Consider the following 141,995-nt stretch of genomic DNA (forward strand, 5'->3'; position numbering starts at 1 on the left):
GGCTCTGCAGAACGCGCTGATATATAAGGGCTGTATTGTATTGTCTAATGCCTGCATTACATATTGGGGTGTTTAAAGCACAATTGTAAACATCTAGTTTACTTTTTTAATACTTTTAATTAATAAATGACAACTAACATAATTGAGTACAACAGGAAATCCTTTGTATTTACATTTCTTTAGATAAGAGCTTTAAATATCAATCAATTAATTCCCAAACTGACTTTGGTTTGTCTTTTGTGTATTTTAAGGTTGCTAAATATAATTAAATCAAATGATACAAGCTGTGCAAATCCCTTCAATTTAATATTTCATCTGAAATATCAGGTTACTCAGACAGGTGGTTCTCAATCTAGGGGTCAGGGCCACACAAGGGGTCACAAAGAGAATCTAAGGGGTCCTGAAATTATTGCTCTTGTAGTAAAAAAAGGAAATCTTACATCAAGTTATTGGCGGTGGCGCCAATGACAAGAATGAGGGTAACGTGAACAGAACTTAATTGGCTGAAGAAGAAGAATCAGATATCGTGATGTAGCAATTTTTCCTTTTTCTAACTCACCATATTTCAGTGTTACTTTAGCCGCAGTTACATTAGCATTAAACCAGAAGTAAAGCTAATGCTAATGTTGCTTTAAAGCTACAGAAATTATAATTTTGAGCTAACAACCTAGCTTAAACTAAAGTATACAGATTACCAAATGTAGCACAATTCATTTTGAGGTTGACATGAATGCCTGCACCACAGTTTGATGCATCCAAGATTCATGCCTGCTGGGCACTTGGAATCACTAAAGTCATTTGGATACATCATCTGGGAACAGCAAAAAAGTTATATGGACCTATTTTATTGGCCTCTTGGGGAAAGTGGTGATCACCATTTCTGCAAACATGCCACCAGAGAGCAGTGTTAATGCAAATCTAATAGTTGGAAGGTCTAAGGACGTTCACATTGTATCCTTTGAGCTTTACTCTTAAGAGACCACAAAGCAAATATAGAAAATACTTGCTCATTTGCTGTTATGTTTTATTAATTGCTTCATCAAAACGCGGGTAGCAGAGGTCATATAGCACTCCTGTCCTCATTTTTGCTCTTTTTTGTTGTGTCATACTAATTAAACCTCATTAAATCCGCCCTCCCCAAACAAATTAAGACTCCCCAGCCTTCCACCATTTCCAATATCTCCCTCCCACTGCCAATAACTTAGTCATAAGCCGAGAGGTCTCAGAAACAAAGAGCAGCTCTTTCATCCCTGACGAACGTTCATCACTCCCCCCGGCTCTCATTACCTAAGATTTAGCTCTCGTTATAACATCACAAAGCTGTTATGCTGTTATTATGAGAGCCACCGCACAGCGAGGTCCAGGTAATATTGCTAATACCTGGAAGCCTGAGGATGATGCTGAGGTCACTAGAGCAGTGTTGTTACATATTACAGGGAACATTTAGAGGTCATTAAATTAACTTGCATTAATTGTGCATCTATTATTTGCATTATTTGTAAACTAAGACATATCTGTGACTTTATTCTAAGTGTTCTAGACGATCAATTTAAAGGTGCACTTCAACAATTTTACTGTCAACTGTTTCTTTAGCTTTTAAAAGACACAATAAAGTAACATATACAAGGTTCTGATTTGTTTTCTTGTGTGTGCAGTTATCTCTTGTTATATACCAAACATTCAACACTATTTAAAGCGCACTCTTTAAAACACATTGCTCATGTCTGTTGTCACTGTGTGTAATGTTAATAAAGCTAAAGACGTGCTAACTTCCCTTTAACTGTGACTTATAAGTCTGAGAAAGAAACTGTCCATTTGATTTTGTTTGTTTTCAATAACTCAACATTTAACTTCTTGTTGTTGTGTTATTTAACGATTTATTTATATATTAGTTATTTATAAAGTATTTTTGGCTGCATGCAGAAACCCTGAATTCTGAAAATTGCATCGTGGGAAATGTAGGATTTGGGGGTTTTGAAGCTAAAATAAACACAATAATTGTAGATATCGTGACCTCTGATGTTTTCATTTTGAACACTTTGTCTTTAACCCGTTTTTGTTGAGTTTGAGACTTACAATTTTTTTTTACCGAAACCCTGAATCCTGAAAGTTTTGATTTGCATTGTGGGAAATGAAGGATTTGGGTGTATTTTTTAAGCTTGGCTCCCAAAATAAAGACTAAAATTGTAGATATCTTGACCTCTGATGTTTTACTTTTTTCCTTTAAGCGTTTTTTTTTTAGTTTGAGACATTTTTTCAACATAAACCCTTAATCCAGAACACTTTTGAAATGCATTGTGGGAAATGAAGGATTTGGGGTTTTTGAAGCTTGAAACAAGCCCAAAACAAAGACCAAAATTGTAGAAAGTATCTTGATCTCTGATGTTTTAATTTTGGTCAGATTTCCTTTAAGTTGTTTTTTGTGAGTTTGAGACTTAATTTTTTTTAACAGAAACCCTGAATCCTGAAAATTGCACTGTGGGAAATGTAGTATTTTTTTATTTTTTTTACCTGATGCCAAAGATGAGGACTAGAAAATAATATATTTTGACCTCTGATGCTTTAATTTTGAACATTCTTTTTTTTTTATTGTCTTTTGTGAGTCCCCCAATTTTTGGGGGAGTGTAGTACAACATTGATGGAATAGTCCTTTAATTTATCTAAATTAATTTTCTGCCCTTTGAGTTTGAATTTTCTTTTTCTTAATTTGGCTTTATTTTTGGTCTGATCGAAACTTACAGTGCAAGTAATTATATGATTATTCAACATTATTTCTGGACTGATGCCATGACATGAACAGATGTTCCTTTTTTACATTGTGTTTACAAATAAGGGAAGGTCCACAATCTGATGGGGGCATGAAGTTGCTTTGGGAACTGGAGATGAATGCTTAGGTAAGCACTCTCAGTCCAGATTCATCGGTGGCTCATGGGAACCTCAGCGACTGTCGTCTCTCACCCACATGTGCAGCTTTACAGGGAAAACAGTTACACACACCTGATTTGTACCAGTGATGCAGTCATCCTCTTCTTCTTTTGAGAGGAGCAGCAGAATAGGAGGCTGATGAATGCGGAGGAAAAGTAGACGTTCATGAAGGATGGAAACTTCTGCATGAATAAGGGACGAAACAAAGAAGAGAAGCATCACAATTGGATTTAAAAAACAGAAACTAACTGAATCGTTTTTGTATCTAAAATCTACATTGGAGATCAACTCACGAAAGCTTTAAGATGCGGATCCGTGTGGTTCAAATCTGGGGTTTCCTGATGACAGTTTTTGGCTGGATCTTCGTGGCTTGCACCATGGCCATGGAGGGCTGGAAGATCACCTCCATCGGTGGCATGGGTGGCTCCTCCATAATCAAGGTGGCCTGGTACTGGTCCAGCCTGTGGAGATCCTGCTTTACGGACTCAACCGCTGTTAGCAACTGTTACGACTACCCTGTTCTCTGGTCTGTGGAGGGTATGTAACTCTTATTCCACCTTATCTAACAAAACCAGCGTCTCAAGACGCTCTTGATTCTCATTAACGTCTCTGTGTGAATTCAGGTTCCATCCAGATAGTGCGAGGCCTGCTGATGTCAGCGCTCTCTCTCGGCATGCTGGGGTTTGTGCTCAGTCTGTTGGGGATGGAGTGCACCTTCATTGGGGGAAAAGACCAGTCCAAGTACAAGAAGATCTATGCAGGAGGATGGTGCCACATTATCGCAGGTAAAGAGGACAATCAATAAATGTATGCACAAATTCTGCATGTGGAGAGAAAAATATGTGCATTGAAATTCAGTGGTTTTTTTTCAGGTTTGCTGTCCACATGTGGGTATGCCGTTTATGCACAGTACGTCTCAGTGGAATACTTCAACCCTGATTTTGATGGACTGAAGTAAGTCAAAAGGCTTAACTATTTTGTAAGAGTATCTTCAATAAAACATACATCTTTTACTAGAATCTTACAGTCTCCCTGTTTACACACCAACAGGTACGACCTCGGCACCCCGCTCTTCCTCGGCTGGGTCGGCTCGGCCTTTCACATGGCCGGCGGCTTCTTCTATGTGTGGTCCGTGTGCACGCCGCTCTGTGGAGGGGAAGTCACGTGAGTGCAGACACATGTTGTTAGAACATGTGTCCACTTCCTCTATAAATACCAATGTCCCGCGTGCTTAAGTGGAATGACTCATCAGGCAAAGTATATGAGGTTTTGTTAGTGCTGTGAAGGCTAAAGGTGAGGGAGTGCAGATGTCCCTCTCAGTGTATAATGAAAATCTAAAGCCATCAGTATATAAATAAAAGCTCTGGTGTTGTTAAAGCTTTCCTGGTTCCTCCTCTGCTGCTATATGCTGGTTCAAATCTCGACAACAGAAATCGGTGTGTGAGGATCAAGGATGCAGTTTCACCGACTCTCAGTTGTGATGTTGGAGTGCCCCAGGGCTCTATTTTAGGGCCACCCTTTTTTAGCTTATATATTAATACATCTGCCTTCAGCATGTGTTGAAGCTGACGTGTTCGCATGTTAACATTGGCTGATTAACTCCATAGAATAGCATTATGGGGATAGCTAAATGTGCATGTATTTTGCCATAAATTGAAGCATATATTTCGTTCTGGACAAAATTAGCGGAGTTAGGGTTTTGTCATGTTGAATAGTTGATGGAACAAATTAAATATGTCACTCAAAAATTTGCATACATTGGGATTCAGCAGCATTGTCATCTTTGACATTAATGTTTCTCTCTCCAGGGTAATCACCGTCCAGCCACAGCAAGATCCCGAGCAGAACAAGTCCACCACAGCTCTGTCCACAGTGTCCGGGATCACCTCAAAGACCAAACTGTCCTCCGTCTCCGAGCTGTCGTCCAGGTCTGAGCGCTCAGACGTGTCCGACATTTCCTCTAGATCAGGACGCACATCCAAATCTGGACCGTCAGTCAAGTCAGGGGGGTCGACCAAGACGGGGCGAACCGTCAGATCTGCAGGGTCGAAGTCAGGATCGGGGTCAGGGTCGGAGTCCGGTCGCTCTTCGAGGTCCAGTGTGTCGACTTTGTCGGGGTCGAGGAGCAGCAGCAGCAGCAGGACGGTGTCGTCGTTGTCAGGAAGTTCAAGGAGTGAGACTAAACCATTTGTCAAGAACTCTTATATTTGAATGAATCACTGTGTGAAAATGTGATGGACTGATGAGCTTTTCTACTAATTTAATAAATCTGCGGTGAAAGAAAATTTAGTTATACGTGTTTTTTTTTATTAATAAATAGAAAGAGTTCTGTTGCCTGTTGTTTATGTTCATCATCTAACACAACATAAATGGTATACATCCATTTCTAATGATACTGTCAGCCTTGTGTTGCCTAAGAAAACAAATAAAAGTCGCCCAGGCTCATCAGGTCTGGTTGACAGTAAACAGAGTCTACTACTGTTATTCAAACCTCCACACCAACACACGAGCAGCCGCGAAAAAGAGGACTGACTCTACAGACTTCACCAGAAGCAAAACCTTTGTTATTATTGGTGGACTACTACTCGTAAAGGTTTTAATACGTGAAGGCTTTTTCCATTGACCAGACTGAAAGTATGTGGGTGAGACATGCTCAGATCCTGGGCTTGTTGCTCTGCACACTGGGCTGGGTGTTTGTGGGCTGCACCCTTGCTATGGACCACTGGAGGTGAGCAAAGACGATTTAGGGGAAATAGAAAGTTAGGTTAGCTGCAGCGAAAACATGTCTCAACTAAGGATAATGGCTTTCATAACAACAATGGATGAAGTTTTGTTAGAATTACTTACCTGATAAAGAAGGCGTCAGATTTAACCAAAAGCGATTCACGCTGAAATGTTTGTGTAAATGTGTGTGATCAGAGTCCTGCTGTCTATGCAAACGGATGATACTTTTTCGGGACTGTTAAAAGAAAATGCACAATGTTTTTTTAGCGTCTATTTTACACACAGTTTCAGCAATTTTACTGTATGGCTTAAGCTAAATAACTTGTCATTATATGAAGGCTTCATTTTTGCTGAAACAAAGATATGTAGCACTTCATGCTAGTGAAATTATAACAGTTTTACAGTATGTGACAGTGTTTAAAGAATAGCTAAACAACAACAAAGTAGCTCTGTTCAAAGGTTAAAAAAATGCCTACTAGCATCTCTAAATCTTACTCATTTACTACTTATTTCTACCCTGACCCTGTAATGTTCCAGACAATTTCTTGGATGGGTGCAGTTTTTTTTTAAAGTTTTTGTAAAGTTGTAATTATGAATTTAATCATTGTATTTCTGTTAAAATGTTTAATTTATCGAACAGTTGTCTAGATATAAAATAAAAATGTGTTGCATAGGTTTTGAGTGTAAAAATAAGTTAACAAACAAAAATAAAAATGCTTGATCACTTTTTGTTTTCTATTTATGTTTTTTCCTTTTATCCCAAATAAAGCTCCATAGTAAAAAAAAAATCCCCAATGATGTCATCATGGTTATCTATAAATTTGTATTATACTTGTTAATAGAAAGCCGGTGATACAAACTTTTAAGGTGTGGAGTCTGAAAACAAGGCAGGGAGGGTGTAATGAAAAATGTTAATTAGTTGAATTATGGGAAATGTAGGATTCTGTGTTTTTGGAACTTGATCTCAAAATTTGGGACTAAAAGTCAAAATATCTCGGCCTCTGCTGCTTCGATTTTCACAATTCTTTTAACAATCTGTCTCTTATGAGTCCCCCAACTTATTGGAAGTGCGATAATAAATGAGTAGACGGGCCCTTTAAGATGCTTAATTTGTCTATGACACTCCTACAATGAATCCTTGTAGTCGTAATGCTAGTCTTTTTCATTAAATGTTGATGACAAGTGTCAGTGGCTGTAGGAAAAAGGAAGGAAGTGCTTACTGTGGAATACGATATGTAAATGAGTGCCAATTAATCACATTTTGTATTTTGTCTCTCGAGGGTGGCCCAGCTGGGGGGTCAAGGGGGCAACTCTGTAGTGGTGACAGCTTGGTACTGGTCTGACCTGTGGAAGGACTGCTATGAAGACTCCACTGCTGTGGTGAACTGTGTTAACTTCGGGGTGCTGTGGACAGTCAAAAGTGTGTACAAAAAGAAATCATCAGCTTATTTTAACCATAAATAAATTAATATATGCCCATGATGTTTGTTTTTCTGCTATCAGCATATATCCAGGCAGTCAGGGGGCTCCTGATGATTGGCCTTTCCCTCGGCGTGATCGGCACAGTGCTCACGTTTTTTGGGATGGAGTGCACGCGCCTCGGTGGTGACCAGAGAAGCAAGGACAGGATGTTGATGACGGCATCTGCTTTCCATCTGGTCGGCTGTGAGTATGCATTTAAAAAACCTCCACTGTTATGAAAGCAGCTTCTCAGAACACCATCTCACTGGTTCTTCTTGTTTTTTTCCCATGTGTCATTGGCTTTTCTCTCATGCAGGCGTATCAGACCTGGCTGGTTATTGTTTATACATAAACAGAGTGGTTGGAGCTTTTTTACACGCCAAAGTGGATCCGACGAAACTAAGGTACTATGTTGCCTTTAAATAACCCTTATTAATAGCTAAATTTGAGTAAATCAATTATTTACTATTATCTCTGCAGCTATGAAATTGGAGCAACGCTGTACCTTGGACTGGTTGGGAGTTTCTTGATTTTACTTGGCTGTACTGTTCACTGTACAACTTCATGCAGAGTTAATCACCAAAAAAGGTTTGTAATTGCACAATTTAACCGAATCATTTCACATATTTATAAAGAGCCTGCAGATTACACTCACAAATGTGCACTGTTACAATACTCCGCCTGCAGCAGACATTCCATGGTTCCCTCCATCTCTGGAAAAGGAGAAGAAAAAGAAATCTTCAGAGGATATAAACACATCTGTGGACCATCAAAAATGTCAAATGACTTCAGAGATTTCTCCTCATACAAGATGGCTTCTGTTGTGACTGTATAACGCTACATATTAATGTGAAGTGGCTTCTTTAGGATTCAATATATAATTGAGGCTGTAACAGGGATTTCTGAAATATTAGGGTCATAACTCACCCAGAAATAAATAACTTACAATAAAGAAATATATATGTATTAGTTGTTATTATTAAATAACTTCGTCACATTTAGTGGGAGAAATTTTCACTTTTTGTTTTTTGTTTATGTTTTTCCACATTTATCCCAAATAAAGTTTTCCAAAGTAAAAAAAAAATCCCAAATGATGTCATCTGAGTTATTTATAAATTATTATTTTACTTAATTATGTTAATGGAGCGCCTGTGATACAAACTTTTAAGTTGTGGAGTCTAAAGGCCATTTCGAAAGCAGGGAGGGTGTAATGAAAAATGCTATTAAGTTGAATTATGGGAAATGTAGGATTCTATGTTTCCTTTAGCTTGATCGCAAAATTTGGAACTTAGAGTCCAAATACCTCGGCCTCTGCTGCCTCGATTTTCACAATTCTTTTAAAAATCTGTCTCTTGTGAGTCCCCCAACTTATTGGAAGGGCAATACTAAATAAGTGGACTGCCCCTTTAATATGCTTAATTTGAGTTTGAGACACTCACAATGTATCCTTGTAGTGATAATGCTAGTCTTTATCATTAAATGTTGATGATGTACCAAATCACATCATCGTCATTTAGTTGTATTTATTTATATATGTATTAGTTGTAATTATTAAATAAACCTTTAAAAAATCACATTTACAGATAATATTGACCTCAGTGTCCTTAATGGTAGCCAATGTGTGGCTATTGTTTTTTAAATGTGTAGTACAAAAAAGTCAAAATTCCAAAATTATATACAAATACAAACCTTGAAAAAATATTGGTTTTCTTCTTGTCTTATTTCTCTTACTTTAAGCTAAAAAGGCCAAACAGGCCAACAAAATATTGTTTTATCAGCCTCATGCTTAAATACTTTTCCTAGTTCTATGATACATTTCCTTGTCTGTGGGTGACTTTAATGCCAAACAAAAGTAGATGTTAATGCAGAGCTAAAAAAAAAATATATGTAAAAATAATATGTCTTGTTTGATTTCATCCCAATGTTAATGTTTGTTTAGTCAAAATCAGCTTGTGGCAAAGCGATTGTTTACCACATCAATACTGACATTATTTTTGGTTTCAATTTGGTGAGAAAAAAAGAAAAAAATGTTGATTTTGCACTAATGAGGAGGTAAAACAAACAAAAGGGTTAACTGCAATTGTCTAGCAAGACGTAATCCCTCACTACGAAGGATGCTTAGTGTGCAAAACTATCTAAGAGATAAGATGAGAAAGAAGCCAAACATCAACACTGCCGGTCTGACATCAACTGATCAGCAATGACATAGTGGGAGCGCTCAGATCAGTTTCCCACAGTAAGAGTTTGACTTGGATTTAAACTCTATATTTAACACATCTTGATAGTTTTAGCTCGTGTAGAAGGACTCACCATGAAGTACAGGACGGTGGTGATGTACATGGAGATCGGCTGCTTCGTCTCCTGCCTGTGTGGTTGGATCCTGGTGTGTTCCACTCTTCCCACAGAGTACTGGACTTTCTCCGAGGTGGGAAGCATCGTGCTGACCACATCCAACTACTACTCCAACCTGTGGAGGGACTGCATCTCGGACACCACAGGGGTGTCCGACTGCAAGGATTACCCCTCCATGTTGGCCCTGCCTGGTAGGAAACTCTAAAAACAACTTTTATTAAGCTCTCAAAATTAAGGATTTAGGGACTGTATGAAAATTATTTTGGTGGGAAGGTTGTTATTTTATTAAGTATTTAATTTTGTAAAATTATTCATCATTAAAAAATCACTACAATTTTTATTGGATCCTTCAATTGACTCTCCTCTGCCCCAGTTTGTAAAAATCATGTGATTTTTTTGGGTCATTTTTAGAAATGAAAAACAAAAGAAAATGTTGACTATTGCACCTCCCTGCATTTTTTAATAAAAAGCTGCTATATTAACAGTTAATTGAGCCACACAATCAGGAAAGTACTATCAGGTGATAACTCTGGGACTACTGATGAATATTTTCCACCCAAATGGAAAAACCAATTGATAAAGATGTAAATGAATTAACCTGATATTTAATAGATACAGGGTTCGTACACTTTTTTAATGGTCAAATTCAAGTACTTTTCAAGGACTTTCAAGGTCAATTTTAAAACTTTTCAAGTACTGTAAGAAGTTGTAAATTGCATAATGTAAACATTCCCAAAACTTACTCCCAGGTATCAGTAAGATGTTGAAAATATTGTGTGTATGTGTAACCACACATTAAGACATACAGTAAAGAGAGGCATGAAGATTTGCATTGGGTGGGCCAAATTATATCAGCTGTAGTCATATCATTTTAAGACCTTAACAGGGCACATCAGCCTAATGCTTTTCTGAGGAGAAATTGTTTTATTTTTTCACATCTTTTCTTCTGTTAAAATTGATATTGTTATTGTTACTGCTATTAATAAGCCTTCAATGATCAGACACAAGCAGCGGCTGCACTGCTGTCACTCGCGGGGTGTTTGTAGCTCGGGGCCGGTCACCGCATGACCGCGGTCGGTCTGTGACGGGTCTCAATGAGAAACACCGTGTCGTGCCTGCGTATCCAGCGGGAGCCTCCCACTCCGCGGCCGCCGGCCCAGACACGACGCGGTATTTTTAGACGAGACTTGTCACCTACCGCGGTCACGCGATAACCGGCCCCGAGCTACAAACACCCCGCGGGTGACAGCGGTACGGCTGCTGGGTATCATCACACCGCCTACACGTTATATGGCACAGTGCTTCTACATCACACATGCCTAGCATGTAGCATAAACAAATAATAGGCTAATTAACATGTAGGGCTAACGTGGTAGCTAGTACACCTGTGAAACTTACCTTTCATATGACTGGAGAGTGCCGACTCTCCCATAGCGAAAAGTCTTATCTCTTTTTTGCAGACTTTGCAGCAGGCTACGTGTGGGTTTGCTCCACGTCTTATCCATAGTTTATATTTATCGTGTTTCAGCCAACGTTCATTGAATCGACAGCCTCCCGGCATGTTGGTCTACGCACTGTGGTCTTGGGGGCGACGTCACGTCACACATCACAACAAACCAGCTTGTCACACACGCAAGCCCATCAGAGAGAGCGGTTATTTTTATTTTTTTTTATTTTTTACATTTGACTATTTATTTCTCTCCATTTAATCGATCGGTTGAGTCAGATTGTTGTTAATTGTGAATATGATTACAATTTCAAGCATTTACAAGCACTTAGACCCAAAATTCAAGCATTTTTCAAACCTTGAAAACACAACATTAAAATTCAAGCATTTTCAAGGATTTCAAGCACTCGTACGAACCCTGTAGATAAAATGTCTGACGGTCCCTAACAAAAATTGCATGTTGCTCAAGTTACATGTTGGAGGATTCTTCCAGACAGCTTCAAAAGAGCATCAAGTCAAATATTGAAAAGCCATCTTTGTTTTCAACTACATTTTTTAAAAATTGAAATAAACAAAAACTTTCAGTCCCTTAATGAATTCAGCTCCAGTTAAGTTGTACAGTGACACTTCCTTTGTTTGGATTTAAAACCCACAGTATAAGACACTTATTCATAGAAATTCCTTTCAATAAATTCTTTAATGTCATACTCCCCATGCTTTTTTTATTTTTAAATTTTGCTACATGTAAGTTTCAATCTTTTTTTTTTTTTAGCATTTCTACACGCCTGCAGAGCGCTCGCTGTCTGTGCCGTGATCACTGGCTTCTTCGGCGGCGTCCTCACACTTGTCGGGATGAAATGCACAAAAATAGGTGGATCAGAGATCGCCAATGCAAGGGTGACCTTTGCAGGAGGTCTAACCTACCTAGTATCAGGTAAAAAAAAATAAAAGTATTAAGCTTTTAAACTGAATGATTTGCTCTCAGGATGTTTAAAGTATGGTATCTTTTCCGTTAGGATTCTGCGGTATGATCACCTACTCATGGTGGGCCAACAAAGTCATTACAGAATTCTTGGATCCAAATTTTAGGGCACAGAAGTGAGTACGTTTGAAGCCATATATTATCATTACGCAGACTCTTCCATCTATATGAAAAAATAAGTTACAAACTGCAGAAAAAATACATCTTGATATACCTCTATACTTGCTGTCCAGATTTGAAATTGGGGCCGCTGTTTTCGTCGGCTGGGGAGGCTCCATCCTTCTTATCTCTGGAGGGACGGTGCTAACCTACTTCTCTGGAAAAGAAAGCCTACCATCAAGGTAAACCTTTCATATTTCACTTTAGCAGTTGTATTGCCTTAATCCATACTTCAGACTTAGTGATTTAAATAATTAACTTATATATATTTCTACCTATGTCAATAGTTCTGCAAAAATGCCACGGAGACCCGGCACATACGTCACCGCCCGGACCAGGCGGACCTACATGCTGCCGGCTGCGTCGTCCAGGGTGACCCTGGCGCCCCCGCTGTTTTACGAAGGCAGGAAAAGCCGAGCAACCAGGGCGACAACGAAGACCGGTCGGACCTTCAGCAGGGACAGTTTTGTCTGAGCCAGAGAGGAACTCTGATTGACTCTAAAGACTTTAAAGGAATAGTTTGACATTTTGGGAAATACACCAAGTCAACTTCTCGCTGAGAATGAGGCCGATTGATGACATTTTCATGCCTGTGTGTTCAATATCAAATGTTAGCTACATTTCAGTTAGCTTAGCCTAGCTTAGCATAAACACCAGAAGCATTGGGAGATAGCTAGCCTGACTTTATCATCAGGTTACATAATTGGAATACTCTTGAGGCGGCTGGAGCGGATCCCAGCTGACACAGCAAGGCTAGCCCCAAATCAAGTCCTTATGCTAAGCTAGGCTAACAAGCTGCTGGCCCCAGCTTCATATTTAGCTCACATACACAAGAGTGGTATCAATCTTTTCGTTTAGCTCTCATCAAGACAGATAATTACACATTCCAGATCTCATCTTTTGTGATGCAGCAATAACTCTGTGTTGTTTGTTCAGAATAGTTTTTAATTATTGGCTGTTTTTTTTGTCTTTCATCTGTTAGAATCCGCTTATTATTGAACTTTTCAAACTGTCCTGCTCGTTATTTTGAAGCAGACTGAAAGGTCATGTCTCTCCCAGTGAATTAGCATCAAAGATTATGGCTTAGCACTGTTTACTTATTTCACTTATCTTGTGACTTAGAGATAAATAGAGAAACAAAATAACAGCTATGTTCTTAAAAATACTTTTTACAGATAACTTACAGTACAAGTAGCTTTAAGAAAAAAATTTAAACACAGCTTTTGACCAATATTCAACAGCCTACATACTTTTTGGGATTACTTTTTATTTAATTCATCTTTTTGTGAAGTGTTTTGAAAGAATGTTACTTTTCTGGTTTTCTTCGTGAAACAGGTCCTCCCTGTTTTCTTTCTGTATAGTCCCACTATAAATAGAGTTGTCAGTATATCCTCGCACCTGAACTTCTTCTGAGCTGCCAGGAGAGGGAGCTCAAAGTCAAATAATACTGTTGGTTTTTATATTTAGCATCTATGGTATGTGACTAATCAATGGTCAATGTCAGATACCACCATGATGGAGGCAAGATAGCTGAAAATGTTTGGTAATAAATCAATCAACATCAATCATGTGTACCTGTCGTTATAAATACATAAGGGTGCATGTATTTCTCAGGTAAAGGCCCTGTGTCACACCCTGCAAGCCCTCTGTATGAGAGCCAATGATATTCAAGGAGGCGAATGCTGACACAAGAAGTTGTCACAGCCGTTACTACCCATAAATCTCAGTTGCTTATCTAACAAATTATTTTGAATTGTCTCTGTTAGCATTAGCATTGTGGTACCATTTGATCGTTATAATTCATCTTTAATGTAATGTAAAGGGTTTTCTCTTCTATAACAACCCGCTCACTATACATTTTCCTGGTTATTTCACAGCTATTTACTTAAGGAATAAATTATTTGACACAAAATATATATTTGAAAAGGATTATATTTACATTCTCTTTTTAAAAATAGTCTGTTACGCACAGGTACATCCATAGCAATGGTTAACTCCGTAGCCTTCGTAAAATGAACTAACCTAGCTGTTTTTACTACCATTAAAATGAGCTAACCTAGCTGTTTGTACTCCCATTAAATGGACACATTTACACTGATGAAGTAAGACAGTGAACTGGACCGCAGGAATCAGCACAGCACCTGATTGCAATTGAGGTTTTCTGTCAGAGTCTGTTGAAATTTTCTTTTCTATTCACCGTCCTTAAACACCGCAGTATCCTGAACTGTGTTCTGATTAATGGGCACATCATGCACCGTCTGTCATAGACAACAGTTCTTGCATCTTATAACCTCTATTTTGCTCTCATTGCTGTTTTATTCTCTTTTCCCTCTGTAAACAAACCGACATCAAATTTACTGGACTTCTTTCTGCGGATTGATACGATTACAGTTACGCCTCTGATTCTGTGATAAAAGCCGCATCCCTAGCACAGGTCTGTTCTTCATAGCAACAGTCTGTTATCAAGAAATAACAGACTTCGGAATGCTGTAATTAACCAATCAGAGTCAAGTATTTAACACAGCCGTGTAATAATTATTTTTAAGGCATTATTGGCTGTTTTTAGAGATTGAATTCTGTACATGAGTTTAACCTAAAATGGTCACATTCACAAGTCTATTGTTGTTTATATATAATGGCATACCGTGTATGTAAAACAAAGGAAGAGGGATGTCTTGTATAGGCTTACAAACAGAAAGACCATACATGTATTTTTTCCCTCTTACATATATTATAAATTTACCATAAAAATACTAGTGAATTGTCTTACTAAACCAAATCTTGAACATGTCTTGGAAACGAAACCGTGACGAGTTTGTAACGAGCCACTTCCTGGTTGAAGAAAGAACGGCATGTGCTTAGATTGTAACAACAAATGTATTCCACATAGAAATCTTTTATTGTTGGTATAAATATTTTCTATACAAAAATCACGTCATTGCTCGATTCAACACATGAGGGCGTTATAAAATTTGATGTACAAAGTTTCACACAGTGTCTCATTCTGAGTGTGGGTTACATTTAAGTGAATATACAAAACACTGAAAAAGGCCTAAGGCAAGCAGATAGTTGGCACAAGGGTGACATAAATGTGAATTCTAACTCCCTTTGTTTAGTATTGCTCCTGTCTGCTTTATAGTTTCCATATTATAACAGTATAAAATATGTCTATTTGGTAGATGTCTACAGAATTGACTGAGGTCTTTGTGTCTGTGCTCGGCTGCATCACCTGATCAGCCGTAGCGTTTATTGTGTTTATTGCTAATCTCCTCTGAGTCGCTGATGTCGCTGAGAGAGCACAGGCTGCTCTTCAGGGTGCTTCCTGTTCCTGCTTCAGTCAGACCTGCTGGAGGAGAAGTCTTTAGTAAGGCTATATCTTATCACATACACATGCTGGTGTAAAGTTGAGGTAGAGAATCACTGACCTGATTTAGGAGCCTTTCCAGTGGACGTTCCCCAGACGCTGGTGCTGGATGACTCCAGGCTCTTCCTCATTGGTCCAGAGCCCTGCGCTGGTTTAGACATTTCCTGTCTATCCTCTAAGGAGGAGACCAACCAATCACTGCTCTCCTCCAGATCTGTGTACTGTAATCATCCAATATAACTTTATTAAGTGTACAGACATTTATAATACATAATAATAAACGAGGCAGTAACATTGTACCCCAAAGATGAGCACTGGGGAGTCTCACCGTCAGTTCCTGAATCTCGTCCTTTCTCTCTGGTAAGATGCTGACGCCCCCTGCTGGTTTCTTTACGCCTCTGTCTGCAAACTGCTTCTCCATTTTTCTGGCCAGGTCAATGATTTTGTTCTCTAAAGGAAACAAACATTTAAAAGAAACACACTTATCTGGTTACTTTAATGTCCTTTACATTTCTTCAGTTGACAATGGCACTATGAGAGGTGATCATGCGTAGTTTATCAGAGTTACCACAAGCAAGAGTATGAGACAGACGTTAGGAGAGAAGCAGATATGACACAGATCTGTGTGTCTTGATGTTCTGTAGCCTACCTTACTAACGTCGCGATCTGTCCGCATTTCCACGAACAGTTAAAGTCTAAACTTCGTCTGTCATGCTGCCATATATCCATATGCTGTGTAGTTCATATGTTTCACTGATAGCACAGAGCTGTGGAAGCATCAGGCTTCATGATCAAACAAAGTTTCATATCACGTCGTGGGATGGGAAGCCAGGGGTGCCGGTTCCTCGTTTTTTTCAGCTGAATTGGGCTACTTTTGAAGTGTTGCTGCAGGCACAAAGTCCTGTGTGGTTGCACACTTCGCACAGCCCATGCGACGATTCTGACTCTGTGTATGTTTGAAATGTCAGACATCTATTGGGTTTCGCGGACCGGTACTAAACGACCCAAGGCCTGATACTGGTCTGCAGACCGGGGGTTGGGAACCCCTGTTTTAAAGGGTTCGTTCGGTTCTGAACTAACGCGTGTTACGACATGTAACGCAGCAGGGGTAACCAGCAAGTCCTGTGTTCTGCAAGGTAAAATTACTGTTTTTGTTAATGGAGTCTGGTGGGTTTGAAGAGAGCGATCGACAGGCTGTTTCTGGTTAAACAAAAAACTTGGACAACGCTGTTTTGTTGCAATGTATGACACTTTAATCTGATGCGATGCATTTGATTGGCGTCTGGTCCAAGTTATTTTTTCTTTCTAGCTCTCAATATCCATAGATAAATACTTTACACAGTAACAGATTGATGTACAAATGTAGCAAATTACTTTACTTAATTTAAAATATACTGAAGTAAAATTAAAATTACTGACTTTGAAAAATACTCAAAGTACAAGAAAAAGCTACTCAATTACAGTAACTTGAGTACTTGTTATTTGTTACTTCCACCTATGAGAGTTAACATCAAGCTGGCTGGGAGGTCTGTGCTAAATGTTAGCATAGCATGACAAGTACAAAGACCTTTTTTTTAATGTCAAATACAACAATCGTTTGTTACCTGCTCCTCCTCTGCCATGCTTACAAACCACTGTTCAAACCAGGAAGTGATGAACAGAGCTTTGATTGGCTTATAAAGGGGCTGTTCCAAGTGGAAGGCACCAAGTACGTTAAGTGGAGGGGTGTTTTGTAATTTACCTCCAATGTATTTGGTGTGTATTATATTGTATGTACATATGTTAGGATGACTGACAGAGCAGGTATGTATCTCCTGTGGCCTAACTGATTTTGAATTGTCATTTATAAAAACTTTAAAAACGCACCTTTCCCAAAGCTCCTCTTCTCCACGTTGCCGTTCTGATCTTTGTGACTCTGGAGTTGTCTCGGGTCGATCTCCTGCAGCTCGCTCACCTCTGACCAATCATCATCCTCTTCCTCGCTCTCTATCTTTGTGACGGCCGTCTTCATCGCACCACCCGCTGACCCCCGGGCCTGCTGGGAGTTGGAGGAGAACGAGTGCCTGGTTGCAGCCTGCCTGGCCTGGACTGGACTGGGTTTGCTTGCTTTGATTTGGACCGGGTAGGCCTGGTTTAGTCTGGGTTGTGGGGATTTTCTGCTCGGGTGTTTTGGGGGCTGTTCCTTTTCCATGTCTGTGTCGTCCTCTTCAGATTCCTCATCAGAGCTGAAAGGTGGAGTCCTGAAGAAACAGAAACATTTTAATGTTTTCACTCAACTTTTTAAGTTTGTTTTTTTCTAAAAAAAGTTTGAAAATATTGTTTAGATTTCAATTCAATATGATAAAAGTTATTAGGAATGTAAAGTTCAATTTTTTGGGGGGCAATTTTTGCCTTTTTTGATAGGAAAGCTGGAAATAGACTTTATGACGTCACAAAGTGCCGCCTCAGCAGGCTTCGGAGAGCTGGCCAATCAGAAGAAACTGGGCTTGCAGGGGCGGGGTTTCTTAAAGGGACAGAGCTGACTGTCGTTTCAGGCAGAGGCTGTAGAGGGCCTGTAACTGTAAATTATGCTAAGCTATTCCACAGGTATCACAGCTTGAAATTAGCATAATGCACCCCCTTTAACTATGCATTTATGGAGAACTACAAGAAGCTAGCTCATTTTATACTCAGTTTATTTACTTGGATGTGACGGTTCTCAAAGCCATCTTAGTTTTGGGTGTAGATGTCTTGGGTTGGGTGGTGGTCTTGGTCCTCGGTGCCGGCTGGGGGGTCTTGGGCTGTTTGACGGCCGGTCCGGACTGCACCTGGGTCGCTCTGGAGGGCAGGCTACTGGAGCGAGGACGGATCTGCAACACTGCAGACAAACACAAGCAATGTAACCATCATTAGCGATCGGTCACTGACAGTTCACACAGTTAATGTGGTAAACAGGCTCTAACAGATTAGACGGATGGTGCTGCATGTAAACACAGTTAAAGCCAATTAGAAGCTAACAAGTACCAGATGATCTCATGTGCTAAGGGGCTTTTCAATGACTCACCTTGAACTGATTGTCTGGATCTGGTCTGTGACTCAGGAGCGGGGTCGCTGCCTCTCCTCTGACCGCCCAGCTTCTGCTCCACAGTGCTCGCTATCTCCTCACGCTGGCGCCAGAAGCCCGGTTTCTCTTTTGCATAGTTCTCCTGATTTGTGTGCACCTTCACCAGGAGGGAATTCAGCGCTTTGCTGTTTAGTCCACTCTGATCCTGAGAAGAGGCAGAGAAGATAATGAGCAATGTTTATAAAACCTAGAAGCTTTAATTAAGAGTGTTTGAACTTACAGGCTTGACTCCCAGCTTCTCCAGCCTCTTAATAAGTCCCTCCTCCATGTCTGGTCGCATATCCCTCTTCATGCTGGTGTTCCTCTTCAGAACGCTGGAGGTAATCTTCTGTTTCTTCTCCGGCACAGGCTCAGGCTTCCTCTCAGCCGGCCTCCTCTCGGAGAAGCTGCTCGAGTCTGCAAGAGAAGTCCCGCTTAATCAGCCTTTTAAGGAAAGTCAGGCTCCGATGTGAAGAAACAAAAACAAGCATGCGTTTGGCAATCATCACAGAAAGCTCCATGCTGAAGGTTGATTCCAGTGGATGGATGTGACTGCGGTGGGGCAGGCAGAAGAGGAGAATGTTTGACTAGTTCATTGGAACAAACAAGATGACAAGATGACGGGTGGAAAAAATGATCAGGATCGCTGACATGGCAGGCGTTACTGAATATCAGACCCAGAGCTTGCTTTCCATAAAGCGTTCTCTTGCTAAATTCATGCCTTTCCTATAGAGCCCGACCGATATTTTGTTCTGCCAACATTATCGGGCCGATACAGGTCTATCACAGAGATATCGGTATTCGCATGTATGTTTTGCAATATGAGCTAATATAAAGACTTCTTTTACTTTTGGCAGTTTCATACATTTGTTATAGTTAACAGTAGGGCTGCGTGATTATGGCCAAAATGATAATGGCCATGACGTCTTTGTGAATAGGGTGTAGCACTGTACAGTTGTGCTGTTATAGATGTCTGACTTGACACTGGAGAAGGACGGGGAGTAGCGACGTTATCCCTCTTGGCCTTCATACACTCATCATACTGCACTTTGTGTTAGTTGTGTTGCTTTGTGGCGCACACACAGGTTTCGTACACTCTTTGCATATTATTTTTCTTCTTCTTAAAGACCCCCTCCAGTGAAAGTCAAGTGTTTAACCTTGTAAACATCTCCATGTGGTGTTCTTCATGTGCTAAAAGACATATCAGGAACAAGATAAGCAGTCATCTCCGTGACTCGGCCTGTCTGCGTTTAAACTGCAATGCACCAAGGACAGGCTGAACAACACGTTTTCAGATTGGCAGGTTTGTGACGGCACAAATCTAAGGAGCCAATCCCGTTAATGGACGGGGTGACGCTATGCATATCATTATGTGCAACCTATGGCAACCACTTTGGTGATGCGTGAGCCAGCTGTAACCGTCATCGGAATTTTTGCAAAGTCACTACTGACTACTAACGTTACTACTACTAATGACTACATTTCAAGCTAGCTACGTTTCAACAAGTTGCCACTAAACGATGGCAGAGACGTGTTTTGTTTTCCACTTTAATTTTACGAAAGTAGAAATGTGCATTATGGGCGATCGAGCTCATGACGAGCCGTTTTGTGGGGGGACCGGTGTTTCGGTTTAACAAGTGACTCGCTCTCTTCCTGTTTTAGCGTAACAACAAGCAGCGCTCAAAACGAGACTACATGACACGTTTGCGCAAGCAACACTTCAAAGACTCAACATTTACTTACATTGAGCTCATAATAAAAAACAAACAAGGAGGCATTCTGGAGGGCAGGCTTCTCTTCCCGTTTTCAACAGCTGCTGTAACTACGACAACCACAGACGCATTTGGCTGAAAGTCGGCAGTTAACATGGTCACTCCCTGAACCGAAACACTGGTCTCTGTTATTTACTCTTCCACTCTTAACTGCTGCTGCAAGGTAGCCACTCATGACATGACATGACAGTCTATTTTAATCCTGTTAATTAATATCGGCCACCATATCGGTAATAGGCATCACTAATTTTTCTCGATATCAGTCGGGCTCTATTGTCTGAGACGACAGGCTGTCCACAACAGACGGATGCATCCATGCAGACAGCATGCAGGCGACCGGCTCTGTTGCTTTTACTGTCTGCTTTACCTTTCTCCTCTTCTGACAGCTCCTGTATAGGATCCAGCTTAAGAGCAGAGACTGGCTCCTCTAATTGGACAGCACATGAGGTCAGAGGTCATTGGTAGCCAGGGAGTCAAATATGTGTTAAAAGAGAAAGAGGTGGTGGTGGGTTGGTGGTACTAATGTCGTAACATAACTGTCTGAATCAGCATTATATAAATCTTCATGCAGGAAAGCACATGCTCAGCCTTGCTGGGAGCAATTTTGTCGCAACAGCTGGCTCCTACTAACTTACCAAGTACGACTCTCTTTGGTTTAGGCTCCGGAGCTGGTGCAGTGGCGATGACTGGAAACAGAGAAGAAGATGCATTAGGATCAATCACGCAGTTTCCCTCAGTGAAACACTTCTCTTAACTAAACTCAGAAGGAATCCTTACCTGGTACTTCCACTACTTTGGTCGGTGGATTTGACGAAATAGTCCTTATCTGTAAGTCAGAAAAATGATCATTTGTTACACTCAAGTGGCAATCTCCTAGTCTGTGCAAGTGCAAAAAACTGCAGTTCCTCGAGTGTCCACTTGAGGCTGCCTGAAGCTAAGAAATAACATTGTGGCAGATGGGAAAATCTGCTGCCATTTTTACAGCAGAAATAAACATGTTCAACATCTTTCTAATAAATAGCTAATTTCACTGTTCAAGATAACGGAGTTTTTTTATAACACACCCATTTTAATCATATTAAGCCTCAAATTATAGGGGCAGGGTCACTTGATTGACAGGTGGATACTGCTGGCTTTGATGGAACTTTCTGGCCGTGCAACAAGTCTGAGCTCCAGCTTTTCGGTGACTTAAATGCTAGTATTATTGTATTGATATATGTTATTTTTATCACCTGCCGCTCTCTCACTGGGTGAGCAAGCGGCGAGTCCGCTGCTTCTTTTGTCTGATGAATAAACAACTGCAGTCACCGCCACCAACAGAATGTCCTCTGTGGAAATCACAAAGTTAAACTAGCTCATTCACAAGCTAATGGATCAGCCTCAGATACAAGCTGTGTCCCAAATCAGGGGCTGCATCCTTTGAAGGCCGATTGCATCACGGCAGCCGACAGATGTGGCCTCCTTTTCACGGACCACGAAGGATTCATCGGGTGCATCCTTCACGGCCCAATGTATCCAGAGACTCATTGTGTGCCAATTCAGACGAGATGGCGGACTCTCAAGCGGCTGAGAGCGTCAACTCAATCAAATAGCTCACGGTACAAATGTTAAAAAACACTAAAATGGCCTTGAAACAAATAAGCTTTAAAATAATATTTTAGGTTACATGATGTTAATTATGATAGCTAGTTAGCCAGCTAGCTACCTGTTGCTAGGGGACAGGAGCTGTGATTGGTGACGCAAGGTTAAAGTCGGGAACAGCTGGTGACGCAAACAGGAAATCCTCCATAGACCAGACCGTCTCATTTCAGTTTGGCCTTAAAGGGCTACACAGACTACCAAGGACGCATCCTTTGTAGACCGTGTCCTTCGAAGGATGCAGCCCCTGAATTGAAACATCCAGAGCTCCACCCTCTCATCCAAATATGGTCATTTCTCTAGAAAACCAACATGGCGACGGCTATATCCCAGCTTCATTCACGCAGTGGAGAAACAAATGGGTGACGTCACGGCGGCTATGGCCATTATTTATACAGCCTATGGTTATACCTCATGATCATGCATAGGAATTCTTAAGATTTTCACGAAATTAAACCCCATTTTTGATTCAATTTTAGGTATGAATTTTCTCAGCGATAGCATCTAATGTGTTGTTTACACATTTGTCCATACTGTAGCTTTTGTTGGGTCTGTTATTCCCATGCTGGATCCAGATTAAGCATTTAAGCTGCATGTCAAACAACATACTTAAAGGTTGTAGCCTCTTAATCTTCTGTCTTAAGTATCAAATATGGAGCTATTCCAGGAAAAGCATCAGCTTCCTGTGCACTGTGTCTCCTGTCAAACGTACAGTATCATCATGTCACAATACAGCGCAATCTGAGCCTGTGTAGCAAATACAGGAAATCCTGAACAAGGGCCGACCCTCCGCCTCGCTTCCTCTCCCGACATATTCACACAGGGCTGTGCTGGCTGTGTCAGCCTGCGCGAGTGTGTATCAGTGCTAACCTGCTCCCTCTGAGACCGGATGGTCAGCTCCTTCTCCTGCAGCCTCCTCCCCATCTCCTGCTGCAGCCTCTGGCTGCGCTCATGCTGCTCGGACAGGGACGACTGCGTTCTGCTCAGCTCGTTCAGCAACTGGAATACAACAGGAAGTCAATGCATATTTCCCTCATAGATGCTTTAATGGAGCTAATAATACACCAAATGCAGCTTACCTGATTATTTTCAGACTCGTGTTGAGCCTTTATTTCCTGCAGCCTGGCCTCCCACTTTTTATCCTAGAAGAGAATATTTTAGCACTCAAAATAAGTTCATTAACATGTAAGTTTTTAAATACACATCTACTACACCGACCTGTTTCTTCAGCTGGTGCTCTAGCTTTTGGATGGCTTGTATCTGCATCTCTTTTCCGTTGTCCACGTCTCTCTCTGGCAGCGACTGAACGGGGCTGGCTGCTTTTTCATGCTTGGCTGTCTGATTCTGGTTTGCTTCCTATGAATTAAATTAATCAGTGTTAATTTTGTTAACAAAATAAATAAATCGTTGACAATTAAAACTCTTTTCGTTAACGAGGCGGGACTAAAATGTTAGTGTTGAGTTCTCAGACATTCAAAATCCTTTCCCCCACTAATCTGTCTGTCAAAATCATAGGTCGAAGTAGAAGCAATGCATTCCTGTAACTGGTTGAATTGGTTGAGGGGCGTGTGCAGATCCCCCTGAATCTGACCCAGCCATACAGGTGATGATGTCCCAAAGCGGCAGCTTGACAACAACGCACACAAAATGAACAAGAATCACAAAGGTTAGGGATAGACTGATTATCAGCCAGGCCGATTATCGAGGCCGATTATCGGCGCCAATATTCGGCATTTTGATGCATATCGGCATCGGCCTTTTTTTTTTTTTTTATCCGATGGCCGATAAGAGATCAATTTAAAACTGGGTTATTTTGGCTCTGATGCATATGCTTAAAGGCATTTAAACAAAGTTAAGTGTTGGAGTTTGTTTTATTCAAAATTTTGACGCCAATATTTTCACTTTTACTGCAAATGAAAATCGGCTTCAAATATCGGTTATCGGCCTCCTTGACTACTAATAATCAGTATCGGTATCGGCCCTGAAAAAACCATATCGGTCTATCTCTAACAAAGGTGGTTATGAACTTTCTCTGTTAACCCAGGCTTTCTGCTTGAGGTTCTGTGAGCTTTTCTTCCGCACAAAAGGAGCGATCATCAGTAAAAACCAACACTGCTGCTGCAAATAAGGCAACGTGCAGAATGTGCTACTGTAGCTGCACCGCTTTATTCTGTGGCCTTACATGCGTAACGTTCCAGAAGTTTCCGTACACGTATAACCCCAGCTGAGGATCTATATTACCCCTGGAGAACATTGCAACAACAAAGGACGGCGCTTCATAGCAGACTGAACCTGTATCAGGCTGATTGAGTTGTTGTCGACTAAAACTATAAAGGGTAAAAATGTGACTAAAACTATGAAGCATTTCCATCATAACATTAAGACTAAATCTAAAATAGCGTCCACAATTAGCACTCCTATAAATAAACACATATTAAGAAGCTAAGCTTCCTGTTCTTACATTGAGAACCTGAATGTTTCTGGTGTAAAGGAACTCCATCTCCCTGCGGATCCCGTCCCTGCTGTCCTCTATCTTTCGGTCCAGGCGGGCCATCTCCTCGGCCTTGAAACGGTCAAATTGTCTCAGCACGTCTTTGTGCAGCGACTGCTGCTCTTTCTCCTGGAACCACAAAACAAAACAAAAAGTCTGTTCTGTTAACAACCTATTTTTTGGTCTTTAAAATGTCAGACAATAGTACAAAAGAGAGGGGATGTCTTCAAATCCTTATTTTTCCATGTGAACAGCCAAAAGATCATATTTGTCAAAATAAAAAAAACATGGCTTTTTATTTTATTACTTAATTAATCAGTAGTCAAACAAGTAATCCTACCAGGTTTTCCTACCTGAGCTGTTTTGGCCTGCAGCGTCTGCTGCTGCTGAACAATCTGCTCCTTCAGGCTGCTGATCTCCGATTTGAGGCTGTCAATCTGAGATTTCTTCTCACCGTCTGACCGCAACTCTGGAAGGCAGCAAAACAACAAGAACGTGATTTCACCTGCTAATATATCTTTACAACAATCCACCTTTAATTCGTTTACAGCATTTTCACAGTTATTTATCTGACTCCTATCTTTAACGTATCTATTATCGGACCCTCACTGTGTCTGTCCTCAGCAAACCTTCATAACCAGCAGACTTACGGATCTCGTACTCGTCGGGGTGCCGCCGCTGCATGTGATCCTTGAGGAAGGTGGAATTGAGGAAGGATTTATCACACTCGGGACACTAAAAGAAAGAAACACAGGCAAGAATTTAAACATCGCTGTCTGGATTTTTTAATCAAAATCCAAGCAACATATTTGGCAGCTCTCATTCTTGAGGAAACAGGAAAGGATTTGATCTGAGTCTGAATACTCACAATGCAAGTTGTAAAAACTACAGTGTATCTATATTTGTAGGGAGATGTACATGAATAAGAGTTTTAGACAAGTCCAGTCACCATGAAGGCACCGATTGCGCTCTAAACAGGCGCATCCTCTGAGATCAGGCGTGTGTTTCCAAACAGACTAATTGTGTTGCGCGGGTGATGTTGATTCGTTCCCCGCGGCAGGCGTCACAACACTCCAGCTTTGCACACACTCACACACTAGATTGAACTCTGCTGCTCATTGTGCCTGCGACTTCATTCAAGTTTAAACCTGCTGATACTGATATCCTGTCGCACCATATGGTGGCAAAGGCAGCAATGACATGGATAAGAGTGGTGATGAAATTACATTAGTGTTTGATACACTGTTAAAAAATAGGAGTTCAATTAAGTAAGAGTTCTTTGTTTTTAACGGAACAAAGATCAAAGGTCCTCAGAAGACACAAACACACAATCTCTCTATCAATTATTGAGCCACCTCTGTTAGCTGAGCTTCTAGCGCACACCTAGCAACCACATGCTGTCATGACACACTATAGCTGTTGCCTTGGCAACCATCTGGCCAGGTCAGCTGCAGCCTTACACTTGAAAGGCAGAGGGGGATTTTTGATTTGTGCTATATATAACCTGATAGTAAGTGAGCTGCCTAACAGAGACGGTGTATACAAGGAGGTGGATCCAACTGGTAAACATAAACAGTATCTGCTCTACAAGGACGTGTTTCTGTGAGGGTAGGGGGAAGGGGGGAGACAGCCAGTCATCTTTATCGCAGCTTTGTCACCCTTTTGTAAGTAGATTACTAAAAAAATCTAATTGCCACCAAATGACACCATCTGTTCTGCAGCTTTAAATCCTGCTCTTCCAAAATAAAGCTCATTATAATCATACCAAAACAAGGCAGCCATGGCGGCTTTCAACCTTTTTTTAGAGACAAAATTTACTCTGATAAAATCCTTTTTCGCTCCGTGTGAAATACACAAAGCGGGAGCTGTGAATAGCTCTGGGAACAATGACAGAGAAGGGGCCCTGAGGAGGAGGAGGAGCAGAGGGGGTGGTGGGGTAGAGCTAGCATGCTATACATATGTGAAATGCAAATTGTAACCCCCCCAGAGAGCGAGTGTTTAGTCCCTCAGCAGTACCTTGTGGTTGCTGCTGATCCTTGGCGCGAGCATGGACTGCTGGGTGCGAATAACCTTTTTCCTCTGCTTGAGCTCCCCCGTCAACTCCTTCACCTTCTCCTCCTGCTTCTTCTGCCGAGCCAGCAGCTGCTCGCGCTCCCCGCCGGCGGCCGCCAGCCTCTCCTCCGCCGCTCGCAGGCTGAGGGTGAGAAACTCCTGGCAGTGCAGGAGCCACTCCACCGTGAGCTGGGCCAGACGCAGGAGCTTGACCAGCGCCGGGTCCACGGGGCTCTGGCACCGCTGGCATCGCTCCCCGTCCAGGCTGCAGAAGGTCACGTTGCTGATGTGATCCTGCAGAGCGTCCACGTCCAGCTGGCTCACTACCAGGTCGACGTCCACGGCGTTTATCCGCCGCCAGTCCACGCTCTCCCTGCGCGGGCGGAACTTGAACGGGAGGACAGTGGAGGCTCCACTGGATGGAGTCATGCCTGGTGCTGGTGTAGAATGGCCGTATGCAGAGTGCTGGCTGAGCGGGGAATTCAGGAGGGAGGGGATACCTGCTGATGAGTGGGTCCCTTGGGTGTCACTGTTGTAGGGGTAGTAGACTCTGTCATGAAATGGCTGAAAAGAATACAGAAGAAAGATTTTAGATCCTTATATTAAACAGACACAGTATGCAAGCATAAACAAGCCCTACTAGCATCAAATAATTTAGAGAAGAAGAAGAGAGAATAAAAAACAGAAGGCAGCCACTAGCATCAGCTTTAGCTTTAGCAGAGCACAGATTCCACCACTGCAGAGTCTCCATCTACCTATATTGCTGATGCTGTCCTGACGCAGCCGTGCTCCCCTTACCATCTTCGACCGATTTTTGCCTTTACGGGAGAGAAAGAAATCGAAGATCCCGTCGTTCCTCTCCGGTTCCGCCCCCCTCCTCGCAGCACAACGCGACAACGCCGGGGCTGGGCGTCCGCCACGTTACCATGGAGACAAAGACGAGCGTGTTGTCGAAACACTGCAGGCAATTAGCAGATGTTGCCCTACAGTGTGTGGAAGACGAGCTATGACCTGCGGGAAACACAGAAATGAATCTCTGAACCCTTTTAACAACCACGTTTTCCCCTCACTTTGCTTCAGCAGCGTTTAAAACCGAATTAAAAGCAACGCCACTTACCTGTAAATGAGCACGAGCAGTTTTCAGTAAGCTAAAACGTTTTCCTCGCTAGCAGTAAATACCGCTAATCTCTTGGCATCACCTTTCCGAAACATTTCATGTCAGGACAGGCTTTTTTTTTTATCCCCTTGCTTGACCTTAACCCAAACAAAGGCACACATGTTTGAACTTGTCCCAGCAACAGATAAAATGTCTTTCAAGAGACTAGAAGTGCAAAATGTTGCCACTATTGTGGCTCACGTCTTTCAAACTTCTCCCAGCACGCGCACGGTAAGCTAACGGACATTTCTTTAGTGAACGTGCAGGGCAAAACTTTTAACAATTTAAAACAGTATTACACATCACCATCAATAGTGAGCATTAAATGTTACGTTTTATAATGCAGAGCACCGTTAAAAGAACTTACCTGAGGTTTTGTGTTGATAATTTAAAGCCTTTACAAAAGTTTTCAGACGACGGTAACCCAGGCAAATTTGAGGGTGACGTAGCTGCTGGTCTCCACATTCCTAAATCCCTTCGAACAGAAGAGACATGAAGCTACCGACGGTTAAAAACGTTACTTCCGGTAAGTACTTGCAAACTAAAACGTTGGTTAATTCTGGGTTTAAACCAATGACCTGTGGTTTAAACGAGTACCTATAGATATGCAATTTTCCTATTGTACAAAATTTATATATCGGAATACAAGGGCTCTTAAAATGATACATTTCACAGCGTAATTCTTAACCATGTGCCCGTTGGCTACAAGAAACACGTATCACACATCATCACGTTATCATGACCCCTTTTTTAAAACTTTGCATTCATACTTTGTAACTTATCCCATGTGATATCTCTATTTGTGTTCCTTTATTATTATTATTTTTATTGTATCTTCTATTTTTCCTCTAAATAACAATGTATTAATATGTTAATATGTAGATAATTATCTATGGGTATGTGGGTGCACAGATATATATAAATGTATAAGAATAATATATATTATATACTGTATATTCATATATTCAAAAGATAACTAGTCAATATGATTACGATAAATGTATTATTAATTTGTATTTTGTACGGTAATTGGTAAAAAAAATGTAAACAGGCTTAAAAAAAATACTTAATGTATAGGTTTGATAATTATCCAGTCAGCTTCCTTATTTATAATCAATGACTAAGGGAAAAGGGATGGGATCTAATACGTGTGTACTTCTTCCCACCAATTTTCGGATATTTAAATCGAATTAACAAAGTGTTGTTAAATATTATTTTCTTCCTTTGCATTTTTCCTTTTCACTGTTTGTAAATATTTGTGTGTTTATTTCTCTATTTACACGTTCGAAATAAATTTCAATTCAATTCTTTTTTTATGTGTTTATTATTTATTGTTTGCTGCTTCGGTAATGGCATTAGGATATGGCTTCGTCTGATTTTGTATGAGGCTAATATTCAGCTCTGTGTAAAACACAACTACCTTTCAAAAAGTATTTTTCAGGACCGTACACTCAAATGTGTACGCATGTGTAGTTCAGAGCTTCTCACTTCCGGTGTGATTGTGGGGAGTTGACGCAGCTCGCGCAGTGTGATGGGGGAAGGGAGAAGCAGACCGCTGAGCTTTGAAATGGGGATACTGAAGACGGGGATAACGGAGTCGGGTCGAGGGTGTAGGCTGTCCTCACCTCAGTTGACGGAAACTGAATAAAGCAACATTTAAACATTGTAAGAGACGAATAGGTTAAAATACTGATATAACTATTTACACAGCTCGAGTGATGCAAGTGAGGATTTCGAAAAGTTAGTACAGAAGGTGCGCTGGTCTTGTGTAAGGGCTCCCCCTTGTGGCTGATATGGTCATTGAAACAAGAACCACATCTCGCATTAACGCCAAATAAAGTATAGTTTTGTTGATTTTACCACTCTAGATGGCCAACAGACATCTTGCAGGACATGAGATGATTAATTAAGAAGAAAATAAGCCGGAAAATGTTGCAGAATATGACCTTTTTTGGGCGTGACAATGGACCCAAACTAGTTCCTGTTTGTAAGCGTGAAAATACGTTAGGAACCCTTGTAGCAATGCTTTGTATTTCTTAAGATTATCATACGTTTTATTCTTTAATTAGAGATACAAGAGTGTCAGTTACTATTGTGTATATAGAGTATAAGAAAAATATTTAAAATGTAGTGAAGTAAAACTTTTAGAGATTTTGTAAAAGGCAGAGGTTAAAGGTCACCCAAATACCTACAAAAACACATTCTGTATGTTGTGTTTTTAGTGATTTAGATTGAATATATGGGCTGTGATTCAGTAACATTTACATTATTTCACCAAGAGAGGTCAGTAGAGATCTGATCTAAGCCCTGAGTGCTTTTATTTTGGAGAAGTCACTTCGATTTCTCCCCGTCCTGTCCTCCCTCTCTGTCACAGGAAATGCTGCCTACTGCTGCTGTGATGGAGAGCAGCTGCAGGAGGCGACACAGTCCCTGCTTTAATGGGGGAGCAGCGCTCAGCAGGGTGGATCCACACATACACACACACTTGTCCACGCACTTACGCTGTTTGTATTCCAGGATCAGCATTAAAAGTGCTCTTTGGATGTTTCTTTTTGGCATAAAATTAAAGAATGATTCATATTCAGGAGAGTGCGGGCGCTGGCTCGGAATTAAACAAAGTGAGGCAAAGAAAGGACGAGGGAGGTTTTTTTTTTTTTTTTACATCACACATGCTGTCAAGAAACAACCTGCACGGGCACATCCCAGCGTGCTGAACTCCTCATCAGAGTCCCACTGCTGGAAGAAGGCCGACTGTTTGCCATTTCCCCGGCCAGTCCCCGGACAGCTTCAGTCGAGCCCTGATAAATAGAGATTTTAATTCCTCCAGACAGGGCCCTGCGACTGTCAGGATAGCCTGAGGCGGGCAGGAGAGACTTTCTACTGCGTCCGCTTAAAGACAGGCGGATCTCACTCGTGGCATCACAATGAGGCGGGGAAGTTCAGCTGTAGGACAAGATGGTACTTTGCTTATTCTTGCACCTGAATGCGTGCTATAGGCTCGCTTTTCCATGCATTCTTTTTTGTCAGGCAAGATTGTAGAATGTACAGACTCAAAATTAACCCACCATGAGGATGCATTTAGAAACCGTGGCAAGGAAAAACTTTCTTCTAACAGGCAGGCACCTTGAAAAAGAAGCAACGTCATCCGTAGACAGTTGCTACCGCGACCGGATGGGCCGAGAAAGTTGGAAAAAGGGAGAGGCCGAAAGAGGGGGAGGCCCTCACTCTCGCTGTAGCCTCCAGGCCCCGAGTTATGATGTTGACTTGAAACTAAAAATCCACACAGTTTGATAAGAGCTAACCAGAGCGGGAGACACATTCGCGGGCAGAGAAGTTGCGGCGCTGCATTAGTCATGCAGTAAAAAGGAGCAGGGGTGTGTGGAGGAAGAGGAGCGGACCTCTTGAGATGAGTAAGCACGGCCCTACACTCAATTTACTGCTTGATTTATGAGTTCATTTCCTGCACGAAGTTCTCAGCGGGGGTGAGGTGGTATATCTTTCCCACTATAGGTAGCTGTGGCTCCACTTCCCAATCTCCCATGAGACCCACTCGCACCACTCCGGGCCTTAGTGGGACTATAAATAATGGCGGCAGTAACAAGTACACATTGAACACAGAGGGGAGAGGAATGCCGAAAAACATCTTTATTCATGAAGGAGGTTCTTATCTTCCCCTGCAGAGGACGAGATGGATTCAGAGCACTCTGCATACTGGGATGCTGTGTACAGTTAGGCTTACTGTATTTATGCTCGAAGATAAGCATCGTGAAATATGTCGAAGAATCGGATGATCAAAAGGTGAACAGAGGCCTTTAACAAATCTGCACACAAAAGACGAATAAAGCTTTATCAAACAGCGAGAGATGCGTTCAAATGCTGCGACTTTAATCCTGCAGTTAAGAACTACTTTTGCAAACACGCTTTTTTCTCTAACGAGAAAATCTACGGAAGGTTAAAAGTGCCAAAATTAAGACAAACCATGAGTCAAACACAACATACATTCTTTTATATTTTTCAATTTAGGTGCTTTAACCATCATTATTAAATTGAAAAAAAATTGCTAATAGCACAATTAGCATCCTTTTTGTCTTTAGTTGTTTTTTTGTCTATTAAATTTAAACCAATCACAGTCCAGAAAACTAAGTGAAGAGGTGTATTGTATTTCAGCAATGGAAAGCAATGGCAATCTAATGTCCAATCACAGCCAGGGGGCGGGACAAAGCAGAGCTCTGGCTGCAATCCATTGTACTCAACACTTCCTCTGGCAAGGAAAAGAGTGAGAGAAAGGTCGTCCATATTGAAATTCTGAAAATCGGATCCATCTAGTCCGAGTTAGTCGCTTTCAGAACCTTTGTCTACCCCTTCTGGCAAGGAGAGTAATTACATTAGCATCGCAGAGGCAATAATTACCCGGGTCTACTGCAGAGTCATTTGACCCTGGTCTGAATGCCGATTGTAGCCTTTCCCATTAAGCAAAAAAGCCGGGTGTTAGCAGGTTTGACCAGTGGGAAAGCGACTCTAGGTAGCAAGCTAAGGCTCTCTCACTGCAGTAGCTAATGTGTTAGCAAGGAATGTATGCATTGCCTGTTGTATTATGTAATACTATCCAACAGTCATGTTAGCTAGGAGGTTGTTGATGCTAACATTAGCTGATTTCTAACTGTAGGTTATGATCAAATTTGTTGTATTACCTTGAAATATGGCCGCTTACCCACTGTTTAAGTTGACTGTTAATGGATGTCTGTTAGATGGATAGCTAGGATCAGCTAAAGGGTGTAAAATGTTGTGCACTTTGTTTCAATTCAGGCCTTTTAAATCTTCCATAAAGGAAAGGTCCAACAGCCGTGTCTTTGCTATCGCTCACAGATGTGGGTGCATGGCAGCGCCAGCTCGTGCCTTTTAAACGACCAGAATCCAGACAAATGGAAGTGTCAGCTCAGCGTTAGCTCTCGCCACTGCCCAACCAACTTAAAGCCGAGCAGCAATCTAGCCTATGACTGCCCACCGGTTTTCATCTCAGACACTTTGTTGTCTATTTTCAACGAGGCAGCCGCAGGGGTCACAAGTGGTGAATCAGCCTTGTGGGAAGGAGAGATGAAAGAGCTCTGCGGTGGGGAGGGGAGAAGGAGAGCAGCATCCCACCGTTTCCTTTCATTGTCCCCTATGAATGTTGCACAGGTCAGAAGAGGTACCAGCACTAAAGAATTATATATAGCAGACAAATGACGAGGTTTGCACTGATTTTTTCTTCATCCTCCCACTGAGCGAGGAGGCCCGGGCTCTATAGGGCAAATCAGCCACCACAGCAGGAGCAGATCCTTTGGAGGAAACAGGTAATGCAGATCGAATATGTGGAGAGAGTAATGTATGATGCATGTGCTTATGGGTATAAAACTTAACTCAGACTTGTAAGAAATTTTAAAAACCTGCAGCACAACCAAACATAACACATTTACTTTAGAAACATCGGATTGTTTTTTAAAGTTACGGAATCAACCTTTTTCATGTGGCAGCCATTTTGGATTCTGAAGCCCGGGGTTAGCTTAAAACTAACTTGCTCTTTGTACGTGGCGTCTAAACGAAAAGTGTTTTGGCTGTTTAGACGGCCAAACTTTGACAGAGGGTTAATATAAATTTGAGGAAATAGTTTTGGAATATGTTCTTACCAAGAGTTCAATGATATACGTCCTAGTATTAAGTTAGAACACTGAAACGGTTAGCTTAGCCTCCTGTCAAGCTAGGAAGCTAGCCTGGCTTTGTCCAAAATTAACCTACCATCACCTCTAAAGCTAAATGACTGACCTTATATCTTGTTCAAGATGGCTAACGGCTAACCAGGGAGTGCGCTTTTAGCTGGACTCAAATGTTTTCAATGCAAAGTAGCTAAAACCTGTTCAGATAGTAGCTACATTACATCATGTGCTAGTTAGCATATTCATGAATTCAGTGCTTTATCATTATACATATTTTTCAAGCAGCTATCGTCTCATTAATACACACCTCTTACTTCAAAAACATCATTATGAATGTAGAGGGAGGGAGGATGCAGACAAACTCACTCTCAACTCTAAACTGTGTATTTTAAGAAAAAACTAAAACTTAAAGAGTCGACTTAAATAATTTAGCACAAAAACAAAAGACTCAGTTCCCAGACGAACAGTGGGGTTCGGTGATTGAGCACATTTACAGCTCGTTCGTGTTTCTTTCTGGCTGTTTGGTCAACTGAGCATGTTGCTGCTCTCCTCCACGCACTCCATTTATGACAACAGCCACATGAGAGAACATTGACTGAGAAAGACTGGCAACAATCCTCAAAGATGGTCCGCTAAAAGTGGCTCGTGTTCTTACTAGTTGTTTTTTAGGGATAATGGGGAGAAAAGTTGCTTAAGTAGCCAAATCTTGAAAGATAGCCGTTAAGCTAGCAACATGTGATTTTGTGAGCTAAATATGAAGCTAAAAATGGCAAGTGGTTAGCTTAGCGCCGCATAAAGACAGGAAGCAGGAGGAAGTAGCTAGCCATGTGACTGCGAAGACACAGTTTTTGTACTTATTCAACAAAAAAATAAACTGTTCACTTGTGTGTTTTAGAGAAGTAGGTAGGCTAATATTATAAGCTTTGGACGGTGTCAAGCTAATGGTTTCCGTCTATTGTGTACTGGCTCTAGCTTAATACTTCGGACAGGCATTATAGTGCTAGATATTTGTGCTAGCAAGACAATGAATAAGCCCAAAATGCTAAAAGTATTCCTGGAATATTATTTTTGCAATGTGTAACAAAACAAAAAGGAGCCGCATTTCCTCCGTGCCCCTCCTTGAACCCACTCATTTTACTTGCTGATTTTCTCTCTGCACTTTCCCACCTTGTGTTTGAATGCGCCTATATGTGGATAAAAACAGCTCCGAAAGCTGCTATTAACAGGTAACCAACAAGGACGAATAATTTTTGTCTCACACTTTCTCAGGCGCAGCTCCAGGGAGCTAAAATAGCACCTTGTTATGACATTAAAGGAGTGAAAATTTCCTCACCATTGCCGCTGCTGATTTTTTTGGCTGGAGGATCTAATTAGATTATCCTCTAAGTATTAAGTTACAGGACAATTAGGGTACGGTTTAAGCTTTTAAATATACCTGTACTACAAGGGAGGAGTGTTTAAAGGCTGCTCAACCTTCCAAGCAGCCTTTAATTGTAACCTAGCACTAGCAAGAACCGAAAGTGGAAGTCTTTGCTGTCCTTTAGGTAGTCCTATTAGAGACTAAATGTTAGTCCTGACAGTTTGAACAAATGAGGGAGCGGGCTGAAAAGAAGAGAGAAGATAACTGTCGCTCTCTTTGAGCTATGGCAGCCTTCCAGTACGGGCCTTCTTTGTATTCAGAAAGCACCTCGTTTTTGTGTCAGCGCGGGACAAGAGAAGCACTTAACGTGACATTTAGAGATGCTCAGAGATTCTCTCTGGAGGCCAGAGGGAGGGAGAAAAGGACCAATGATGTTATCGCGGACATGTGTTTTAAATGCCAGGAGGGGTGCTTCACCAGAGAGCTTTGGCCACAAAGATAAGAGAATAACCCCGGCCTCTGGTCTTGCACCTCTTGCACCCGTTCCGCGGCTCACGTTAAGCTTTGTCTGAAATGGTTTCATCTCTTTTCTATCTGATATGATCTTTTAAGGCTTATAGAACAATCTTCTTAGATTGTACATTAGGGCTGCTGTTATCCTTAGAAGAAATCCACACATGCAGGGTGCATTTTAAATAGTCAGCCACAGGATAGGACACTCTCAGCCTCATGAGTGGGCGACACACGCTTTCTGGGATTCTGCATCTTAACCAGATGGCCGTAATACACATCTTAACGGCGGATCAGAGGCGTGTTTAAAGACTCCCCCTGAATAATGTCGAAAATCTCCTTTCCATTAATACCAGGCTAAATATCTCTTATTGATGTGGGTTTATCCTGAAGGGACCTCCACAACAAGGCAGCATGAATATTTAACAGGTAAATAAAGGTCAGGCTTCTTGTATAGACGCCAGGATTGAACTAATCAATCATCATTTCTGTGGGAAATGTGCTCCAATTAAAGCCAACCTGATACCACAGGATATCTTTCTTCAGGTAGATGCTGTGAATATTCTCCAACAAATTAATCCATAATCCTTGAAATGAAGCATCTGAATATTTTGCAATTCAAATGCGCTCCATTCATCCGTCATACGGATGTATTTCTCCGCACGCCGTCTATGTAAGCATTTGTACTCGTGCACGAAATTTCCGTAGCGTTTCATGCGACGTCTGGTGACTCTGCCGAACCCCTCCAATAAATCAGGCGAGGGAGTTAGATGTATGAAGATAGAGCTGCATAGTGATGAAGCAGCAGCGCGGGAGCGGAGTTTCGGAAACAAGGTTTGCCATTCATCACGAAAAAAAAAAAAAATCCCATCCAGACATCCGGAGAACATCCACCGAGTCATTTTTCGTGTCTGATATGGCGAGTCGCTCTTGTAGGCTGCAGGTTTTTCTGCTTCAGACACCTTGTTGAACAGTTTCCTTGGAAATGGCACCTCGTGTAGGAGGAGAGGACAACAGAAGTGTCACAATATTAATAGTCACTAGTGACAGCTGGATATTGAAGGTGGTTGAATTGGTTTTACTGGAAAAAGCCGGTAAGAAAGGTGTTGGGTAGCGTTTGATCTGCTGTAATGTCTCTTTTTTTCACTCGCTGCAATTTGCCAAATGCTCCCTCGCGGACAAAAATTCTCACCCTGTCACGTGCGGATATTCTGTGTGTGTTTACTCAAGGAGGAATAATCCATTTGTACATTTCTCGCCATCTCAGGGCCCCTTGAATATTTAAGCCTTTGATGTTTGGTTGTCTAATGCAGTTACCTAAGCAGCTTGCCGTAACCGGCCTCCCAGAGATTCCCTTTGCACGCTTCTCCCCCCCCTATTTTCTGCAATGTGTGTGGATTGCAAAAATAAAGTCTCCTTTTGAAGCCGCTCCTCGCTGCCTCTCGGGAAGGTGTTTTCTGTAGATAATGACTTATTTCAATTCACACCTCACCCAAAGAGCGCCGCACAAATCTTCCTTTTTTCCCGTTAACTTCTTGCTTCCTTAAGTACCTGCAAATGTTGTGACACGAATGTGATGAGTCTTCGGCGCACATGGCAGATTTGGTCTGACTTTTTTTTTAAACGTCTAATACAACAAAAGAGACACAGCTGCCAGGTATGTGGCATTGAAGCAATTGGGGAAAATGGAAGAACAAACAGGGCCGAGGCCCGGGCCAGTTTCCAGTGAACGTGTGCCCGGAATGTGTGATGACCGAATTCATGCGGCATGCAGTCTTAAGCAATGTTGCTGTAAATTGGCAGTAAAACGGTGAACTACGGACTGCCAGAGTTATTGGGCACGTGGCCCAGACAGCCCCTGACTCAGCTCAGAGGCATGGTTAACCTGGCACAGACACACACCAGCTGGATGGACCATTAACGGCCATTATTAGACTGAATCTCCTCACAACAAGCTGCTTGTACTCCATTATTTTAGACTCTAAGAACTGGTGAACACCAGCTGGGATTTTTTTTTAAACATTGATTTTGAGTAAATTATATTTCTCTTTAATGTTTGTTTTATTGACAGTTTCTCTAAGTAGCACTACAAAAGTATCTGTGAAGGTTCTCAGGCGTCCAAAAGGCAACTGGACTTTTAACCTCTCATCCGAAAGGCTTCTTCAGTTCTAACTGACTGGTGGACAGAGCTAGATATAAGCCTCTGTAGGTCATTAGCATGCTAACTGATGCTAATGCTAATGAAGCTTAGCACTACAAAAGGACAAAAAAGAAAAGGTCTACACCAGTGATTCCCAAAGTGTTGGCCAGGGGCCATTGCTGGGCCTTTAAAGTTCTGCAGGTGGTTCAGCAGGAGTATATTCCATCCATCCATTATCTTTATCCTGTTTAGGGTCGTGGGGAAAGCTGGAGCCTATCGCAGCTGTTGTTGGGTGAGAGGCCGGGCACACCCTCGACTGATCAGGGCCAATCAATCACAGGGCTGACACATAGAGAAGGACAACCACTCGCGCTCACATTCACGCCTACGGGTAATTTTAGATAAATTAGACCAATGAACCTAACGAGCATGTCTTTGGACTAGCCGGAGTACCCGGAGGGAACCCACGCATGCACGGGGAGAACACGGGACCCAAAAGTTGGTCGCAGAGCTGTTTTTGGTGGGTCTCAGATGTGTGCTTGAAAAAAAAAGTTGCTAATGCTTGAGTATTATACTGTTGTGTTTTGCGATGTTGACATACTGTGATATGTTGTTCCATCTAAGATGCAAACTGCACTATTTTTCATTGACTAAATTTGAGTTGTTTATTTTTTATTTTAATAAAAAAAAAATAGGGTCGCAACTCAAGGAGGTGGTGGTGGGTCCAATTCAGAACCACTGGTCTAGACCAGCAGGTTAGCTAGCAAAAACAGGAAGTACAAGGTAACAGCTAGCACATATATCATGTTCACATTTTGGTTAAACTTCCAAGATAAACCATGTTACTACTTAGCTTAGTCAAGTTTTTTTTAACCTTTGGAAAAAGCTAGGCTAGCTTTAAAGATTTATGCTAAGCTAAGCCAACCACATGCTTGCTTTAGCTTCATATTTTCAAGAAAGAGAATTAGCAAAACATTAAACTATAAGTTAAAGTTATTGAGCAACTTCTTAAGTCAAAACTAAGGCGTAGCCATGCTAACATACTGACAATGTCAGGTAATTATTACAGTGAGCTTCTCTTGTCTATGTCGGTCACAATTGTTGTTACTACTCCTACTTAGTTCTCACAGCTTGACAACAGCTTGACACCAGCGTTAGTCCCACTGTGGCGCTAATGGGCTAATCTTTGCCCCCCCTTACAGCCCTCATTGGATCAGTGTTGATCCAGTGTTGTGAGATGATCTGGACCAGGTCAGGGTAAGATCTAACCAACGGCAACTTCTTAAGGGGCTTAATTATATAGCAAACTAGTGTAGGCATAAAGTGCATGTCATAGAGCATTCTGTAGCACTGATTGATGCCATGGTTGTTTATCTTAATACATTATATTAAAGGGCCACTTGACTTCACTAATTGGACACACCAAAGTCAGTTAACTCGTCATAAGGACTCGATTAAGCCAGAGAAATCAGTTGTGTAAAGTCCGCTGTGGTTTCGGAGGACCTTGATGATGTCATAGTGATGTCATCAGGGACTACACTTTCTTTATGAAGTCTTGCAAACTCAAGGAGTGGCGTTTGATAGATGGGGCAATCGGCAGGCAGCGAGCATCTTACAAAAGACTATTGAATTGCATTATGGGAAATGTAGGATCCACTGTTTTAGGTCCAATTTTGTCTTATGAGTCTTTCAACTTAGTAGAAGTCCAATGTTACAACACTGAAGAGGTTCTCTAAGATGAGGTGCAATTCTTATTATTGTGAGGCGTTTAAGGTCCCGAGGAAGAATCAGGTGCTTTTAATTAAATTAATACACATTACATGAAAACCAATAAACAAAGCAAAGTGGGTAGTAAATTTCAGAATAAGAAACAGTTGCCCTCAAAATATCAACACACACACACACACTTTTTCGATGCTGCAGTCACAGATTAGGCGTTCTAAGACGAAAAAGTGTTTTGACACAATTAAGTTCAAAGAGAAAAACTCTTCACAGACCTCCTCAGAACACATCGACCCAATTAAACATTTGGATCCAGCGTTACTCGACTGCTTTGGCAGACACGTGGGAGAGGTAGTGTATATATTAACAAAAGCAAGAAGATAGAAGCCTTAATTTTTCTATATATTTTGTATCCTTGAACACAACTGCAGTTCAAAGGCGTCAATAATCAGATTCTACTTCAGGGTTTCTCTTTGAACGCTTAATAACAATCCGCATGAGAAGCTGGTTTGAAATGTTTTCTCAAGAACGAATAGGGAACGCTATTAAAAGATATTCACCAAGATGATTCTTGCCCTTAGTGTCTGTTGTTCTTTTATTCTCAATCAGATTATGTTCCTGCTTGTTTCCTCAGGGCCGGCCATTCATTAAATTCCCTGCAGGCAGCTAAAGGCAGCAGGAAACATGTTGATTAATCAGCAGCCTCTGATTGGACGAATGTTGTGCCACAGTGGAGTACTATTATACACGACTGTCCTCTGTGTTTACCTTCATTCAATCATGTGCAAATGTCACCATGCGGATACAAAATAACCGCGCACACACCTCGACAAACGCTGGACCTCCTGGAGAAGCGTCTAATAAGTAACAAGTAATCTGATTGGATAAGAGGCATTCCATGAGTGCTGATATAGAGAATAACAGCACTGAGACGTTTCACTCTGTGTATCACGCCGCCTCAGCCAGGTGTTCTGAATACTGTTAGTTAACATTACAGCAGGCCATGTATTAATTAAGCAGGTTCCTCTGAATCACACAGCAGACTCTTATTTTACTGGCTGATGATAGATTAAAACATACAGATAAATCAAACAAAACAGCTGATCTGTGGTCACCTGTAGACATGGTGCAGGAGAATGTTTGGGTTGCTTGGCAACAAAAGTCCAGTTTCAGTTATGTCGTGGAACTAATTGGAGTTGGTGGAGTAAAAAGTCAAATGTGTTGTTGATTATTACTCTATATTACTATTTGTCGCTTGTGTAACTGTTGTATAAAAGCAATATCACACTCGAGGTCGTGCTGTTATACTGAATATCAGCACGGCTGTGATGACCAAATCACAGACATGATGATATTGCTTAATTAAACATAAAATTATACTTCTCAAACTGAAGCCAATGCTGCTTCATTTCTCAGCTAGCTAACTGTTTTACATCAATATAGCAAGCTAGCTAGCTAGCTAGCTACATTACGAACTAGTAATAAACGCTGAAACACTGCTAGCAAGCTGTGATAAATTGTTTTCTTTTGGTCTTGTGTCTTTCTTCTCTCTTTTGGTTGCGGTTAGAGTTCACCTGAAGTAGTTAGCATAAATGGACTAAACCATGTGCACTCTTTAAAGGGGGGATGCCTCTAAGAGTCTGCTGTATTGTCTTTTAAACCAGTTAGCAATCAGGAAAAGAGTGCTATTAATGCTACTGGCGTAAAACTGCACTTGAAAAATGTTGAGCCGCTTGAGTACTAAGTTCCAATTTTCCACATACCATCACACCCTCCACTAAAAGCAGTAATGATATTTGTTCAGGTAGACTCTTTAAAAGAAGCTACATGTAATAGCGTTACAAGTGGAGGTTGGATTGATATGGTTCAATTGGGGAACACTTAACCTGAGGTTTGACTTTCCATTGCACCGTAATCTGACGGAAAAGTTACAAATTGGTTTCTGTGCAGGAAAAGGAAGAAATAAACACTGCAATTTGACACAAAGTTGACGTTTACAACCACTTACACCCACATCCTCTCAAGCTATTAAGTTATTCTTGAAAGTTGGGAGTAAAAATCAGGGGGCCACTGTAAACAAAGAGGCGACCACAAATGCAAAATAAAAAAACATACATGTGGTATGTTTGGCAGGGAAATTGCACGCCTGTGTCGGAATGAATCAGCAGAGCCAGAAAAAGGTGACCTTAATATCGGGGTGCATGCTAGAACGAAGGTTGACGAGGGAAATTACAGTAATTTTCCCCCTGACATTCATTCAGCGCCTCGAATCAACTTCTGCTGGAAGTGACATGCGGGCCCTGTTCCGAGCGGGCGATAAACATCCATCAGCGCTGATGGCAAAGACAGGAAGGCTGATTAGGCCACGGCAGGACACATCACCATCAACCGAGTCCCCAAAGCTTCAATTACCTGCTAGAAAATGCAGATTGTATCACAGGCCTCCTCTCCAATGTCCTCGCCGAGTCGTACACCAATCTGGGTTATTCTCTGTCGCGCTGCCAAGGTGCTCAGCGTGGGCCAGAAGCTTCCTTTTCATGCCGGACCAAGTGGGGAGAGTGTCCCTTTTGATTAAGCGTTTAGGATGAGGCTGCGGCGGGAGCCCCGCGCAGGTTGGCGTGGTGCCGTCGCTGCACTGCAGGCCCTTCGGCATGCTGGGAGATCCCTGTGGAGGACAGTTCACACATCTTCAGTCACAAGCGCCACATGCAGCCGGGGCAAACGGCCAAAATTGTCATTTCACGAAAACAAAAGATGCTCTATGGCATTTAATAACATTATTTACAATCATAATGTTAAATCCTATGAATAAATAAAGTCGGTTTGTACCAATGTATCAGAGCAAATGTTATTTTTAATGTGATCTGTTATCAGGTAAAGGTCAACAGGGGGCACAGCGAAGAAAACTCTGAAATAATAGGGGAGACCGGGGCCTTTAGTCACACTTTTCACACTCGTCCATATGTTTTGGTATCGATATTGTTAAAAATTGCAAAGCAAATTGATCGTGAAACTTAAATCAATCCTTAAACTTATGCCTGGCCCACACTAAAAGATTTTTCAAGTTCAGTTTTGCTCCTATAGTGTGTGGAGAGCAACAATTATGCCAAAACAGCACACCACGCACTAACAAATTCCATTTACGAACCAGAGTCCGACTCTCAAAAGTGGAAATCTCGCAAAACTCTTGCAGTCAAATGAGACTTTAGAGTAAACATTGCGGATGGCGGGCAGGAAGAATTGGTGGTGATATTTTTTGAACTTTTTACTGAAAATTCAGGAAGAAAAAAAGAACAAACTGTGGATGAAGTGGTGGAGACGGCGTAAACACGGGCTGTACATGTTACTTTAGTTTGCTTTTGTCGCCATGGCTGCGGTTGTTGTGGAGCCAAGATAATCTTTAGAACCATCAAAAACTCGGGACTTTGCTTCCGATTGTCGGAAGGGGGAATTCAGGCCATAAATTGGCCCGATTATCTTGTTGCGTGTACCCTGCTTTACTCGGTAAATCAGGACTAACAACAATCACCATTGTTACAATGGCCGCCATCCTTACCTGCCTCATGGTCCTTAGCATCATGTAGGTAGTGCTCTGTTTTCATCGTCGTCCTGTCTTTCTTGCGGCCCTTTGAAAAACACATTTACAAAATGAAAGACAAGCTAACTCTGTGGTTGGTGCTAACTTACCCTAACATTACAAAGACAGGCTGCCCAATCTTGCCATGTTTGCTAGCTTAAAGTTAGCTTCTTAAGATTTTAAACTTTTTTTTACTTAATGTGAACAATGAGTGCTAAATGCTAAATCCCTTTAATGAGTGCTCACCTCACTGGACTGCGATTTGATTTTCCCAGACAGGATATGACATCAGACCAGGCGGTATCCCACTTTTTAGTTGCGCCCTCTGGTGGTGATAAGGAAATCCAAACAACTTAATTATTTTGTCTTAACATTTAAAAAAAAAAAAAGCTTTATTTTTATTAGCATTCCTGTTAACGCTAATGTGGGAACATGATTTGGATATGGAACAGGTAATAAACAACTCTGACTTTTTTTACCCACAATGCAGAGCAAGTAAGTATATAATAATTATAATGCGCTAACTCCTTAGTCGATAGTAAAACAGACTAGCTTTTTAGTAAAAAGTAAAAGTTTTTTAACCTTAAAAGCAAGTACTCACCAAACTTCTTATTTAGATATGGCCAGTTCTTATTAAATCTGTGAAAGCTGCTGCTTCAAATTGGACTCAACAGTGATGCAAGTCTAATAAATGGCCAGTAAAACCATCCAAAAACTCACATGGCACCATCATGTGGCATCTCTCACCCAGTATCCCCAGCACCTCACAGTTAATGAAACAATTAGGGCCAATACGCAGCCTCCAGCTTATAATCAGCAACAGGTTGCCAGTCAGCACAACAAACTGCAGCAACAACAGCAGGTAAATCCGGCCATTATATCCACGAGAAGTAATGAGCGGCAGCTGAGCGGTCAGGTGACGCTCAGGTGACAGCAGCTAGTGGGCAGGTGAGGCGTGGCAGGAGTGTAGCGTGACAGAATAAGTTGGAGAACACAGAGGAGCCAGCGGCAGAGGGGGCAGGAGAGGACGACAGCTGTCACGATGGCAGCGCTGCCATCTGCAGATTTTTCAAGGTGACAGCTTTCAGAACACATCTGCATGCTCGGGGCTGTATTGTTACATATGCACAGCCTCCACCTGTAGATCTAATAATGATGATGTGTGCAGGTTTGTATTTATCATTCTACCACTTGTTAGACTATTTTTGTGACTCTTTTACCCGAGGAGCTGGCAGCAAGAAGCAAATATTTCTTTCTGTTTTGGATAATTTTTCATACCCTACATAAATGAATCCGCAACAGCAGCTGCGATACCCCACAGTTGTTTTTTTCTCCGTCATATTTTCTCAATTTTTCATGTGCAGAAGTTGTACTCTCCATTTGCTTTTCCTAATAGAGTCTCAGGCCGCTCATTTGCCAGACACACCCAGAAATTCTCCGCTCACCAAATCCCATTATAAAAGTCCCAAAGTGAACTTTCTTAAAGCCTCATCCATTTAAAATCAATACTAATCCCAATAAGCACTAAATACATACACATGTGCAGAAGTATTAAAACAAATCTCTCTGAAAATGGAAAAACAACAACAGATAAACAGAAATCCCGAACCAATGCAATCATAATTCCAGGAAGCTTCAGTTCCATTATTGGAAGCCGCGTACATTGCCGCATCCAGCTGATTCAGCACTTCCCGGGGTTATTTCTCATAAGGCTTGTGTAGTGAGCGTCAGGGACCTCGTAAATATCCCAGCTGCACAGCCAGAACAACAAAAGTCTCGCTTCACTGCACATAACATTAATGCAGATTCTTTCCCATCAGGGATTGTGCTCCCCGTTTTAATCAGCGTGCTATTCGTAGAAAAGGTTTCTTTAGCGAAATGAGCTCTGTATCATATTTGGAGAAGGCCTGACAGGTAAAGAGCACGCAGCCACGGGATGTTATCATCACAGAGGCAAAAAATATCTAATGTCCGGAAGTTCAATTCAGCATGACCTTTAGAAAATGAGATATTTCTTCTCCTGACACTTTCCATTTCCCGTATTCACACAGCGGCTATTTTCCTCTGACTTCATGCTAAGTGTGAAAAGCTTAAAGGCTGTACCCACCGCTGTGTGTGCATGTAGGGAATCTTACAATCATAATCATTTCATCCGATTTATCAGGAACTGAATAAAACTATGTTTAAGGAAAATATGGAGGGGAATTAGTCTATATGTTTAGTTAGAACAGCATATTTGAAAACTCATAAGCTAACAGCGAATGTTAGCATTCAACCACTTCCAAGTTAACATTACCGTTAGCCAGGAATTTACTCCTTGTCTATCATTTAACACGACCAAACTTTACGTTAGCTTTGAGACCTTTTCTAGCTAACAGAAAAGTTAGCTAGGAAGTGGTTGAGTGCTAACGAAAGCTAATGGGTTTTCAGATATGTGTTTGACTTGAAACATGGTCTATGGCTCTTCTACATTTTCACTCTGTCTCTTTTAGTTTAGTAAAAAAAAAACTGGAGAGAAATAGGGCTACATTTCAATTTAAAACAACATATTTGATGACCTATAGGTTACCATAGACAACAGCAAATGTAAACATTTAACCACTTCCTAGCTAACATTACCGTTAGCCAGAAATATGTACTATTTATTGTATCGTATAACATTATTAAACACTAATGTTAGCGTTAGCCTTTTATTAGCTAACAAGTTAAGTTAGCTAAGTAAAGTTAGTTAGGTACAAGTTGACTACAAATTAAAGCTGTTGTCAGATGATAACTAATAGCAAATATCTCAGCTATGCTGTTTTAACTTGAAACGTGGCCCATTGTCCTTCTGGATTCTTATCCTTTATTGTCTGTTCAGTTGCTAAAAAAAACAATGTTGAAGATTGTTGAAGTTAAACAGCATATTTGATAAGCTACCACAGACATTAGCAAATATGAGCATTCAACCACTTGCAAGCTAACCGTACCGTTAGCCAGGAATTGACCTTTCTGCTATCATATCGTATACCACTATGTAACAGTTATGTTGGCCAACAGTAAAGTAAGCAAGGAAATGGTTGGATGCTAATGTTAGCTGTTGTTTGAACTTGAAACATGGCCCATTGCCCTTCTGGATTTTCAATCCTAATTGTCTTTCAGTTGCTGAAAAAAATCTTGGGAGAAACACCATAATTGATAACCCAAAAGCTATCATAGACAACAGCGAACGTGAGCATTCAACCACATCCTAGATAACATTACTATTAGCAAAGATAGTACTCTTTTTATTGTATTATATAACACTATTAAACTCTAATGTTAGCTTAAAGCCATTTGCTAGCTAACAGTAAAGTTAGCTAAGAAGTAGGCTACTTGAATACTAATGAAAACTGTCTGATGATAGCAAATGAGTTAGCAAATATGTTGCGCTTCCTTCAAACACAGCCTGTTGCTCTTCTTCAAGCGATCTTTCATGTTCAAGCAACATAGTTAGCATTCAACCACGTACTAGCTAACATTACAGTCAGCCAGGAATTTACTCTTTTCTTGCATTTTCTAGCAAACAGTTAAGTTAGCTAAGAAGTGGTTGAATGCTAACTTTGGCTGTTCACTCTTATGCCTGATTCCATATATTGAAACTAATTGCAACCTGGAACACAGCAGTAGGATATTATGGCGGCATGTGAGCTTCCCACTCTGAGCTGGAAGTCAAAGGAAAATGGCCTCTATATGTATATGGTCAGATTCCTTTCGTGCCCCTGCTTCATCCCAAGTGACGGCCATTCTCCAAGAGAGGTGAGCCACTCACTAAACTCCCATACAGATTAAGTCAATGTCTGAGCAAAGGGGGCAAAGTGCATTCAGTGGCCAAAGAGGATTGAGTAGAATACAAGTGCATCGTGCTTAAATCCCTTGATGGAGGGCATTTAAGGCAAAACAACAAAAGCTTTTGATCAGTAAAGGCTTAAAGGAAATCCATTACTGCCAGCTAAAATGCCTTTAGTTCAAGCCTTGTGTCCATATAGAAGTTCTACTGTACTGCATCACATGTTCAAGACTGCTGGCTTCCAGGGGGAACGGAAAACCTATGTGGGATGACGACGATATGGCAGGCACACACAGACTTATACACACACATTTCTCTCACACAGGACGCCAATTATTGACTTGACATGTTGGAATCTGTCCATGGTGCTGAAATGACTCGCCTGAGGATTTAACTCTTTCCTGTTGGCTGCATGGGAGCTTAATCACAGAAACTCGCACTGTGGAGATCTGCTAACAACCGCCTCACAAACATATGCTATATGAAGACACAAAAAAATATGTTGCGCACAGAAAGGACACTATAGAACACAAAAAACTGAGCCCCTTTATAAAGAAATTAAGTCTTTATACCAATATTTAACAGATACCATATGAAACAAGCTTATATATTTAATTTTAATCTCAAAGTCACTCAGTAAAACCACAGGGTCATTTATGGCCGAAAGGAATTCAAAAAAACAAAAAAAAACGATTACCATTAAATCACGGTTGTAATTTCCGCTTTAAGTTCCTATACGTGTTTCCTATATAATTGGAATTATTGATTTCCCGCTTGTTCTAGGCCACTCAAATTATGTATGTGTGATTAGAGATGCGGTTGCGTCACCGCCTCGGGAGCTGGGACAGATGACTGGCGCAGATGTAGAGTCAAGCCAGACGGGACAAAAGCGGAAATTGGATTTGGTTTGGGCTTCAAAATAAAAGTATGGCCGAGTTGGAGGGGATGATTTTAATAGCAGCTAATTTGACTAAATCTCTGGTTGACATGTGCCCACCAGTTTAATGTGGTGTAATTAAGGGGTGCTTTTCTCTTACACACAATTAGAGAATAATTTCAATAATACCCCATTGACTCAACCTAAATTAGTCGAGAATTTCTATAAGCTAGTGGCACTTTGCACTGGTCTGATGGGCTACAAACAAACATAAAAGTCAACTGTATGTAATTTTGGCTGGACAAGTAGCCGGAGGACTGTACGCTCTGTCTCTTGTCATGCAGGACATAGGTTTAAGTCTGAATCACAGAGCTTTACACTAGAATAATTCTGCAAATAGTGACTTAGTTAACCAAGGCACACAGTGGTCAATATAATTTACTTGATAAAACTTCAGGAAAATTAAAATAAAATTACATTTTATTTATTTATTTATGTTTTTACTGCATTTTCAGAATCCAATGTTTATTTATTTATTTATTTATTTTTGTTTATTTTAAAGCTTATTTTTGATGATTTGAAATAGCTTATTATAATTAAAACTACAAAAGTTTCCTTTGTTTTGACTAAGTTAATTTAAAGTGAGGTGCTCCAAATATAAATCTAGTGTCTATCGAACTTTCCCTAATTATATTATCGAATTTAAGGCAGTTAAGTGTATCATTTTGAAAATCGCACCGGAAGTGATGGTGTTGATTTTGCCCAGCTTGTAGCGTGTGCGCGCGGCTCAGATACCGATCAGCAGTTGGCTTTGGCAGGACAGCCGAGCCCGAACGGTGCTCACGTGCGGATGTGCCGTTTTCTCTCTGACGTCTTGAGAGGTGTAATTTCGCACGAGTTATGTCAACCAGTCTGACATATTTAAGGGAAATGCTGTCTGAATGTTTAAAGAAATAACTTGAATGTTTACAGTTTCAAGTTTGAGAAGTGGACCTATTCTCGTGCAGGACGAGGCCAGTCAAAGCTGTCCTGTAGGACATGTTCTCACCTGGTAGTGGGACATTAACTCCAGTTTTTTGACTAACAGGAACACCGCGTAACGTTACCTGAAGTGAAACTGCAGGATGAGACGAGGGGAGGAGGACTCGGACATCACGTTACCGTTTGTGCCGACGGTGTGATTTACAGTTCTCCACCATGGAGGAGAAGTTCAATAGACTCATCTTCATTCCCATTGCGGCGGTGCTCTTTTTAATGATTGGCTACCAGTATGTTTGCCCGTCCGACAGCAACACCTGCTACTTCAGAAGTGACGAGAAAGGGCTTTTCCAGCGCTATTCATCAGGGTTTGAGTTAGTTTACACGGAGCCGGAGGCGGACGAGGACCTTCCCTCCAAAATCACGTCCAAATTTAACTTCACGGAGCGGGACCTGGACCGGCACGTCGACTTCAACATCCGGGGAGACGATGTGATGGTGTTCCTCCATATTCAGAAGACCGGCGGGACGACGTTTGGGCGGCACCTGGTCAAGAATATCCAGCTGGAGCAGCCCTGCGACTGCATGCCCGGCCAGAGAAAATGCACCTGTCACCGGCCCGGGAAAGCCGAGTCTTGGCTCTTCTCGCGGTTCTCCACCGGCTGGAGTTGCGGGTTGCACGCGGACTGGACCGAGCTCACGAGCTGCGTGCCTGTGGTGATGAACAAGAGGGACAAGAAGAATGCACAAAAGAGTAAAAGGTGAGGTGTGAGCTGCAGAACAGGTGAAGTCAATGAGTGGGTAGCCGCACACTCGTTTATGTTCTGATAAATAAATAAAATAATGTGATGTAGTCTATAACTCACTTGTTCACATATTAACTCATTTTATAATTCACTCTTTCATTCACTGATCCACTCATTTGCTTCCTCGTACTCTCAATAACTCGGTTTTAAGTCTGTAACTGTACCTACTCACTCCCTCAATCACTCACTTGCTCACTCACTCAACCCTTCACTCATTCAAAAATGCACTCACTTATTCACTCATTTACTCAGACATTCAATAACTCACTCACTCACCTATTTATTTACTCAAATATTCTCTAACCCCTTCACTCATTCATTTACTTAACTCAATTATTCACTCGCTCATTTAGTAACATTTTATTTATATTTTTAATTATTTTCACTCATTCATCACTCACCCCTTCACTCAAATATTCTCAAACCCTCTTTACATACTCATTCTCACAACCACTCACTCACTCACTCACCTTTACTTACTTCCTCACTCGCTCACTCAATCACTTCCTCACCCCTTCACTCATGTTCACTCGCTCATTCAGCCCTAAACTCACTCACTAAAATATTCACAACTCCCTTTACATACTCACTCACATGTTTCCTAAATCTCCTCACTCATTCACTTCCTCACTCTTTCACTCACATGCTCACTCACTCAACACACATTCACTCACCTCGACAGTTAAACCCCGTCACTCACTCACATATTCCTTAACTCCTTCACTCACTAACCCTGGAATCATTCGCTCATTTGCCCCTCACTTATTCACTCACCCATTCACTCACTCACTTGTTCATCTTTATTATCATTTTAGTCATTGATATTTTAACTCACTAACTCACCTTTTCACTGACTAAATGACTGACAAGTCGATTAATTGATTAATTAATCGGCTGAAAATGAATGAGTGAAATTGATTGGAAGTAATTAATTGAGGAAGAACTCTCAGTGTGACCGCGTTGTAAATTAAATACCTGCAGGTTTTGCACCGTTTGAACAAGTGACAGCAGATTTCTCTTTTCTGATTTGACGAAACGTTGACATTTTTGAGCCTCCAGACGCACGTTTGTTTTGCCATTAGATCTCTCACCTGGAGGCACTAAGTCAAAGGTAAGAGGATTTTAGAACAATGTAGGTTGTGACACCAATTTCTCCCTGCCTCTCAATTACCTCCGAGGCCGCTCACGCCAAGCATATGCGCCCTTATTGGCATTTACTGTAATGTAGAGCTGTTAAAGCTGCCGTGTTAACAACCACACCACATGGCGTGTCAACACCAGCAGCTGCGTCTTCCAGCACATTGAGATCCGGACCGCATCCGTGTCTGAGGGTCTGTTTCAATTTCCTGTAATTACAGAACAAAGCTTAAGGGAGTAAATCACTTAAGAAGGCCAGGGTCCTCTGAGGTGTGCCGCCTGCGTGTTGAAGCCAATTTACCTTACGATTGGTTCAGAGAGCAAATCTCCATATGTTACCGAGAGCGTTAAAGGGGGTGGACAAGGACGGAGGAGGGCCTCCAAGAATCCTTCCGATCCATTAACTGTCCTCAGTGGCAGCCATCAGACTTAATTTAATGCTTTTAAATAATTTTGATGTGCTGCCTCGGAGCCAGATCAGCACTGTGAGTGAATCAACAACACTCCAGTCAACACTTGTCAGCTCAATATAATCGTCAGTGGAAGCTCTGCACTCATTAACATTGGCACTTTGCTGCGTTCAAGGCTGACTGCAGACATCTTTTGACTCAATGTATTTACGTTAGGACCAGATCTGGTCCATGCAGCAATTTTCTTGCTGTTAAGTGTTGATTATTTACTAATTATTTTGACAAGAAAGCGTTGATTTCCACTAAAAGCGCTAATGAGTGGGGAATGAACTGTTGGTATTGATTGCAGAAAGATATTGCCTGTGGTTTATTACAGCTCCAGACAATATCCGTTATAATATGATACTGCACTGAGCGATCTTAAAAAGTCCTCACAGTTAATGTGATACTTCATTGATCACTGCGGTGAAATACTGTCTGTGTACACCTCGAAAGAGAGGTCAGAGGTCATTGAAGATCTTGAGCAGCTTTAAGGGATTCAGTCCCTGCTGTCTTTAATGGAAGTGATTATGGTGTTTAAATGCACTTTTTTTGTTTTAAATAAAGGACATATTTTTCTGATACCGATACAGATACCGATATCTAGCCTTAAGTATTGACCGATATGAATACCAATATTTTAAGTACCCCTTTGATACTAGTGCGATAAAAAATATATAAATTGTTAAAATGTATCGAGTGTAGGCTACTCTACTAACCCTTTATAGATATGACACGATTCATTGTTTTATAGCCCAACTGAGTACACTGAAGGACTCTTAACCCAACAAGCAAGCTAAGCTAATGTTAGCGGTATCACTGCCTGCACTGATTATAATTATCTTAACTAAGTTAAACTTAACTTAAACAAAATAATTGTACCTTTAAAATGCGTAGAAAAAAAACTGCTGATGTTTTGCTAGCTTTGGCTAACATACCGTTTAAGCTAGCAGCGCGCTGTTGTTCTTTGCCGTTCTAAAACTGTAGCTGCTTTTGGCAGCCATAATATATATTAGCTAGGGATGCACGATATTGGATTTTTTGCCGATATCCGATATGCCGATACTTTACAACTCATTTAGCTGATTACCGATACCGATATTTTTTTCCCGCACACCTAATTGCAGAGATCATCAACTCTCTTCTGTATTGGAATTAGCGTACAGTATAATGGTGATACTCTTATCACATTTGTTACAACGGTCGGGGTGACGGGTCTTGAGATAACCGATACCGATAACGTGCCGATAATATCATGCACTAATATTAGCCTATAACTGTGTAGGAAAAAAGTTGATTATTTTGGTGGGATGCTAATTCATTATAGCACCACATCGGTGCATTTACTGCTGTACTTGTGGATACCAAATACTGCAGTTTGGCTGTATTGGGGATATTTCTGTGCTGGTATCGGTATCAGACCAGCTCTACTTCTAATGCCTTGATTATTACAGTTTTTTTAAGTGAAGTCTTGGGACCAGAAGCAGGGTTTATATATATAGAAATATATATATATATTTAAAAAGAAGGTATCAACTTCAAGCCAAATGCACCATGACTCATAACTCATTCTATACCTGTGAATATCTCGGACGAGCTCTGAGTCACAACTCGTTCAACAGCCACAAATCTGTCACATGAAGTTCTCATTTCCTCGGGATAATGCCTGGTTGATTTTCTGTCCACACGCTGTGATAAAAAAAATCAAAAAAAAATCAGGGAGCCATTACGCTGTAGCCATCGGCCTGGAAATAGACGAACTATTAAGTGAAGCCCTCCTGTCATGTTCGATTAAAACTGCTAAATAAAGACTACTCAAAGCGATTCTGCACTCGATGATGTGTTGCCACGAGGTCTCATGTCGCAGTTTTATCAGACCTGAAAGGCTCTTGTCCTGTCACTTTGGGGGATGTAGCCCCTCCATGATGGACTGTGACGCACACGACGATGGCAGCAGAGGGAGTTGAACTGAGTTGGTGCATGTGCGGGTCAGTGTGTGCGCTGCTCGGCTTAATGCAGTGCTTAACTGGGCTCTACTTTGTGCGATCGCTCTGCTTGGGATTTGTTTGTGCTCAGCTTTGATCCCTGTGTTCCTGAGAGAAGTTAAGAGAGGTTAAGGAGAATTCTTATTGTTTTCCCAATATATACATAATCCTCATTGCGTTCGACTGTACTTGAAGTTTAGACATAATCACTCAGAGTACTTTATAAGTCTATGCCCTTATAAAACACATTTATTTCTAGTCTGATTTCAAAATAAAATTCAGAGCAGTAACCGCACGTCGGTATCGAGCGATGACTCTCGCCTTATACAAGTCACATATAGCGATGGGAATGCAGACAGTCAGGGATCAAACATCATGGGAATGGATGACGCCCACACCTGTCTTCAGGCTACATCCTGCAGGGTGTGATGTAGTTTGCAGAGAGTCTTATCTCAGCCTTCAGACTCTAGACGGGTTTATTTAGCTCTTATAACATATGGCATTCCTAAAACATCCTTCTACTTTATTACATTGACGAGGGAAAACCTGCCCACTTATATTTATGCGTTGTTTAAGACACTATTCATGGAGTATTCAAAGCAGAGGATGTCTCTAGGAAATTTACCATACTAATACAGTGTACATTTTTTGAAATTTTCACAAGATAAGCACAAGAAAATGCAAATTAATGCATGTTTCATTCCAATACTGATATAGTAAGAGTTTGGCACTTCAAGACAAACAGTATTGTCCAGTTAGGAACCATTTAACCATTAAAAGAAGACCAGGTGACTTGAAAATAGAGCACAAGTCCGACCTTAAAGAGGGGGTATTATGCTGTTTTACATTTTAAGACATATATATAATGTTGTAATGTTGGATGTCCAGACTTAATGTGGGTGAAGTTTCAAATCTGTAGGTAAAAGTATGTTGGAGTAATCCCCAGGCTTCTCAGGCAGTTTTTTCTACATGCTGCACTTTGTGACGTCACAAGAGCTGGCCAATCAGAAGAAAGCGGGCTTGTAGGGGCGGGGTTTCTTAAAAGGGACAGAGCTGACTGAGTCGTTTTCAGGCAGCGGCTGTATGAGGGCCTGCACAGAGCACAAGTGTAAATTATGCTAAGCTAATCCACAGGTATCACAGAGCGAAATATGAACCTTGTAATTAGCATAATACTCCCCCTTTAAATATGTTTAAATCCCTTTTTGTGTTAGTTTGAGGGAGTCGGATGCTTTATGTACCAAATGACACGGTGTGCAAAATATAAATCTAATCTTTTTTGTGAGGCAGAATTTTTGTCTTTTTTCAAACCCCTTCATGTAATTGTCGTTCATTTAGTAGCTCCCTGGAGGGGGCTTTGGGGACCACTGGACCAAGTGTATAAAATACAACCAACACCTCAACCGACTACAAAAAAACTGCTTTAAAATGCTTTAATCAAAACCCAATTTAAGGGCCTTTTTACAATCTACATCTCATTTGTGTCAAAACTTCTATTCAGCAATAGATGACGCCTATTACCGGCATTACCACAGAACATAATGAACAAATTTCGCCACCTTTGTTGCATGTTGTTCTGCTGGTTCTGAATACAGAAGCATATGTCTGCTGTCACCTTGATGTCACCTCTCTCCTACACAATCCACAGGTGTAAAAACACAAGCAAATGCATAGAGATTGTTATTATAGACTTGGCCATACCTGCGAGTAGGCTCAGTGTTTTTTATTCTGTATCATTTTTAGTGTACAGAATCTGTCTGTCGTGTTGGCAACGCAGCCACTTCCAGTTTTGTTGAAGCTCAGCTCGCTGTGCTTTATGGGAGTTATTGGCACAGCTTTGTCAAATCAGAGCAGACGGTTAATTTTAGCTCTTGTTTAGAGGACACAACAACAGACTGGTGGTCATAATTAAGGAGCCATAATGAGATTTGTAATTCACCTCATGCGGGTTTCTTTTTTGTTTGCGTCCTCCTTTATCCGTTCACCTCTGACTTAACATAAGCGGCACATGCGGCATTAACCTGCATCCGTCCATCCGCACCCTCCTTATGTCTGGCCTCCTCACGCACAAACTTCAGTAAGTAATACCCGTTCTTGTCATCAAGTAGTTCTTGATCTGTACACCGCTGGTCGGAGGCTCCTGCAGGGCTTTGCTCGCAGCATGGGGCTGCAGCATTCACATCACAGCGGGGTGTAAAATTGCTGTAAGGCCAGACGTCAGACCTGCTTGAATTGCGGGGCCGCCCTGTTCGTCCTCGGCCCGCTCGCCTCACACTGAGCAGTCAGAGAGTGTAACCTTATTACTGACCTCATTATTTCAGATTAGAGCAGAGAATGCAGTCTGGCCAAAACACAGTCTAATTAGCCCAGTTCATTTTGGACATAGTTAAGGTGGTTTTAGCTATTAATTTGGGAAAAAAACGCCCTAATATGATGATGATAATGACACTAAAGGCGTTAAAATATGCTAAAATATGCAGGAAGTTGATGTGGTTTAGATGATTATCCCAAAATGCAGTTTTAGTTTAACATAAATACTAAATAGACTATATGTGGAAACACATCTGGTTGCAAGTTTTTGACATTAATCTCTCCCTAGAGTCAGTCTAAATCCTGAACCAAAGAGAGCCGAGAGAGATTTCAGAGAGGGATGTATATTGTTGAGGAAATGTGTTTCGGTTTGAAGCCGTGAGTATTTCTTAAATGCTTTAGGCCCTAATACTGCCCTTTTACTGTCAACGCTGCTTTTGACTGTACTGTCACTCTCTGAGCTTACGCATCAAGTTATTTCAGGCTGCTGACAACCGCACATTGTAGTAAAAAAATATATAAAACTCAACGTGACAAGAACGCAGATTGTCAAAAATATGTGACCTTCAGTGGCCGGAAATCATTCAAACTGCTCCCAGCGGATGTTTGATGACTGAAAGTGAGACTTTTAAGGTAGAAAATAGCACAATCGTCCTCTTACTAATGAAAAGTTGGATAAATAAGAAGTAAAACGCACCCTTGTTCAATTCAAACATTCAGGTTTTGCTGCTGCAACTTAACTTGACCTGGCATGATTAGTGTGGTGGCTAAATGTTAGCTTGCGTTAGCTAAGTTTAGGTGCTTTAAAACTATCAAGTCAGTCACTAAGTTTATTAGTTTGCTTGACATATGGTAATGTTACAGTACTGTTAGCTTTATGCTAACAATGCAGTGCTAAATATTCAAATTAAGCTAACAGTCTTTTTCTGAGGAACAATACAGTGCTGCATATTAGAATTTAGCTAACAGTCTTTCTGAGGAATAATACAGAGCTACATATTAGCATTTCGCTAACAGTCTTTTTCTGAAAAAATATACAGTGCTGCATATTAGCATTTAGCTAACAGTCTTTTTCTGAGGAACATTGCAGAGCTAAATATTAGAATTTAGCTAACAGTCTTTTTCTGAAGAATACAGTGCTGCATATTAGCATTTAGCTTACAGTCTTTTTCTGAAGAACAATACAGTGCTACATATTAGCATTTAGCTTACAGTCTTTATCTGAGGAACAATACAGTGCTACATATTAGCATTTAGCTAACAGTCTTTTTCTAAAGGAACAATACAGTGCTACATATTAGCATTTAGCTAACAGTCTTTTTCTGAGGAACATTGCAGAGCTACATATTAGCATTTAGCTAACAGTCTTTTTCTGAGGAACATTGCAGAGCTAAATATTAGAATTTAGCTAACAGTCTTTTTCTGAGGAACAATACAGTGCTGCATATTAGAATTTAGCTAACAGTCTTTCTGAGGAATAATACAGAGCTACATATTAGCATTTCGCTAACAGTCTTTTTCTGAAAAAATATACAGTGCTGCATATTAGCATTTAGCTAACAGTCTTTTTCTGAGGAACATTGCAGAGCTAAATATTAGAATTTAGCTAACAGTCTTTTTCTGAAGAATACAGTGCTGCATATTAGCATTTAGCTTACAGTCTTTTTCTGAAGAACAATACAGTGCTACATATTAGCATTTAGCTTACAGTCTTTATCTGAGGAACAATACAGTGCTACATATTAGCATTTAGCTAACAGTCTTTTTCTAAAGGAACAATACAGTGCTACATATTAGCATTTAGCTAACAGTCTTTTTCTGAGGAACATTGCAGAGCTACATATTAGCATTTAGCTAACAGTCTTTTTCTGAGGAACATTGCAGAGCTAAATATTAGAATTTAGCTAACAGCCTTTTTCTGAGGAACAATACAGTGCTACATTTTAGCATTTACACCTTAAATGTCACTTGTATAAAAAAGTTAAGTAGTCCAACTGAAACAGCAAAAGAGGAAAAAGTTCTGAAGTTGGATTCTGTACACTTCCCGTTCACTGCTGTTCAGGAGACAGTTTTGCTTTTCACTGAAGTTCTTATTCGTCACCTCTCGTGGGTGGAGGAGTATACGTACAGTACCTGACACCAGAGTTTTATTTTTGGCAATGGGTGAATGTACAGGTCCTCTGGGAGATCCTATGCAGCAGCCTGATGTTGTGATGTAGGCCGACAGAGTATAACAACCTCTTCAAGTAGTTTTAGTTTTTGTCAATGCTTCCTATACTTACACTGCACTCGCGTACCTCTGCGGAGGAAGTGGAGGAAAAGACATCAACGTTTGGTAATGAGGTGTAGACGTATGTATTAGTCTCACACTTTTGACATAACATCTCACCACAAGCCTGTCAATGACGTCAGGCTGAATTGAGGACATCACCCTCTGCATGACTCAGCAAATGGTAATTTTTACAGCGGTCTGCTGTTTCAGTATCATAGGAAACGTGACGTCGATGACATATCTGTCTGTGAAATAACTATATTTGCAATTACACAGAACAGAGAGCGGCTTGACCTCTGTTCTCCCTGTGGAGGGAGGCAGCAAATAGGGAATTTGTGTTTATGAAATATTGATGTTGATACCAAAATTACTCTTAGCTGTTGGTTATATTAAATTAATGTTATCTTCAGAATTATTAGCTTTATCTTTAGATGTACAATATTAATCTGCTCCAATCAGAAGATAAAGCAAAAGTATGCTCCAAATTGCTAGCTTGATATTTTGGGATATAGGCTAATTAGCTTTCTTGCAAATAGTTAGCCAAAAAATGTCATTATATAAAAACTTTGATAGTAAGACTCTAACTAAAAAAAACGACTTAAGGAGAGTTAAACATTTTCGGTTTGTTTGTTTTTATGCTATATATAAAGCTACAAGCAGTAGCACGTTAGCTAACAACACAGACAGGAAGCTGGAGGAAACGGCTAGCTAGCCTTGATCTATCCAAAAGGTAAAAAAGTGACAAATCATATCTCATTTTTTAATCTGTAATAAAAAAGAAATCATTGGCCGAAACATAGATGACAAAATCTGATACCACCTTGTTATAGCATGTTAGCATTTTAGCTAACAACACGGACAGGACACTGGGGAAAATATACCTTATTTTTATACTGTAATAAATAAGAAATCTAATAACATTAGCAGGGTTATTATTAGGGACTGTTTCTTGGCAGGGCACAGTGACTTTCTGGAGTGTTAGCTAAGTCTGCTAGCTCTTACAGATATGTGATTGGCATTGATCCTATCCTACAACTCTTGTCAATTTCTAAGAATGCTGAACTGTTCCTTTGCCAAATTATTTTTCATTCGCCTTACTATTTCTTTTTTTTCCCCCTATCATGACATTTCTTTGCTTTTGAAGTGACATCCCTTTCCTCATTAACTTTTACTTTCCACAGAAAGTATGAACCGCTTTCTTACTCCAGGAAGCAATTAAACGCATCCTGTCGCAATAATTTGCATACTGCTCTGCACTTACATACATCCTGCTCTAGCTGGGAATGCAGCCGAACAATTATCAGGGATTTCAGTTGAAAAACACCATTTTTTACTACTTTTTTTTTTTTTTTTTTTAACCATTGACCATGCTTTCCTGTTTGCTTGGTGTTCTGCTTTACAACAGGTCCTTGATGTTTATGATACCCATATTTAAAATCTGCATTTTAACGATGCAATAATGAATTAATAATGATTTCTAATACCCTGTTCTGCCTGCAACATTTTATTGTAAATGGTAAATGGACTGTATTTATGTAGCACCTTTTTAGTCTTCAGACCACTGAAAGCGCTTTTACGTTACATGTCACTTTTACCCCTTTCACATACACATTAAAACACCGTTGGCTACGCCTTCAGGCACAATTCGGGGTTCAGTGTCTTGCTCAAGGACACTTCAACAATGTAAACTACAGCAGCTGGGAATCGAACCGACAACCTTCAGATTGAGAAACGACTCACTCTTCCACTGAGCCAAGAATATACATCTGAAGACATTTAGTGAAATCAAAACAGGCTTACTTTCCTACTTGAATTATTTTAGATCCAATATATTTTATTAATGATTGATATAAAATATTAATTTGACAGTAATTTTAGAATTTTAATTTAATTATGAGATATGTCTGGTTAAAACCAACCCAGGCCTTTTCCCCCATGTTTTTTTTGCTATTTGACGTTTATTGCCTTCAAAATATCCTCATTTACTTTCATAAGTTCAATTTTGTGTCTCAGAATTTTGACGTTTCACACTGAATTATGGGTAATGTTTGCATCATTTTGACACTATTTATCTATGAGAATAAAAGTAAACATATGAGTGAGCCAATATTTCTTACATATCTGAAAATAATAATTTTAAAAAAGCACTATAGGGAGAAAAAGACTTAAGTGATGGATTTCGGCAGGAATGGACCTCCATAGTCATGATGAAGTCCGTATTTTTCGTCTGAAATTGTTGCACGTTTAAAAAATAAATACCACCTCACGACACCTCACAAACACGGAATTCAAAGATTTCGTTAAAGTTTTCGTAACTGGTTAGATTTTCTACCTTTTTCCACATCCGTCAAAAGCCTTTAGAGAGCTGTTTGACCACTCAGAGCCACCATACATGCAAACGTTATCATCAAAATGGCATCTGATAAGCTCATTCATTTCGTCTACCAGCACAAAGCACTTTATGATAAATCTACCAAAGAATATAGAGTTTACTTTTCCGATGGCTCAATTGTGTGTGTGTGTGTGTGTACCTTTGGCATAATGATAAGAGTAAACACATAAGTAAGATAGTATTTCTTAATAATCTGATGATAGTAATTTAAAAAAAAAATCTTTAAAGTCATAAAAAGAAGTGATGGGTTTTGGCAGTATTGGACTTCCATAGAACATGGAGGAAAACTACATTAAGAAATCATTAGTCAAAATGGCCACAAAAAGGCCTCAAGAAATCCTAGTTTGAATCCCATAATTACAACATTTTTCTACATAAAATAAATATAATTGTGGAGAGTATAAGTTGTTTAAATACATTATCGTCGTGTTGTTTCTGTCAAGCCAAACCCCCTCAGTGCACCGCTTTCATGACAGTGAGCAGTGTCTTGTATTCTTGTGTGAAATGTGAGATTTTCAGAGGATCTTGGTAATCTCTACACTCCTTAGGGGGATTAGGGGCAGTCGAAGACAGGTTTTATTATACCGGGGAGGAGGAAGGCGGGGGGTTTTAATCCAGAAGTCCGGAATTATTCAGAAACCTGTCGACACGGGATTGAAGATTTCTTTTGACAAAAACCGTGTAGATTTTGTTAACAGAGAGAAAACATCACAGGGAGGAAGTCGACGCTATACAGATGACTACGTGCTGTCCGTCACACATGAAATAAAAAATATGTTTATATATCTTGTTTTTTAAAGGAAAGCCTAAAATATTTATCTTAAATTTTGTTTAAGATCTGTCATTTTCAGAGCAACAATTACATGAAGGATACAAGCTGTGAATCAATCTCGGCTTTCAAAGACTCAATGCCAAAGTGCTGAAAGAAAACCTACAACAGATTGTTGGTAGCAGCCTTCGCACGTAACTAAAAAGTGTATTTCTTTTCAGAAATTCCTCTGTAGTTTGTGTGGGTAGATGTGACCTTTGCAGAGTACAGTCTCCCATTTATCCTTTCCATATCTACATGGACCTCGAAGACTGGCTGACACCTCACAAAGCTGCAAAGATTAAGATGTCAAGCAAAGGTTAAGGCTAAGACGCTAAAGCTACTGAAGCTGCACACGCCAGGTTGTTGTGTGCGTGGATGTCCTCGACACTGTGCCTGTCGTGGGTGTATTTAAAGGCGAAATGATCTCTGGGAAATGTAGCCACCTGAAATGCAACCACATACAGATTTACAGTTTTCTTTTCAACCCTTGTTTGAGTGTATGTTATCTGCTGCTTCTCACATAGTCTGTCACCTAGTTTTCAGCGAAAACCGCATCTTCACACCCTTGCTCACTCGGACAAGTCGTCTTTTCTGCGAGCGTTCTTGTCTCCCTCGTCTCCACGCCAGCATCCCTGGGGCTTTTTCTTTATCGCCTAAAATAGCATCTCATATCTGCGACCGATGAAGATCACCGTGCAGCACCAAGTCTCCTTGCTCATCATTTCTCCCCTCACACGCCTCCCTCTCAATCTGTACCTCTGTATGATTTATGAAGCAATGTAACCTGCCGATACTCCCTACAACTGGGTTATGTTTTGGAAGGGAGAGAGCACCATTGACAGATCTATTAGAGCTGAAAGAGTGTTCGTGTGCTTGCTTGTTGGAGAGTGATCCCGCCAGACGCAGATGGGGGCGGGGATCATCTTGCCTGTAATTGGCAGACAAAGATTAAATTAGTACAAGAGAGAGAATCAGAGGAGTGAAAATGGATCCCGCTTGACCTCTTGGTCTGGATAGCGATGTCACGAGTCTCCCCCGGTCTCTGTGCAACTGAGCAGCCTCACTCGGTCATCTTGATAACGTCCCCTTTAAAAATGCAGCCCGGCTGTTGCTGAATGTGTACCCTCTGACATCCGTCTTTTATGTCTCTAATTTCCTGTCTCGTTTATTTTTCCTCTTTGGAATCGTGCCCCGAGCCTCACTGGTCACCCATTCACCCGCTGTCAAGCTGGCTAAGCTGGAAATCGAACCACGTTAGCATTTTATCTTCTTTGCCAAATGTAGTGTCATCCGCAAAATCCTTTTCTAGTCTAAAGGCTGTTTGTTCTGCCTGCTGAGAGGCTCATTAAACACGTCCCTTTAAGCAGAAAATTGGTTTAATTTGTGCTTTAAAATTGTGTTAATTTCTTTGTCTTAAAGCCCATTAGAAAGCATTTAATATTCATGACTTAATAAGCAAGAATCCAAATTAAAGATTTGGAATAAAACACTCTTCATTCAAATGCATTAACACCATATTGGTCCGAATACAAGACTTTTTTTTCTCTTTTTAATACATCTGAAAAAGTGGCGTTTTTTGGGGTCTAGACTTTGAAATGCAAATGTATGTTCAGGTAGACGGGCCCACTTATCTGTGACGCCAGTCTACGCCTCATGACTGAGGCCTTGGCTTTAAAATAAGCCAAGTTAACCAACAACTGAGGCGTAGATATGATGTCAATTTTAAGTTAATTGTTATCAATGCAGCAGAGTCATTAACCAACTGAAATACAGGTCACAGAGTGTAATGTCCGAAAATGGCGAGCCCAGAAGATCATCTTAAAAATGCCAAAAAAGTGGGGCAGTCGTGGCTCAGTGGTAGTCGGTCGTTTCTCAATAAAAAGGTTGGGGGTTCGATCCCTGACTGCTACAGTTTACATGTCGAAGTGTCCTTGGGCAAGACACTCAACCCCGAATTGCTCCCAAAGGCATAGCCATCGGGTGTGAATGTGTGTGTGAAAGGATCAATGTGACATGTAGCGTCACATTGAGTGGTCCGACGACTAGAAGTACAGTCAATTTACCAGTCCATTTAACAGTCTTACCTAACAGATGGTAAGAGAAATATGTATGGTGGCCTTTAAAGCCCCAAAAACACTCTTTTAATTTGAAAGTAAAACAAAATTATTTTCTTTATAAAAGCAAGATTTGGTCTTCAAAAAGTCATTTTCGAAAAATGTTGTCATGAAATGGGGGGTCGTCTTATTTTCGGACAAACACATTAGTTTAACTTTATCAAGTGCTTCATCAAGATATGTGTGGTTTGATTAAAGCTAAGCTAACAGCTAACAATGTTTTATCAGATTTTGTTTAAAAAAATCAAACAATAAATCCCAAATAGATTGTAATGGAATTTTTTCCAAATTAGTCCAACTTTAATCAATCGACAAAAAAACCCAACAAGCACAAGAGTGAACCAAGACATTAAAGCTGCATGCCATAAAACCAAAACAACCAAACTTGGTGATAATTCTCAATGAGCCTGTCACTATAAACTTTTACATTAAACATAGTTACGTTATACATTGTTGATCCAAAAAAATAATCTATATGGTAGCTTTAAAAATTTTCTTAAGCTTTTTTAAGCTTTGATGAGGGAGGGTACAAATGTCTCCAACCAATAGAGAGAGAATATTGATATCAGAAGGCTGGGAGGATTATTATCCAGATGAGCAACACAAGTAAAATCAGTTGTCTTTGGCGGTAAGTGGTAACTGCAGGTGTGTTCATTTGGATTTTGAAGTTTCATAGTCCATAATTTTTTCTTTGTTTGGTTGGCCTTTTACTTAGAACTCAGCAGAGATTGAAGACAACGGTACACCTATCTAACCACTTCTTGGTCGTGGACAGCTAATTCGTAATAATAAAGAATACTTCAAATGCAAGGCGTTCATCAGTCGGCCATAGGCTCAATTACCAGTCAGCAAAAGATAGAGACTTAACAGACATTTATTTAATTGAAAATCTCCGAGATTATAACTTAATGATATTTTTAATTTCTCTTTCAGGCAGCTCTTGTTCCACTTTAACAAGAGAAACGTCTGTGTGAGTCAGACCACGAAACTTTTGGGCGAAACTCATCACAGCCCGAGGGGCATTTAAAACTTTTTTACAGAGATAAAATTAAACCATTAAAAAAGCGAGCATGTGAATAGAGACGGAAATGACAAAAGGGCAGAAAGTAATTCCCTCTTGGCGGCAGAGACTGAGGGATCCCTTGTGGGCACGGAAACACCTTTAAAGTGGATTTAATTCAACTGTGCGAGTTATCAACACCCCGACTTCAGTGTGAAATCGATGTGCAGTCCTGTGCTTGTTTTCGAAGCCGCTTTTTCACCCGACTCAGCGGATAGGAATGGCTTCGAAAGTGATACTTCATCATATCGTGAGGCAGGGCCGGAGCAGTGAAACCACTTAGAAATAAATGCTCCAAGTAAAAGCAACATGATGTATTTAGAATTTTAAACGAATAAAATAAGGGAGTTGTTGATGTAGGTACGTTTTGGGCTGCTTCTCCGGCAGCATAAATAGCTTCCATCAAGGCTTTTATCACGAGATGACTCTGTCCTTGATGGTAGTGAGTGAATTAACAAGGCAGATATCGATCTCTCGCTGCGAGTTTCCTCTGTAGCTTTTTGATGGTGATTTAGAGAGTGAGACAATCAAAGAGAGAGAGAGACAGAGAGAGGCCAATCAATAGTGTTTGCAGGTTCGCCCGGTGGAGAAAGGTGACAGGCAGCGAGAAGGGCATGAGCGAGGCGTGGGATTGATCCGCAGCAAAATGCGACAAGTTGATTTTACTTTACCGTTCGGAGCGACCGGGCACGCTGGCGTGTGTTGTCAGTGATTGTGCTATTATGGGCCTATGAGAAGATTCACAGTCTTGTTTATTCACTCAAACCTCTGTCAGGTTTCAGGCTCGATCGATCAGGTATCCCAGAACAACCAGAATGTTCCCACTTTGTCCTGTTCAGGCCTGAAAGCCATTTAGCACATTAGCAAAGAGCTCGGGCACCGGGATGGAATAAACGGAGGCTGTATGACAGATGATGTTTGAGAGAGATGGATGGTGTTGAGGAGTTGTTTTAGCTTGGGGAAGCCTTATCAACCAACAAATAGTTACAGGGAAAGGCAAATATGGTCTTAGCGCTGTTTCCATAGGGATGGATTTCGTCCATCAATTCATTTAGTATTCTTAACAATATTGTAAAATGTGTCATTTCCTGAAAAAAAAAAAAGTTGTTGGCATGTACAAATTTTGCGTCCAATAAAATTCTCTTAAATTATCTTCCTCCCCAATTAGCATAATTTCTCTTAATTGCCAAACGGCGCAAAAGTCGTAGAAGCTAGCTAGCAGTTATTGGTCCTCATTAGGTTTGTGTTTTATATTCATCAATTCACAGCTACTGGCTAATCTAAACACCAATTAATATTCCCAATAATTCCCTCTCTAGCTTCCTGTTTTTAAAGGAAATGCTTAAATATGCAGATTGAAATGCCACTCTGCTAGCTATTTAATGGAAATGTTAAAGCTGCAATACAAATTTTTTTTTTAATTAATATTAGATGAAATAGCTATTTTTGATATGTAGAGGGTCACTTTAGTAACGAATCCACAGAGAATTATCAACTGACTTTGGATTTTTCTTCAGCTATTGTGTGTTTTAGCGTCTTTCAGCATTTTTAGCTAGTTGTTTTGGTCATGGTTCTCATCAGCGTTGTTTTTGAAAACACCCAGGAGGCTGTAAAAACTAACCACTTTATGATCATTTCCATCACCAAACAGTAGTAAGACAAAGTTTGCGATTAGCTTTGTAGCATTAGCGGCTAAAGGGCCTGACAGAGGATTTGGAGGAGACCAAACCAAAGCTAAAAGGATAGTGAACATTGATATTCATGAAGTGGCCAGAAACACAACTTTAAGAGGAAAATGCTCACGTTGGATTACATGCTAACAATTTAGAACTCCTACCAATGAAGCCATGATAGCATACTTGCTTAATAAATGCTATAAAAATTTACATCAAAGTGACAATTGTTTTTCTGCATGAGAAAACCTCAGCCGCACATCTGCCGTGTAATTATTCTTGACCTTCATAATCTGACCCCGCCTCTGTCCCTGACACAAGTAAGAGGAGAGCTCTGACATTTGCTGCTCTTTGTCAATAGGTCACGATGAAAGCACAGACGCACAAAGGCGGGGTTGCATGGACATGTATTGATCCGGCTGTCTCGCGGTTAGCTGTACAGATAGATGATAGGCACAGGAGGAGGAAAAGACTGAGCTCTTTTCCAGGAAGTACAACAAAGGCCGCTTTGCGAGGCGTTTCGCGTGTGTCCATCCATCCAGTGCCGTCGGCTCAACCCGGCGAAGATGGCAGGGTAATTCACTTAGCCTGCACTGAGCACGGCCATTATCCCTGGGTGCTGTGTCTGTCTGCGGGTGTGTTCTGCCATGATATCATCATGACACTCACTTAAGATACATCACAGCTGGTTGATATGTGCCGTCTGGCAATAATGGCTCAATTGTGGACCTTTTTAGGCTGTTTGGCTGTGCACTCAATGCTTCGTAACACAACTTGTTCCAGAATTAATCAAATTTTACAGTTAACTTGAAATGATTACGACCACGTCAATACTGTCACTGTAAAAGCCCCAGTTTTTTTTTTTTTTATGTCTGATAGTGCTATAAGGTGGAGATCAATGCATTTTATGTGCATGTTTAGGTCACCTTTTGGAAGTATTGTTGGAAATGTATCGTTGTTATATAAAACAAGCTTGTGATTAAGACGAAAACTGACACAAATTCATTATTTTTTCTTTAAAAACAAGGCTTTTGAGCGAGTAAAACGACAGCTTTTATTAAAACATTTTTCAAAATATTTGAACAAAAATATTTTCCTTTTGAGCTGCTGCGAATCAAAAACAAAAAATTGCAAAAGCTCACTAAAACAGGGTTCCAAATGCACAACATTTAAAACCATCAAGATAAAAGCTACTTCCAACAGGCAACCAGTCATTAACAAAGCAAACAGAGGCACCAGAGGTGGCAGCACAGGTGATCCTGCAGCAAACAGTGACATACACTGTATACTCTGGGAGGCTGATGAGCGAGTGTGGAGCAGGTGCGCAGATGGGAATGGGGGTCAGCTGACGTTGAAAGGTTAAAGCACGCTGGGGACAACTGCTGGACAGGGAGGGAAATGCATGTGGAGATTTATAATTACATAGTCAAAAATGGCCAATTGAATTTGTGCACTTGTCAAGGTGCGATTTGCAAAATGCGCCTGAACAATCTGTGAAATATATCATACTTGTTACTTAAATGATCATTATCTCTATCAAGGGAGTGCTTTATTTTAAAGGTAACCAAACTGTGTCAACAATAATTACATTTTAATAATATTTTAGACATGTGTCATATTGAAGCTTTTGTTAGCATAGCATTAAGTGGTTCTTGGTTAGACAGTGGCTGTAATATATTTAACAAAAGGGAATCATCACTACTAATGTATGTATTTAAGGTGTACATTGTAAAAATTAATGTTCTATAATCGGGGGACCGTGACAAAATTTTAAAACTGTTGCGTTATTTTAAGGTATTGGGGGTTGGGTGTTACAATTTCTTAATGGTGAATGGTCTTTGTTAAAAAGTCAAACATATCACTTGTGATAACAAGTTGGATAACACATTTGTAGTGTGATAATGCCTAGATGTGAATATTGCTGAAATGTGACAAACCCATACCTCTCATCAGCCATGGCAAAGGTGTGATGTGTGTTGTTACAACACATTAGCACTGATCATTTCTCCCAGCCTTAATAAGAAATGGAATCATTAATGTTAATTTGTTTGTGTTTCTTTTGTGCAATTTAAAAGGCTTAAATAAAAAAATAAAGAATCCCAAAAACAAAAGTAAAGAGCCGATCATTTTCATACAGTCCCTAAATAAACACATTAGCACTGATCATTTCTCCCAGCCTTAAAAAGAAATGGAATCATTAATGTTAATTTCTTTGTTTCTTTTGTACAATTTAAAAGGCTTAAATAAAAAAATAAAGCATCCCCCCGCAAAAAAAAGGTAAAGAGGGGAAATATGGCATTTTTCCCCTCTCCCAACGGCTTAAATAAAAAAATAAAGCATCCCAAAAAATAAAGTAAAGAGCCGATAATTTTCATACAGTCCCTAAATAAACACATTAGCACTGGTAATTTCTCCAAGCTTAAAAAAGAAATGGAATCATTAATGTTAATTTGTTTGTGGTTCTTTTGTGCAATTTAAAATAAATAAAAAAATAAAAAAATAAAGCATCCAAATATGGGATTTTTCCCCTCTCCCCACACCGATAATTTTCATACAGTCCCTAAATAAAATTCAAAAAGGTGGGGAAAAAACAATTAGCTGCCGTCATTCCCTTTTGTAGTAGCATAAGAGGTCTTAATATAACTGTTGAGGGTTTCTCAGTTAGCATTCGGCGAGGTGGAATATGCCGGTGTGTGTATTGGCAGTGCTCACCGAATATCAGTCACACACACACGGGTACTGAGTGTGTATATATTGAACACAATGAAATTCACCAAGGGATCCTATTTTGGGAGCCCGTCCAGCTCATCACAGTGTTCTGGGCCAAACTGAGTCCACAGAGACGCAGAGACACAAGCGAGGAAATCAAATGGAGCCCCTGTTGTACACCAGCATGGTAACAGGTAGTACAACAAGTTATAATAGTGTATGTTAGGGAAGGGGAGTATTTGTTTTTACGGGGTATAAAGGAAGAATTTCCAGAGCAGCATTGCAGGAAAAAGTCCTTGAATCTGAATCTTTATTTAGCCTTTGAATTAAACCTCCACAAAGGTAAACTGCGGCCCCGTGGAATGAAGGAAATAAAATGTTCAGCTTTTTTATTTGGTTTCTTTTTCCTGACACCGGAGGTCACGGTGATCTTTGCGCGCAAGATGAACATTTTCAATTTCCCTTTTATCTATCTTTTCTTCCCTTTGAAAAACTTTTTTTTTGGAAAATGGCTGCTGAAATTCTCCCCGGCGCTGACTCCTGCAGTCACCTCCCTGTTATGCCGGTCATCACTGAACTCAATAGATAAGAGCTGAAAGCTGCGTTTGTCAGTTGAAAGCTTTTCGTGGGTTACAGCTATTTTTTTTTTTTTTGAAGCGTCGTTCGTGGCAGATCAGAGCGATCCAGAAAGGTGACGGAGATGGGGGGAAAAAAAGCTCATTACCAGAGGTAGGCAGGAACAAATTAGTGCGACAAAAACAAAAATAATTTCACATCTGCTGGATATTAAACGCTATATATGCTTGGTTTGCATTGCCGTCTTTGTCATTATTCTCTAACACCCTCAGACGCACTTGATGATGTTTTTCATTTAAACCCTAATCACACTTCCAGCACTCTCTATATACTTGCAGCGCTGCGGTTTTTCTTCCTGTTCATATTTCTTTTTTATCTGCAGCAGGAAATGAGAAATTTGATGTAGCCTTTAGTTTCATCCTTTTTCACTGTGCTGAACAAATAGCGCATGGTGTTTTAGAACTTGAAACTGTTGGCTGCTGTAATAGAGATTCAAAAATCAGAGGCTATTCGACTCCAATAAAATGTAAACAATATATTCACACAAAGGGAAATTGTTAAACACAGTAATTAAAAAGAGCATGAGATAACCTCCAAACCAAAGTGAGGCAGCTAAAGGCTAGCTAGCTAAAGAGTTTAGCTTAAAGGAGCGATTCGCCCCTGGAAGAAGCCGCTGTCAGTCAAAGCTGGTGTTCTCTGTAATCGATAGAAGCAATAATATTTGAAATTGGCGCCACAGCTGTGGAGAAAGTTGTACAAACAGCTCATGGTTTCGCCGATTCTACATTCCTACAACACCCAGCATGCATTGCGCCACTCCCTCTGAAAGGAACGGCCCAGCGAGAGACGCTGGAGTGAAATACTACTGTTTCGCTGCGGTAGAGAATCGAAATACGACGAGAATATACTGGCAGATCGTCTAAAATATCTTCAGGTCTGCAGTCTACATTTCAAACCTGCTGATTTTGAACGAGACATGACATCGGAGGAGGCGTCCTAGATGGAGGAAGTTTAGTTTAGCGAGCTCCCTGGCCTCCGCCAGATGGCACGTTTTACGTAGTCTGTTGGAGGTTTTCCAGGGCCCATTGGAAGCGCTGATAGCGTCCTCCAAAGGCACAGAGTGAAATTGCATTTTTTTTCCTACCATATTGACATTAGCTCCCTATAATAACATGATGGACTGAGGTGGAAAATCGGCGAACTGGCCCTTTAAGGTTCGAGTACACAGAAAGAAAAGGCAATTTGGAAAAATAAATTTCCTCATTACAGAAAATATTTGTATTTTTGACAGTTCAATGAAAACATATATATTCCACTCTCATGTCTGTTTGCTAAATTTGCAACTACACTCAGCAGGTGGTTAGCTTAGCTTAGCGGTCAAAACACAAAAACTGTAAAAGCGTCACAATACTTTCCCAATAAATATTTTTGTTTGTACATCAAACAAATAAGATGTGTTAGTGCTGGCTAAGCTAGCCGTTTGCCCCTGTTTCCTGTCTTCATGTTAAGCTAATCTAAGCTAACTGTCTCTCGGCTTTAGCTTCATAATAGTTGAATGGACATGAGAGTGGTATCAATCTTCTTGTCAAACGGGTGTGTGTGTCGTTAAATTGCTTCAGAACTCCAACAATTGTTGATGAATTGTTTGAAAGAACTATTTTGATAATTTAATTGACAATCCTAGCATTAGCTTGAGCTAGCTTATCTCATGTATCTCTTTCTGTGTCTCTGCAGGAATTTCTACTACATCACCATGCTACGCGACCCTGTGTCACGCTACCTCAGCGAGTGGAAGCACGTGCAGCGCGGGGCCACTTGGAAAACCGCCCTGCACATGTGTGACGGCCGCCCGCCCACTCAGGACGAGCTCCCTGCCTGCTACAGCGGCGAGGACTGGACGGGTGTGTCTTTGACTGACTTCATGAGCTGCCCTTCTAACCTCGCCAACAACCGGCAGGTGCGCATGCTGGCGGACCTCAGCCTGGTGGGCTGCTATAACATGTCCTCTGTTAGCGAGCTGGAGCGAGGCCGCGTTCTGCTCGCTAGCGCCAAGGCCAACCTACGCAACATGGCTTTCTACGGCCTGACGGAGTTCCAGCGCAAGACGCAGTACCTGTTCGAGCGGACGTTCGGCCTGCACTTCATCCGGGCCTTCACGCAGATCAACAGCACGCGAGCGGCCAGCATAGGGATCAGCGAGAAGGTGCGGTGGCGCATCGAGGGGCTCAACGCCCTCGACGTGGAGCTGTACGAGTACGCCAAGGAGCTGTTCCTGCGGCGCTACCAGTACAACCGTCAGAAGCAGCACCAGGAGGAGCGTCTGAGGAGGTGGCAGGAGAGGCAGCACAGGCAGCGCATGCACAGGACCTATCTGGCTGCTCTGTGGAGACTCGGAGGAGGAGGAGGAGGAGGGGAGGAGGAGGTGAAGGTGCAAGAGGAGATAACCACGACAGAGGACTACAGCAGCCAGGTGGTGCGGTGGTGAGGAGAGCGCAGGGACTAAAAACACAACCGCACTGACTGATGGCTGATTGATTCATCGTGCTTTACTCTCCTCCCTCCGTCTCCTGCTGTCTCTGCTGTGAATCTGCCAAAACCTCCTGCCCTCATAGCCTCATAGCGCTTTGTCGGACTGCCGAACGGTGTCTTAATATTTATGATGGATGTATTTGTCATGGCAACATAAAACATTTTGTATTTCTGTTTTTTTTTCTTTTCTTATGGCTATTTTTGGCACTGCAGTCGTGAATTGTATTTATTTATTCATTAGCAAGTGCTTTGAATGTCCTCAGAGCGGCGGAAATGTTTCTTAAATTTCGCTAATAATTAATCGAACTGAAAAAATAATGTGAGGAAGGCGAGTTTTAGTCTATTTTAAAAATGGTGGCTGACTTGAAGGATCCTCTGTGTCATGTTTGTGATCTAGCGCCGTGTTGATCAGTGATATCTCGTAGTTACTCTGTGGTGTTTGGCTTCATAAGAATATCAAAGCACAAACTTGGCAATAGCGGTGTGCTGTTTTTTCTTTCAAAGCTGCGATATACAGGAAACAATCAAGGCGGTTTCTTGCAGGTAAAATGTGTTCAATAAAAATCTGCAGCACCCAGTGATGTAAACGTGTCCCTGGTACGCATGTGTACAAGAACGTGATCTGCCTTGCCCTTTTTTTTTCACAGCATGTTCTCACCATAAAAATCTGAAATCTCCAAGCCGTGTGCCAACTTCTTCCATACATCCACGCACGTGCAGACGCACTGACGCACACCGACGAGGCGAGAGGAGAGGGCCTGAAAGACAGCCTGTCGGAGCTGCTCTCAGCGCTCTTACATCACAAAGAGAGAACATTGGTGTTTCCACTATTAGGGCATTGATCACCGGCTCTTCACTTCCAAATTGATCGTTTAAAGTTCAATTGACCATGACGCTGGCGCAGCAGAAAATAGAAGAAACCCAGAGGCTGTCTGAACACTTCCCCCCACCCCCCCACCCCCTCCATAATCTGACAAACATACAGTCCTCAGCTCGACTGACGTTCAATTTGCACTCCAGAAAGAAAAACAATCTATTTCAACACCTTTCTACAGACAGCGGGCCTTTGAGATGTTAGGTGCAGGAATGATTGCTTTATATTAATATCCTTCGGCTGTAATAAGCACTTCCCGACCACTCGGCGCAGACGTTTTGTTCATGAGAAGGAGATCAGTCAGGAGGCAGAAAAGGAAATGGCTATGTCCACGGACCAAAATAGCCTCTCCATCCCCAGCTGCCGTCTCCATTCTACTTGCACAGCATGTAACGGAGAAAGATTCGACTTATATAAGCCTATGATAATGACGCCGTGTGCACATGCACGCAGGAAAAGTGACGAGACACCTTAAAACATTGCTTCAATTCCGTTTTATATCACAAGATTCCACGGCTTTGTTATTTGACACAGCTTAAAAAGTGTTTTGTGATCTCAGCCATAAAGCGTGGCAGGGCATCGCTGCGGAGTGACATATTGTTTCCAGGATGAAGCAGTTTGAAGACAAATAATGTAAAAGCTTCCTTTATCTACGGAGGATGTTGACAGGGAGGATTTGTTCCGGGAGGTTAGATGAAGATAAATGAACACTTGGTGTTTCTTTGTTCTGGATTATTGCGTCTTTGTAGTGAATCGTTCTTGTACATTCATGTTCTGTAATGTAGTAAATGCTCTCTCAGATTCAAACCCTTTACTTCCTTTGTTCTCTCTGCACTATAGTCGGCAGTATAGAGGGTTTTAAATTGAGGAATGTGCAGCCTGCCTTGTTAGCTCATGGGGAAGGTGAATGCATCAGCACAGAGAACTCGCTGAGTGCTTGGATACAACCTGAGAGTCTTTCACAGATCAGTAGCTGCAGGAGGTGTTGTTGGGCTGTAAAATCACTTTATCACACTGGTGGGGAGACAAATGCAGCTAACCATGATGATTGATAGTCTATTGGTGCTATTATTTTGAAACTTCCACCTCTACAGTATTGTGGAGTCAATGCAAGTCAATGCAAAAAAAAGTAAACGTTCCAAAAAGTTGAAAAACTACCAGTAAATTATCTTGGGACGGTCCAGATGGTCAATAAGCCTCAAAGTCTTATGAACTACTGATTGTTACTATTAAAATCTTCTGTGCAAAAACATGACACTAATGACACGCTAAAATAATGCTAAGCTAATACAAAGCTAGCATTAGCAATAACAAAAAAAGACTAACTGGAGTTGTGCTAGCAGCTCTGCGCAGCCAGTACGTTGACACAGCTGTCATTTGAGCTCAATGCTAACATGCTAATGCTAAAATGCTGATGTACAGCTGATATAATGTTAGGTATGTTTACTTACTTTTGTGACTAAACAAGGTCAAAAAGATGACCCTTGAAAGTTTTTTGGACGAGCTAAAATAATGCTAAGCTAATGCTAGGCTAACATGCAATATATATATATAACTGGAGTTGTGCTAGCAGCTCTGCACAGCCATTACATTGACACAGCTGTCCTGTGAGCTACATGCACATGTTAGCATGCATACATGCTAATGTGAAGCTAATATAATGTTTGCCATGTTTACTTAGTTTTGTGACTAAACATGGAAGAAACATGACACTTAAGTTTTTGAACAGGCTTGAATAGTGCTTAGCTAATGCTCGGTTGACACAAGCTAGGAACATGAAAACTAGCTGGAGTTCTGCTAGCAGTTTGCAAAGCCAGTATGTTGACATAGCTGTCATTTGAGCTAAATCTTAATATCAACATGCTAATGTTAAAATGCTAGTGTGTGGCTCACGTTTGCCATGTTTACCTAGTTTTGTGAGTAAGCATGGTAAAAAGGTGACACTACATTTTTTGAAGCTAATGTTAGGCTAACATGCGCAATAACATGAACGACTACCTGGAGTCATGCTAACAGCTCTGGAGGATGGCACGCTGACACAGCTGTCCTTTGAGGTAAATGCTAATGTCAGCTTGCTAACATGCTAAAGCTAAAATGCTAATGTGAAGCTAATATTATTGCCATGTTTACCATCTTAGTTTTGTGAGTTAGCATGCCAACATCTGCTAATTAGCATTAAAAAAGTAAGTATAGAGTAGGCTAATGGGATGTCAGGTTTTGCTAGTTTTTATTCGTGGATTAAAGATAAAGAATTGAAACATTTACAAGCTTATGAATGGTTGCTGATGGTAGAAACAATTCAGTCATTAAAACGCCACAATGCAATTAGGTTACTCATGACCATAATCTTTATGTAATTTGCTGAAATGCAAGAAGTAGCACTTGAGAATGTTAGCATTTTGCGACAGCAGCTAGGAGTGACTTATTTTTAACTGCCATAAATCTCAGACAGAACTAGACTCAAGGTGGACAGCCAACTGCCATGACCTATACAACAGGTTACTACAATTCATCCTAAGGGGGCATGTATGGCTGCACTAAATGTCATTGTAGTCATTTGTTAAGACATTCACACAAAACTACAATCAAAAAGTGTATTGCGAAAGTCCGGTGACTAAAACCACAGCAGTTTTATTGCACTTTTTAAACACCTACAATCTGTAAAACAGCTTCCAATTTTTACAATTTTCGCACAAAAATCAGTCACAAACCTTACAGGAAGAACACACTGGAAACCTGTCAAGGAATTCCACTTCCTAGAAACTCATTTCCTGGTATAAGAAACTACAAACTGTCTAAAACTACGGCTATTTTGTTGCTGCAAACACAAGAATTGAAAAACTGTCAGGTCATGTAGACTCACGTGAATTCCAGTAAGAGATGAAAGGTGAGGACAAAGGTCTAACTTAATGTAAACTCAGCTTTACTCTTTGGTCATTTATTTTTACACTTTAGGGTGTGGAATGCAGTTTCTGCCTGAAACAGTCCGAAACTTCTTATTGTCTCTGGGAGGCACACAAGTTAAAAAAACACAGCTGCCGTGCAGCCTTCCCGACATTATGTCTGACTGAGTTTACAGTATGTCCATAGTGTGAATCAAAGAGAGATCAAAGAAGAGTCAGGTGTAGAGCGGCCGTCAGTCACACGGCAGGCGTGTCACCGTCTTCCTTGTTAATGATCGCCAGATTGAGCAGTGACCTGGCCTTGGTCAGCCAGCATTCAGGGTAAAAAGTGCTAAGAAAGGCTCTTCTGAATTTATCACCGGATAGAGTGTACAGAGCCAGGTTAAAAAAGGTGTTAAGTCCTGCCAGAGGCCTGGAGATAATATATGCAGCATGCACAATGCGCTCCACCATGCACGCCGCATCTTGCGGCCTTCGAGTTTCAATCCGCAACACACGCAAAATGTGATACGGCAGGAAACACACCACAAACACCACCAGGATGAGCACGGTGACGCGCCGTGCTCGCACCCGACATGGACTGGATGTGTGAGGTCCTTTCGCCAACTCTTTCACTATTCCGATGTAACACATGAATACCACCACAAGAGGGAGAAGATACCCGAGTGTGGTGAGCAACCAGACATACCACCGCACCTCGAAGGGTATGGTGCTAGCAAAGTCCAAGCAGTAGGTCTTGTTGTCACGCTCTTCCAGGGATATCATTGTCAACATGGGTGCGATTTCAGCAGCGACAACGATCCATACAACCGAGCAAGCAATTATACCCCAAATCTTCTGCTGCACCTGCTCCGCCTTCAAAGGCTGGATCACAACAACGTAACGGAAAATGGCGAAACAGGTCAGGAAGAGGATGCTCCCATACAGGTTGAAATGGAACCCAAAGCGCACAAAGCGGCACATGAAGTCACCCAGCGTCCACGAATCCCCGTTGCTGTAGTAGTAGACCAGGAAGGGCATGCTGAGCACGTAGAGGAGGTCGGTCAGCGCCAGGTTGACCATGATGATGCTGCTGCTTTTCCACGGACGCAGCTTCGTCATGTAAATGCTAATGGAGGTTATGTTGCCCACCAGGCCTACGATGAAGATGATTCCGTAGGCGACAGGTAGGTAATAGCGTTTCATCAGCTGGTCAATGTCGGTGCAGTTCTGATCCTCTCCGGTCATGGCTTTAGCTTTTAGTGTCTTAGCAGTGCAACAAGCTGTAATCACAACAATAACATCACCGTGTAAAGTTGTTAGCAAACATTTGCCAATACATTTAGAAGACACAGAGGACACATTAGCTGTTAGCATTAGCATTAATTTTGACCCCTGTCAAAAATAAGACCAATATTTACTCTCTTTATAGCTCTGTATTGCTATCCATATCATAGTTAGCAGTTAGCATAGACATGAAATGTTAGCTGGGATGCCTTTATTTATTCTCAAAGCTAAAAATGTGAAGCTAAATGATGGCTGTGTAGCGAGTGCTACATTACTACACTGAACTCATGCAGCTGAAACTAGTCAACTGTGAATAACACTGAACACCTTCGCTGGTCAATAATCATGACAACGCTACTTTTTGTAACAAACTTTCTAGCTTAACCATGCCCAATGGTAGACACACAGCTATATTAGCATTCATATGGAATCGCCGTTAGCATTAACTTTGTCAAAAACAAGACCAATATTCACTCTACTTTTAGCTCTGTATTGCTTTCTATAGCAAGTAAAAGTTCCTGGAACTTTTTTTCGCATTTAGATTTTGAGACGCTTTAAAGCCTTTTCACTGAAAATGTCTGACTGCTTTTACCACGATGAGAGCAATGATAGAAAACCGAAACATTTAGCGGCAGGCCAAGAAACTAGGGAGAGACCAATTATCAGCCGGGCTGATTATCGGCGCCGATATCCGGCATTTTGACGCATATCGGCATCGGCCTTTTTTTTTTTTTTTTTTTTTTTAATCTGACGGCCGATAAGAGTTAATTTCTTTGCAAATTTTATTTAACCTTGTTTTATTTACTTTATAAAACTTCAGGAAGTTATTTATTTATTTATTTAAATTTTCAGTTAACTTAACTAACTTAACTATAAGAGATGCTGCTGACCCTGGGAACTCCCTGCGCTTTTTGTTTGTTTGTTTAATAAACATGCATACATATACATGCTTAAAGGCATTTAAACAAAGTTAAGTGTTGGAGTTTGTATTATTCAAAATTTTGACGCCAATATTTTAACTTTTACTGCAAATTAATATCGGCTCCAAATATCGGTTATCGGCCTCCTTGACTACTAATAATCGGTATCGGTATCGGCCCTGAAAAAACATATCGGTCTATCTCTACCAGAAACTAAAACAAAGTGCTGAAAGATGCTGTTTAACTGAAGGTAACTGCAGAGACAGGCGGTACATCTTTGTGGGTCCATCACTATAAGTGAAACCTTTCACATAAACGTAGTAATTTAAATCATTGTAAATAAAAAAAGTGCAGCTTTAATGTTCTCAAAAATGCTTAACCAATGCTCGATTTGTAATGGACCTTTTGATGTTGTTGGGTGAGGGAAAAAATAGGCTACAAGCAAATCATCCTTCCCTTTTCCCTCAGCTCTCAAATCAACGTCACTGGCAATTACGGCTTGAAAAAGGATGGAGAGGGCAGGAGGAAAAAAAAAACAATCGAGCAAACTCAGAAGAAAAGAGAAGCAAACAAAACTCTTCTCTCCTTGTCAACTGTCTGCTTTCTGAGAGCCTCTCAGGATATGACAGCGCCTATGGCATCCTGGCTTCCTGTAATGCTGTCAGTGCAATCTGCTCTCATTATGGATGTGAGGAGATGTGCGAGTCGTCATTTACACAGTGCTTGTACTAATAAGGCAGGAACTTGTCCTCATTAAAACGATTATATTCTGAGTTTGTTGGAAAATACAAACCAACCACAAGCATATTTCATCTAGCTGAGTGGTTGAGTCATATAGGTAGTTTTTAAGAGAGGTTTCTACTTACTTTGAGCTAGTGTCCTCATCAGTGCTCACTCCAAGCCTTCAGAGTCTCATCTCTGTTTTCACATCAACTCCTCCGTCAATCCTCCTCCTCCTACTCTCCCCCCACCCAGGGGGAAACCCAAGCATATTTTTGTTGGCAAGTCCACTTTTGTGTGCTTGTCCTTCAGACATGTGCGCTTACTTCCTGGTGTCATGTTTGAGCTGCTAAAGCTCAAGGTTCGGTATGTTTACACGGATCACGTTTCAGGTGAATTTGTAGAGAATAAAGGGAAAGAAATAGCTGCTTCTGGAAAAATCCAATTATTCACCTTTTGTTTCGGGAATATAAACAATAGAGGTGTTTGTTATTTCTTCAAACAGACTCCCTCAGTGTGACACCGCAGAGCTAAATTTGGCACACACACACAGACCATGGTTTGTGATTAAAGTAATGAGGAAGTTAATAAGATTGTGGGAAATGAACACTTAAAACAGGGTCATCCCGGGAAGTGGGACGTTTTTACACCTCATCAAACAATGCAAATGTCCAGACTTAGACATATATTTTTAACAGCGGCACAAAAATATATAAGCACTGTGACATTTTTAAATCAATACATATCAATTCCAAATATTCTAACGTGGCGTATCGTAAAAATTACGATTGCGGTTACAGCTGGCTCGCGCATCGCCGAAGTGGTTGCCATAGGTTGCACATAATGATATGCATAGCGTCACCCCGTCCATTAACGGGATTGGCTCCTTATGTTTGTGACCTCTCAAACCTGCCAACCTGAAAACGTGTTGTTCAGCCTGTTCTTGGTACACTGCAGTTTAAAAGCAGACTGCTTATGTTGTCCCTGATATGTCTTGTAGCACATGGAGATGTTTACAAGGTTGAACATTCGATTTTCACAGGAGGAAGATTAAACTTATATTACTAAACTAATATTTTGTGAAATAAGTGTAAATGTAATCTATTTGTATCGCCATCTTTGTCTCTGTGGTACAAATAAAAAAAAACGTAAAGCTGCAGTAGGTAAAATAGAGAAGAGAGCGGACTTTGCTTCAAAATTTTAAAGATTACAACCATCAGGTCCCTCCCCCTCTCTCTTTGCGGCGCTCAGTCCTGCCTCCAAAGCCCTCCCCGCAGAGGAGGCTGTCATGCGCACGCAGGCTAGTAACCACAGCAACTGAAGAAGCCAGATAAACAATATAGCAGACACACCGGTAACAACCTGAAATGACAACAACCGCAGCCCTATTATCGTAGCAGACACAACACTATCGAAGCAGACACACAAACCAGCGGTGCTTTTGCTGTGAACGGCAATCTACAGCAAATTCTATATGGCAAAAATCACCAGCACTTAGTTTGCTAACAGAAACTTTGGGTTTCAAGTGCCAACTAAGCAACACCCTGACGTTGAGAACATTTAGCCGTGAGAGCACAGGCACACTTAACTATCAGGGGAAAGTCCGACACGTAACACTGCCTGGGTACTTCACAAAGGTGTTTTCAGCCACTCCACGCCATGACACAACGCTAAACAGCAGCCGCACTCGGAACAAGCTAATGTAGCCCGACTGCAACACCAAGGTAACACAACGTCACAGCAACCACAGACATCTTAGCAATGTGGAAACATAGCTTGAAAGCAATTACAGGAGAAATTAAGCTGGGGTAATTACCTGTCGAGCAGAACTGCATCGCTTTTTATCCTTTCAGGTCCAGTAGTTCTCTCCACTTCCATGTTTACTCTTGTTTTGTCTCGGTCCAACTTTTTCTTTTTAGCTTGCTTTTCCTCATTTATCTTCTTCGGTTTAACGGTCTTTATAGTGTAAGCCGTAGCTGGCAATAGAGGGATGGGGAGTTTTTTCATTCCCGGTGGTTGTTTTTAAGCCTTTGTGGACACAAATCAACTGAGGCTGCGCACACTGAAGAAATTGAGCTTGACCGTGTGAGCATGCGCGGAGGAGTGGTGCTGCGCAGTGTTTGATTGACAGCAGCCTGAGAGGCTGCTCGGCTCTGATTGGTTGTTGGACCGTGAAGGTAGATTTTTTGCAAACGCCATGAGGAGCAGTAGGAGGAGCCAGAGGAACATGATTTTATCACGGATTATTGCTGTGTTCGAAATGCCACACTATACTAGCAGTTCGTACTGATTTGGCAAACATTTTTAAATGAACTACAACAGTGAAGTTTAGGGCAGATTTAGAGCATGTTTTAGCTAAAATAACTAGCTTAAAAACCATAAAGTGCTTTGTAGAACCTAGTAAAAATTCACTGGGTTGGATTCCATGACAACACCTTCCACATTACACAAATTGAGACGAAAGACACAAGGAAATCTTTATAGTGTATATAGACGTTGTAATCAAGAGTGAGATGCTGCTATTTGGACTTGAATGAACGCTATGCTTGATGAGAAAGACATTTTTTTAACCAGTGAAAATCATGCTAGTATTGCTAGCATTAGCGTGTTTGTTGCAGGATTTCAACTGAAATTTTAACTTCAGTTTTACACTGGATATATATCACTTTGTAGATTTAGTTTTAACAAGCAGCACATGATATAGTAGAACTTTTTTTCCTCTTTAACCCTAATTATTATTTAAGCATTAACAATATGATGGCATCCTTGGAATATCTTCTATATAGTTTATAATTGTGATGTGACTGTGGTGTTAAATCCTCCATCTCCTGTGTCATTATACTGTTAATGTAGGTGTAAAAATAGTGTTATTGCTGTTAAGATTTCGCGTGAATGTATTTCATTCAGTGTGGGGGTAAAGTGCAGAGATTTACATAAACTTTTCCAGTCCTGTTTGTTGTGTGGTGACTCACAGTCATATTGACAGACACATGAATACGTGACACGTGTTTGAGGATCATTATGCTGTGTTGAAATGTAAAGACTTCACCTGCCATTAACCCAGATCCATTTCTTTGTTTACCTGAAAGTACAAAGAAGCTACAAATACACATTCCTGCTCCCTCGGATGACCTCGATGCGCTCGCACAGTCTCTGTAATGTCACTTCTCTATAAATCAGACTTAATCAAATACAGCGAAAGACGCAGAAGTTTACAAATGTTTATTTTACAAAAGAAATGCAAGAAACTATGTGAACAGAGCTTTATAGATCAACCTAAATTGTGCCTTCTTTTTTTTAATACTGTGGGGATGGTGCAGTCTTTGAAGAGGCAGCAGAACCGAGTGTTTATAGTACAGATAAAAATCATCTGAGTTGAGAGAAAAATTAATGTCAAAGATCAACTCGACACACAGAAATCCGAGTGCAGAGGATGAGACGCCTCGGAGGCAGCTCGCTGGGGGAGGAGGGGGGAGTCAGGAGGTGACGTTGGGGGGGTGAGGAAAGAAAGAAAGTTGTTTGTCTACAGTTTGGGCATCCTGGCTGCATTGAGACGCATGGACACACAGGAGGAGCCGGCAGCGTAACGCATCTCCCTCAGCATGCCACTCCACTGCTTCTTATCTTCTTCATACCTAACGAGACAAAGAGGAAGGTCAGATCGCAGAACAAACACAACGCTAACAACAAAAACATGCAAATTTTGGTCCCATAATGTGAGAAAACTTACTGCCAGACATCAGTGACCTCTGTGGGAGCCACCTCCTTGTTCTCCGTCTGAACCATAGCGAAGCCGCCTACAGCGTACAGGGAGCCGCCATTGCTCAGTAAGTTGACGGAGCTCCTCTCCTGCGGGAACTCTGTGAAGGGCTCCCACCTGAGGAGGTGCAACATTAGGAGAAGGTCAGGTGTAAGATGGAGATCTCATTTTAGATGACGTTTGTATTTTGGAACATTTGTCCAAGTTAAGCAGAAATGTGGTATGTGGAGGCCCAAGAGTTCAGTAAAACTCTTTTATACAATTAATAGAATGTACAGTGTATATTGGTAAATACATAAAAATGCTAATTAAGACCAAACTATTAAAAATATTTTACACATTTTATTTCATCACTTATTTTCATGATAACTTTAACTTCTAGCTAGCAGTATGCTCCCTGTCTCTTTTAAGCGAGCAAGCGCAACAGCTGCGGCCAAAATTAGCTTCTGTTAGCGAGGGCAATAACAATAAAAATAGTCATTCCTTTTCAACAAACTAATGACTGCTGCTGTTATTAACAAAGCAAACTAAGACGAACCTCTACTTTTTCAGCCTAACAATTCGTCACGTGCTACCTGCCTAGCCAACTAATAAGCTAGACTGATTGATAGTCAAGCTAAAGAGACTGCGCTAACGGCAGCAGCTAGCTGTTTCTGAGACCTGCAGCAGCCTTCTAAATTGTTGCATAGAGAAAGACACAACTATGTCAAGGTAAACACTGTCTCTTAGAAATATATGAAATGTCAATACCAATGTAAAGTCAATCTGGGAGAAGAATAAGCATGTCGCTAAAGTTTGATTAGGTTATGGCCTCATAGCTACATGATTTGTAATATGAAAGACTCTACTTCAGTAAAGCTACGTATGTAAGTAGCAGTATGTTATGTAAGTGACTAAAGCAACGTTAAAGTAAGTTAAGTGACACCACCAAGTAATGCTGTGTTATGAGACTGTGGTCATTTCACAAATTTCTGTGAGACCAGTTTGTGTTTCTCTGCGGTCACTCCCGCCAACAGGAGCTAACTAGCTAACTACCTGCTAACTAGCTAACAAGCTATCAGTTTGTTGTTTCTCTTGGGCTCCATAAATGGGACTTCTGAGGTTTTTACTGTCTTAATGTTAAAAAAAAAAAGGCTGACAGTTGTGGTTGTGGGTTAACTGAAAATAAAAAAATACAAAACATTAAAAGAGTTTCATACTTGTTTGCTGCGAAGTCATACGCTTCGCATATATTAATGAGGCCTTCCTCGTTGACGCCGCCGGCCACCACGATCTTGTTGTTGTGGATGACGGCCCCGAACATGGCTCTGGGAGTCTTCATGGCCGCCAGCTCCCTCCACTCCGCCTGCTTGTGGTTGTACGCGAACATCTTGTTGAGGGCTTTGCTGTGGAGACAAAGAGAGGCGTGCAATGGTGAGATTTTTAAAAATGTTAAACCCCCATTCAGTTTTAGTGTTTACACAAATAAATAAGGACAATAATGAAACTGCAAGAGTTCATTTTATCTTAATACTAATTTTGTCAGTATTTAAAGCTACGTTTTCATACACATATAAGAAGTATTGCGTTGTTTTGAAGCTTAATTAGATGCAATTATTTCGCATCATGTGTCCTTTAACAAGAGAACACAGTGATGCCGTGCACACTCTGATGAAGGCTTTCACACCTTCCTCTTTTTTTCTCAGACAGAGCACCAGCTGAAACCGAGTGCGGGAGAAGCACACCTGTTTCCGCTCGATGATTGATGTTCCTCCGACAGCTGAGAACACGGCCCTGATTGATCAGCCTATTATTAGAAAGTGTATTAAATCCTGCGGTTTGAGGATCACTGCAAAAACAGTTACTTAAACAGCGTATACGGTCGCTGCTGGTTTTTCATTGGTTCGATTTTAAGCAGAGAAAATAAGCAGACCCTTTACTATCACTGTGCGATTCAACAAGAGACGCACAAATCAGATTATTCTCCATTATTGTGACATATTAGTCCTGGACTGTAGCAGTGTAATTGTTGTCTATGACGTACTGTGCAGCCCTGCAGACTGACAGAATGATAGACCACAAGCAGCTGCAGCTCACAGCGTAAGGTCTCACACACACACTCTCATTTACTCACTTGTCATCTGTCTTTCCTCCAATGCAGTAAACCAGTCCTTTGTGGGAGACGACAGCATGGCCGTGGATCTTCAGAGGAAGCTTTTTGGTCTCACTCCACTTCATTTTCCTGTTTTAATTATAATTAATAACAGTTTTAATGTAATTATTAAAAATAGTTCTTGTTGCTCAAGAATCATTAAGTTACATGTGAGATTTCCCCTGTGGAAGAGCCAAATCAACATGGATTAGTGCTACATGTTTACATCCTTACTATAATTAAAAAATACAGCTCCACAGCTATCGCAGAAACAACCAGAGCCATTAAAGGAGGAGAGATGATATCAAAACATAATTAATTAGACTTAACACCACATTCTTAATTTCCTGAAGTTAATTATCACCTGAAAACTGTTTAAAAGGTGAGATACAGGGTGAGAAATAACTAAAGAAAGAGGGAGGAGGGGGAGGGGAAGCCAAGAGGCAAATAATCCTACTAACTCGACATCGTAGCACATCACGGTGTCCAGCGACGCGTTGGTCTGGAGGTCCTTTCCGGCCACGGCGAACAGCAGGTTCTCGCTCTCGCCGATGTTGAAGAGGCATCTCGGGGAAGGCATGGGCGGCAGGGCGACCCAGTCAGATGTGAGGGGATCCAACTGTGGAGCAAAATATGTTAAAACACAGGGCACCCAATTAACACCCATTAGCACTGTGTCTTTATCTCCTCATGAAGAAGAGAATGAGTCATTGTATTGTATGGTATTCACATATTGATAATTCTGTACAATACAGTACGTTAGGCCTGTGGTTTTATTTCTATTAAGGCCTCGAAATCATGTATAAAAGGTTTAGGTTAGCTTAAATACTCCCTGGGAGGGACAGTTGTAAGCTAACGCTAACTGCTCTATTTTCATAAATACTATCAGACTTTTAAAGTACTATAAACACTATATGGACCATAAAGGATAGAGAAAGATGTTTTTAAATACACACATTAATTTGTTTTGCTTCAAAGAGTCTGGTGTGGAGTTTGATACACTCCTTTGTCTGTTCTGCTAGGTTAGCTTAGATTAGCCGTAATGACTAGAGGCAATAGAAAGCAGTTAGCTTGTTTCTGTCAACGGTTAAACAAAAATATGCCCACCAACATAACTAAAACTCACTAAATAACACGGTTAAAGCTTTTTGTGTTGTATTTAAACCTTTTTTATCAATTCCTAGTTTAAAGTGACACCCATGCTAGCTGTTTTTCCATGCTAACGCTCTTTTATGCCTAGCTATACCAGCTGTCTCCTGGCTCTGCCTTCATATTTACATTTAGGGTATGACAGTGGTATGTATGTAAGGGAGCTATTAGATGGAAGAGTACAAAATAAAGGAAAAACCTTATTACCAAGTAGAAGTAACACTGCAGTGGTACATCTTTGTTTTCCTCATCTACAAACAATCCTCCAATGATGTAGAGCTGGTTCCTCTGTGACGCCAGGCTGACGTGGTTACGTGGCACCTGCTCCGACATGGCTGCCAGGAAGCACTCGTTCTCACTGACATCGTACGCCACTGCCGCCGTGTCATTGATCATCAGGATGAAGTCACGTCCATACATGCCATGTCTGCGGTTGTCATTCAGATACCCGGGGAATAGGCTCTCCTCGTCACCTTCTTCTGTATCAGCCCCCTCCTCCCCCTCTTTCTTCTTGGGTGTCTCTGGAAGTTTCCCCTTGAAGGCATCCCTGATGACTTGGATCGTCTTCTGGAGCTCGGGGTCGGCCTTGATGATATCATCGGTCTCCACTTTCTCTTTGAAGTACTTCTCCGGCAGCAGGCGGAAGCGGATGCAGTTGAAAGCATCCTTCAGGACCTTGACGCGCTCCTTGTCGTGGCGAACCCAGGCCATGACCGACTCAAACACCAGCTCCTCATTCCCCACATTTAGCGAGTCTCCACCAATGACGGCGAACAGTTCGTGGGGTGCAAGCTTCAAGAACTCCTCCTCTTTGTAGAGGAGCTCGAAACGGTCGGCGACATAGTTACGTGCAGCTACGGCGAGCCTGGGACAGCTGAGAACCAGGCCCATCCTGAAAATGGCCATGCAGTTGCCCAGGGACAGCTTCTTTTGAAGGTAGTTGACACATACCGTAAAGACAGATGGGATCTGGAATTTGTTTGCCACAGCAATTATATCCTGAACGTTGTCATCGGTGAGGTCGATCTCGGCCGAGTAAAGGTACTGAATGATCATATCCAGGATGGCAGGGTTGACGTCCTCCAGAACCACCTCCTTGGTGTTTGCCACCTCCTTCCCGTCCTCTGTGAAGAAGATCTCCCTGAAGTAAGGGCTACAGGCGGCCATGATGAGCCGGTGGCAGGGGAAGCTGCGGTCGCCCACCTTTAAGGTGCAGTCCACAAACTTGTTCTCATTCAGCAGCTCCTTCAGCCCGTCCTGGAGCAGGGTGCTCTGGAACAGGCGCAGCTCCTCCTTCATGGCGTTGGGGTCCATGGCGTGTCAGGATGGGAAACGACGGGTGAACAAGGGGGTCAGTGGAGAGAGGAAGGAGTCGGCGGCCACGGGTCCTGTTGGCAGTGGGTCCTGGCTGGAAAAGGCAGGGCACAGAAAGGGTTGCCACTGTGAAGACCTGCAATGTAATCCCACCCCCCTCTAAATTTAGCTCCCTCTGCCCCCTGCCTGCTTCAGCTGCAGAGGAATCTGACTGGGCCGAATCACAGCGCAGAACAGGCCTCGGCTCCAGCAGCTGCTGTCACAGACTGAAAAAAGCAACTGGCTGCTCAGGCTGCGGATCTGCCACCATGATTCAGCTCCCAAAGTGTCATGTGGCCGACTTACAGCGGAGACAATGCTGTCAGGGCCCTCGAATAGATCTTCTAGAGCTATACCTATGAATGGGAGGATATTTAGAGCAGTCACTGTCACATTCCAAAATATGTGTATTCTGTTTACTTTGGACAAATCAACCTTATGCAGCACTTATGACTGATATAAAACAAGAACAAGCCCCATATTTACCGCTTAATGTGTGTCCCACAAACAGGGTCATCAGAGGGAAAAAGGGGACTCAGAAAACAGGGCCCTTAATTTAGGAGGACCCACATAGAATGAATGTGGGGAGGGGTTCTGAGAGAACGCTTACGTTAGCGTCATCAAGCCTAAGGCACCATCTTCAAATTCCTTTGTTAAAAAAGCAATAATATTAAGGCCTGTGTCCACTCACTGCTTTTTTTACTATACAAAACCAATGTAGTTAAGTGTTTTCAGCACTCAGTGCCCTAAGCGCAAAAACGCCCTCAGCCTCAGCGTTTTGCTCTCAGTTGAATAGTTTTTCTTTTGGAACACCGCCGCACTCGTCAATGTCACTTCTCCCTCATCAACAAATCAAAATCCAGAAGGGGCGGGACAGACATCAACTTGGTCAACAACAATAGTGGAGGAGTTTTTATGAGCATACTAGAGTAATTTGAAACAGACTTAAGGGTCACTACCAAGGGAAGCGGAAGTGCCGCCAGACAACTTTTTGTAACCTAGCAACAGTAAGCACCGGTAAGAAGCGCTCTGAATTACAGGTCGTGGGCACTGCTAGCGGAAAAAAAATGCTACTAGTGGACACAGGCCCTTAAATTGACAACGAAAAGCCACAATTACCCACATTTTAAAGATGGTGTGTATTTTTATATACAAAAATGTTTTGTATATACACAAACACTGTTGCTTTAACTGTTGCTGGGTATATTCTCTCTCTAAAAAATATATATATTTTCCAGCTGCCTCTATTTCAAATTCTAGATTCGTCTCACCATCAAGATAACCCTATGTTTAAAAGGTTGGGTAACCCCATCTATTTCAATAGTATAAGCTATATAGCTTTTTTTCCTCAGCCTAACATAATTACTTTTGTCAAGTGCCTCAAGTAAGTTTGAAGCACTCATGCACAAAAAAAACACTGTGCTAAAAAAAGAGCAAAAGTTTGGTTGCAGCAGCTGTGTGTAGAAACAGGTGAGAGCTACACATACAAGCAGTCCTGTCCACCAATCAGGATGGTCCTCCTGTGTCCCTGTGGGGTTCATTATTGTCCAACTGCTTGGTTGTGTGTGTGTCTTTACTTGCTGTGAGTGACAGTGTGGCTTTTTTAAAACAAATCTAAATCACTAACATGATTACCTCACTGTGTTTTGTTTCTTCTTAAAAATAGATTATATCGATTTGCTCACAGCCTCAGATTTAAGAACAAAATGTTAAGAGTTAAGTCCACGAATGATGCGTTCAGATTAATTGGGTCTTTTATTGTTGAGTCTTATTTCTGCGACCTGGTAAAGTGTGAGGAGTGTGTAGAGTTAGGTAACATTTCTCCCGTGGGCAGCACTAAAGATAGATCAGACTACGCCACTTGTCAAGGAGTGTCTAACATGTAATTTAAGCAGAAGGGAAGAGGAGATTCTGTGCAAGAAAGCCCTGCCACTTCCCCAAAGCCACAGAGGATTTATACAGCAAAGTTGTTAACACTGTTTTGCAAATATTGATTCAGTTTTGTTGAGTATTTAGGGACTGTGTGAAAATTATTTGGGTGGAGAAGGGGCCAGAAAATTTTAGTGTACTTTATTAAAAAATAAGACCAGTCCCAGCATTATTTTTTTGGAGCTCCCACTTGACTTAAATTTGAACATTTGATAAAAATGTACATCAATAATAATATTGGGCTAATATAGATCATTTGACCTTAAATCATTTAGAGCAAAACATAAAGAATTTGAGACTATGTAAACCTGATAGACATTTTTCCCATGTGCTACCAATGCAAACATAACCATTCTCTATGTTTTAATCAAGAACAAGTGCTATGCTACTAGCATAGCATGCACAATAATGCACGCTAAACATTACTATTTGATTGTGTGACACAATACTACAGGGAAGTTGCAATTAATCATAAAATCTTGTTACACTCTTATAATAAATCAAACTGTAATGTTTGCTAGCAAGTGGTAGAATGCTAACATTAGCTGTTGGCTAACAGTAGCTAATGGGTTATGCTGTTTTTATGTCATACACTGTTTTTGTATTGTTTGTATTGTAATGTGTGTGTTTTAGATCTTCCTGCCCAGGGACCATAGGTGTAAATTAGCAATATAGCTAACTCTGGGCAACAGTTATGTTGTGCACGGCCCCTGGCAACTACACTAAACTTTCACATATGTTGTTTTAGCTTGAATTTTGGCCCATTGTCAATTATCTTTTCAGTTGCTAAACAATTACTAACATGCGTTGAAATGATAAGTTTGTCAGATTTCCTTTTTAAATACAACTTGCAATCTGGGAGTTAGCGGTCGGACATTATCCCCTTGATAACAGCAAAGAAGCTTCCCACCCTGAACATGATATCAGAGGGAAATGGTGCACGATATTAGAACTGAGCATATTATACATTTTCCAAAGTATAAACCCCGACAATCAACATATTTTAGCTAAATTGGTAATGCTATGCTACATTGTTTCATGAAAAATAAAGCATAGATTTAAAGCACAAATGAAAAGACAAAGCACTTCTTACCTGAGATCATGTAAAATCAATCATAAGATATTTTTCTTATGTGATTATTATGAAACAATAAGGCACTTCCACCACTTTTTGACCCCTGAATTAATTTGCATACACTCCCTTTCCATGAATGTAATTCCTTTACACATATTGTGTTAGTTTCAGATTTATTACAAATGTTTGACATCAAATGTTGACCATGTAAGCACCACAGTATGGATTTATACAGTCAGTACAGCTGCGTAATATAGTGACAGACCAGATGTTCAACAATCCTGCTTATTCAGTGACATCAGCATGTGTTACCCAGCAGAGGGCAGTGTGTGTACATGTGTGCGTCTGTCCATCAGTGTTATGTTGTGAGATTACTGCTTGAACAAATGTACAGTTAGTCGAAGAAGACGTTGTAAACACAAAGCATCACATTTTCATTCAGAATAAAAACACATTATACACAAAAATGATTCAATGACGTTACAGAGCATCAGTCAATTTTATATCAAAACAACACTATTATAATATTTATTGATATACGTGATGAGGGCTTCATATCAGCTGTGTTATTGACTCCTGTGATTATGCACTATGACCCTACTGTGGCGTATTGATTGATCGATTCGGTTAATGAGCCTGACATTGACGAGTTGTTGCTGGTCATGTCAAGAGAACAGTCTCGCAACCTGTGCGGCGCTCACCGTGACTGTGTTATAACGAGTGTCCCATAGGTGTGGGAATCTCCAGGGAACTGGACACACACAGCGAGAGAGCTCGTCGGTATTCCTGAGTATAAGTGATGGAGAATCTCCTGCGTTAGACGCTGATATAAAACCAAACAATGGAGGTATCTAGTAAAGTAAGGCTCTCTTTCTGTAATTAGGGGAGGAGCAGTTTATAATAAGTGCTACAGGAGGGGGGACTGAAATGTGACAATGATATAGGGCGTCAGTGTTTGTGTATATGCCTGAGATTTATGCAGAAATTCGAATTAGCCCTGTGAAAAAATGGCCGGTATTAGCTGCCCCTCCTTGAAGTATCTACAGCAGATGTATGGCAGATGCCTTCACTCAGCCTCCTGGAAGGAAAACACACGAGAGAGTCAATACTTGAAAACATTTGGAATCAATAAAATTGTTATGGCCTCATTTCGGTCGAGGAGATTGCACAAGAAATGAAAAAACACGAGGTGTGAAAGATAGAAATGAGACATTAATGAGGCAGTGGATGAATCGTGTGTGTGTGTGTACCTGTGGATCTGACGATCACACACGTCCTCTTGCACTCCTCCTCCGTGTCGAAGCGGTTCTTGTTGCCGTTGCAGCCTCCGTACCAGAACTGGGCGCAGGCGTTGGCCTGCTTGTCGTAGTACCAGCGGATGTTGTAGTCCCGACACGTGCCCTGGTCCAGAACCAAGCCACAGCGAGGGTCCAGCGGTACAATTTCTGCAGAAGAAGATGTTGCATGATGGGAAAAAATAAGGTCAGATCAGGAAAATGATTCACCTCCTTTCTTCCTTTGAAGGCCCCGGCCACCTAATCCCACCTCAAAGTCGCCTCCTCTGAAGCGACATCTGTTTCTTCTCCCCGCAGATTCCATAAAATCATCCCCACTGCATCAAAAATAATTGGCCTCCCTGCTCTTCACCTGCATGACCTCATTACTGAGCCTGTCAATCAAAAAGCACTTATCATAACCCCGGAGAGAGGCCACCGCTGCTTCATGCTCCTCCACTGTGTCGCTGCAGAGACAGGGACTGCTTTTTTACAAAGGTTATGTTCGAGGATAGAAAGGCCTCCTCAGACACATGTGCTCGAGACACACTGGACTGGAGTGTTCAGACCAATGACTGTATATAAAGATGGCCGACGTGTCGCCACCTTTTCTCATTGTACAACAGTGAGGCCAATGTTCCCCTGCAGCGGGCGTTGCCATCTTGAGAGTAGCAGTACTAACGTCCCGCCCCTATTTGGCGTGTATTTTGATTTTATGGTTTGACTCATGTCCCATCTGTTAACATGGAGGAGGCGGGCTTTATGACCTATACTGCAGCCAGTCAGCAGGGGGCGATAGAGATGTTTTGGCTTCACTTTTAGGGAGCTGTCATGTGAAGTGAAGGGATGAATCATGTAGTATTGTCTTATAGGGACAGTTGCTATGTCACTTAGCATATGACTAGCTACAATAAGCCAGAAGCTATGCTGTACTGTGCTGTGCTCTAATTACAAGTTGTCAAATACTTATTAATATATATTTCAAGGTTTATTCCAATTATATAGCAGCTGGTATCTATCTATCTATCCATCTACATATGTGAATATGTGTGTATATATAAGTGTGTGTGTGAATAAATAGCAACTATTGTTTGTGTTACTAGAGACAAAGGAAAATAAACCTACTTCACATGACAGGGCTCGGCATGCTTGTTTGTGCATTTGGAATGGCTTCTATATTCACATGTCGACAGAGATGTTTGTTAAGATGTAATAAAGGTTTTGTGGTCAGAATTTTAAGAGTAAAAAATACAAGTTAAAGATCTGTGTCGTTCTCTTTCGTGTTAAACGGTAATTGCGGGAGCACCCTTCCCAGATATCCAGACAGTGTTGCATGTGTGACGTCCACGGTTGGCTCCGGTTGTAACTCTTGATTTTCCTCGCTGACGGTTGCTTTCCTTTTCAGACTGTTAGCTTCATCTGAGCGTCGAGTTTGTTTCTTTTTCTTTGGATTTTCATTTATTTTTGAAGTTGTATCTGTAGTCATCCATCTTTTCTTTGTTTGTTCAGCAATAGTAGATTACTGTTTACTCGCAACGCTTGCAGAGACCGGAAAAGCAGCCGCTTAGCTCCGCCTACCCTCTTTGGCAGACCAACCACTGCTGGCTGATGGAAAACACGTCACTAACTGGGCGCTGCTTGTGATTTTTTCCGCAAATGTCACACCAGACAGCCAACCTGTGATACTGTAAATGCAAAGGCTTTCATCAGTGGGCCATAGGCTCAATCACTATTGTGTTACATCATTCGGCGATAGATTAAAAATGCCTGTGTATGTGTGGACCAGGCCTTTATTTTAAGCCTCATGAGTTAAGAAAGCCGAACCACATGATCACTGAAAGCTGTTTCAATTGTTATAATCAGTAACACCTGTTGATCAGTGGCAGCAAATGACAAACAAACATGTTTGTTGTTTATAAAGAAAAATTGTGTATGGAGAGAAACCAGAGACGCAAAAACGGATCTACTTTTTATATCCAAATTAAAACCTCTTACCTAATTAACACAGAATTCACAGCATATTAGTTCTACTCGAGGAAGACGAGAAGCAGACAGCTGCACGACAGATACATTCACGTGTCTATTTATAGTCTTTTTATAGCTTAATTGAAGCCACAGTTAAATTCTTTCAGCGTGAAAACAGCTTTTTGCTGTGAGAATGAGCGCAGGTTGAGCCTAGCAAAGTGATTAATTATTAGAGATAACAGCGCTCTTCACAGAACGGCAGCTTAATCACTGACGGAGATTTCACCAATCCTACAGGAACAATACACAATGTTTGTTTGAGCTCATTTTGCTCTCATAACTCTGCCTCATTAGAGTTTCTTGTGGTGTTTAAGTTGTTTCTGGTGGCAGCTGGTTCACACTAAACCACAGGTGCAGCTTAATCTGCATCTTGTTAGGACGCAGTAATGAGGTGTGAGAGCCCATAGGAGTTTGATGTTTAGCTATAAACGCCAGCTAAGCTAATCGTGGATATACATATTTGTAATAAAAATGGGTAATGTAACGATGACGTCACCGGTGCTCGTCCATAAAAACAAGGGACATGTTCCAAACAAATTTTAAGGGCAATAAAAATATATACTTTTAACATGCTCCATGATTTAAAGACCTTTAAAACAGAAACACTGTTCCTTCCTCGATTTTAATAACACCTAGAGGCCTGATCTTTTTCATTCATGTTGCCTGCATCAAAAGCAGGAAGCAGAATAAACCATGTACCTTTAGGGAGAGCTGGCCTTGGTGCTGGCACGTGCTGTACAGACACACCCGAGGAGGAGGTGCTTATATTTGTAGAAGAAGAAGATGATGAGGAGGATGAGGAGGAGCCTCTGGTACTTGAGAAGTCCTCTCTGGAAGTGCTGATCTCTCCGGTGTTGCGGTTAAATGTGTCCCCGCGCTCTGTTCCCCAGCTTGTCACCACACTTCCTCTTCCTCCTCCTCCAACCTGAAGCAGAAAGAAATGTGTCAAACACTTTTTAAAGCATCTTTCTTTGTATATAATAATTAGCAGAATTTCTTCCGTACACTTCCTGTGCTGGATCCTGTGCTGCCGTGTGAGGTCTCCACCCGGCCTCCCTGGCTGTGAGTACTGACTCCTGTATTGACGCCAGTTTGACGCCCACTCGTTCCCTGATCAGTCACAGGCCGGTACCCGTAGCCACCGATGGCATAGTTCCCATTGACGCCATTCCTGTTGCCGTTGTTACCATTGTAGCCGTTAGTTATTCGGTTGTATATCAGGGCTCCGTTCTCGTCCTCGCAGAACTGGCTCACCAATTTAGATTCCAGAGCTGAAACAGAAAAGAAAGACGTCTCTAATGAACAAAAGCTGTGAGATTTCTTTAGCCTAGCTACTGTAGCTAAATGACATCTGGGATCTGTGTTGGTTGGCTGTTCAACCCTGTTGGTCCTAACTGAAATATATCAGCAGCTATTGAACGGATGGCCATACAATACTGAACAGACAATAAGAATATATACACACGGCGGCCATTTTTCTCTATGCTACTATTACTAGCATCTGATAGTTTTACCCAATTCAAGCCTAAAAATATTTTGAAATATTTAACTATATTTTAAAGATTCACATTAATCAATTTACACCACTCTCATATCTACGCACTAAATATGGAGTCAGCAGGTATTAGCTTAAATGGCTAGCTGTCCAAAGTACAGATGCGGCTATAAGGAACTCTAAAGCTGACAATTTGGTATTAGTTGTATAGTAATTGGTTAATTTGGATCCATATAGAAATCTAAAAACTTTAGATTGTTAGCTTTCAGGATTTTGACCAAATAAACGGTATTAGCTTGTATGAAATAATTATGGAGTCAGCAGGTACTAGCTTAACTGGCTAGCTGTTCAAAGTTTAGTAAGTTGCGGCTATAAGGAACTCTTACGCAAATTTGTATTTGTTCTATGGCATTTGGTTAATTTGTGTACAAATAGAAACATCTTAAAACTTCAGATAGTTAGCTTTAATGATTTTGACCAAGTACAGACAAACATTATTAACTTTTATGCACTAAATATTGAGTCCGCAGGTACTAGCTTAAATGGCTAGCCATCCAAAGTAAAAATTTAAGTACAGATGCGGCTATAAGAAACTCTAAAGCAAAAAAAATTGTATTAGGTCTATCGCAATTGGTACATTTAGATACTAAAACCTTTAGATAGTTAGCTTTTATGATTCTGGCCGAATACATACAAACAGTATTAGCTTGTATGCATTAAATGTGGAGTGAGCGGGTACTAGCTTAAATAGCTAGCTTTCCAAAGTTAAAAGTATAGATATGGCTTTAAGGAACTCTATAGCAAACAAATTTATATTAGCTCTATCGCAATTGGTATACTTGGATACATCTAAAAACTTCAGATAGTTAGCTTTCACTATTTTGACCAAATATGGAGTTAGCAGGCACTAGCTTAAATGTCTAGCCGTCCAAAGTTAAGTAAAGACGTGGTTGCAATTGGTTAATTGGTATACATACACAATAAAAAAGAAATTCTTCTAGTTAGCTTTCATGATTTTAACCAAATACATACAAACAGTATTAGCTTGTATAGCTACATTTCAGTGTTGCTAGTTTTATAGCATTTATTTGACCAGGTGAAGATTGTTTAGAAGAAGTAGTTTTATGAATGATAATGATGATATTATAATAAAAAAAACTTTATATACACATAACTTTTAATATATCTTTAAGGAAACACAATTCCTCACTTACCTCAAACATAGCTTTAGCATGTCTGTTGTAATCTAGCATATTCACAATAAGCTAATATTTCTGCTCTAGTAGTGATTCTCTCACCTGGCAGGGTGTTGAAGTCATCGATGAGGAACATGTGCTCGGTGTCGGGGTCGGACGCGATCAGGTTGAGCTCTCTCATGAACTCGGCCTGCGTTGGGTCGGATGTGTTCACGATCCCCAGAGCAAACATCTCGATGTTGGCGGCATGCGCCTCTCGTACGGCGATATCCAGCTTCACCGGCTCGCGTTTGTCCGTCTGTCCGTCTGTGATCACGATGGCCACTTTGCTGACCCCTAAACGTGAGCTGTAAAAGGCCTCCTGCGTAGCTTTACGTATAGCTGTACCCGTGTATGTACCCTCTCCCATGTACGGGATGTTCCTGATGGCCTGCTTTATGTCCTGCTTGGTGACGTAGCGGGCTAAGTTAAACACCAGCTTCACCTCCAGGCTGTACAGCACCAGGCCGATCCGTGTGGCGTTGCGGCCCACCGTGACCCGGTCCACCAGGGCGTTCACAAAGTCCTTGATGATCTCGAAGTTCTCGGGGCCCACGCTCTCGGAGCTGTCGATGACAAACACCAGCTCCATCGGCCTCTCCTTACACTTGATCCCACATCCTGGAATCACATCACATCAGCGCATGAGATCATGGCGGAAATGTCACTTTGACGGGTTCTACCTTGTGGAATCTGATCTGATGATTTACAGATAAGACGAGACGGCGGCTCGGATTCAGAAGCTAAAGCGTCTCTTGTAACATTCATGCTGCTAAGTCGATCCCGAAAGGTGAAATAAATATTGCAAAAGATCAGAAGATACTTTACCGCAGATCTCTTTGATCATTCGGATGATATCCTCCCTCTGAAAGGAAGACAGCAGCAGAGTGTGAGCGTATAAATAAACACCGACAGAAAGCGATGAACAGTTGGTGATTCGGATAATTGAATTAAAAAGTACATTAGCCTCTTAAATGTACTGGAGTAGAAGTATAAAGTACTAGTATCCCTTATGTGTACTTATGCACAGTCCTTAGAGTACTCACAGTGAGGCCTGCTTCACCTTTGACCCCAGGGCGACCCTGAAAGAAGAATACAAGGAGCAATATTTTAAATGTTATTACACATAGGATTGCAACATAATTTAGTAACATTCTCATAAGTGTCACTCACAGGAAGCCCTGATTGTCCGGCATCTCCCAGGTCTCCTTTGATCCCCTTCAGCCCCCTCTCCCCTCCCGAGCCACGGTCACCCTGTCACACGTTGCGTTGGAATATATCAGTGATCAGAACGGACTGCAGAGTGGCACGATAATCAAATGCACATTGACTCACTTTAGCTCCTGGAAAGCCTTCTCCGGGCAGCCCTCTCGGCCCCGTCACACCCTGACCTCCCTGCTCACCCTGAAACAAACACACGCGTTAGCATGCTAAAGGCAGTAAGAGACCGATCACAAGAGACGCGAAGAACAACAAATCGTAGCCTACCTTTGGTCCCTGGACTCCTTGTCCTTGTGGCCCTGTCGGCCCTGGAGGACCAGGTCGCCCTGGGTTACCCTGCAGCAGAGGATGCAGTTAGCATAATGCTAAGCTAGCCTTTATGGAAAGGAATTTATCCCGATATATCAGCATTTAAAGATGTATGATGCACCATTGTTCCTCCCTTACACACAACGATGCCCCAGTCACTTTAGATTAAAAAAAAACCTGAATCCAAGGGCAACAGATAAATGTCAAAGCTGCCTTTTATTTTGAAAATCCTAGAAAAAGAACTTTTGGAAACTAAACTAAGAATAACAAGATTGATAAACAAGAGTTTATCAGCATTTTTGGACAGCACCAAACGGCAGCTACATAACAGACATTATTTAATGAGATATAAAACTTTTGAAGAACAGCGCCCCCTGTGGCCACATTTAGAATGACAGGAAAACTGTAATCCCTAACTAAAGATTCATAAAGTCAGTGAACCCGTGAACATTAACTTAACTCAGCCACCATGTTTGTAGTCCAACCTGACCAGAAGAATTTACTGTAGGTTTAAAGGCAACGTATGACACATATTGACATAATGCAGGAGTAACCAATGACAGATATTTGAACGATATATGAACCCTTCTCTCAACATGATCTGCTTTCTCATTTCTCTCCAATTTGACGTCTTTAGTTGTGTCCTCAGTTAAATCCTGGCTTCCGCCGACGGCGCTCCAACCTGCCGAGACACCGCTCTAAAGCCAGGAGGGAGTCTGGATGTGATATCTGAGGACATGTGGGTGCTGGGTGTTGTTTCACTCGGTGCGTCTCATCAGACACATATGTCTGCAGAGATTCACACCCCGATGTGTCAGAGTGCTGTGGGGGGAATAAAGATAGATACCCAGAACAAATGGACTGGCCTTTGAATCTAAGAACACTGTGTTCGCATATATGATGAACTGTCTGTCTGCAACACGACGTAATTCATTGAAAATATGACTCAATCGCGACCATCTGGTAGATCGTCGAATAAACACACAGAAGGATTTGTGCATGTAAACACATCACAATGTTGGCCTTGTCTTGTGTTTGCAGCAACAATATACAATTTCAGTTGTTTTTATGACATAAAGATGTAGATGAAAGGTCTAAAAGGAAGTGATTTTACATTAAAGTACAGTGAAGTAAATGGAAGCAGTGAAGTACCAGAGGTCCTTGGAGGCCTTCGCCCGGCGGTCCTGGTAAACCAGGCAGCCCTCTGAAACCAATATCGCCCTGCAAAGAGGAAACACTGTAAGATATATGAACACTCACAACACGGCGTTTTACGATCCATCACACAAATGAACTTCTGTGCTGAGGAAAAGCTTGTTTCCTTTAATTAGTTCCCTTTTAAAAAATGACCAGATCTCTCACTGGAGATGTGCAGATTTAATGTTGGCCAAACAAAGAAATCATTGATAACTGTAACCTTTGTTACATTTTATATCAACAAACATCCATAATACTGCTGCCCAACAATAACTTTTCCTCATCATTTCTTCGTATTCTGCACGTTAAAAAGAGAAGAGAAGTGTAGTTCAGTCAGTCAGAGTCATATGAAGTAAAATTATAATGTCATTAGTTGAACTTTTCTGTTCTGTAAGCACCTTAAACATTAAATATTTACATCACTTTGAGTATGTTTACAGTAACAAAATGGGTCACAAAAAAGTTTTGCCCGATAAAAAAAAAAGCTGACATAAATTCTCTTATTTGCTTTTTTAAAGGGATATTTTGGTTAGTTTGAAGTGGGGTTGTATGAGATACTCATCAATAGGGAGTGTACTACATACAGTGGACGGCCCCGGTGTTCTGGCACGTAAGCTAGGCTATAGGCCGCTGCAGATAGGGTCAATTTATCCAAGGACGTCTCACTTAAAAATCAATAGTGGTTTAATTGTACGCTATATTTGAATATTTCACCGTGTTTCACTTTTCAGTAAGAACGCCTCTTTATTTGGCACTACTTTGTGTGGACCGCAACACATACGTGTTACTACGCCTGCAGCGTACGGTGTCGGATCGGCTGTTTGTGTCAGCGGTTTGTAGAAGAGACAAGTATGTCATACAAGCCAATACAAACAAACCGAACTATCCCCAAAAAGTTTGCCAGGGTAATTTTCCACCACAAAAAGATGAAAAAAATGTGGCAGATTTTTTTTAGATTTTTTTTTTTAGTTGTAAGTTGTTGTAATACACATTTAAAGAGATGGAAGAGTACCACTACCTAATGTCCTTAATAAGACTGAAAACAATGTTGCTTCCAGGTGAGTTTAGCATGACTTTTTTTTTCAAAATTTTTCTTTTTATCCCTTTTTTTTTTTTCTTTACCAAAACTGTTTTGTTTTTGTTGTTTTTTAACAGATGAGAGGAACATTTTACCTGCTAAAACTCTTTCCCCCAGCCTATTGACAGATTTTTGAAAAAGTAACTATGGAACTAATAAAAAAAAAAAAGAAAAAGATAGGGATGGCAATTTTTTCCACTGGAAAGTTTTTTTTCTACATTTGCCTGATATTTGTTACCATCATGCAGTTACTGTACAAACATTGTGTTTGGTCTGACGGATCCACGTTCTCACCTTTGGTCCCGGGATGCCCACACCTTCAAGGCCAGGTTCTCCTGGAAGTCCTGGCAGACCCGGAGGGCCCTAAACCACACAGGACATTTAATACACTCTTAGAAATAGTGACATTATTTAAGAGTATTTTAATATTTTGGTATGAAAACGTCGGAGAAAACAAAAACCAATGATCCATCAAAACAGTCCCATGAGGCTAACTGTTGTCTTTACCTTGCTTGTTTGTGTTAGTGGGCTTTAAATGTAATTTTGACTCAATGCTAAGCTAAGCTAACTGTCTGCTGGCTATGGATTGTGGCTTATGATCTTCTTATCCAACTATGAGGGAAAATGATGTTCTAGTCATTTAAATCTTCAATCAGTGAACACATCTACCCCTACTAGCCTCTGATCCCATCGTGTGTCTCCCTCACGATGGTATTCATTAAAGAAAACATACTCAGGAGATACAAACGCCCCAGTTACTGTAACTTGTGGTAATAAATGTCTGAATGATGGATACACGTCTGGAACTGATGTGTAGAATAAGGAAGAGGAAGACAGATAGACAGATGAGTGAATGTGATGTGTAGATGAAAGGTATGATGGTACAGATTTATGAGTGCACAGAGCAGTGTCTAAATCAGTTCCTCACCAAGGGGCCGGGATAGCCGTCTCCTTTGGGACCGAATGGACCTGCGGGGCCTGGTTCTCCACGGTCCCCCTACAACCGACAAATACATACAAGTCAATAATTCATTCATGCAAAGGATAACAAAGTGATTTACAGGAGAAGTTCAAAGCAAACTCAAGAGGAATGTGGATGTAAACGGACACATGTGCTTTCTGCTACCTCGCGTGCTACTGTATTGTAAGCGCCTTGCAATACATCAAGTAAGGGGGGGGTTAAAACTACAAAACATGCTGCTTGCGTTTTATGAAGGAGATTTTGAACAAGTGTCGAAGTGAGGAAAGGAAAGTGTGCAGATTTGTGTTTCAAATAACAGTTTTTGACATCTTTCCTGGTCTCGCTGGATGCTGGGAAATGATCGGCATGCACATGTTTGCAATTGTTTATTGAAAATCTGACTTCATGTGTGTTTCAAGAGGCAGACATGCAAGGGATTTGTTGGATGAAACTTGATGTTTGATGAAACACAATGTTTGGAAAAAGGTCGATACTTTGTGTTACCTTTGGACCAGGAAGTCCATAGCCAGTCTCCCCGAGAGGACCAGGAGGACCACTTGGGCCGAGATCACCCTAGAACACATGTTAGCACCAATTAGCTCTGTGATTTAAACACACAGTAACGCCACATTACAAAGGTTCCTGGCATTGTATAATTTTTAAGTTTTGTTTTAAGTTAAGTTCCACTTCATGCTACGTAATACCTCTACTGTGATTAGATTACAAAATATGATGCATTGGTCAAACCACCAAATAGGCAGGGCCGTGTTAACCCACTAAGGGGCCCTGGGGCAAAAAGTGAGCTGTGGGCCACCCCATATTTATTTTTGCCAAATGGTTTTTCCAAATTAACTTGGTCAGAATCTGAAAAAGATTAAAGTTTATTTAAGAACATGCACCATATATATTTTAGAACATTTTAAACAGAAAAATTAGAAAAAAAATATTGGCCTGCTACGTCCATGGATATTGCTGTGTAGCTTCCATTATTAAGTCAGTTCAATGACAGTATGGCTACCCAACTTGAGCAATTGTGTGACAATATCTTAGCATTTACTATGTTCCTGTACTTGAGCTCCTGCCACAGTGGTCGCTATTCAGTAAGTTCATTCTTTTTGAATGCATATTAACTGACAAATATGCAGTTACTCAAGCCACCACAAATAATTTCGACAGAGATGGGCCCCCGAGGATTTCCATCCAGAATATAATATATGACAGTAAGCCGTAACAAAAAATGGATGTCATTATGCTGCATTATTACACAGCTGTGTTAAATACTTGATTCTGATTGGTTGATTATGGCATTCGGAGGTCTGCTATTTCTCTATAGCAGATTGTTGCTATGAAGAACAAACCGTTGCTAGGGATGCAGCTCGAAAAGCGAACAGTAAGCCGTAACAAAAAATGGATGCCATTATGCTGCATTATTACACAGCTGTGTTAAATACTTGATTCTGATTGGTTGATTATGGCATTCGGAGGTCTGCTATTTCTCTATAGCAGACCGTTGCTATGAAGAACAAACTGTTGCTAGGGATGCAGCTCCAAAAGCGAACTGAATTGGATCAACCAAAATCATTATCACTTGTTATCATATTGTTACTACAGTAGTGGGTGTAGTTACCTTGGGCCCGGCGACAAAACGGCCTGGTGGACCAGGTGAACCCCCCCGTCCTTGAGCCCCTGGTTCTCCCTGATGACAATTAATGCAAGGCAGGTGGTGAAATCATCAAGTCATAATTTATTATATCTAATCATTACTTGCCATTTAAGCTGCTCTGGAAGGTCACAATGAGGTTCTCAATGCTAAAATATTAGCTAATCGTGGCTTTATGTCTGCTCACCTTTGGTCCCGAGGGTCCAGCAATGCCAGGAGGACCAGTCAAGCCCCTTATTCCTCGTTGGCCTTGGTCGCCCTTTAGGATCACATCGGGAATACAGTTATACATCTGATAGCAGCGGCATGACTCAGCAAAGTGCAAAAAAGACGGTGGGAAACTTTATTTTCACCTTTTCACCCTGGGTGCCGACTCCAGGTGCCCCCTCCAGCCCCCTGAGACCTACAGCTCCTGGCTCACCCTGAAGACACAAACACACACGTTTAAGTTCTTTAATTGACAAACACACATGTAGATACAGCAGGTGGTGAGTTAAACTACCTTCTGTCCAGGGGCGCCGTCCTCCCCTGGCAGACCTGGCAAACCAGATATTCCTGTCGACCCCGGTTCACCCTGAGGACACATTCATGGATTAAAAGATGAAAGTAAAAATATAAATGTTTGTTGGTTATGTGAGTTTTGACTCACCTTAGCACCAGGGTCTCCAGCCCCTCTCTCTCCTGGGGCGCCAACCTCGCCTGGCAAACCTTGGTCCCCCTGTGTGAGAGAAGAAACAGGACAGTTTTTAAATTCATTCTTGGTCGTATTACGTGCTGTTGCCGTTATTTTGTGTAATTTGTTAATCTAATAATCCTGCTGGGATAGAAGGCGAACTAAAACGGCCGTTATCATCAAACTGTGAAAGTATGTACAAACCTTGGATCCAGGCAGGCCCTCTCCTGGTTGGCCTCTGCTCCCTGGTGGCCCCCTCGGTCCTTCCATGCCCTGCACAGATAAATGGATGTCGTAATAAAAAAGCAAGTAGAAAGTAATGCAAAATTGGATGGCTAAGGGACCGTATGAAAATTACCGGGTGGTAGTTGTCACTTTACTCACAGACATTTAAACAAGACAGCAGTAATACAGTTAACTGAAGTCCATTATGAAGTTCAATATTGCTTCCTTGTAGAAATCTGGCAACTGCATTACCCACAATGCAACTCGGCTGCCTGCAGTTTGATTGAGATTGTGTTATTTATCAAAATAAAAGCACCATATCCACACTGGTTGGTGATGAAAGCCTCAGAGCGTCCCACCGTGTGCACATTCACTTAACAACTTAGTGCAGAGAGAGCCTGTGGGTCTGTGATGGCTTACGGAGTTAATGAGGCTCAACATGACAGCTGAAACTCTTTTAGCCGTGCCACACGCTTGGTGCTGTTTTTGAAATAGTCACACATCCCTGAATAAATCCTCGCACATTCGGGGAAGCTGCTTGGAAGCCACGCTCGCGCAGAGATGCAATGAGTGACAGATGCATCGCTGAACTGCTATCGTGGGTTTCTTTGAAAGGCCTTTTTTGGTCTTATTGATCGCACAGAGGGCAGAATTATCGTACAAATACGATAGTTAATCTGGCAACACTGCCTGTAGCTGTTAGCCTTCTAACTTCACATTTACAAATGTTAAAACTTGTTGTCTTCATACAAATCCCAACTGACTTGAGTCACTTTCTCAGACTTCCCATCTGCTGTACATACTGTAGGTTTAGCAATGTGAGCTAAATGCTAAAGCATTTTTAGGTTTACTGTAGTCACCAACTTAGTTTAGCATGTTAGCATGCTAACATTAGCTATTGTTGATTGTTGTTCGTTTATAGCAATTAATTCTGAGAAGAATATCAGTTCCCAATTTAATCTCAAATCAAAAACATCAAATAGTTTTTGCGATATTTATTTAGCTACTTTTTGGAGAAAAGTGGTCGACAGACAACCAACACTTACTGCTATCTCTTATGCTACAAATTTTCTAATTTCACCATGTATTTTTGTTCCTTTTATAATATTTAGTAGAATTTTCCTTGTTTAGTTATTTAGGAATTCATTAACTTGACCAATTTTGAAATGTTGGTATGTTTATGTTGGCGTAAGGTGTCAATCAAAGGGAGGGTTCAAAGAATATATTGTAACGCTAGGTATAACTTCCTGTTTATGTTTGCTGTTATTTTGCAGTTATTTATTGAGGGAAGTGTTTACTGTAGAGGGTAATCGGCTGAGGAGAAGAGGGAGTTATTGTTATAAAGCTACTTTAACAAGTTCGGTGGGTTGGGCAGAGAGAGCTAAGTGAGAAAAGCCGTTAGCCAACATGTTTGTTGTTTTTCCGGTGACACCTCAACCTCGGGTTAGCTGTTGCTACGACAAGGAAATAAATCTGGGCTCTGCTGATCTAGCAACGTACATCACCTCTTCCTCGTGCTTCCTGCAGCTACCCCACAACGCTACAAGATAATTGGCGCTTAGGGACGGTCTTGTTTTTGCAAAGTGAAACATTGTGTTAAGCCCCCCCTCCTCACCACAACAATTTATGTACAGTCCCTAAGTGAGGCGTGTAGGTAGTTTACATTCATAGGATTAGGGAACAACATGCAAAACTATAATTTAATGTCAACTTTAAGCCCCAGTCTGTGTAATTTTGTGTAAGTGCTCACCTTCTCGCCCTGTATGCCGACTCCTGGGAGGCCGAGGGGCCCTGGAAGACCCGGTGGGCCAAAATCCCCCTGCATGTTCGGATAAGAATGACGTTTAATGATGGTGAAAGCATGTAAATGTTGCAAGCATTACACCGCGCCGTGCATCACGCGGTGCATTACGTGATTTATAGCATGTGGAAAGCACCCAACTGTACAGGACTCTCTGCCAAGATCCAGTGCGTTTCCTCATGGCTCAGTTATGGATATAAAGTGTAAGTACTTTCATGCAGTAAAATATCTTCTATGCAGAACTGAAGGATGCTTTTTCGATTCGCATGCAACATTAACGTCATAAACATCTGATGTAAACGCACAGAAAACCCTGCAGGCAACAGGTTGTCATTACCGCATGAAAACATTGCAATTATGTGTGATTAAGTTCACCACAGGCGACAGTAAACCTGTCAACACACTAAAATCTTTAGGCTTTAAATATGTTAACATTTTTTATGCCTTCTGGAGGAAACTTTTCCATTCATTCCAAAAGTAAATGTCATATTCCAGTGACATAAGATGAGTTACGTAACGTGACAAATTTAAAGTCATGCATCGCTTCGGTGCCAGATGGCTCCAAAAAAAATCTGCAAACACATCCGAAAAGTTCCAGAGAATCCCTTTATGTAATTGAATGACTGTGCCGGTGCAGAGCGAGCTTTCCCACACTCATCAGCCTTAAACTGTGAAGCTGCTCTCCTCCTACACCATGCAGGCTCCAGCCTTGATTCATCACCTGCGGACTGTGACCTCCTATATAACACCACGCTGAATGCTTTCTCTGGTGGCTCTGCCAACTCTTGGCCTTCTTAGCAACAGGGCTTTGACTTTATGTTCGTGCCTGTGTGAAGGCATTTCAGCCGCTCTTATTTACTGCCTCGCTCTACTGTACCTTGTCTCCTTTGATTCCAGCGCCCGGCTGTCCTCTGGGACCCCGTGGCCCCTCCAATCCTCGCTCTCCCTGGGAAGAAAGACAAGAAATTGTTGCATTTTTCTTCTTGAAATTGCAGTAAATATGAAGAAAACGACAATTGTATTCTCATTTTGTGATAGCCAAAAAAGTGTCTTTGTTGATGTCTTCATTCTAAGCTCGGGCTGACAGTGATGTACAGTAATGTTTACAGAGACAGCACCCAGACATCAGACGGTTATGGCTCCCAGTGCGAGTGAAGTGTTTCTGCAGATTGTTACCACAGACACCAACACAATGCCCTTCAAAGTCACTGTGAGTTATTTCTAGCTGTAGTCTCACTTTAAAGACCCCTTCGCCCCATAATGTTTTCCTGTTGGTTACAACCTCTAGGATGTTGATGTTACTACATAAACTGGCAACGAGGTTTGTCTAAACCTCCCAGACATTTAGAGTGGGACTGTACTTATATAGCGCTTTTCTAAGCTCTTTACATGTCACATTCACTCATTCACACACTGATGGCAGAGGCTGCTACATTAAGAGCCCACCTGTCAATTGGTCTTCACATTCACACACTGTTGGCTCTGCCACCGGAGCAATTTGGGGTTCAGTGTTTGCCCAAGGATACTTCGACGTGTAGACTGAGGGAGCTGGGGATCGAACCACCAACTTTCTCTACCACTGAGCCACAGCCGCCCAAAAGTCAAATGTGACTTTATATCATATAGCACATTATAAGTGGTCAATGACAGTCCAATATTATAGATTTGTACCTTGATAGCAGTGCTAGTACAAAACAATGCAATGTGGACATTTCAGGCCACCAGAGTACAGGACAAAAGATGGAGTACAATGGGGTTTTGAGCTAAATGCTAACGCTACTAGCTAACATACATGATAACGGTAACATGCTAATGTGTAGAAGTAATACTGTTAACCATATTCCTTGTATGGTCATTTTTTATGTAATCATGCTAATATTTGCTAATTAGCGTTTAGCACGCTAACATTTGCTTATTAGCGTTAAGCATGCCAACATTTGCTAATCCTCGTTTAGCATGCTAATATTTGCTAATTAGCGTTTAGCACGCTAACATTTGCTTATTAGCGTTAAGCATGCCAACATTTGCTAATCCTCGTTTAGCATGCTAATATTTGCTAATTAGCGTTTAGCACGCTAACATTTGCTTATTAGCGTTAAGCATGCCAACATTTGCTAATCCGCGTTTAGCATGCTAATATTTGCTAATTAGCGTTTAGCACGCTCACATTTGCTTATTAGCGTTTAGCATGCTAACATTCGCTAAATAGCATTAAGTACTGGATGAATCAAAATTTAACTGGATGATGCAACTCAAGGACAAGTGAAGGGATCGCCAAAGTTTAAAGAATGTATTCTAAGGGGGAAATAAATGTTTCAATCCAAATGTTTCAATGAAACCACATTTCCATAAAATCCATACATTCAGCCATAGTTGTTGAAACTTTAAAATATAAAAAAAAAAAACATACATTTTAACCTCATGGTAGTTGTACAGGAAAAACTAAGGGGATCACCAAAGTCATCAGGGTACATCCTCTGGGAACAATGAATTAATGTGCAAAATTTAAGGCCAATCTATTTTCAGCATATTGAAATATTTCAGTGGATATGTTTGAACTGCTGCTGGGGCTGCATGAAAAGTCAGGAGGGCACCGAGGTCATTGAGTTCATCCTCTATAGGGACCATGAATCCTTTGAAACACAAGGATGTTGCGCTGCCAACCCAAAAACTGCTGTTCAGATTTGATTTTTTGCCGTAACATTTAAGTCAGTTTCCCAACTTTAAATGTGTGGTTTGTACATTGTTTGCCGCTGATTGGGTATAATTGGATTGATGGTAGTGGCGGGTGGGGCCAAGCCCTGAGGCACCTCCATATTTGCATATTGATAGTTTATGTGCAGAGGGAGAAAGAGTCCACACTGTTTCAGTAGTGAGGGCTATTGGAGAAGAAACATGTACAAAACACAATTTAAAGTTTACTATTTGACGTGTGGAGCATCTGGCAGGAATCTATAAGAAAACGCAGGAAAGGAAATACAGTGAGGGATAAGACGAGTAATCCAAGTTGACAGTATTTAAAAAGACTGCACTATAATGTCCGACTCTGCAGGGAAGTTTTATTGCTCTTAATAAAATTCCCTGTCTGCCAAGGTCACCCAAGGACAACAGAAACACAGTGGCAGACACAGCGGTGCACTGATGTGCATGCTAATGCTGTATTTGCATGTCAGCTTCAAAAAGTTATAGATTTATTGCCCTAACTCTGTGATCTCTCATTTTGGCACACAAGCCGAGGTGCTAATGATGTGGAAAAAGGGTAATATAGCTGCTGAGCTGCTGTGAATCTGCAGCTTGTCGAGACACGTCGTGTGAAGAGCGATTCTTTAGAGCAAGAACGCCATCTGCGAGTCCGCGGCCAATTTGCGCACAGGAGCGCCCCGAGGCCAATCTGTAACGTGGGGCAATACACCTCCTCCTGTTCAGAGGTGAAGTCAGACGTTACCATCGCAGAGGATTGGTTTGGGTGGTGTGGAAACATATGATGTGTTGATGGGCTTTGTGAAGTAAAGCAGAGTCATTACATTTTTCATTACTTAAGGATATTCCACTTACTTAATCACGCTTGATTTAACTGTCTAAATTCACCAAAAAAACAAAGGGGTTTGGTCTGGTTCCATGTCTCTAATTTAACAGAAAGCATTTACCCTGTTAATAATACCTTTGGCAATACAATGACATCACAAGAGGTGACTTTGAAAGCTGTTTGTTCATGTATGGATAGGATATGGCTCCGGGGTAGATGTTTAAAAATATCTCTGGGTTAATTAACTGTATTAAAAATGATTAAAGGAGCTCTGATGGAGGTCCAGGACAGCGCCAGCGTAACACACCTGGAGGGATATTAACTCAAAAACATGTTTGCACAGACATGTACAACATGCTAAAGCCTTGCATTACATTTTCAGTTTCAGGAATACATTTAAGCTCCCTGCTGTACACTAGACAGATTGTCATCACCATGAGTACAAGTTTTGCCAAGCCTCAGGCACATACCATGTATTATATTGCAATTATGTTGATTTTTATTTATATTAACCTCATTTTAGCTTTGCTTTGAAACTATGTGTGAAAAATGCAAATAAAACATCAACTCAACCTAACTTAACCCCTAACCACGCAGCAGCTGTGTCCCATTCCAGGAGCTGCAGCCTTCGAAGGCCGTATTTGAAGGCCGATTTCTTTACAAATGCGTTCTCCGTTTCCTGGGCTGCATTGGATGCCAATTCAAACGAAAGACTTTCAAGACTTTGACGCAGCTGAGGAATAAACTTTAAAATGTAAAAGTTTTGGGTTTCAGCTCAATCGAATAGCAAGTGTTACACATGTTTCAGAAAACGAAAGGGCCCTTGAAACAAATGATCTTTAAAATAATAGGTTATCTTACTCAACGTTAGTTATGCTAGCTAGTTGGCCCGCTAGCTACCTGTTGCTGGGTGACAGGAGTGGCGTTTGGTGACGCAAGGGTAGACCAGAACGTCTCATTTCAGTTCAGCTTTAACGGTCTACACAGGCTATGAATGGAGCATCCTCCGTGGACCGCCTCCTACAAAGGCTGCAGCCCCTGGACTGGGACACGGCAAGCAACAGACTTAGACGGGTGTTACAAAAATTCTGTCATCCCTCACATTCTATGACCAAATTTAAAGATACAGATACAATTTTGATAGTTGTCTTGTTTTTGTTCAAGGTCTTAAAATATGTGTCCCCTACATACTTCATCACGTGCTGATATTCAGTATAACAGCACGACCTCGAGTCTGATATTGCTTTTATACAACAGTTACACAAGCAGCAAATAGTAGTAAAATGTCAAAATCAACAACAGATTATTTTCTGCTCCACCAACTCAACTAGTTCCACAACTTAACTGAAACTTGAGTTTTGTTGCTAAGCAACCCAAACATCCTCCTGCACTCTGTGTTTTTATCATGAACATTTATGTTTTAATTTATCATCAACCAGTATAATAAGAGTCTGCTGTGTGATTCAGAGGTACAAGCTTAATCAATCTCGACATTTAGGTCCGCTGTCATGTTAATTAAGAGTATTCTAGCTGAGGCGGAGTAATACACAGAGTGAAAAGCCCCAGTGATGTTGTGCTGTATTGTATATCAAACTATGTGGTTGGAACCAACACTTTTATAACGAGCATTATTCAAGTCAGCAAAATTACGCACCTGGACGAGTTTAGAATCAGCGGCCAGCCACAAAACGCTAGCTTGTATAAGTGTCTCTTGGTCTGACGTGTTAGCTAAGTTCGTCTTTCATCTTTTTGGCCAAAAGAAATCGCAACTTTCGGATCGTGTGTAGGGATTTGATTTGAATTGAATTGAACTGAGCCTCTGGTTGCTCAGACAACCCAAAATCACAGGAACAATACATTCTTTTAAAGATAAGGGAAGTCTCTTTTAAATTGGGCTTTAAAACTTTAAAAGCATGTTTTAACTTTAGAACTACAAATGTACTGTTAGGATGAGCAGTATGTTCCTTTGTAGGTTAATTAGTAGATCCCTCTGGCTGATAGTGGGCGGATAAAGGAAGTAACAAGGCAAAAGAAAATGTAAAAAGCTTTGGCAGGGAACTAATTCTCTGGATTCCACGCCTGTGTGCACCTGCGTTAGTGTGTGCATCCATATGTTGAACAGACAATATGTGTGTGTGTGTGTGTGTGTACACGTGTGTCCCCATGACCTGAGAAGAGACAGACGCAGGAGCCGACTCATTCTTTCCTCTCTCCATGAGTCACTCACTCTGTCATGTCTCGAGGTGTCCTGGCTTTTTTCCCCGTGCTATCTCCGCGTCTTCCGCTCCGCGCTGGCATGTTCGCGTGTCCTCTGACAGGGGACGATCGCTGGTGCGGATCATACGATGAGGTCATAAAATCCGCACTGCCCTGCTTAATGTGAATTTACGCAACTTCTGTGTTGTGTTATCATCTCCGTTGTCAATTTCCTGTCATTACAAGCGGGGGTCTGGAGCCCAGACGGGGCCTTTGTGCAGGTCAGTGTGTAGGTAGGTGAATTGAAGATGAATGCATGAAATGGGGTCACGAGGGTTCAAAGCTTTTAGTGCATTAGCTCTCATGGAAAAACTGTGAGCCCCGAGAGCCAGCGACATAAAAGACAATCTCACCTTTGGTCCAGGCAGACCTTCTCCTAATGGTCCTCTCTCTCCTTGGACGCCCTGTGGCCCTTGAGGCCCCTGAAGAAAACACAACCATGTAAATGATCCCTTTAATGACCTCTTTAACAATTGACTGCTCAATGAACACTTCCTTGAACACTGTTTGTTCAGTCATAGCTTAGCAACCTCAGCTAGGCACAGCAGGTGTGTAAAGCTTTGCTGCTGTGAGAGCAATAACCAGCGTGGTAAGAGTGTTGCTTTTTTCTTTATTTGTTAAACTTTAAAAAGCCAAAACATGTGCAAAAGAGTATGTTTCATATAAAGAAGGTTAAAAACAGTAGCTTTTATAGTTAGCATGTCCAACTAGCATATCCAAAGCAAAGGGGATAACATTTAAGAAGTACATTTGTTTGTCGAATCACAGGTTAGGTTAGAAATATCTGAGTTAAAAATAAAACTCAGATCAGAAAAGATCAGAAAAAGGGTATTGACTTTGAGGAGCATGTTAGCAGAGGAACAATGAAGAAATACAATTAAACATTTTAAAAATGGTAGGCTATGGACTTTAGGGAAATATTAGCTAAAGCTAAAGTTTGTTGCAAGACCACTCTCTGAAATGTTGTGACCTGCTGTTAGCAACAGCAACATCAGCATTTTAGCAGAGGAACAGGGAGTTCCCCAATGCTAGCTAACAATGTACCAGCTAACAGTACTGTTAGCTAACGTAACAGCTAACAGTCTCGTTAGCTAACATAACAGCTATAAGTACTGTTAGCTAACGTAACAGTCTCTAAAGTATCATCTGGTGTTTCCTTTGTTTCCCTGGACTTTAAAGAACCAAAATTAGACACAGTTACCTTGAATATAATAATTGAACTCAACAAATATAGCAAAGGTCCACTCGTTTTTAGACATTTTAATGCGGAAATGTTGCATATTTTCCTTTTCCCACTGATTTAAAAAATATATGGGACCATTATCATTTTAAACTTTATATGTTGCATGCTTGCAGGAAAGCTTGACAGGTGTGTGGCTCAGCAAAGGGTCAGTTAAGGCTGCAGTGCCACCACCTGTAGCCTTGGAGTGGGTGCGTGCGTGCTGGTTTGTTACTCACCGGCGGACCAGACTCGCCAAGTCCCGGTGGACCGGGAGGCCCTCCGCGGCCCTGGAAACCGACATCACCCTGCCAAGTGTGAGGGAGCAAGAAGAAGGTGAGACACAGGTGGATTATCATGTTTTCATGACTTCATTTTCCAAAACAATAGGGGGGAAGATTTTTACCTTGGGTCCCGGAAGGCCGATCCCTGTTTCCCCTTGGATTCCAGGTGGCCCAGAAAGTCCCCTTTCCCCCTATAAAAAGACAGGTAGTGACAGACATGTGCAGACACACAGAGATGCACAAACACACTGCTTTGATTGTCACATTCATGGGTTCCTCATTTTTAAGCAAGACATTTCCTCGATTTTGTCCAAACTAGTTAAACCAACACCAACCTTCTTCTAATATTCAGCTGTTTTAAAAGAGGGTTTGGACTTGTACTATGGGGTTCTTTCATTCCTTCAGTCAAGACTTTATTGGTAAAGAATGCAATTATTCACTCAGTAGCTGTAAATCACGGCCGTGGTGTGCAGCAGGAGGGCATACGAGAGGCGTGAAGAGGGCGTGGAAATGTTAGTAGGTGCATACCGGCACTTTTCCCCCCTTTCCCCTTGCCCTTTCAGGCAAGTCGGGACAATGTTTTAAGGCAGACATTAGTCTGCCATTCAGGTGATATAGGATGACAGCCAGACAATCAACATGAACATTCTTCCAAAATAATTAAGGAGGGAACACTTGGCGGGGAGTGAGGGCTCATGGCAGAATTGGCAGCTATAACACGGGGAGGGGGGGCTTTAAAAGTAGGAACAGACAAATAGGCTGACAAGGTAATAACAGATGAGGTACTTCAGGGGGGTTTCAGATGTTCCAGTGGCGATGGATCGTAACTCACAAATAAGCCTTCAAAAGTAAAGTCACCTGACCAGTTTAGGGCTACTTGACATTTGTTATGTTATTTACATCCATGATGAATTGATTTAATCCAAACGTATTTTAAATGTCAACTTCGTGAGTGTATCCTGAGAGAAAGCTCTTAGAAACATAAGAACGCTTGATGTGTCTCACTTCCTCGCGCAGCAACGCATCTCATTTTTCACATCTGCAAAGCCACAGGTAACAACATTATTCATTATCCGTGTGCTGATGAATCCGCTGACATGGACCCCCCTTTTGTACAAGTATGGAAAAAGGGTTAAATTAAATCCAGACTGTAAAAGAAATATGCCCCCCAACCAAAAAACCCAGTATACTTCAGATAGCATCTGGTTTTGGAGAAGGGGAAGGGCCAGTCTTTGGTAAAAAGTGACTTCACTTATGTAAAGGACGGACCGGAGAAAGTTTGATTTACAACTTTCTTACTACTTGGCACTTCTGTACTTAAATATTTTCCAGATTTCAGAGGTTCTGTTCAAGCATGTCAAAAAGGATTTCAAAGCATCAGGACTGAGGTATACTTACTTTTTTCCCCATCACACCCTCAGGTCCGATATCACCAGGTGGACCAGGTAAACCCTGAGTTGTAAATAAATGTGTGAAGGTTACTCATTTGGTGGGACACGGAAGCGGTAATTGTACATTATGAAGGAGCAGAAACACCCTGAACATGACATAAAGAAGGTGCAATAAAAATGACATGATTTATAGGTCACTAAACCCTCTCCCAAACAGTAAGCAATTTTAGCTTAGCAACTGTAACTTAGCATCCATTTTCAAACTAGGGATTTCTACACATTGATGCTTTAGTTTTAAATGTACTTGATATCAAAAGAGTATAGAAAGTGGGATATAATATTTTACAAAACTGAAGATTCAAGAGCACAATGTCTTTTTCTACTGTAACCTAAGCATGCTAATGCTAGCATGCCTGTCTCACTAGCTTACTACTTATAGTGTCAACTGACTCCAGTGCAGCAAAGCACACAGTAAGCTTATTACATTATTTTGTCGTGTTGAAAATGACGTTAGAAGTTATATTACAAAAAGCAGTCTCTTTTTAGGAGAGCCAATCTGATGCGTGGAAGCTAAGATGCTAACGCTACTATATCGCAGTCCAGGCTAATGCTAGTGTCCTAAAGATAGCGTTATGTTCCCAAAAGTACTAAAGCATTTTAATTCCTATTATTGCTCTACAATCCTACAGTAAAAAACAACAACAACGCTAATCCTTTTGATTTTCCTAATTTCTATGTCAACCTAATGGGTATACTGACTTCTTTGCCTGGAACATGTAGCTTAGCCAATGTTTTGGTATTATAAATACTGTAAGTCTGTATCAATCATGAGTATTAAAGACCTGCTTTTATGGTCACTGTTTTAAAACAAGTGAACTACAAATAAGTTAGCTGGAGGCTAACTGAAAGTTTCTATTTCAAAGTTACTGTTAGCTAGCTAACTAGCTAACCCAGATGATAAAATCTGGTCGCGACTTTCGTTATTTCAGCCAATGAAACTACTCCAACACACATCGTTTCCAAAAATTACTATAAATTTTCAAGTGGTAAATCTGCCATCTTTATCATTGTAAAATGCACATGTACCATGCTATAATGGACAGTTTAACGGGTGTTGCAATTAAGGTGGCGGCTTAGCGAAGGCTCAGTTTGCTATTACTACATAAAAATAGTAAATTTCACCTGAATTCCACGATTTCCTCTTTGGCCAATGGTACCTTCAGGACCCTAAAGAAGAATAGTTGAATCAAAAAAATTGCTTTAAATTTCATAATTCGTAGACATAAACAATACTTTTATATAAAAGGGGTTTTGTTAGATTTGACAGTGTAGTAATACAAATATAGCTTAATATGATATCAAGAAGGAACATTAACCAGTGATAAGAAAAGAAAAAAAAAGGTCAGTCATTCATATTCTACTTGTATATAATTGAAGTGAGGTTTGGCAGGTTTCCTTGACAGCATCACTGAAACAATGGTAAAAACCAAAAGGCCACTTACTCTATCTCCTTTAATTCCAGGTGTGCCACACTCCCCTCTTTCTCCCTGTAAGAGAATGAACATAGTTTAGCATTGCACCATCATGCACAATTGCAGACACAAAGGAACAATTTATCTTGAAAAAGTGGTTTTAATATGCTGGTTTGAAAAAACTAATCGCAAGGGATTTCTGTAATTAAAATCCACCAAAAGAAAAGAAACTGGAGAAACTTGCAGACAGGCTTGACATTAAACACAGATGAAAAAGGGAGAATAAAATGCCATGATATTTCCGCAGTCCTCTCAGTGTATGGTCTTGCTTTCAAGGCACTTTATCAGGTCTGGAAAGCATAATTCTCAGGTCTCTCTCACAGTTGCAGATTTTCCACAAGCATGGGAACCTGATACTTTGACAAACCAGGTGGACATATTGAATCCATACATTACCTTCTCTCCTTTGTATCCTGGTTTTCCCTGTGTGGACAAAACAATCTCGTTAAGTCAGGAGGAGACAGGCAACAGCAACATTTTTCATTTTCTTTTAGAGCAATGATTTATTTGAACAATTTCATACTCATTTATTAAAACTGATTTACGACTATCAGCTCACCTCTCCTCCTTCCCGACCAGGAAGTCCACTGAGCCCACTCTCACCCTAAAGGAAATGGGGATATTAGTTTTACCAAGAATATTAACCCTCCTAGTTTGCTAATATCTTGAAATGTTAATATGTTTGTTAGACAGTTTGATGAAAAAGTCAGTAGGCAGCACCTTCAGTCCTTTTGTCCCAGGGCTTCCATCTTCTCCAGGACGACCCTTCTTGCCCTGTAGAGAAAGTTAAGGAGGCCTCATTAGACAGGAAATTAGAAATAATCAGAAGCACTGTAAAATGATCGGGATGCAGCATAGATAGAGTTCAATGGGAGAAGCTACAATCCATAACAATAATAATATCTGGGTTTAATGAAGAAAACAAAGGGTTAATAAAGTGGAGCAAGAAACTAATTAAATACTTAAATATTGTTCTACCTCTCTACCTTTGCTGTCACTTTCTTTCTTACTGACAGTTGGGTTGATCAATACAAGTTACATAGGTCCTATGTCCATAAAATGCAAGGTTACAGCTGGCAACAAGTTAGCCTAGCTTAGCATAACCTGGAGCAGAGGGGAAAAGGTAGCCTGGCTGAAGCTAAAAAAACAAGATAATGAGTAAATTACTGAGCTAATGACTTCCAAGAAGCCAAAAGGACAATGTTACCTCTGGACAGTGCCATGCAAGTTGTTTCCCTATCCTTCCAGTCCCTATGCTAAGCCAAGCTAAGATTAGCATCTCTGTAACTTCATATTTACCATACAAATATATATAAGAATGGTATTATCCCATCTTACCAAGCAAGAAAGCAAATACACATGTATCAATGTATCAAAACCATTAAACTAGCTTAGCTAGCATAAAAGTGGCACATAACTTCCTTTAAAAAAACACAACTTACATTTTTTTAACGGTTTAATAACAACATTTAACATGCTAATTTGTGAGCTTTAAATGTTTTGGTAGATGTTTTGTTTTGACAGAGCCAGGCTAGCTATACCCCCATGTTTCCAGACTTTATGCTAAGCTGAGCTAATTAGCAGCTAGCTCTGTCTTAACATACAGACAGAGAGTGGTATAAATCTTCTGAAAAACTGAAGAATGCCAATAAGTAGATTTTTCCAAATGTAGAATTATTCCTTTATGTTTGGCGGTGGTTTTCCATCCCGAATGAGGTATTTTAACATGTTCATTAGCTGTATATTATAACGTAGCTTATGGTTTACATTTACGAAATACGAGCCGAAACAATAGTTTACTTTCCAATTAGCTGCTTTATGTTCATTTCAAGAACTCTTTCATGCTTTATATCATGTTTGAAGTTCATCTTGGATGAAGACCAATGGGTCTGGGAGCAGATGAGTCAGAAGGGACTTTAAGTTGTCTGCATGTGTGTGTGAAGCCATAAACGAACAACTGTCTGGCTCTCCACTCTGTTTTCAAGCATGCGTGTTGTCGAGTTCTTATCTTTCAAGTGCCTCCCTGTTTTCATGCCTCTATCCACACATGCTGCTTCCTTCAGCTGCTGCCGTGATGTGAAACAGCTTTTGTTCGGAGCATTAGGTTTAAGGGGGTAATTACTCTGTTCTCATCCTGTTAAGAAACATCAAAGCAAGACCACTACGTCTAATTGTGGTTGACCCTCTCTGTGTAATAAGAGGCGTGTTCAAATCACGACATGGCTTTGCCAGGCAAAAAAGTCATCTTATCCACAATGTGTGTTTAGGCAATGTGGTTGGGTTCTTTGGACAGACATGATTTTTCTGATTTCCCATGTAAATATGTAGCCTATAGGCCTGTTCTCAATAAACAAGAGGAATGTAAGGCATTTGCTTTACTCTCACTGCCGCAGGGAAACAGAGCATCTCAAACCACACGATTCACTAAAACCCACCAAAACCCTGCAATTATGTAGCCTGTTAGCATGAAGGGTCTCTTTGTCAGCTGTGCTATAGTCTACAGCACTTCAAAAGAGCCATTTTGGGAATAATTGTCCTTTAAGGGCGGAAGAAGAATACATCTGTTTTTTAAAGAGAAATTTGATCCTATTGTGTGTAGCAGAGGAGTGCTATACTAGGATATGCTATATATTGTGTAGTTATCATGCTAATAAATTCTGAAATGAACCAACAATGTGTAAAATAATAGGAGAAATAGATAAATAGTCCTTGTTTTACTGTGGCCTAAGGCTATGTACCTAGCTAGCTAACAAGCTACTAGCCATGCTAACTAGCTAACTAGCCATGTTAGCTAGGTTATGTTTTCTACAGACTGCCTCTGTTTTGCTCTTCACAGAGTTGTGTGTCTATCAAATTTGAAAACGCCACTGAGTTAACTGGTACCTAGCTTATTAGCCAAGCTAACAATCCCGCCTAGCTTGTTAGCCAGCTTAGTAGGTAGCATGAGCAGCTTTGTTAAGCTCATAAATAAAATAAAAAGTTGTTTTTTTCTGTGTTTTTGTTATTTTAACAGCAGGAGCTAAATAGCTGGTTCAGAAGTACTTTGAGCTAACAGGTGCTAACGGCCTAAATGTGGCTAAAGATGTTGTTTAGCTCGCTAGCTTAAGAGACAGAGGGCTTATTTAAAGTGACAAAATGAAATTGACTTTTGAATGACATTTTGCAATAAAACTGTCTAATGAAGACCTATTATGAATCAAAAGAGTTCCATAGGTTAATAATGGGTAGGAGTAATACTCACAGCAGGGCCAATGGGTCCCCTCTCACCCTTGTCGCACGCACACTTGCTCAGGGCCAGAGGACACTTCAAACACAGGGAAAGAAGAGTCAGACACGCCATTCAGAGTCACAAATAAAGATGTGTGGAAAGACCGCAGTCTGGAGACTTACCCCTTCATCCGCCAGCGCCGTCTGTGAAGCAAGAAACACAAGAATGTCAGGATGTTATATGTCATATTTACTCCATATGGTTCATTCATGCCGCAGCAGCAGACATTTATAGCGAGACATAAAGACAAGGTCTTTCGCTGTGAGCCAAATTCAAAAGCCAAGCTAAGCTTTAAATTCTGGTTTCAAGGTTACATTGTTGGATAAGACTGGAGCCTCAGAAACACCTGTGACTCAAACACCCAATTAATTCGTTCACTGCTGGTCTGGGTTCAGTTTGCCAAACGGCCTTCAATCTTCTCCACCTGAGTCTGCGAGTTGACTAGCTCACATCCTGCACTTCTTCCTGTAACAGACACTTCGAACCAGAGCCCCCATTTTCACCCATCGGGTTTCTTTTCTCTTCAAAGCTCACCACATTGTCTGCGCGAGGGGAATGGTCGAAATTCCACCCAGACTAAACACAAACCACATGCTCTGATCAATCAGTAAAATAGTCTCGCTAAGCATCCAGGGGATGTTTTCAAAATAAGAAGGGGTGTGTAAAGACAGTCTGTCCATTCTTAGAGGACCGAGCGAGGCAGTCTGATGCTGGGAATAAAGATGAAAGACAGCTAGAATGAATAATCTCCTTTTTTATCGAAGGCTAATGCTACATACCAAGCCGGCTAACAAGCAAGGCTTGGTTGTGAGCTTTATTATTCAGCCTAAAGTGAAGAACCATTGGCTTAATACTGCTTGTCGTTTTGCTCTTCACAGAGGTATATCTTTGTCTGACTAACACTTTTTTCAAAAACACTACTGAGGTAGAAGTTAGCTAATTAACAAAGTTTGCAACCCAGCTTCACTAGCTAGTTGGTAAGCTAGGTAGCTAGCATAAGCCGCCTTGTTAATTTCCCCGTCTGTGTCCTTTGTTTTTGTTTGTTTGTTTGCGACAGAAGCTAGCTGATTCAGAAAGACCTTTGACATTGTTGTTGCTCTAGCTAACGCGACATAAGGGGAAATGATTGACATATTCCACCCAGACTAAACACAAACCACATGCACTGATCAGTGAAATAGCCTGGCTAAGCATCCGAGCAATGTTTTCTCGGGAAGGGGGGTGTCTGAAGACAGTCTGTCCATTCTTACAGGACGGGGCCATGTAGTCTTATACTGGGACTAAAGATGAAAGACAGTCTCTCAGCTGAGACAAAGGCACATGCTTATGACATACAGATGCTGCCTGAACAAGGCAAAGAGATGAAAGTCTGGGTATGAAGTGGCTGCTGCTGGGCTCTCGCATGCCAGCAGAAAAAAGGCTGTCAGGTTCAATGCAATTGAAGCCTTGGTGCAAGTTTTCCATAAAGTTTTCTCTTATCATATTTGGATGTGTACCACCTGTTTCAACAGTAAGACAGTTTGAAGTGGTGTTAAACGAGCCGCTTAAATGATGTAGCGTGCATACAAGTTCTCGCAAAGTTCGCTCTCTTACTGCACCCGATTTTCCCACAAGAGTTTTTAATGTGGAGCATATGTTGCAGCGAAGAGTCTGGTTGTGTCTACAGGATGTTGCTGCGCAGCACATGTTCTAATTATCTCAGTGGAAATGCATCGTCAGTTTGTGGAAGTCACACCGATCACACAGGCCAAGATAAACAATTATATAAAGACAAATGATGTCTTCGTTATCTCCCGACACATGCGTGGCAGAAGGAGAATTGCAGAGCTTCACATCTTTCCTCCAACTGCTGATTTCAGAGAGGATGTCAAAAACTCAATCTACAGTGACGATTAAGGTGATGACAGTAGACCTGTTACTATGGCAGCAGGTAGCAGGTGTACATCACAGATGCCAAGAAAGTAGTGGGTGGTAGTAGCAGTACAGCAGTAAGCAGTGATAGACGCTTACATTTGATTAATTTGGCTAAAGTCTGTCGACATTGAGGCTTTGTGTGGCTTCCAACTTTCATAAATTACTGGCCTCTGGGCAGTAATTATGACATAAGTGCCATTTCATGCATGATAGAGCTAGCAAAGTGAAGTTTGCTAATATTAGCAACCGCCAGCTAATGGTTACAGATTAATATGACTGTAGCAGCAAAACCTCTGAGGGTGAGTTTTATCACCAATAAGATTGATTTGTGAGAGGGAAGGGTTTGTAATTTAGTTTTTTTTTTAATTAACATTCATGCTATAAATCAAGAGGCTAACGGCTAACAAGGAATGGTCTTAAGTAAGCTAACAATTTCTCCATTTTTAACTTCAAATAAAAAAAATTAAAAAAAATTCTTTTTTACTCACGATTTCCTTGATGACTTTATCCACAATGCCTCTATCCTGCAGGTTGTGAAGGTAGCGTGACGCCGGGGAATTAGCAATTAGCCGCAGCTGAGCTACGTTAGCAGCTTCGTTGGCTTCAGGTGTGATGCCGATGGTGAAGAAGCGGACACCTTGGTTCTTAGCATCAGCCACAGCAGAGAATATGTCCGGGTTCCTCGGGTGGGAGATGCCATCGAAGAGCAGAACTGCCACCTTGATGCTGCTGGTAGGCGACTCCTCCAGGTAAATACGTGTGAGGTTTGTGATGGCGTAGGTGGTGTAGGTGCCGTGGCCGATGTAAACAATGGGAGCGATCCGGGCCTTGAAATCCTCAGGGCCCCGCCACTGTTTGAAGGTCTGCTCTATGATGACATGGCTGCTGTACTGAAGGAGGGCAGCGCGGGAGCTGAGCCCCCGGCTGGTCTGCAGCCGGAGGCCCTGCAGACGGTCCATGACATCCATGGCAAAGCGCTTCTCCTGGGCATGGTTGTCCTTGGCGCTCTCTGAGCTGTCGATCAGAAATGCTAATTCCAAACCACAATCTTCATCGACGAGTGCTGAGAATGAAAAGGAGTTAGACACTGTTAACCATGAGAGAATTAAAGAAATGGTTCAACATTTTGGGGAAAAAAAAAAAAAAAAAATTCTGGCAAGTCAAATATCTTGAATAAGTAAAATATTCTTCCAAAATATCCAATCTTGCAACAGGACAATATGTTCGTACTATATAAAAAATATTTCCAGGACGGGGTTAAATAAGGCCAGCAGCCTTAGCGTAGGATAACGACTGGAAACATAGGGAAACTGTTAGCCTGACTCTGTCCAAAAGTATCTTAATCTACCTACTAGCACCTATAAAGGTCACATCTTATTAACCTCAATATTAATTAAACATTGAATTTATAATGTAATAAGTAGTTAGCCTAAAATATGCTAATTATTGGGTTTTTTTTACCTGTTTGCTATGGGTTTCCCACTTTGTGCAGTGTTAATGCTAAGCTAAGCTAACTGTCTCCTGGCTCTGAATTTAATATTGTGTGCAGAGAAAGGAGAGTGGCATTGATCTCCTCATCTAACTCTTGTAAGAAAGTGTTAATAAGTGGACGTTGTTCTTTGTTTGGCTAACTGCCTTTTTGCAGTCGTTTTGCTAAGATAAGCTAACCATCTTTTGACTTTAGCTTCTTATTTAGCATACAGACATGAAAGTAGCTATCCTTATCTAATTCTGCGTAAGGAAAGAAATAAGTGTAATGAGTTTCAACATAATGATGAGGGTGTCTTAGAAGTGCTAATAAGTGGATGTAGTTTTCTGTTTGGCTAACTGTTTTCCCCAGTCGTTTTGCAAAGACAAGCTAACCATCTTTTGGCCCTAGCTTCTCATTTAGCATACAGACGAGAGCGGCATCAATCTGCTTATCTAACTCTGCAAGAAAGCAAAATTAGATTTTGGCATTACATCATTTGACTGTAAGGGTTTTGGTTCATAACAAAGCCCAAGATATACTGTATAACTTATTGCTTTATTACCCAGCCATATACAAAGCCCCAAAGCCAGTATGATTTAAAGAGTCAGTGATCATAAGTTCATAAATGTGACGTATAATGTTGAAGAGGGAATAAAAGAAACTCTTCTTTCTGCACCAACCTTCAGCGATGTAAGGAGGTCACACATCTAATATTGGCTGAGGATAAATCACATTAATCTTCACAGAAATGTGTCACAGAGAGAATGTGCCTGGGGAAACAGGATTCTGAGCGAATAAAACATTTGGGTAACAGAGCACTGAACGCTCACACAGGAGATGGATGGCTCCGAGAAACCTCAGAGATATGATCAATCTGAGTGGATTGCATCCTCCAGCGATGTCCTTGTTGAGTATCCTGTTAAAAATTTTTAACCTGTGGCAGCACCTTTTTTTCTATCGTGGAAAAAATTAAACATGTGCCACCTGCACAGATTTTTAACCACATTTCAAAGTAAAAGCAGCAGAAATATTTAAAACTTTTTAAACTCACATTTGCCATTTTTTGGAATGGAATTGGATGGAAATTGTTTGCTCTTTCTCCTAGATGTCACCACCTCTTCTTCATAGTCTTCTTCGTAGTCCTGTGCCAAAAGACCTTGAAGTCCCCAAAGAAGCAGGAGCCAGTGCAGTGAGGGGACCATGACTTCCCTGAGAGACAAAGAGAATAAAGAGATGGATTAAAAAAAGAAGCCAGACACGTCCTCACATTTTAATACCTTTGAAAAAACTTGCAGAGAACAAGCTTTAACAAGCACTGAGTGCAAGACTCAGGCATCAAGCATGCATAACTCACAATGTTGCTGACTTAGGTCTCCAATGGGTTCACCTTTACAAAAATCCTTCCTTGCAGTGAAGAAATTCAGAAAAGTGCAAACAGACAAAAGGAGAAATTCTTCATTCAGAGTAACTTTAGTTCCATGTCCTGAGCATCAGTTGGCGTCCTCCTCTGCTGGATCTCAGTTGAAAGTCTGCAGGTCAACTAGGCACCTTATAGTGACAGTAGCAGCAGCAGCAGCAGCAGCAACAGTGTGTTGCCATAAACGCTGACTGTATTCTGGCTCTCATGAGATTCAATTTCAAGCCATTCAAAGCTTGAGGTAAATGAAGGGCAAGTCCAGCCCTTTTTTAAAACTCACCCACTCCCATTTTGGGGAGAGTGTGGGAGGGGTGGCTGGGGAGACAAAGCAGTGAGTGCCTTTCCCTCTTTTTTCTAGCAAGAGTGTCAGGCTAATTCTAATCTTTCTAACACAATTTGATCTAAAATTAAAAAACATTTAAGCAACACACCTTTTCTCTCACAAATGAAACGCTCAATTCATAGGCAACAAAAATCCCCTTTATTTGAATCAGTACTTTCAAGGGTTTGGCTGCCACAACCTGAGATGATCTGGTGTAACCATTAGCTCATGCTAGCTAAAGTTAGCCAAAGTTAGCTTACTTTAGTTTGCCATTGAGTATTTTTGCTACTTTTAACCTACACATTAGCATTTACAATCATACGTTCATTATTTTGCTGCTATAGCCTTACATGATCTGGTGTTACATTAGCTAAAGGTAGCTAATGTTAGCTAAGTTAGCTTACTTTAGATTGCTGTTCAGTTCTTTTGCTACTATTAACCTACACATTAGCATTTATCATAATAATTCCATTGTTTGGCTGCTACAGCCTTACATGGTCCGGTGCAACCATTAGCTAATGGTTGCTAATGTTAGCCAACGTTAGCTTACTTTAGATTGCTGTTGAATTCTTTTGCTACTATTTACGTACACATTAGCGTTTACCTTTATACTCTTATTGTTATTTAGTGCCATAGTCGCTCATAGTTAGCATACTGCTAAACTTACATCTACAACGTTTGCAGGAAGATATTACATACAGAAAATTAAAAATGAACTTTCAAATGGACAATAAAACTGAACTCGGTCTTAAACTTTGTGAGCTTAAGTTTAAATAACACCTGTGATAGAAAATACATTTGTCAGTTACATCTCAATAACAGTGCCACATTTGGTCTTTAGCTGCTAAATGCTTTCTATGCTAGCGAGTTAGTCGCTAGCTTTGTCTGCCTGCTGTTTGGTGCTGGGCAGGTAGTGTACATAAGGTAACATTCTTTAAAATTACTTTAATCCATTGTTGATTGAAAAATATGAAATATAGCTGCTTTAAAGCATGTTCTATTTATGTTTTATTTAATTGTGCTTTCATTGGCCTCGCCCTCGGAATAATCTGGAAAGCTGGAAGAGTCTGAATAGGAAATTTATACCTTAAGGCAACACACCTTGCAAGGGCAGCGTTCCATGATTCACCTGTGAAAACACCTAAAGCAGTCATTTGTTTTGGCTTTTTTCTTGGCATACTTTCCTTGAAGCTCACATGAAGGGTAGCGCCACTGTTACATTTAAAGCTTAATACATATTTCAGTTTTTTTCTCATATATCTCATTTTTGCTAAGAACAAGTCCCTTTTTTGGCATGGGTCTCTTCAAAGCCGGATGAGAGAGGCTACAGTTCACTTCTTCTTCTGAATGAGTCCACTTTTTATTAAAACCTTGTGCGTGTCCTCTTCAACACCAAAGAAAAGTCTCAGAACTCTAATCTTATTATAATTCCTATGTAGTCCCGGATCAGAGGAGTCCCAACATCCCATGAGGCTGTCTGCAACCATAAAAGCTGGAACAGGAATCACATAACTCTGCAACAGGGATGACGGCGTGTGTTTTTATTGCCTACTGTATTACTGAAAGCAGGGAGAGGTGAGCTGTCACTCAAGAATGCATCACCTGAATGATAGACCTCCTCAGATCTGGTTCAGCTCCCTTTGCTTCGTGTGGAGAGCTGATTAAGCAAAGCAAGGATTTATGGGAATTATTTTTGTCATTTTTATATTGTGTCTGTTTGGTGCTTGCTGTGAGAAATAGGAAAAAGCTGTCATGACTTTACAGTTTTAAAAGGCACCTTTTGGCTATTTTTTTTTAATAAAGGATTCAAACTTTTATAGCTTAGAGACTTGCTTTGCTGCAAAAGTGTACAAAAATGGCAAAGCTATGACACAGCATAGTGCTGAATATAATTATGATATCAATTTGGATATGTATTACTTTGCTGCTCTGAAGGGTTCTTATAGAGAGTACTGGAAGTTGTGGACAACATATCCACTGCAGTAGAGAATAATGAAAATGTTTTGGGGGTATGAATAGTTTCAGATAAAAGACAGTGATTTAAAACGATTGAAAGTTACTTGTGGAGTTCCGCAAGGTTCAATGCTAGGCCCATTATCGTGTATATGGTACATGAATGATTAAGGTTTCCAAAATGTATAAAAAACATTTTTTGTAGATGATGCATTTGTTTTAAATGTAAAACTAGTAAATTACCACTCGTTTTATGTCTACTGGCTGCTTCAAAGCTACATGCCTGTTATGTCAATATTTTTAAAAAACATTTGGTTCTAACGTTAACTCACTTTCCTAAATTACTCTCTCGGCAGGAATTCTGAAATAATGTGCTTTTATGTCTACTTTGCTGCATTTAAAGTTTTGAAGGACCCAGCAATTTGGTGGCATCCATTCACAGAACATTGGAATAAATGAATAAAAATGGCCAAATCTAAAGAGCAGAGTGTTGCACTGGACATTTTTGATGATCTGCCTCACAATAGAAGTCTAATGAGCAGCTTGTTTCTTTGGAAAAGGTGTGTGGCATGAAAAAGAGGAGGCAAAACAAAACACAAGTGAGTCTTTTATGACACAGCGGAAGCCACTACTTAGCTCTTTGATATTCCCTTCCCCTCCAGGTATCTTTCCTGTGACATTTGGTTTAACCACTGCTCTTAAAAGATGTTGCCAGTGCCTTAAACATATAGTTACAGCACCGAGGAGAACACGCCTGACATCACTGTCTGTTTATTTTTAATGGGTGAAAGGCAACACATATGTAAGACGGAAGGATTACTTAAAGCAATGAAAAAGATACAGTATGTATGTCCCAAGAAGTGTTCTTTAAAGCTGCACTTTAAGGTGAAACAGGAAATAATCCTTGTTATGTAACTGTCATGGTGTACCATAGTAGCGTTTTTCTGCAGTACTGCAAATATAAACGTTTTTAATCACTGATAAAAAGCTTAAATTATCTTAAAACATGTTTAACTTTAGTTAGCATGCACTTTTTGGATGTACAAGAAAGTAGTCTTCAGCCATGCTAGCTGCTATGCTAGGCTATACCTGGTTGCAGCCATTCCTGAGCTGAATGCTAACGTCAGCATGCTAAAACGTTTACCGTGTAGATATTAATATGCGGTTGTCAAGCAGATCTAATGTTTACCTTATTTAGTTTAGTGTTTTGTCATGCTAACATTTGCTAATTAGCAGTTGGGGAAAAAAATAGATATATGCTGCTCGAAGAAAAGTTGTAAGATGACCTAAATCGTTACAATTAATTCTATGTTGAACATGATTATTGCACCAAATGTAATGTCAATCTATGCCAGGAAACCAACAATTTTTGTTTTCAACTTAAAATTTGGACCTAAATGCTAACGTAAGCGTGCTAACTTGCTAATAACATATTCCAACATGCTTGTTGTTTAGCATTGTTTACATGAACTTTGGCAATGTGCATCAAATTATGCGAAGTTAGTTATGATAGCTAGTTAGCCCGCTAGCTACCTGTTGCTAGGCGACTACTACTGTTCTGCAAACAATTCCACAATGCACTGCTATTATGTTAGTATACTACTGAGTGTTTATCATATTGAGAGTAGTAGTAGTAGATTTAGGACACAGTTATCATCTTAGTTTAGTGTAGTAGCATGCTAACATTGGCTAAGTAGTGTTAAACCTATACGTCTGAGGCTGTTAAATTCCAGTATTAGATGAAGAAACATGAATGTCTTTGCTAATTTCATGGCACATATAATTTCTACAAGGGTCTGAACTAAATTTTATGGCAGTCAATGCATTTGTTTTAAGAAATTTTAGTCTACCACAAAGTGATTAGACCGACATAGCCTTTAGCCATGCCGCTAGCAAGACTAAAAAGACCAGACAAAAGGTATTAACACAACTTCACCTGTCGTGCTGTTAGCAGTGCTGTCTCGGTTAACAACAAGGAGCAAATTCTCATCATCTTTGAAGTTCGACTCACAGGAACCGCATGGAACATGTCTGTAAAAGGTCAAAGGTCACCTGCTGTCAAACCGTCCCAAGGTATGACGAAGGGGAGCGCTTTGCAAAACCTGACAGAGACAAAACACAGGTCAGGCGTGGCATTTGTTTGAGAAGAGAAACAGTTGCAGGAGTTTGAATAAAGGTTATTGTCATGGAGTCAAAGAGTCCACAGACCCCCTCCACTTTTTTTAATAAGAGAAGAAGAAGAATGTTTAAAGGGGTAAACACATTGGCATCTGCTCCATTGAATCCCGTCGAGGAACATGTCCGTTCTTGCATCACACTGCTGTGAACTCATTCGGCCTGATCGCTGTAGCTACAGTAACTGCAACACAAGCACAATCTTTCTAAACGCATGGAAACTTTTTAGGAATGATCTAAACGTTGCCTTCCCCCCCTCAACTACAAAGCCACTTAAAACAAAAACATTAATATAGCTTTGACATTAAGTTACATTAAGGGTGCTGACAATCAGTGTCAACTCCTGTAGGTACCTGTAATAATCCAACAACAAACCACATAAGCCTGGCAATACAAGGTATTCTCAGGCATCACTCAGCAGACGTTACTTAGGGGCATGTGCAGGATGCCTAATTCAAATATGTGCTGTGTTTTCTCAGACAAATACAGACTGGTAGAGATGCAAATATGCCTGCAGAGAGTCAGATACTCATCTGTGGTTCGAAGGTTCAAACGCGAACAGTAGTATCAAAAACATCGCAGGTGTGTTGAAAACTAATGAAATCAAAAGGAAGACTGTATCATTGAAGGTGATCTATTTTGGATGAACCTCCTGATTTAAATCAAACCTAATGACTTTGCTCTGTGTGGACTTTTAATCTACATTTAGCAGACCATGCTAGCTCGTGACACTTTTACAGATCATATGAGTTTGAGGGTTTAACTTAGGAGAAAACAAAAGTCTAAAATAAATAAAAATATCTTTATAATGTGTACAAGCTAACAGAACAGAAAAGTTGATGCAAATAATTGATTTGAGCCATCTTAATGAAAAGGATTTTCATGTTGAACTCGCGCTCTACCCTGGTCTCTTTTAGTACAACAGCACCATCTAGTGGACATATGGTGGAATCACTTTTCAAGGCTCACAATGCAAACAAGTGCTGTGACTGAAATTCTCTACTACATGCTCACTTTGTCAACTATATGTACTATATATTAAATTTCATACAGTTTACAGTTAATATAAAAGAAACAATATGCTTACCTTTTGACAGTAGACACTATGGCTCACAATAGCAGGAATACTGTAGGTCCAGCTGGCTCACCTAATTACAGCCCTCGTTAAGGTTATTGATTGCACCTGTGCTGCTCCTGCTTTGTACTTCATGTACTCTCATGTTTCCTTTTTATTACCTTTGCACTGCATTATGGGAAATCCTTTTAAATCAACAGCATACACAAAAATCAAGATTTATTATTATTATGTTGAATTTAAATATTATATTATTATATTTTATTTATATACAGGCAAACTGCCTGTTTTAAATATACCTAATTTTGACATGTTTTCAGTATTAAGACACTGCAGAAATAAAACATTAGACAGCTTAGATATGACAGTTGTATGGATGGGGACACACTGTTGGTTTTTATTGATAGTTATGTATACATAAAGTCCTGCATGCATACATTTTTCTATCTGTGTGCAAAATAAACAATGCGGCTTTTAACTGCAAATTCTATTATTGAGTATTTTATCTACCTCTACGTTTCAGGAGGAAATATTGTACTTTTTACTTCACTACATTTATGTGCATTTACACTGATATGATCAGCTTGTAAAATATGTGAAAAATATGTTATGAAATGTTATTTGTTATGCTTATAAATGTAACTATCGAGCAGTACATCCATCCATTATCTATACCGCTTATCCTGTTTTAGGTCGCGGGGGGCTGGAGCCTATCCCAGCTGTCATTGGGCGAAGGGCGGGGTCACCAATTAACCTTACAAGCCTGTCTTTGGACTGTGGGAGGAAGCAGGAGACCCCAGAGGGAAACCGCATGCACGAGGAGAACATGCAAACTCTGCATAGAAGGGCCCACCTTGCCCAAACTGGGGTTTGAACCGGTGACCTTCTACTTGCTACTGACCAACTACAATATTAGAATGATACCGACACATCAATGCATCGTTTATAATAATACATTAATATAATATTCTGAAAGAGACCATTTTGTAACATTACTAAACATTACTAACAATACTAATATTAATCATAACATACCATGTAGTATCGATGACAGTTTTATTATACAAAACACTATTTAAATAGTATTAGTATTTTATATATTCATTCATTTAATTGATGTGTGGAAGTATGACTACAAATTTAATGTGTTCGCTGATTGAGATGACACTTACAGTGTTGAGTTAAATTAACTGTGCAAATTAAAAATCACTGGGTTAAAATTTGACCCAGAATGGGTCAGCATGGGTCCTGTAACCCAAAAGTAAGGTAAAAATAGCACAATCACTGGGTCAAGTCCACCCACTTTTAATTATATGCTACTTTGACCCACATTGAGTCACTTATGTATGTTTTTTGTGTATTTGTTGGCATAAGGCAGCAGAAAATGGAAGCACTCAAGTTAAGTACAACTACATAGTTGAGTAAAGTGCTGAAATGCACAGTAAAGCTGTTCCGCAGAGACAGTCTTTTCTATATGGAGAGGTAAACTGATGAACAATAATAATTTGCAAACAGGGTCCTCTATCTTTCAGTCAGGCATGCAAATGTAGAAATTTTTGATCATTCTCAAGGAAATAAGAGCACTGTTGGTGACCTGAGCAAAACAGGGACTCCAGATTTAAAGAACAAATGTCAGTTGTAGTAGAAAACTTCACTACCCTTCAACTGGGACATTGTGTACAAATGGCATACTGTTACCATTAACACTTCTAATCACTTATTTCTTATGTAATTGTACATTAATTGAACGACTTATTTAACCGTTCATATATTCTATGTTGTAATACTTTGTTGGGACTGTCATTCAGCAGTCACATAGGCCTGCTCTGGAGGGCAGAATCATGGCAGAATGTCAGCTGGAAGCGCTTAACATCTACGACGCATGCGCATCAGGGGCTTTTTACGTTGCGCGCACGCGCAGTTCGCATCCCCGGTCATTCATTATAAAGCTGCAAGTTCCTCTGTCTCTTTCCACCTTCAGCCATTTTGACAATGTTAGGAGCTGTGGGACGCTGCTGCACCGGGGCTCTGCAGGCTCTCAAGCCTGGGGTCCAGCCCCTTAAAGCCCTCGTTGGAACCCCAGCCGCCCTTTCACGTAAGTCCTGCATGTTTGGTGCTTTGGACCAAAATCGTATCGAGAAAAGACTCTTGTCAGAGAAGGGCAGCGCCAATGCTAACGTTAGCTGTTAGCAACACGCTGGCTGCGCTCCTGCCGGTGGCGTAGCAGGCCATAACATGAAAATGTCAAATTTATCATCTGTATGAGCTATTACAAGATTTCACAAAGGTACACATGTTTATGTACGCTCCTATTAACTGGTTTTACACAGCAGAAAGTGACTGCGCTGTGTTTCTCTTGTGCTAGCAGTAATGACCTTTGTAATGACATGAGGTGGTGTCAGACTGTGCAGAGGCTGCTAAGTTAGCATTACAGGTTCTGGAAAGTAGATTAGCAAGGGTGCACATTCACCTGCAAGGTTTAGCTACAAACTACTTAACCTGCAAGGTTTAGCTACAAACTACTTAAATTGACTTCAAAATAGAAAGAGCTAGAAGTATAGTTCACTGCAAATCTACTTGCCTTTGAATGTCCTGTCTGATGACAGTCACGTTAGCTACATTAGCAACGTTAGCTCCAAGTACACTTCATTCATATGTCAGTCCTTCCATGTTAACGCTTTGAAGCCGTGCATATTGGAGAGTAAAGGGTTTGCACTGATGATATATTATATGATTATATTTGTCAAAACTACGCTCATTGTTTTGTAAGAGGGCGTCACCTGCGTCTTTAAGGCTTTAATGATTAAAACCAATAAAAGTTTGGCCGACAACAATTACTTAACAATACTTGACTGCGTTATGCGGCGCTCTTCAGCAGCCATAGTGGCATGTTTGAGACAACTGAATGCCCCTGAGATAACAAGGTCACCCATGTAGCACGCATGTATGTCACTGAGCTAAACGCACATACTGTCTGATGTCTTCACAGGCAGCTATGTCGCACCTGCCGCCGCAGCCGCCATCGCCAACGGGCGCATTGTGGCCGTCATCGGTGCCGTCGTCGACGTCCAGTTCGACGAAGGCCTCCCTCCCATCCTCAACGCCCTGGAAGTCGCCGACCGTGAGTCCAGGCTAGTCCTGGAAGTGGCACAGCATCTTGGTGAGCACTTGCTGATAAATAACACTTAAGATATCATTTAAAAGCAAGCAGGCAAAATAACATTCATGGAGTTGTTGGTGAAAGGAAATTGTGTTTGTGTGTAGGGGAGAACACAGTGCGTACCATTGCTATGGATGGTACTGAGGGTCTGGTGCGTGGACAGAAGGTTCTGGACACCGGCGCCCCCATCAGAATCCCAGTCGGCCCCGAGACCCTGGGCAGGATCATGAATGTGATCGGCGAGCCCATCGACGAGAGGGGTCCCATCTCCACCAAGCAGTGAGTTCACTTTTAAATGTGTAATGACTTTCACAACAAGCAAAATAGGTCCTATTAAAGTATATTTTAATGGCATTAAAAAATGCAAGTTTAAAAGCCTAGTTTTTCCATGATAAATAACAGTAAATGTTGTGTTCCCCTCACAGGACTGCCCCCATCCACGCTGAGGCCCCTGAATTCACTGACATGAGTGTGGAGCAGGAGATCCTGGTCACTGGCATCAAGGTTGTGGACCTGCTGGCCCCCTACGCCAAGGGAGGAAAGATCGGTACGTGCAGGCGGGGATACAAGATGCCTTGCTTATACTGGAATCAGAATATGAAACTAACACTACTTTCCACGTGGCCGCAGGTCTGTTCGGTGGTGCTGGTGTCGGCAAGACTGTACTGATCATGGAGCTGATCAACAACGTGGCCAAGGCCCATGGTGGTTACTCCGTGTTCGCCGGCGTGGGAGAGCGTACCCGCGAGGGAAACGACTTGTACCATGAAATGATTGAGTCCGGTGTCATCAACCTGAAGGACACCACCTCCAAGGTGAGGATTGTTTCAATGCTCTGCGACAGAACGTGTCACACTGGAAGCAAATATAAGCCACTCACTTTAACTCTCGTCCCTGCTAGGTGGCGCTGGTGTACGGACAGATGAACGAGCCCCCAGGTGCCCGCGCCAGAGTCGCTCTGACTGGTCTGACCGTCGCCGAGTACTTCCGTGACGAGGAGGGTCAGGATGTGCTGCTCTTCATCGACAACATCTTCCGCTTCACACAGGCTGGCTCTGAGGTCGGTAAACACCCATCATGCCCCGCTAATAGCCCCCAAGTGTGGGGTAAAAGCTTGATATTTACTTATGCCTTCTCTTACCTCCTAGGTGTCTGCTCTGCTGGGTCGTATCCCCTCCGCTGTGGGTTACCAGCCCACTCTGGCCACTGACATGGGTACCATGCAGGAGAGAATCACCACCACAAAGAAGGGTTCCATCACATCCGTGCAGGTAAACACAACTTTAATGACTCAATTCTTTATATGCTAAAAATAGAATAGCATTAACTGGATCATTTTTTCCACCAGGCCATCTACGTGCCCGCTGACGATTTGACTGACCCTGCCCCCGCCACCACCTTCGCTCACTTGGACGCCACCACTGTGTTGTCCCGCGCCATCGCTGAGCTGGGTATCTACCCCGCTGTCGACCCCCTGGACTCCACCTCCCGTATCATGGACCCCAACATCGTCGGCTCTGAGCACTATGACGTCGCCCGTGGCGTGCAGAAGATCCTCCAGGTTTGGGACTATTTTTATGTCTACATTTTAATAAACTAGCAATATGTTCATGAGGCTGACTGGATTCCCTTCTTCCTGTAGGACTACAAGTCCCTGCAGGATATCATTGCCATCCTGGGTATGGATGAGTTGTCAGAGGAGGACAAACTGACTGTGGCCCGCGCCCGTAAGATCCAGCGTTTCCTGTCCCAGCCCTTCCAGGTGGCTGAGGTCTTCACCGGCCACATGGGCAAGCTGGTGCCCCTCAAGGAGACCATCAAGGGCTTCCAGAGCATCCTGGGCGGTACGTTTGTTAAATCAAGTTTATTCTAATTTTCCCTGTCGTCCTCCCAGTGCTAATTTAGTTCTACCTGTGTCCCTACAGGTGTGTACGATCCTCTGCCCGAGCAGGCCTTCTACATGGTGGGCGCCATCGAGGAGGTGGTCCAGAAGGCAGAGAAGCTGGCCGAGGAGCACGGCTCATCATAAACATCTAAACAGTTGTGGGGAGAAGAGCAGAAGGAGAGGGGATCTGTGGTTAGGAGCACTTGGTTTGTAAAACATGTCAAAAAAATTCAAATGTACCGTTCTTGTCATCCTGAAAGAAAGTTCTATTTAATGTTTCCAATGAAAGATGGAATAAAAAAACACTGTCTTTACACAAAACAGCCTGTCAACTGTATATTTCCTGTAGGCTTTGAATAGGGGTTTCATGACATGCCTGTCCTCACCCTTTCTGACCACAAGATGGCAGTCTTGAGCCGTGTTTAGCTTTATGAACTGTGTTGCAGCTGTCGCATACTGAAATAAAACGGTGGACAAACAATTGGGTGAGTGTTTGTTTCAGACTTTAGGGTACGAAACTTTTGAGCCCATTTGTACCATAATCAATACTATAACTCCCACAACAGTGTTTTCTTCAAACAATACACTTACTTGCTGAATGTTGTGCATCAGAATGATATACAGTTAAAGTTATAAAGGATATTTTTTAAGGGTTGAGGTTCTTAATCTGAAGGTCTGAGCTCTTTCAAAGGGTCATTGAATTTATCTGACAGGTCTCAAGGGGATTCAGAAGGGACGTAAAACTCACTGCAAGTCTTCCTTTGGGATAAATTTTGTTTAACTGAATACCACAACATCGCAATTATTTAATACCTGTTTCATAAGACCAGTGCGTGAGAGATGAAAAACGTCTGTCAAAATTGCAAGCAAACTCCTGCACGCTGTCCAACCTGCAGAAAAGATTTATTTTTGTTAGGCACAGTTTGGCTGTGTTCGAAATGACGTACTACATACTATATACTGCATACTGGTTTGGCGGTAGTATGGAGGAGCTTTTCATATTCATTTTGCTGCATCATATGTCAGACATTCCGGCGCTTTGCATTGTGGGATACAGTAGGCGAGGTAGACTGGTCCGATGCATACTGGAGATTTTCTCCGAATCAGTTCGACATCCGGGTATTTTTGGAGTACTGCACGTTTTGCTTCTGCTTGCATAATGCATACTACATTTTGGCCAAATCAGTACGTACTGCTAGTATAGTGTGGCATTTCGAACACAGCAGTTATGAACAGGGGCTGGCCACTTTAAGTGTGTGATCACAGTAAGTAAACAAACTAATAAATCACCACCATTAGCCTCCTGACTAAATAAACAACATGAGGTACCAAAGAGCGATATTCCACCCGAAACAGAAAACAGGACAGGTCATGAAGCTTTTTTACAATAGTATACTTATTTACAATTAGTCACCCTTGTGAAGATAAAAACATACCTGTTTCATGGACATAATAATCTTATGTTTCCGCATCAAAACAGACAATACTACTTCTGCCCTTTGTTATACTTTATAATAAAGTCTGGATCAGGTTGCTTTTTTATTGCTCTGTAACCTTTCACACACTCTTGTCCTCACGGCCAAGAACAGTCTGAGCCTGGAGATAACATGACCTTAATATGGCTCCAATTCACCTGCTTGTAAGAGTAACAGGTTAACTGATAATTTACAGAGAGGAGGGATACAAACAGACGGACAAAGGACATCTTTGATTGACTGTTTATGCCACAGGTTACAGGTTCATGTTGGTAAGAAAAAAGCACACAGGGATAAAGCTGTGGTCGGGAATGACTGAGCTGAATAAAATGTGCACAAATGGATAAAAACACTTTATTGTTTCGGCTTGGCGATAGGAATTGCCTCTTTGCCCAACAGGTAATCGCTAACACAGGATGGCATGTATGACAGCGGCAGCCAGAACAGCTTGGCGTCCCAGCCTGGAGAGTAGCGTGTGCGGGGCTGGACGGCGGATACGGCGTGCTCCATGCAGCTGACCACCTTCATCAGGTCTCCGTCACTGATCTTGGCCACTTTGTCTTTTATTATGTCTAAAGCTGGGAGGAAAAAAGAGTGGGATAAGTGAATAAATCAACAGGTGAGATTAAAGACAAGATGATCCAAACTTACTTTTTGGGAGATATTCAGTGCCATAGTCATCCTTGTCCTCCTGCGGCAGCCTCTCCCACAGCGTTTTGACGTTTTTGCTCAGGATGCCAACATCCGTCACATTTGTTTTGAAGAATCCCGGCTCGATGCAGAGGACTCTGACGCCAAACGGTTCCATATTTAACCTAATGTGGATGTGTTGTTTTATCAATGTTTGCGTGCAAAGTACAGAATCCTTGACATACTGACAAATAATTAATTTTGTGAGTTAATGTTTCACCTGAGACTGTCATTGAAAGCCTCCACACCATACTTAGAGACGCAGTACGGGCCTCCTGTGGGGCTGATCCTGCCGAACACGCTGGCTACATTCACCACCCTTCCCCTGGCCTTCTTGATTAGAGGCAGGATGCTCAGGGTCACGGCGATCACCCCGTTCAGGTTCACGTCCAGCATGGACTTGTAGTCATCAATGTTGAGCCAGTCACAGGGGGCGCTGGGAATAGACACGCCTGCATTGTTCACCACAGCCCATAAGCCTAGGAGGACAAAACACAAGACATCCAGTCAATGAAGCAATTTGAACACTTCGTTTGTCCCCAATCAAAGAGCAGAGTCCACTGCTGCAGGAGAAAAACATACTGATAACATTTCAAATGAAAGCAATGACTCGAGTGTAAACTGGTGTCAGTCTATTCTGTAACATTTTCTGACATATTTGCTAAATATGTAAGAAGTTTCTGTGTTGAACTGGTTCCAAATGTAACAAGACTCGGGCACTGTAGGCGCAAGTTGAATGCAAATCTCATTAGCCTGTAAGTACAATCCATAAGCAGGTTTCATGTTTAGCATATTTAACATTTCATGTAAGTGTGTTAGCATGTTCATTTGCTAATTAGCACAAAACACAAATAGCTAAGCTGATGGGAGTTTTTGTTTTTTTACTAGTTAGCATTAAAACAACTACTAGACAAATTAAAAATGCCCAACATTCTAGTTGCGCGTGTTAGCATGTGAGCATTGGCCAATTATCACAAAACACAAAGTAATGCTTGGTGATGTTTTTTAGTGAGTTAGCCTGAAAGGTACTTAGTTATAAACAAAGTTATAGACAAATTACAAATGTTTAACATTTTATTTTAGCCAGTTAGCATGTTAACTTTTGCCAATTAGCACAAAGAATAGCTAAGCTGATGGGAATGCTTTAACTAGCGAGTATTAGATTTACAGGCATTTGGACATAAAACTAAATATTTGACATGATAGAAATGTTCAACATTTTATTTTAGCGTCTTAGCATGTTAACATATGCCAATTAGCACAAAACACAAAGAACAGCCAAGGCTGATGGGAATGTTTTTACTTGTTAGCATTAGCTTGACAGGCATTTGGCCATAAAACAAGTATTGGACAAAATAAAAATGCCCAACATTGTATTTTAACGTGTTAGCGTGTTAGCCTTTGCTAATTAGCACAAAACACAATGAGTAGCTAAGGCTAAAGGGGATTTTTTTTAACTACTTAGAATAAGTTTGACACACATTTGGCCTCAAAACAAGTATTGGACGAAATAAAAATGTTCAACATTTTATTTTAGCGTCTTAGCATGTTAGCATTTGCCAGTTACACAAAAAACATCCAAGGCTGATTGGGAATGTTTTTACTAGTTAGCATTAGCTTGACAGGCATTTGGCCATAAAACACATATTGGACAAAATAAAAATGTCCACCATTCTATTTTAACGTTTTTAGCATGTTAGCATTTGCTAATTAGCACAAAACTCAATGCTTGGCTAAGACTAGAGGGAATATTTTTAACTAGTTGGAATAAGTTTGACAGACACTTGGTCATAAATCAAGTAATGGACAAAATACAAATGTTGAACAATTCATTTTAGTGTTTTAGCATGTTAGCAATTAGTACAAAAGACAAAGTAAAGCTAAGGCTTATGGTACTGTTTCATCAATTAGAATTAACAAAGTAAAGTAACAAAGTATTTTACGAATTACAAATTGGCATGCTGATAATTAAGCACTTCAGTATAAAGTTTTGAACATACATACAAAAAGTTGTTGAAGTGTTTCAGCCTGAACTTAAAATAAAAGAAAAAAAAATCAGACTTAATACTCATCACTCACCTCTCTCCCCAACTTTGTCCTTGATCATGGCTGCAACTTTAGCAACGCTGTCCTTTGACCGAACATCCAGATGGGTTGTGATCAGGTTGCTGGAGCAGGACTTCTTCAGATCCTCTTCCCCCTTCTCAGTGAAACAAGAGGCGATCACCCTGAACCCCTTCTTGTCCAGATGTCGGGCCAAGAGGCTGCCGAAACCACTGTCGCAGCCTGTGATGTAAACATACTTGCTGCCCTTGTCGGAGACCCTGGGTAGCTCCTTGACCCAGCGGTACAGGTAGTAGAGGACCACCAGCCCCAGGAGGTACAGATACATGACTGTGGGAACAGAGAGGGAAAACTCTTACTAACACTCAGCAGAGTTTGAGCCACTCTGAGCTTAGTGGGTAGTTATGAGGCAATCAAGAGTTGTGTAAGGGGCAGATAAACAGTTTCAGTTATTGCAGCTGTTTGACCCAGCTTACCATGTAGCAGGACTTCCCCACAGCTCTATGATCAGCAGTGGGAAAATATAGTTCTACCACTGCACCACCTGTATTCCCTTTGCTGTACTTCTTTGATATAAAATGTAATGACTTTTAGTTTACACAGTAGATGAGTGCAAGTCATAAAGCGTACATTTTAATATAACATTTTTGTGTTTGTGATCTTCAGTGGAACAGAACACGGATGTGTACCAACCAACCAACATGTTTACAATAATCAGCAGAGTCACATTTACAGTCAACATTGTGACGTGGCCTCTCTAGCTTTACCGTATAACTTGTGTTGCAAAAATTGTATGTTTATAAAGATTTGTCTAATTAAGGAATACAAACTAACTTTTCATTTCTTAAAGTTTTCTCCTCATCAAGCTATTCCAAATATCTTTTGAAGTGTGAAACAAGCCAGGAGACAATACAGATCTCTTACCTGTTGTGCAAAGGTCTTCCTGGACAATCTCGGCTGTCAGTTCAATGCCACAGTTGTATAACCTGCAGTCTAGACAAAAAGCAAACTGTCCGCCAATAGAAGAGCTGCAGCACAATCTCTGTGATCTCCAGCTGTGGACAAGCTGACAGGCGCCACCTATCTGCAAGAAAAGTAATAGCTGCTGCAGCTTCTTAGGACGTGCAGATGTTATTGATCATGGAGTAGGAGTGCCATAGAATATAAATGAATGATAAATAAATGACTAGCTTAATGACCAAGTAAGTAAGCCATTAAGTAAGTCAGTGAATAATTATGTAAGTAAATAAGTAAGTGAGCAAGTAAGTAAGGAAGTACGTCAGTAAGTGTGTAAGTAAGTAAAAGTAAGTGAGTGAGCACCTAAGTTAGTAAAAGTAAGTAAGTGTACGTGAGCAAGCAAGTAAGTAAAAGTAAGTAAGTGAGCAAGTACATAAGAAAGTAAGTAAGTAAAAGTAAGTAAGTGTAAGTGAGCAAGTAAGTAAATAAGGAAGTACGTCAGTAAGTGTGTAAGTAAGTATAAGTAAGTTAGTGAGCACCTAAGTCAGTAAAAGTAAGTAAGTGTAAGTGAGCAGGTAATTAAGGAAGTACGTCAGTAAGTGTATTAGTAAGTATAAGTAAGTTAGTGAGCACCTAAGTAAGTAAAAGTAAGTTAGTGAACAAGTACATAAGTAAGTAAGTAAGTAAAAGTAAGTTAGTGAGCAAGTACATAAGAAAGTAAGTAAGAAAAGTAAGTTACTGAACAAGTACATAAGAAAGTAAGTAAAAGTAATTTAGTGAGCAAGTAAGTAAAAGTAAGTAAGTGTAAGTGAGCAAGTAAGTAAGTAAAAGTAAGTAAGTGAACAAGTACATAAGAAAGTAAGTAAGAAAAGTAAGTTAGTGAACAAGTACATAAGAAAGTAAGTAAGAAAAGTAAGTTACTGAACAAGTACATAAGAAAGTAAGTAAAAGTAATTTAGTGAGCAAGTAAGTAAAAGTAAGTAAGTGTAAGTGAGCAAGTAAGTAAGTAAAAGTAAGTTAGTGAGCAAGTAAGTTAGTAAAAGTAAGTAAGTGTAAGTGAGCAAGTAAGCAAGGAAGTATGTCAGTAAGTAAGTAAGTATACGTAAGTTAGTGAGCATCTAAGTTAGTAAAAGTAAGTAAGTAAAGTAAGTACGTCAGTAAGTAAGTGAGCTACTACTTTAAGTGATGGCAGGTAGTTAAACTTAGATGTGAGTCATAGTTAAAAACATTTGCCTCTAACATTTATTTTATTAGAAATAGCATTATTAGCATTTTCGTCTATATATCAGCAACTATGAAGCAGAACTCCAAAAGAAGATACACCACCAACCTGACTTACAGTATCCCCTTAAGAAGCTGTGGGCTAACGTCAGTGTAAACAAACAATTGCTACTTACATTTCCAACAGACAGGGAGCACTTGTAGTCGTATTGGAGCTGTGTTTCTTGCCTCTTGATGAAATTAGGTCCAATATTCACCAACATATCATATTTTCAACTCTTGAAACTTTATCTAATCCTTTAGCTTGCTAGCTGTTTAACTTTCATCACAAGCTAGCCCCGAGCGTTGGTCTGTCTGCGGAGGTGCTGAGTGTCAGTGTCAGTGTGTTGGGAGATAAACAGGGACCTCCTCTTTCCATTAAGTGACTGACTGCTGTTAAATACAAAATACATGAAGCCCTGGACAGCTGCCTAAACTAATATAGCATTAGCAGTAGAGAGGAAAGTTACTTCCTATATCCTCTTGTTATCTAAGTGACATTGTTGACATCTTATCAGTCTAAAGGCAAAGACTACCAAGCCTCTGCTTTCCTTGAGGGGAGGTTAAGTTTCCTGTTTTGTTAAGTGACTACTATTTTAGGAACGCATTTTTTCATGTCTGTCTCTGTTCAACACAACAGATTGTGAAAATACAAAACTAATACTCTACTAAAGAAGGTTGTTTTTTGACATACGTGAAGTAGCTGCACTACAAACCAGGAATACAGGTTATTTTATTACAGTCAACAAAAGTGCTCCCACTGTAAACATTTTTAATTCAGTGTGTGCTAAAGGTTATGTGAAGCTATTTGTATTTTCACCACAAGAGGGCAGCAGTGGTGTTTGGCAATACATTCCCTGTTGTCCAGATGCTGCTTTCAAGCACTCCTTGAGGAACTATTTCCAATAATATATTACACATGTAGCTGAGAAAGGACTGTATTGGGCGTTTTAGTTAGTTAGTTTTAGTCAACAAAATCAAGTAACAAAATAGGCCTTACATGCAACAATTAAACCATTTCAAACAGTATTTAACATGATTTTGGATGATTGGTAATGCCGCTTTGGTTGTCTTTACACAACATTTACACAGTCACAAGAGATAAACTTTATTTATACTACTTTTTTCTTTTGTGTGTTTCTAATCTTATTACAGTTTTCCAGTTCCCAGCATACTATCATGTTCATCAGAACTTTCCGCCTTTGACTTATGTTCAAAATACCCTCTGTGTCGATCCCTCACAGCATTTGAAAGCAGCAGTGAATGCCCGACAGTTCATTACCCTCAGCTAGCAGTCAGTTGTTTTTATGTATAATCATGCTGGCCCAATCTGTCATATTTATGACAGTATAAATTTAATGTAGAAAATTATCATGCATAATTAAAGGCTGTGATTTATACATGAGACTGAAGCAATCTGTGTGAACCTCAAATGATTCAGATCTTAAATACAGGCCTGTTTTCAGGCTTTAATGATATAAACAAACCTTCAGAAGCATTAAAAAAAATAATTTTGATGGGCTTACTCTTGAATCTATTCTTTCAATGAATATGAATTCTTGTGACGTTTTACTGTTCAAACAAACTCCATAAAGGCTGATATTCTGTGCCATTATTTCAATTTTAATTACCTTTCAACATTTACCGTTTCTCAAAGAAAGGAATTAACAGAATGTCTCTTCTGGTTAATTAAAGTCGACCAACATTTTAATTTAATATTACGGTTACAGGAAATTAGCTTCACTGAATTAGCCTATTTCAAGTGCATTTTTTTTGTCTGTGTGTTTTAAATTAGCAGTATAAAAATAAAAAAGATTCTTAAAGCAGTTGCGTTCCATGTGAAAAAAGATGACAGAAGTATGTCCAACACGAAGCTGACCAGGAAGTCAAGCTGGAAAAAGGGCAATAACCTCTCGGACAGAATGCTAAAATGTCAACACACTTGCTCCAATCTTGCTAGCTTGATAGTAAAACTGAAGCTGTTGTGAGATTTTAGATAAACATTGTGGGTTTTTGGGGATAATGTTAAAAAAAAAAGCTAACATAATGTAACAATAGCAAAAGTAGGGTAATAAAGGCAGCAAATAGAGCAATTCATGCCTGTTTTGGTAGTACTACTAGCTAGCTAATACTAGCTAACGTCTGCTAACATTATATAACATTAGCCGTGAGCTTCTGGTCATACCAGAGCAGGTATGGTTGCAGCTTTCTTCAGACATTATAAGTTAGAGTTTTTTTTAATGTGAAAATTAAACTAATTAACCACCTCTCAAGCAACACCACTCTGCTTGTTAGAAGGTTGACATTTACTCTTTAACTTCATAGCTTAACAAGCCCCAAAAAGGAGTATCAATTACAACCCGTTTTATTAAAT

The 141,995-nt window shown here is 40.9% G+C and overlaps 10 protein-coding genes across 13 annotated transcripts; 5 read left to right on the plus strand and 5 right to left on the minus strand.

Annotated features, from left to right (window-relative positions):
* Positions 1-3,021: 3,021 nt before the first annotated feature.
* Positions 3,022-5,168, plus strand: cldn10e (claudin 10e). The gene is made up of 5 exons (XM_069675139.1): positions 3,022-3,462; positions 3,549-3,710; positions 3,798-3,879; positions 3,976-4,089; positions 4,734-5,168. Exons 1-5 carry the CDS (start codon positions 3,231-3,233, stop codon positions 5,134-5,136), a joined length of 993 nt encoding a protein of 330 aa, XP_069531240.1. The 5' UTR covers positions 3,022-3,230; the 3' UTR covers positions 5,137-5,168.
* A 61-nt stretch (positions 5,169-5,229) lies between these two features.
* Positions 5,230-8,112, plus strand: LOC138603411 (claudin-10-like). 2 transcript variants are annotated; one of them, XM_069675170.1, is made up of 6 exons: positions 5,230-5,653; positions 6,930-7,069; positions 7,153-7,314; positions 7,427-7,514; positions 7,591-7,698; positions 7,798-8,112. In XM_069675170.1, exons 1-6 carry the CDS (start codon positions 5,562-5,564, stop codon positions 7,943-7,945), a joined length of 738 nt encoding a protein of 245 aa, XP_069531271.1. In that variant the 5' UTR covers positions 5,230-5,561; the 3' UTR covers positions 7,946-8,112. The 2 variants fall into 2 exon arrangements, with proteins under 2 accessions (XP_069531271.1, XP_069531272.1); XM_069675171.1 differs by having other exon boundaries at positions 7,801-8,112.
* Positions 8,113-9,311: 1,199 nt separating this feature from the next.
* LOC138603410 (claudin-10-like) lies at positions 9,312-13,755 on the plus strand. The gene is made up of 5 exons (XM_069675169.1): positions 9,312-9,653; positions 11,682-11,843; positions 11,926-12,007; positions 12,125-12,232; positions 12,338-13,755. Exons 1-5 carry the CDS (start codon positions 9,422-9,424, stop codon positions 12,522-12,524), a joined length of 771 nt encoding a protein of 256 aa, XP_069531270.1. The 5' UTR covers positions 9,312-9,421; the 3' UTR covers positions 12,525-13,755.
* A 1,186-nt stretch (positions 13,756-14,941) lies between these two features.
* On the minus strand, positions 14,942-28,050 carry dzip1 (DAZ interacting zinc finger protein 1). Of its 2 annotated transcripts, XM_069675217.1 has the most exons (19): positions 27,973-28,050; positions 27,248-27,460; positions 26,414-27,013; positions 25,048-25,132; positions 24,751-24,866; positions 24,368-24,526; positions 23,125-23,262; positions 22,986-23,048; positions 22,777-22,905; positions 21,046-21,094; positions 20,904-20,954; positions 20,636-20,695; positions 18,738-18,913; positions 18,458-18,662; positions 18,097-18,271; positions 17,281-17,654; positions 15,743-15,864; positions 15,476-15,635; positions 14,942-15,393 (listed from the first exon to the last, which is right to left on the minus strand). In XM_069675217.1, exons 2-19 carry the CDS (start codon positions 27,248-27,250, stop codon positions 15,284-15,286), a joined length of 2,775 nt encoding a protein of 924 aa, XP_069531318.1. In that variant the 5' UTR covers positions 27,251-27,460; positions 27,973-28,050; the 3' UTR covers positions 14,942-15,283. The 2 variants fall into 2 exon arrangements, with proteins under 2 accessions (XP_069531318.1, XP_069531320.1); XM_069675219.1 differs by lacking the exon at positions 20,636-20,695 and having other exon boundaries at positions 14,942-15,396.
* Positions 28,051-48,118: 20,068 nt separating this feature from the next.
* LOC138603383 (heparan-sulfate 6-O-sulfotransferase 3-B-like) lies at positions 48,119-72,734 on the plus strand. Its single transcript, XM_069675132.1, has 2 exons — positions 48,119-49,031; positions 70,299-72,734. Exons 1-2 carry the CDS (start codon positions 48,490-48,492, stop codon positions 71,047-71,049), a joined length of 1,293 nt encoding a protein of 430 aa, XP_069531233.1. The 5' UTR covers positions 48,119-48,489; the 3' UTR covers positions 71,050-72,734.
* A 2,373-nt stretch (positions 72,735-75,107) lies between these two features.
* On the minus strand, positions 75,108-76,097 carry LOC138603384 (2-oxoglutarate receptor 1-like). Its single transcript, XM_069675133.1, has one exon. The coding sequence runs from the start codon at positions 76,095-76,097 to the stop codon at positions 75,108-75,110; it is 990 nt and encodes a 329-aa protein (XP_069531234.1).
* A 4,887-nt stretch (positions 76,098-80,984) lies between these two features.
* LOC138603382 (kelch-like protein 41b) lies at positions 80,985-86,215 on the minus strand. The gene is made up of 6 exons (XM_069675131.1): positions 85,024-86,215; positions 84,129-84,286; positions 83,650-83,757; positions 82,736-82,921; positions 81,507-81,653; positions 80,985-81,411 (listed from the first exon to the last, which is right to left on the minus strand). Exons 1-6 carry the CDS (start codon positions 86,128-86,130, stop codon positions 81,300-81,302), a joined length of 1,818 nt encoding a protein of 605 aa, XP_069531232.1. The 5' UTR covers positions 86,131-86,215; the 3' UTR covers positions 80,985-81,299.
* Positions 86,216-89,639: 3,424 nt separating this feature from the next.
* Positions 89,640-122,630, minus strand: LOC138603387 (collagen alpha-1(XXVIII) chain-like). The gene is made up of 36 exons (XM_069675136.1): positions 122,543-122,630; positions 122,240-122,397; positions 120,206-120,780; positions 117,926-117,946; positions 117,777-117,839; positions 115,256-115,309; positions 115,095-115,139; positions 114,932-114,958; positions 114,506-114,550; positions 114,186-114,230; positions 113,011-113,064; positions 111,735-111,803; positions 111,568-111,636; positions 110,463-110,531; positions 105,205-105,273; positions 104,277-104,345; positions 102,506-102,574; positions 102,278-102,346; positions 102,131-102,202; positions 101,982-102,050; positions 101,816-101,887; positions 101,596-101,664; positions 100,473-100,541; positions 99,936-100,004; positions 99,302-99,370; positions 97,885-97,953; positions 96,691-96,759; positions 96,538-96,606; positions 96,376-96,456; positions 96,249-96,284; positions 96,031-96,067; positions 95,266-95,823; positions 93,478-93,743; positions 93,172-93,397; positions 90,424-90,618; positions 89,640-90,251 (listed from the first exon to the last, which is right to left on the minus strand). The coding sequence occupies exons 2-36, from the start codon at positions 122,388-122,390 to the stop codon at positions 90,244-90,246; spliced, it is 3,666 nt and encodes a 1,221-aa protein (XP_069531237.1). The 5' UTR covers positions 122,391-122,397; positions 122,543-122,630; the 3' UTR covers positions 89,640-90,243.
* Positions 122,631-130,091: 7,461 nt separating this feature from the next.
* Positions 130,092-133,656, plus strand: LOC138603683 (ATP synthase subunit beta, mitochondrial). Its single transcript, XM_069675564.1, has 10 exons — positions 130,092-130,225; positions 131,120-131,290; positions 131,395-131,569; positions 131,716-131,837; positions 131,921-132,105; positions 132,192-132,350; positions 132,439-132,561; positions 132,639-132,851; positions 132,933-133,134; positions 133,216-133,656. The coding sequence occupies exons 1-10, from the start codon at positions 130,123-130,125 to the stop codon at positions 133,317-133,319; spliced, it is 1,557 nt and encodes a 518-aa protein (XP_069531665.1). The 5' UTR covers positions 130,092-130,122; the 3' UTR covers positions 133,320-133,656.
* Positions 133,657-134,911: 1,255 nt separating this feature from the next.
* LOC138603685 (retinol dehydrogenase 7-like) lies at positions 134,912-139,865 on the minus strand. Of its 2 annotated transcripts, XM_069675566.1 has the most exons (6): positions 139,759-139,865; positions 138,329-138,397; positions 137,420-137,734; positions 135,561-135,819; positions 135,302-135,465; positions 134,912-135,228 (listed from the first exon to the last, which is right to left on the minus strand). In XM_069675566.1, exons 3-6 carry the CDS (start codon positions 137,730-137,732, stop codon positions 135,005-135,007), a joined length of 960 nt encoding a protein of 319 aa, XP_069531667.1. In that variant the 5' UTR covers positions 137,733-137,734; positions 138,329-138,397; positions 139,759-139,865; the 3' UTR covers positions 134,912-135,004. The 2 variants fall into 2 exon arrangements, with proteins under 2 accessions (XP_069531667.1, XP_069531668.1); XM_069675567.1 differs by lacking the exon at positions 139,759-139,865 and having other exon boundaries at positions 138,329-138,457.
* Positions 139,866-141,995: the final 2,130 nt, after the last annotated feature.

The sequence above is a fragment of the Semicossyphus pulcher genome, unplaced genomic scaffold (genome assembly GCF_022749685.1).
Source record: "Semicossyphus pulcher isolate SPU_LCO1_2020_fin unplaced genomic scaffold, fSemPul1.0.p SCAF_24, whole genome shotgun sequence".
Taxonomy (NCBI): Eukaryota; Metazoa; Chordata; class Actinopteri; order Labriformes; family Labridae; genus Semicossyphus; species Semicossyphus pulcher.

Bases quoted from the DNA above. Each gene is read 5' to 3' on its own strand.
- cldn10e (XM_069675139.1), top strand. From the start codon at position 3,231: ATGCGGATCCGTGTGGTTCAAATCTGGGGTTTCCTGATGACAGTTTTT. The intron at 3,711-3,797 runs GTAAAGAGGACA...GTTTTTTTTCAG, and splicing joins ATGGTGCCACATTATCGCAG to GTTTGCTGTCCACATGTGGG. The intron at 4,090-4,733 runs GTGAGTGCAGAC...TTCTCTCTCCAG, and splicing joins CTCTGTGGAGGGGAAGTCAC to GGTAATCACCGTCCAGCCAC.
- LOC138603411 (XM_069675170.1), top strand. From the start codon at position 5,562: ATGTGGGTGAGACATGCTCAGATCCTGGGCTTGTTGCTCTGCACACTG. The intron at 7,515-7,590 runs GTACTATGTTGC...TTATCTCTGCAG, and splicing joins GTGGATCCGACGAAACTAAG to CTATGAAATTGGAGCAACGC. The intron at 7,699-7,797 runs GTTTGTAATTGC...CTCCGCCTGCAG, and splicing joins AGAGTTAATCACCAAAAAAG to CAGACATTCCATGGTTCCCT.
- LOC138603410 (XM_069675169.1), top strand. From the start codon at position 9,422: ATGAAGTACAGGACGGTGGTGATGTACATGGAGATCGGCTGCTTCGTC. The intron at 11,844-11,925 runs GTAAAAAAAAAT...CTTTTCCGTTAG, and splicing joins TCTAACCTACCTAGTATCAG to GATTCTGCGGTATGATCACC. The intron at 12,233-12,337 runs GTAAACCTTTCA...CTATGTCAATAG, and splicing joins AAAGAAAGCCTACCATCAAG to TTCTGCAAAAATGCCACGGA.
- dzip1 (XM_069675217.1), bottom strand. The intron at 18,663-18,737 runs GTAAGTTCAAAC...GCCTCTTCTCAG, and splicing joins AGAAGCTGGGAGTCAAGCCT to GATCAGAGTGGACTAAACAG. The intron at 17,655-18,096 runs GTAAATAAACTG...CTGTTTCTTCAG, and splicing joins TTGAGAACCGTCACATCCAA to GACTCCACCTTTCAGCTCTG.
- LOC138603383 (XM_069675132.1), top strand. From the start codon at position 48,490: ATGGAGGAGAAGTTCAATAGACTCATCTTCATTCCCATTGCGGCGGTG. The intron at 49,032-70,298 runs GTGAGGTGTGAG...GTGTCTCTGCAG, and splicing joins AATGCACAAAAGAGTAAAAG to GAATTTCTACTACATCACCA.
- LOC138603384 (XM_069675133.1), bottom strand. From the start codon at position 76,097: ATGACCGGAGAGGATCAGAACTGCACCGACATTGACCAGCTGATGAAA.
- LOC138603382 (XM_069675131.1), bottom strand. From the start codon at position 86,130: ATGGACCCCAACGCCATGAAGGAGGAGCTGCGCCTGTTCCAGAGCACC. The intron at 84,287-85,023 runs GTAATAAGGTTT...TTTGCTCCACAG, and splicing joins TGCAGTGTTACTTCTACTTG to TTGGATCCCCTCACATCTGA. The intron at 82,922-83,649 runs GTGAGTAAATGA...TTGTCTCCACAG, and splicing joins GGAGGAAAGACAGATGACAA to CAAAGCCCTCAACAAGATGT.
- LOC138603387 (XM_069675136.1), bottom strand. From the start codon at position 122,390: ATGGTCCCCTCACTGCACTGGCTCCTGCTTCTTTGGGGACTTCAAGGT. The intron at 102,051-102,130 runs GTAGTTTAACTC...TTGTGTCTTCAG, and splicing joins ACGGCGCCCCTGGACAGAAG to GGTGAGCCAGGAGCTGTAGG. The intron at 96,760-97,884 runs GTACTTCACTGC...CCTCTGCTGCAG, and splicing joins AAGGCCTCCAAGGACCTCTG to GGTAACCCAGGGCGACCTGG.
- LOC138603683 (XM_069675564.1), top strand. From the start codon at position 130,123: ATGTTAGGAGCTGTGGGACGCTGCTGCACCGGGGCTCTGCAGGCTCTC. The intron at 131,291-131,394 runs GTGAGCACTTGC...GTTTGTGTGTAG, and splicing joins GGAAGTGGCACAGCATCTTG to GGGAGAACACAGTGCGTACC. The intron at 132,106-132,191 runs GTGAGGATTGTT...CGTCCCTGCTAG, and splicing joins TGAAGGACACCACCTCCAAG to GTGGCGCTGGTGTACGGACA.
- LOC138603685 (XM_069675566.1), bottom strand. From the start codon at position 137,732: ATGTATCTGTACCTCCTGGGGCTGGTGGTCCTCTACTACCTGTACCGC. The intron at 135,820-137,419 runs GTGAGTGATGAG...TTGTCCTCCTAG, and splicing joins GGACAAAGTTGGGGAGAGAG to GCTTATGGGCTGTGGTGAAC. The intron at 135,229-135,301 runs GTAAGTTTGGAT...TTTTCCTCCCAG, and splicing joins CACTGAATATCTCCCAAAAA to CTTTAGACATAATAAAAGAC.